Raw genomic sequence first — 144,179 nt, forward strand, 5'->3', positions numbered from 1 at the left:
TTTCTTTTGAGTCAGATCACGAAATTGATGAATCTCATCCTTAATGGAAGAGTAAATCAAGAGGTGTGTCCATACCTGTGTGGAGCTAACCTCTGCGCCCTAATGAAGAAGGACGGGAGAATCAGACCTATTGCCATCGGCATGTTTTCAGATGTTTGGCATCAAAGTTAGTAGTGTCCTCAGTCTATAATCAATGTTCTCAGTATCTACAGCCGCATCAACTGGGATTTGCAACACCAAAAGGCAGTGAAGCTATCATTCACGCCACTCGAACATTTATACATGCTAATAAAAATTCAAACAAGGTCATTCTAAAAATCGATTACAAAAATGCCTTTAACTCAGTTGAACGAGACATCATTTTAAAGGAAGTTAAACAAATCATACCTCAATATTATTCATATTTTTGGCAAAGCTATGCAAATCCATCAACGTTATTTTACAAAGAAAGGAAAATATCCTCACGTGTAGAAGTTCAGCAAGGCGATCCAGCAGGCCCGATGCTATTTAGTCTAGCAATACATCCAATTGCCCTTTCTCTTTCTTCAGAGGTAAATGTCTTCTACCTTGATGACAGAACTCTTGGAGGATCACCACAAACCGTGTTGGAAGATATAAAGAAGTTGATCACAAATTCAGAGAAAATAGGTCTACAGATAAACCCACAAAAATGTGAACTTTTCTTCAATTCGGAAAAAAGCGACCCTAAAATTGTATCTGAATTTTCAAACATATTACCCGGAATACGAATAGTGAAAAATAATGAGATCTCATTGCTGGGTTCACCACTACACGAAGAAGGAATCGAATACCATTTCGAGAAACGCCTGAATGATCTCAAAATAATATCATTCCGATTAGAAAGTTTACCAGCTCACATTGCTTTCTTTTTGCTCAAAAATTGCTTTGGCATTCCTAAACAAATCTACTTTCTCCAAACAGTTCCAACATGGGTCAATCCCTCCAGACTTCTATTATACAAATGAATCACATACTGAAGAAAGCGTTACAAGCAACAATAAATTACAATATCAACGAAACGCAATGGACTCAAGCAAGCCTTCCCATCAGAGACGGTGGTTTAGGCATAAGAAAGGCTTCAGACCTATGCCTTCCTGCCTTCATTTCCTCGTGCCACAAAGTGTTACCACTCGTTTCCAAAATTATAAAGTATCCAGTTGACGAAGTGGGAATAAGCCATTTGGCAGAGGCTTTGGAAATTTGGAAAGGCATTTACGATGGAAAAACCCCGGTTTTAAAAGTCACAGAAACAATCGGATCAAATTAGTCTAAATGAGGTAATCGAACTCGAAATAGTCGCTGAAAACAACATTGAAAGTGCACGCATCAAAGCTTTAAGAGAGAAGGAATCAGGAGCATGGCTACAGTCAACACCATCTATAAACATAGGGACATTCTTGAATGACAACTTTTTCAAAATCTGCATAGGATTGCGCTTAGGCCTGAATATTTGCCATGAATTTATTTGCACCTGCAACAACAATAAAGGTCTTCATGCTTTGAGCTGCAACAAAAGTGGAGGAAGATTTGCACGTCATAGCGAATTAAACAACATAATCAAAAGAACTCTTGCAAGCATCGACTTTCTGAGTATATTAGAACCTCCAGGAATGTTCAGGAACGATGGTAAACGGCCAGACGGAGTAACATTAATTCCGTGAAAAAAGGGTCTAAGATTAGTCTGAGATGTCACATGTGTGGATACGTTTGCTCCATCTTATCTACAATCCACAAGTATAAAAGCAGGGAGTGCAGCGGAAGCGGCTTGTTCACGCAAACACTTAAAATATTCTAAACTTAAAGAAGACCATCATTTTATAGCCTTTGCTACTGAAACAACAGGTGTCTTCAGCAAAGAAGCAATTGATTTTTTGAAGGAACTATGAGCAAGTCTGACAGCAAAAACAGGAGACCCGAGAAGCTATCGATTTTTCCTGCAACGTATAAGCATAGCCATACAAAAAGGCAATGCTGTCAGTATTTTGAGTTCCTTCCCTTCTTCCCATAAGCTTGAAGAAACCTTTTACCTCAGATAGAACACTTTAACCTGGCATAAGGAGAACACGCGTCAAGCCTGAATCCCTAAAAATAAACCCACAAAACACTGATCCCTTATATAGTCGACGAAGGGCATGCCATGCAATATATCAATACTCGTGAATTAGTAGGGAAAGACTGATGATTCTTTATACCAAAGAACAAAGGAAAGGTGCCGCAATGGATGTTCTTTAAAACTGGAAAGATTTACCAAAGTTTTCTGAACATCAACAATCTTAACTTTTTTTTGGAAAAGAGAAAAATCTGGACGCGAACATGCAGAAACTGAGGGAAGCCCACGATTTCCTAGATAACTTCTAGGGAAATAAGAAGTACACAGGTGGAAATTCTTTGAGAATCACTATGTTGACTTGAAGAACAACAATCCTAATTTTCCAGTTCTCATCATGGAGAGCAGCGGAATTCAAGCAAAGATGTTTGCCAGATCTGAGTGAGACGAAGAGGGCAGCGTAGTTTTGAAAAATTTGTAACCTCAAAAAAATTAGCTGTGTTTTCAGTATGCAGAACATTTAAACAACTGATGTATTAGGTTTTGTTTATAAAAGTTACAGAAAGACTGAGTTGTTTTCACGTATGATTTGGTTGTTTTTCTTTTTGTTTTGGTTCAGCACACTATTTTTATCGCCCCTTGGCCTTGACACTACTTCCTGCGATGGTGTATTTTTTATAGTTTCAAATGCTTGACACCTACGTTCCAAGAAAGCAAAGAACTCTGATAAGGGAGGGAAAGAATGATCTGTGATTTTTAACTCCCACGCACGCCTAGTGTTACTGTCTAATTGTGAAACGAAATGTTGAAATAACAAAACCTCTTCTAGTGTTGTCTGCAAATCTAAAGCTCGTAATGCATTCAAGTTACTAGTAACTGTATTAATAAATTCTCTTAATTCTGATGTAGTTTCCTTTGTGATACATTTAATAGGTAACAAATTACGGACATGAGTAGCTGCAATCAAACGATTATTTTCATACATGTCTTTCAATAATTGCCATGCAATTTTATAATTAGCTTCTGTAACTTGCAGATTCGCTATTAAATCATACGCCTCCCCTCTCAATGCACTCCTAAGGTAATGGAACTTTTGCAACACTGACACGTTATCGTTATTATAGGGTGACCAGATTTTTTAAATCCAAAAGAGTATATCCCCAAAAAATGACAGTAAGTATGAACACAAGATGAATTACAGTATTTTATCCAATGCGCATGCAAATGAGTTAAATACTTAAAACAGTTTTATTCACCATCATTCATACTTCTGCGGCGATCTTGCTTTCTTGAGTAAGTTAATGTCATCCTTTATTGCCCGTCTGAACTCTTCACAGGTCATGCTTACATTGAACTTCACTTTCATCACTTGTTGCAGTGTCGACACTGTGAGTTGACTTTTTTCCTCGCTCCAGTAAGTGTTAATAGCACTGAAGAGCTTCTCAAATCAATATTAGTGCCCGGTTAAGTAAACAAGAATTGCACGAGTGGCACAATCACTTTTAAATTTGACCCAGCCCGCACTAAATCTTTGTACACTATTTTGCATTTGCCCATCATTGTCTCTCTCTTCTCTCCCCATTGTTCAAGGTGTTCTTTAACACATCTGGATATTGCACAGTGTCAAAAATATCATCACTGAATTCCAACGAACTGTCTACATGTTTTACCTGCTCATAGAAATATGCAAACGACTCCTGAAATTCTTCATAGGTAACTGATGTGTCAAGTAGTAAATGTTTCATCTTGCTTACTTCTCCGAAAAAACGTTGTGACCACATCTCTAACTATGTTTTTACTTCAAAGCAAAACCTTCTTGACGCTGAGTAGGCATATTCCTCTTTTACATTCCCTAGTTTTACAAGTTTCGTAAGTAAATTTCTAGCAGAAAACGGAAAAAAGTTTTGTTCAATTCTATCTTTGTATTTCCTCAGAAGTTCAAAATATTCAACACAAACTTCAGTCGCTGTTATATCCTCCTTCTCAATTTTTGTAATTGTTTCAGTGAACAAGATTAGCTGAGCATGCAGGAAATACAGCCACAACGATAGGCGTGAGCAACGTGGGTGCCATGGGTGCCTTGGCACCCCCATTAGACTAACTTTTTTATGTAGAATTATTACAAACTGAGAAGAGATTACGTGTAAATTATTTCCCGTCTGCATGTGTGCCGTGCGTCGCCGACGCAGCGTCGGGTGAAATGACGCTATCTTTTCTTAGGGAAAAGGGGGGGAGGACGACATTCTTTATGGTGGTACTTTAGATTTGGCACCCACATTCCCAATGTCCTGCGCACGCTAGTGGCCAAAACTCACTTGTTTCGTCTCGAAAGAAATTGACTACAGCTATTGGAGCATTTTTATCACTCAAAAGTACCCCTTAAGTGGTTCATACTGACGTGTATTTTTTTCTATACACGGAAGCAGAGATTGGATAAATCTATCACTTTATTTTGCCGTCTTTACTATAGTTTTAGTACTAACTAATAAAAACAGTTTAGTTATATTATTAGTTTTTTCTTTTTCAAAAAGAAAATCTGGTAACCCTACAATGCAACGAGGATGAGAAACGTCCAAGTTTTTACAGGAAAAAATGCGATTTTCAATGGGAAAATGCATTAAACGTTAAATGGAATTGAAAATACCACAAAAGAGTACAATTCGATATTTTTTTTAAAAAAAAGAGTGTAGAGTATATGAACCTCGAAAAGAGTATAATACTCTTAAAAAGAGTGTCTGGTCACCCTAGTTATTATCATTCATAACTTTAAAATTGTCTGAAAATGAAAACCAATTTTCGCATCATCCTTCAAATGATGGCAATTCTACACGAGGCAATTTTAATTGATCATTTGACACCTGATTCTCATCTTTTGAGGAATTGTTTGAATGAGATTCCTGGCTACGCTGAATAATAAAATCTTCTAGTTGCTCTAATACATCATAGTAACTGGTTTCAAACTTCTCCCTATATGCATCGTCCTCTACTTGTTCGTAATTTATTTCTAACTGTGATTGTACTTCATCGAACTTTTTATACAACTCAATCATTGCAGTCTTACGTACTTTCACCTGACTAATTGTAGCTGTGGAATTAATATTACTTACGTAGTTTTCAATTCTTGTCAGTTGACTTTTGCACACAACACGTTGTTTCACTAACTTGCTTCTGTCTGAGTCCTCCATCTTGAAAAATATTATAAGTCCCCACTAACACTAATGAACAGAAGTCCACACTCAAGTCCACATAATTTCCAGAAGAATTAATAAATGTCACTGCACACATGAACAGCGCTAAACAAAGAGCAATGTAACAATTGTTCACATATACATTCACAGTTTGTATCAAACGCTAGTTCACTGTGATCCGGTCGGAGTTGACCAATGTTTCTGTCTGTTGATGAATAAATGTTCACAAAACAGCTTAATTGTGATAAATGAATAAATGTTTATTTACACTAACTACACAACAACTGAAACACAACCTACTGTTATATTGTCTTTTTTACGAATTCCGGAGGACCGTCTTGTATGGATCTCATGATGCTCCACTTACTGACACTCACACGCACAAACTGTATTTTTAAAACAAATAAGAAACGTTATGCAAATATAATGGCAATGATACAAACTCACTATAAAAGTCTCTACAGCATTTTAAAAACGTTTCACGGTCAGAGTAAATACGTACAAGAAGTGAAAGCATCAACTTTTCTCTTTTATCCAAGCTAGGGTAAAGCATTACATTATTTTATGAGTGTTGAATACTTTTGTTAAAAGGAGACACTTAGCTATTTTATAGGTTCATCTTATTGCTAACAGATAGCGTTTGTCTACTAGTTAGTTAACCACTTGACAGTTATGAAGAAAGTAGTAGTACTACAGTGGAAAGAAGAGTATATGGACAGCTAATATGAAAAATTGATAGAACGATTTTAAAGTAAATATTGGGACCTAAGCAGGATACAGGCCTGATGCTTACCTATGTATCCTCGTCGCCATAAGTGCCTTTACATCGCAGTGACGGGTATGTGACCGCGCAGTACTCCAAGGAAGGGATGGTTGTATAAGAATTTTTGATTAATTTTGAAGAGTTTTTATTTTGACTAGGGAATTAACATAGGTATAGGGAGTAAAGACACAGATTTGAAGCATCAGTGCACGAAAAGATTCGTATTCTCAGTTTTTCTATTTATTGTTTTATATGTTAAGTTAAACACCACAATATGTATCACTGATATCGCAGATCGTATTATTTTGTAAAATCGTGTCTGTAACCTATTGTCAAAACATTCATCTCAAGACATGATGTAGAGAAAAGAGAAAAAGATAAGACATCTGTAATATATGTATAATTACTCAATAAGTAATTATAAGTAAATTAGACTCAATAAGTAATTGTAGAAATTAGTTAAAGGACACGTAAGAGAGCGAAAAGGAGGTCTAGAAGTCTGAACTTTTTAGAAACGTCCTAGATAGGTGAAAATATAGTTAAAAATTTCAAAAGGTATCATGTAATTTATCTTTCTTTTCTTATATCCTAGTATACTTTTTTCTTTCACATCCAAACATCTCTATTCAGAATTACGAGATGTTTGTGAAGAGAGGTGAAGAGAGAAACATTTCCATCTCAAGAATTATATCAGAAAAAAATCTTTTGACTTAGGCGAGATTCGAACTCGCAACCCTTGAATCCATAAGTCTGCGCTCTACCGATTGAGCTAACAATTGCTGTTGCAAAAGCCTGATTTCTACAGCTATCGGTTGCTGAATGGTGTGTATTAACGAAATTGGCCGAGATAATTGCTTCATATAGCTATTGCAATAATAATAATAATAATAATAATAATAATAATAATAATAATAATAATAATAATAATAATAATAATAATAATAATAATAATAATAATAATAAAGAAAATGAACAGAATTTAAAAAGTCGCATTGTTAAAAGTTTGGTGTGCGAAGTTAGTCCTAATATGAGATTTTATTAATTATATATAATAAATGTAAGCGTGGTTTATTCGTGCGTGCTACTCAAACTGCGCAATTCATAATGGTTGTACGCGTATGGTACAGTAGTCTTGCGTCCTCCAACCGTGAAGAAAGATTCGGTTTTGAACCTATGCGTGTCCTAAGAGGAAGGAGAAGATTCAAAGAAAGAAAAGTGGTTTAGAAATTATGCAAAAATAGAATATCTCACGAGGTGAGGTGATATAGATTTCAGCGTGTCTTTCAGCTGTGACTCTATACAAGATGTGCATCTACGACTTAACGTGGAACCCGAACCACACGACTCCTGCCGGGAATCGAAACCCATATTATCTCTAGCTCTATCATGAGAGACACACAAGGGCGCCCATATTGTGGTTTTCAAAGGGGGCAAGTATAAGCGACATTTCAAATATAGTTCCAAATTTTGGGGTAAATATTCAAACAATTTTTGGGTTTTCGATCTTGCAAAGTATAATTTCCTCTAGAGGGGGCAATCGCTCCCTCTTACTCCCTTAATGGGCGCCCCTGGAGACACAGGGACATGCAAAAATAATCGAAAATAAAGGATATTAATGTTAAATCCATAGCTTTTGAGTACATGAATTATGAAACCTTCTATATCGTTCACATCAAAGTTTAGCATTATCGGCATGGAGGTTTAATGGGAGGGGTGAAAATTTAATAATTCTTAATTGAAAGATATGAGTGTCTATTCAATAGTTTTCGGGGTTGCTGAAATTAATAATTACACTCCAGATACCATTAAAGCCCAAAGCTTTACTCTTCCGTTAGCAGGAAGGTTATTCATTTACTTAACTCAGGAGACCTTAAAGTTAAGGATATGAAACTCGATGCATATTTTTCTAATTCAAAATTATTAGATACGTATTTTAGCTTAGACTTCTAAGGAGGGGAAGGGCCAATTTATGCAATGATTTCCTTCACATTCGAATAAAATACTGTTCCATTATATTGCGAAAACTCATTTCGAGTAGTGTCATTGCTAATAGTTTTCCGTATTTGTTTAGACCCCTACTCATTTATAACAGAATCTCACTTTTCCTGTAACACCTAAGCAAGCACTTAGTAAAGTAAATGCCATTAAAATCTATATTCATAGGACAGTGGTGCAAATGCAGTTGAGCTCTTCGGCAATCTTTAGCATGGAAAGAGAAAAAAGCCACCACATTGATATTGGAAAAGTAGCTAATGAATTCCTCCCCGAAAAAGGTCACCCGCACATTTATTTTACAGATGGTGGTTTATAGCTATACGTAATATTGTTGAAATTGCTCCATAGTTGTGGGGGCGAGACACTGAAGCCATCCGTAATAAGGGGGCAAGTGGCATGTAAAAGTACTCAATATGAACAATATTAATATCGAAATCGTTATGGTATTAGATTTCGTGATCGCAGATGAATAGTGACGTTGTCGATGTTGCTTAAGTTCAAGTTAAGCCTTGGTTGGCATGGAGGTCAGAGTGGGAGGGTGACAGGCAAATAAATAAATAAATAAATAAAATAAAATAAAATCGAAAACATCCTTTATTTTTGTCGAATATATATTTTTCGGGATCTCTGACATAAACGGTAATATTCCAGATGTGGTATATGACCAAGGTTGGCCCCATTCGCATGCGGTTTCAGAGGAGAGAACCGGTGAAGATTTCAGAACAGTTCCTCATGTTCCTCATGTTGCATCGTACGTTCAACTGTACTTTTTTCTGAATCAAAACTTTCTCTCTCTCTCTCTCTCTCTCTCTCTCTCTCTCTATATATATATATATATATATATATATATATATATATATATATATATATATATAAAACAGTAACAGGATCGGTTGTAGACATTTTGTAAGTGTAAATAAACAATATTTAGTCGCCCCCGCCTAAATGATAATAAAAGAATAGAATGCTGTAATGGACAAAAATTCTTCAGATAATTGTTACAATTACAAATTTCTTCAATATATAATAATTCAGTCTTCCTGTGAGTATTAAAGGAAAATGGCGAAATTAAACCTAATTAACTGTGGATGAAACATGACCAAAGTTCCAGTATTAATAATTTTATATTTTTTTTATTAAATAAGCACAGGAAACAACTAAAATGTATACCTAAGATGTATTTTGACAAATACAGTTGAAACATAAAAGTCGAAATAGAATAAAACTAATGAGCTTTAAGTTTAACATTATCACAGGTTTGATTTTGACAAAGAGATATGCTCTTACACTTCATTAAAAGCATATTTAAATAGTGTTTTCCAGTGATATAAATATGGTAGTTAGCTTAATTTCTCGTTTTCTTTGTTACTGTAAAGTTCATGTTATAAAGACACTTTTCTGGCTTTCAATTTGGCAAAATCTCTTATTACTGCATCAATATCACTTTCATTCAGAATGTAATTTTCAATGGCCATCAAAGCTAGTCCATTTAATCGTTCTTGAGATATACTTGATTTCAAATAATTCTTTATTAATTTTAGTTAAAATAGTTCAATACACAACAAATGACAAAAGTGTGTGTCTTAATTGATATTTAATTTGTCCTCGATCCAGTGGCAGCACTTTAAAATAAGGTTCCTTCGCAAAAATTATTTTCAGGGCCCTTTAGGCCTATAGAACAATTCAATTCTTTCATGTTTCTTTCCAACATAAACGTACGAAATCAGGCAGTAACACAATGCAAACACAAGCAAAGATGCACCCAAGATTTTTCTTTCGGGTTCGAAGATTTTTCGGAATAGCCTACAAATGCAAATAATTTTGTGTATCTGCCCCTGAAATTGTGCTAATTGAAGGATCCAGACTCTCAGACCACCTGTGCAGTGTTTCGTCCACACATATTTTTAGGGGGCCACTTTCCCCCGGGAGGAGATCAAAATAATACGTCTGTAATATCATAACAAATAAAAGAGTAGCAGCAGTGGCCCTCTGAATACTAAGTGTACCCCCCCGGAAGATTTTTTTCTGAAAGGAACACTGCACCTATTAGGGATGCCCACGAGACAAGATGTGTAGCTGTCTCGTCTCGAAAATGTGTTGTAAAAGTGATGTCTCGACTCGAAAAATGTATATTTCTCTATTGGAAGAACCGTGTCTCGACTCGAATTTTGTCTGGAAAATCCTGTCTCGATTCGTCTCGTGCGCATCCCTAGCACCTATGTCGGTGCATCCCTGAACACAAGTAACTAATAATCAAAACTCTACTTTGCATTAGAATTATTACTAATTTAAAATATCGCTCCATCTAAATTTAATAACAGAGAATGGATTAATAATTATTGTTATACTGTTATAATAAAACAAGCATCTGTATATGCTGCTGTGATTGAAAGTGAGAGTACTGAAAAAAAACTACTTGTCATCCAAATGACCTTTCATCGCTTTCGATTATATCCTTTCAAGTTATATACTTATATGCCGCGTGAAAACTAATTGTATTTAAACATATTTTGAAATACATGAAATTTAATTCAGACCCGTAACAGAAATGACCGTATCGTCCCATTTTAATTCAACAATTAAACTACTGCAATCAGGTAAAATAACCTTACAGTTTCAAAAGAATGTCGACCTGCAAATGCTTCGTTAACAGTGACTGGTATTGACAACTTCCCACCTCAACATTTGTATGATTTTGTCCAGAACGCGAAAGAAACCTTTTAGAGCCTTCGGTTGCCTCTTATCTTCTTTCATGTTTTGTAGCTTTTTTTTTTCGATAAAATGCTCACTTGGTTTTATATCGTTGCTCATTATTATTATATGAAAAACAAAGTACTATTAAAAAGTGAAAGCACACATCATTATAAATTTAAAAAATAAAACAAAAACGAAATGACTTAGGATAGAAATGAAAATCTTGACGAACGACAAATGAACTAATAGATATTAAACCAAGTGAGCATTAAGCAGTGGACAGCGATTTGAGCCATTAGGAACTTAAGTTAAAATTTCCCTCAGAAATGATTTTTAAAAATTCCATTTGTACCGCCCGTGTTTTCTTAGTATTCGCTCCACTCCCTGGGCGAATGGACAAGAAAAGCCTACTTGCTTCCATGGGGGCCCGAAGAATTTTTTAGAGGGGTCATCTTCCTGGTTGGTATATTACGTTTGGTATTTTTATTTGTATTAAGAAAATCTTAAGAAATTATGCATATATATTATACTTGTCGTAAGCCAGGTAGGGCCCGGCCCCCTCGTCCCCTTTTGGGCGCCCATGCTTGCTTCAACTTTTATAATGTGAATTTCATTTACGGTGATCTTTCTCAACCCTTAACTGAGGTCATTGAACCAAAGTACTATGCGAAGACACTGTTTAAGACAAGATGGAGGAGCACCCTTGGAGACATTTCTTTCTACTGTGATAATGCCACCCAATCCATAAACAATACTTGCGTTGAATTCCTTAGGTTTGTTGATCCATTTGGATTTTAAAGACATATTTGGCAATGATATTCTCTTGCAAGGTGTCGGAAGAGTTGTTGAGGAAGGAATGAAGAGTCTGTTATATTTGTATTTTGTGCATATGGTGGGATTGTGGAAACTATACCACTGTCTTTAGCTCTACGGTCATAGTGCTTAATACAACATCTATTGGAAAGCTAAATTTACCTTCATTTTATCTCATATTCGTAAAATATCCCTTTTCCCTCTTTAAAAAAGTCTATCCTGTGCCGTGGAAATTTTCCTCAAACTGGCATCACTTGTGCGTGTGGTATTGGCATCAATTGATGTACGAGTCCATTTCATTTGTAAAGGGTGTTTTACAGCCAACCACGCAAAGATTCGACTTTATTGTCCTTTTGATGTATTTTGTCTGTATCTCAGTCTGTACAATATTTATTTGAAGCTATATGAAGAAAATTTTTCATCATAACATTTATTTAAATAAATATTTACATTTAAAACAAAATTCATTTTTCTAATTTGGCTCCCTGTTCACCTGGCGCCTCCTGCGAACACGTAGTTCGCAGGCTTCAAGATCCGGCCCTGCAGTAACAATGAAATTCTGTATTACCGCCCGACTATCGTTGTTGTGAAAGCATTCATCATGGTATGACGTAGGGAAATGAGTTACATTAGGGTTCTAAGATCTAATATCAAAGTTGAAACATCGCAAGTAAAACAAAAACATGTAATAGCAAATAGTTTTGAAAATAATTTCAGTTTAAACTAGCTGCGACTACATTTAATTCAAAATTGAACTTCTGGAGTGCAACATATGAGCGTAGCTAAAAGAAAAAATCAATAAGAACAGTCGGGATTTGAACCTAAGACATACAAGTAGGAGTTCCTTGCACTAACCATTCATCTACTATATTTTGTTTACTAAAAATATTATCCATGCAGCAAAATGCCATTTCACACTGAAACATTAACAACATAAGAACAAAGATTTCAAGAAAATTTGCCAAAGCTTATGTATTAAAGGTACCCTGGTATTCGCCCAGTGGTACTGCAAAATCACTAGTCAGGATGCCTCGTATCGAAATTTGAACCGGGAGACTCTCAATTACGAAGCGTCAACACTAACCAGTAACCTTCGTTCGCTCAGTAAATGTCTTCAAATTACTTTTCTGTAATTATTTTTCAAAAATGTTTATTATTTTCATGAAGCAAAGAGTGCATCTTCTACTTGGGTTGAGAACTATATCTACTATACTTCTAACAGTCAACTAATAGTTGATGTTCATTATTTCTATCGATTTTCTACGTCTACTAAGTTATTTCAATTTTTTTATAAGTTTTCCCTTCCGTTTATGACAATGATTAGAAATAAAGGCTCCTCTTCTTATACAAATCTTGATCATTGTAACATTTTTTAGTCAAAATTCTGAATTATTGAAAATATTTAAATTAGTTAGAATGAAGAGGATAATACTAAGAAACATGGTTAGAAAAAAAGAAACATTGTTGTTTAACGAATTGATAAAATCAAGCTTTTTCAAAACATAAAAAATACTGTATGGTATGGGATGATCATGGAAAAAGTAAAAATAGCCATCGAGGACACACTAACCAACTATTGTACGCGGATAAGTCAAGGTTCGTTAACTTGGTAGACGTATATGAAGAAACCACTAACAGAAAATAGCTGATAGCTTTACGCCTAATCATCTCAGCGACCTCGACTCCCTTCCTGTCCCAAGGTATGTCTTACCCCCACTGCCTTCTACATCCGTCCGCTTCCTCTAAGCTGCCTGCTCAATCAGCCAAAAAATGTGTGTACCTTTCATCACGAATTCGCCACTAGGTGGCAGGTCCTACCATGGCATCCTACCGTGTGACAGTCAATCCTGTTGCGTTGCAGTTTGACATCTGTACGTACACAATACATGCTAATAGAAAGAATGTAAAGAAATCTAAATGGTTTGCGTAAAAGATATAATATGCGGTAGTCATTGAAGACATAGAAAAAATATTTGTTCAAATAGAAACACATTTGTTGATGTTACGGCTGAGGCACAAAAATGAAAATACGCTCAATCATATATTGGCCTAAATAGAATATATATAATTTTATGCTTTCGTGTGAAGGACTCTGATGCTATAAGCAAGAGTGCCGATCCTGGGGGGCGGGGGCCCCGGCCCCCCGCATTGTACTTATGAATATGCAATATTCGATATAATTTGAATGCAATTTGTCTTAAAATCCTCATATATGTCTTCTGCATCTGAATGCCCCCCTCCCAAATTTACTGAGAAATCGGCGCCATTAACTATAAGAGTAATTATACAGGGTGGTTCAAAAGTAGGTATACGCCTACACCCCTGCATTGATCAGGTATACCCTCTAACATTCTAGCTTATAGGTTCATTTGTTTCGGCTGTTCCGAGCTTAAGATATAAGTACAAAGACATTAAGAATAAATAATAAAGAAACTAAGTCTACCTTATGGATAGCAATAAGAAATGATATAAAAAGCAATGGGTTGATCAGTAAGTTACTGTATACCTACTTTTGGGCCACCCTCTCTCTCTCTCTCTCTCTCTCTCTCTCTCTCTATATATATATATATATATATATATATATATATATATATATATATATATATATATATATATATATATATATATATATATTATCATAAGGAAGTTTAAACCCCAACACTAGTCATTACTAATACAAATGTGAAACACAAAGAATTGTACCTTTTCTAATAAACTTCGGGCTATCGCAAACCACACCACAACATGTTATATAGATTATTTTTACTCTAAGCAAAATTGTACATTGTTTTAATATTAAAATTAGTGTTGCTCACGATACAAGACAGCAACTGTCTATGAGAAACGAGATGACAAAGCTGTCTCACAGTATAGCAACAGCTTCTTGAGATGAAGTAGCTTAAATCTTGTCTCGAGAGCAACAATATCCAATATATACAAGTGAGTATCGTTTCAGACTGTGAAACTACATTAGACTTCCAAGCTATGCAAATTGAATACTATATTGAAGACATGGAGTACATTCTTGGGACTGAATCGATTACTGAGAAACGTTTCGCAAAATCTCTTATCATTTTTGCTATATGAAAATCAACATTGAAACTGGACGTAGTACTGAATTTCTTCAACTTCCAGTTTTACTAAAATATAAGGGTGCAGAGGTTATTTCTCTGAGACCATGAATCAATTTCCGAAAACAGTTTGTGGCTATCTATCACCGTTTTGAGTTATAAGCTTTACTGTTGAAACCGGAAGTGATCGATTTCAACCACTTCCGGCTTAAGTAGAAGACAGTCCAAGGAGATGGAAAATATTCCAGGGACACTGAATCGATTCCCGAAAACTGCATGTCGATAGCTCTTGCCGTTTTTGCTCTGATACCTATCAACCGAAGGACATAGCCGTTCTATAAGACTGCCAACACTTATACATAGTGTAGTTTGGAAGTCTAATACTGGAGATCTTTTTCATTTTATAACTCCTCGTCAATATACCTCATTGTTCAACTCATAAAATGTGGAGTATACAGTTAGTTTATTGACTTAGAGAGTTTCGTATATGGAACTGCCAAAGGTTTGAGGAAAAAACGGAAAATCTAGTATCCCTCATGTATACCCCTATTAATGTTCTTACGTAGTTCATTATCGGATGGTATTTCATGAAATAACACTCCATTGTATTCCAACTTGCCTTTTCTTGCTTTGCAGAATGATACCCAACAATATAAGACCATTTTCTTTTCTAAACTATTGGAAAAGCGTGGTTATTCCTAAGCAAACCATAAAGATTTACTCACAGAAAATGGGCAGTACGTGCTGCACTCTAGCGTCGAAATTAGAAAACATGCGTTCACGCGGGAGACAATGGTTTTTGAAAAGAATGAACAGGCAGGTAAGTGAATCGAGGAGGCGGTGCTTACCCCTTATCTCAATGCATGAAAAGCAAATAATATTTTCGCAAACACCGCGAGGGGCAGGGAGGGAGTAACAGAACGCACACAGCTCGTTGTATGGCTTTAGGGCAAATACCTAAAGGCATAAGCAATAGGCCACTTGACCAAGAGCAATGTTGCCAAACGTAAGACGAGGTAAGCCCACGCGCAGCCTGTCTCTTCGCGTAACATTACCTTCGACACAAAATCACTGACCCTTCGAACAAGATAACATTGTTGCGCTCTCAGAGTCAGGTTTTAATTGCATTTGTGTTGAAGAAATGAAATGAAATCTTTAAGTTTTACGTCCCACGGTTGTGCCGGTTAGGCTAAAGGAGACGGTGATGATGAGTAATGAATGAAATGAAGAGAGTGGGAGGTAATAGGAGAACCCCGAGGAAACCGACGCACACGGTGTTCGTCCGCCACAAAGTTCAATTGGCGGGGGCTGGGATCGAACCCGAGACCCCAAGCACTAGAGGTGAAAGCTCTGCCACTGAGCCACCGCGGCCCTAAACGAAAAGAAAATAAAAGCGCACCCAAGACAATACCTCTAGAGTTGTGGGGAAACTTGTCCAAATAGACTTTTCTTTTTATTTACATTTAAAAAGAAATAAAATATACTTCCATGATGGAATAAAATTCCACTAATATAATAGACATCAAAATTAGAAATAGCAAAAACAGCTGAAAGTAAGGAGAAAGCAGTAATTTCACATCAGGTTCCAAAGAGAATAAACAGCACCGAGTAAGCAAACAACAGCGTTACTCCTGCTGTGGTCCTGTCCCGAGCATGTGTCAAAGGTGACGTCATTGCACGATATGACGGAAACGCGTTCAGTGATGAACTTACCAAGCCAATAACTACTGTATTTACACCACGGAGTTCGACACTCTATAAAGTGCCTTTTATCTATACAGGATTATGCGCGATCAACATTATAACTGTTACATTTTTCATTCTCTGTTGCAAGAAAATTATTGACATAAGGATAGGACCTGTACTTAAACGCAAAATTACATAAACGGTCTGGTAGTTTTAGTTAGAACGATCCGTCAAGTGGAGGTGGGGTAAGTTCTCAAACATTTAAATATACGACGTCTTATATACTGTAGGTGCACTACGCAACCAGTTACTAGAGAACAAACCCCAAAGTAGGACTGGTATCAAAACGAGACAATACGAGACTATTTACAGTATTAGTCTCCTTTCAACCGACAAATAGTGGTCTCAGTCTCGTCTCGATAGTTTCGAAATAAATTATTTGAAATTATTCCACACTAAATTCGACAGTAGATAAATAAAATACACTTCCAATAGTTCTCCCTATTGCTTCAGAATATATAATGGATGCATCATTTTCTACTAGATAAAGTATGAATTAGCAATTCATATACAACATTCAAAAATACATATGTCTGTTTCCATTAAATATATTCATTGTTTCTTAAATTATTTATTTACTAATTGAAATACCCGGCGTTGCACGGGAAGAATAGGTTTATATTTCAAAGATATATTTGAGATTAGTTTTCCCAGTAGAATACATATTTGAATCGGAATGAAATAGTACGGATCCATTTCCAGCAGGAGCAAATGAATTAACTTGCCGCTAACGAAGAATAAAAACTTGGGCTTTTATGGTATCGGGAGTGTCATTATTCACTTCAGCGACCCCGAAAACTATTGAATAGACACTCATATCTTTCAATTAGGAATTTTTAGGACCTCGAAAACTATGGATTTAACATTAATATCGTTTATTTTCGATTATTTTTACATGTCCCTGTGTCTCCCATGATAGAGCTAGAGATAATATGGGTTTCGATTCCCGGCAGGAGCCATGTGGTTCGGGTTCCACGTTACGTCATAGATGCATATCTTGTATAGAGTCACAGCTGAAAGACACGCTGAAATCTATATCACCTCACCTCGTGAGATATTCTATTTTTGCATAATTTCTAAACCACTTCTCTTTCTTTGAATCTCCTCCTTCCTCTTAGGACACGCATAGGTTCAAAACCGAATCTTTCTTCACGGTTGGAGGACGCAAGACTACTGCACCATACGCGTACAACCCTTATGAATTGCGCAGTTTGAGTAGCACGCACGAATAAACCACGCTTACATTTATTATATATAATTAATAAAATCTCACATTAGGACTAACTTCGCACACCAAACTTTTAACAATGCGACTTTTTAAATTCTGTTCATCTTCTTTATTATTATTATTATTATTATTATTATTATTATTATTATTATTATTATTATTATTGCAATAGCTATATGAAGCAATTATCTCGGCCAATTTCGTTAATACACACCATTTAGCAACCGATAGCTGTAGAAATCAGGCTTTTGCAACAGCAATTGTTAGCTCAATCGGTAGAGCGCAGACTTATGGATTCAAGGGTTGCGAGTTCGAATCTCGCCTAAGTCAAAAGATTTTTTTCTGATATAATTCTTGAGATGGAAATGTTTCTCTCTTCACAAACATCTCGTAATTCTGAATAGAGATGTTTGGATGTGAAAGAAAAAAGTATACTAGGATATAAGAAAAGAAAGATAAATTACATGATACCTTTTGAAATTTTTAACTATATTTTCACCTATCTAGGACGTTTCTAAAAAGTTCAGACTTCTAGACCTCCTTTTCGTTCTCTTACGTGTCCTTTAACTAATTTCTACAATTACTTATTGAGTCTAATTTACTTATAATTACTTATTGAGTAATTATACATATATTACAGATGTCTTATCTCTTTCTCTTTTCTCTACATCATGTCTTGAGATGAATGTTTTGACAATAGGTTACAGACACGATTTTAGAAAATAATACGATCTGCGATATCAGTGATACATATTGTGGTGTTTAACTTAACATATAAAACAATAAATAGAAAAACTGAGAATACGAATCTTTTCGTGCACTGATGCTTCAAATCTGTGTCTTTACTCCCTATACCTATGTTAATTCCCTAGTCAAAATAAAAACTCTTCAAAATTAATCAAAAATTCTTATACAACCATCCCTTCCTTGGAGTACTGCGCGGTCACATACCCGTCACTGCGATGTAAAGGCACTTATGGCGACGAGGATACAATATCAATAGAAAGAGTAGGCAAAAGCAAATGGCTTTATGAGAAAATTTTATCAGTTGTGAAGGTTCTTCAGATAATAATAATATATATTTGTGGAAAGAAATAAAATAATCAAAAATACAATATCATTGGCTAGGTAAAGACATAAAGAGTATATAAAAGAGAACAGAACAGAATAGTAGAAAACGTTAGAAAATGTTAGAAAATAAGATACATAGGGCATCTTATACAACTGAGTAATGAAGCGATTGAATCAAAAATTGACAGGCAAATTATTCAACTAAAATTAAGAAACATGCTTTGACTGAAGCAATCTAACAAACAATTGGAGGGACATTTCATTAAGTTATATTTTTGCAAAAGTAGAATACATCTTTTATTAACGATATTTCATTTCTGCATGAATGAAATTCAACGTCTATGTCAACAAATAGCGGACACTGTTGCGAGTTGACTAAAAATGTTGTACTTGACTTAGTATAACAGTTCAGTAGAATTAACTAAATTGTACATGTTTCAACATTTGAAGAATACACGGGACGTATTTTATAACAATATAACTGGTAAAAATAAACATATTTGAATGTACAATTTATATCCTGTTGATTTGTATCTTTAGAAATGATAATAGTAGTACAACCTAAAAATAGGACATATCATTAGCATTATAAGAAAATCTCATCAAAATTTTAAATAAGTTATATCAGTAGAATTTCAAGTAAATGAGGGCAAAATTTTCAAAAGGAGATATCAGTAGTAATACAAGACTATGTCCGAAAATTATAAATAACTAAAAAAGGTCAAATGAACAGCAATATAAAAGTTCAGCGGTATATAATTAGAAATCGAATATTACTGTTTATTTTAACCAATAATTAAGTATATCATATATATATATATATATATATATATATATATATATATATATATATATATATATATATATATATATATATACTAATATCTAAGTGTTTGAACATACTTTAGAATTTTTACTTACGGGGAATTTACCTATTGTTTTTAGCAGAACTGTTTGCGTATAGTTCCCACTGCGCTGAAAAAATAAACATAGTCATCATCGGAAAGTATACTAACGTTTACCAAAATTTAATAATTGCATATGCGGGACGCGTAGCGACGTCCGTCGCGAAAACCATTTGACAGCGATTTTTCACGTGCGCGGTTGCAAAGCCGTCGTTGAAGTGTGTTAAACGCGGAACCGAGCATGCGCCATTAATGGCGCGCGAGAATTCCGTGATGAAGCATATGCCTTAATATAGTATTGCTAAACTTCGAATTGTAAAATAAACATGGCAGTAAAAATGTGGTACATTAAAAAGATAAAAAATATATTGGCTTTTCACGCCTCTTGTGTACATCGTATTATTCCGTGCTAGATAGTGTTTTATGCAGAACGGCGCGTGTGTGCGTGGGAGATATTTGTGAAAACGCCCGATATTGGACCGCCTACGGAATGCTAAGGCGCAGATTGTAAACAAAGATGGGGGACAGTATCAATTTTTATGCAAAAGCAAGATGTACAGTGCGTAGTAATGGCAATAAATGACAACGCTAACGGATGCTGTGTTATATACAGCATACAATACTGCGTATGGTTGCACAGTACGTAGTAAACGCAATGGTTGACAGCGGCAAATCATGATATACATAGCATCCAATACTGCCTACGAAAGCGCAAAATAGACGCACAGCGAACAGTAAACGGACGTTATGTTATACATAACATACATTAGTGCATATAAATGCACATTGCGTAGTAAACGCAATGGGTGACAGCTGCAAGGAACGGTACCTTGCACACAGTATATAGTACTGCATATGAATGCACAGCGGGTAGTAAACGCAATGGGTGATAGCGCTAAAACATGATATGTTATACACATCATACTTTATTGCCTAGGGAAGCGCAAAATTGATGCAGAGCGGGTAGTAAACATATTGGATAACATAAAACAGCCGCAAGAGGTGCTGTGTTATACACAGTGTACATTATTGCTTACGGATGCCCAAGATAGACGCATAGTGGGTCATAAACACAAAGGATGACATTGGGAAGGGATGGTATATTATGCACGGTATACAATAGTTCTTATTTTTTGTATAACAAATAGGTGCGGTGGATGACATATCTGAAGGCTACCACTTAGTATTCACATATTTAAGTCGATTTTACGCGTTGTATGTAACACATAGACGCAGTAGACGGCATATTTACCAGCTAGCACTTAGTATTAACGTGAATGTGAAAATTTTTCAGCATTGATACGCCGTATGTAATAAAGCGTAGCAAATAACCGTAGTGGTTGGTATGCTTACCGTATGAATTAGTAAATGTTAAAATTTTTAGCGTTGAATGTAATAATGTACAGAAATATATGCAGTGGTCGGCCAGCACTTTGAGGCTTACCATCTCATATTTGTTTCCACCATACACATATATTAGTACGTTTTATACTTTGTTTGCATTAGCATATAGGAAATATGCGCGGTGGAATGGAAATATAATGCCTACCAGTCAGTATAAACGTCAAAGGGTTATTTTTTGCAGCAACCATATATTAGCACTTATTTTACATTATTTGTATTTAAGTATAGGATATATGTACAGTGGTGTACCGAGTAAAACAGTAAACATATTTTACTACGTTTTTATTTGCGATATGTTATGAGGTATAGGACATATGCGCACTGGTGAACATATGTACTAGCTAACACTTACAAGGGACACCCGCGAACTTGAACAGGAGAAACCGGATGAAATTTCTACAGTTAACTAATTTCACGTCGCGGAATCCAATAGTGATAGTCGTTTCCATGCAAAAGCAAGCAGTCAAGCAGTGGCGGCGCCAGTTAGTGGAGTATGGGTCAATTTTCTAGAAGAGGTATGAGAAGAAACGGGAATATTGAAATGTTCATTGTAGTAAAATAGTTAATGATTGAGTCTAAAATATGTAGAAGCTCATGTGAATGCCTCACGTCACGTTAATCACAGTGTTACCAATTCATTGAAAATCTTGTTTGAAAGTGATAATGAAAGAAAGTGTCACAATAATGCGATGTATTGTAATACAGAAAGAACCCGACATATTATTCGGGAATGAGGCATTGTCATGTTATAAAACAGTGTTGCTAACTTCATAAAGTATAATGATGATGTAGTATAGTATTCTGTCCGAAAGCAGGTCTTTACCCGAAGGTCCCTGGGCAAGGTAAACCCATGATGGTTTGCCATTTCCTCCCATGGGATGATGATGTCCCAGGATGGCACCTATGGTTTAAAGTGGAATCCGGACCCGGGACTCCTTGATTACCGGAGGCGTACCCACTCATCCACCGGGGACACTCAAGTATAAAAGAGGTAATACATTTAAGTTATAAACAAACATAGAGATAAGAAAACTTTCAATCAGACAAGGCAAGTGGGAGTGAATAGCTGGTAGAAAGAAAGAGTGGTGTTACTCATATCCATTTAATATACTGCGTCTGGTGACAGGTGCCATCTGACAGTCTATTTGGGAACTCCAGCATTAAACGATATAGACGCGTGAGTGGTGTACTAGCAGATGGATCTCGTTCCAAGTAGAGTGTGGTTGTGTGCAATAGTGATAGTAGTATAGAGTGGCACAATAATCATTCACTGTTACAAGGGCGTTTTCCAAACAAAGATGTTACATTGAAGATAATTCCACGCAAAACAACGAACTATTGTTAACCAATTGATGTTTGGTTCTTTCGGCAATACAAGCTTTATTTCCGGGATCGCTGATTTCGTACGGTCCAATGTGACAAACCTCGAGTGAATTTACACGATCGTTATTTTATTATCAAGCTACACCCTGTGATCTACAATCAACTTTCAGCACCGATCTACAAGCATATGTTGCAGAATACATGGCAAAAGACAGGGTACGACACAGGATCAGTCATATCGTCATTTGATAATGTCATTAGTGTAAGATTTGACATAGGATTGTTACCATGCAGAGGTGATGCTGACTGAGTCAGTAGCAATGGTCAAATGTGCATACGGTACACTTTTTCTGTGCTTTCACCACTTCCTTGACAACCCACATCTACATTTTGACAATTAACTGGTTCTTGCACTCTTGCAGGTCAATGTAGACGCGTAATGAATTTTTAAGTTCTTCAGTATTATATAATTTTACTGGTATCACAGTCGCCTCGACGGTCCCATGTTTATTTTGTCCTTATAATAATGATGTCTTGTCGCGAAACTTCTCTGTTATTCTTAATGTCCACACATAAAGATGGCGTCCCGCCCAGCTTGTCTGATTGAAAGTTTTATTTTCCTTTCTTTCTTTCTATGCTTATATCTTATGTTTATTACCTATTTTATACCTTCTGAAGTTAACAACACTGTTTTATAACATGACAAGGCCTCATTCCCGAATAATGTGTCGGGTTCTTTATATATTAAAATACATCGCATTTTTGTGACATTTTCTTCCATTATCACTTTCACACAATATTTTCAATGAATTGGTAACACTGTGTTTAACGTAGGGCATTCATATGACCTTCCATATATTGTAGACTCAGTCGTCAATCATATTTACTACATTGATCGTTTCAATTTTTCAGTTGCTTCTCATACCATGTCTAGAAAATTGCTCCATTCTCCATGAGCTGGTGCCACCACTGCTTGACTGCTTGATTTTGCATGGAAATGACTACCACCACCGGTTTAAGCGACCTGAAATTAGGTAACTAGAAATTTCATCCGGTTTCTCCTGTTCAAGTTCGCGGGTTTCCCTTATTAGTAAAATTTCCACCATACATATAATATATATATATATATATATATATATATATATATATATATATATATATATATATATATATATATATATATATATGTTGTTTATATTATACAAATTAAATATTCACCTTATGATGTAACGCAATGAAATAATGAAAACACGAAATTTGGTTATTTCCATTGATGTAAATGTTTTAGTGAAACTCGAAATAAAATGTTAACGGCAAGAAAAGATAAAATCTTTTACTATGTAAGAGTAAAAAATCTTGTTGTGCACACTATCTTAACAGTTTTCTTTTTTCTTCAATTCTTTTGTTTTCATTTATGAAAACTTCTATAAAGCTCGTTTCCATATTATAGTGCAGCAAACTTGCGAAATGATCAATAATTTGTTTGCTATGAATCGTACCTTACCGGAAGTAAAGTATTTTGGCTAATTGTAAGCAACATTCTTTTTCCCCAAACTGCTTTAGAATTTTTCAAAATGATTCTTTGACCCTGAATAGAAATATTGTTTGTGTTCTGTATTTTGAAAATGAAAAAATGAAATCTTTAAGTTTTACGTCCAACGATTATGCCGGTTAGGCAAAAGAAGACGGTGATGATGAGTGATGAATCAAATGGTGCTATGAAGAAAGTGGTAGGAAAAGAGAGAACCCCGAGAAAACCCACGCACACGGTGTTTCTAAACCACAAAGTTCATTTAGCGGGGGCTGGGATCGAACCCGGGACCCCAAGAACCAGAGGTGAACGCTCTAACACAGAGCCACCGCGGCCCCTGTTCTGTATTTTTCCATTGCTGTTTCCTTTATGAAGCAATTCTTAGAAAAGTGTTTTTTCTTTATCTTTCTCTCCTATTATTGGTAAAGTTCTTTGACGTCAATAGGAATGTTTTCTCAGCGATATTCTTTTCATCACTTCCCCCAGTGACTTAAAAATTCTTTTCTCTTGATTTCTTACTCTACTGTGAGTAAAGTTTTTTCTTACTGTCTTGAAAATTCTTTACCTTAAAATTCTTTTAAAAAGCTACCTTAAAAATATCTTTCAAAGAAGTATGTTGCTTATAAAGAAAAATTCCCTTGCTATGTGTATTCCATTACTGCAAGAAAAAACTAAAATGTCAAACATCATAAACAATTGCGTTGTTCAGTTAGTATAATGCACTTCAGTTTACGTATGCAAAAACTTGTGTAAAAAAATACTTAAAAGTTGATAAGTAGATAAAGTCTTTGAATATGCTACTAAACGTTCACATCTTTACAATAGTTTTTGTATTTTAACAACCAACTTTTTAGTAAGATCACAATCATAGATAATTCATCGATTTTTAAGATAATCACAATCATAGACTGTTCTGTGGTTTCACAGAAACGAACGAACAAATAAATAAATAAATAAATAACGAGCTTCTACATGAATTTTATAATTTTCACATACATAGTATTCTTATGGACTTCCGCCGGAAGCGATCCAATAAAAAAGTTGATTGTGCTATGTGATTTTAATACGATCACACAGTGTTCTTATGCGCTTCCACAGGAAGCGGTCCGATAAATAAATAAGCTGAACTTCCTATGGAAGCAATCCAATAAATATATAAGCTTAGTTTGCTATGAACTTTTAATATGATAACAATAATTTTTACTATTTCAGAATTTTATTCTTCAGTTTTAGAAGAAAACGAATCATTTAATAATACGAGAAGTTAAAAATAACGAGTTTCCAAAGGAAACGAGAGTTTTAAAAACGTTCCTATTGAATTCAAATATACTCGAAACAATTTTTAACGAGGTTTTATAAGGAATTATCAAACAAATAAGAGTAGTTTCTACAAAAAACGAACAAATAAAATAATCGCAGCATAGCTGTTCATAGGAGCATAAATCCAACAAATAAATAGAGCTTCCTATGGAAGCGATCCGTAAAAAAAGGAAAGAGACAATATAAAGACAGAAAACAATGCGTCAATAATAATTAATGTCAGCAAAAAATAATATAACCATCAGACAAAATATATCAGAAAAAATAAAATTTCATAAGACAAGTAAAGTCCATAGCAGAAAATAAGAAAACAACATTATATCAGAAAAATAAAAGTTCGTAAGAGAACTAATATAAACAACATAAAATAATAAGTAACACAATATGAATCAAAGAAAAGTAGAATAAATTACTTGTATGTTCATAAAATTAAATTTTATTGATTCCCAACAATGTTGGTCGATTTGAGTAATTTATTTATTTACTACATCGCAATTTTAGTATTTTCGGAACTATTTATCGGTTCACACACATTGAGTGTTCTGTTAAAAGAAATAATCTGAGCTTCCTATGGAATTTTAATATACTAGCAACAATTTTTAACAATGAGTTTCTATAGGAAATGATCCAATAAATAAGTAGTTTCTACAAGAAACGAACGAATAAAATAATCACAATCATAGATTGTTCATCGAGTAATCATTACGAGAAAATAAAGGATACGAATCATTTCTAGATCCGCAATTTTTAGTATTCTCGGAATATTTTAGGAGTGTTATTATAAATAACACGAAAGAATAAATAAGCTGCGTTTGCTATGCAAATGAACCAAGTGAAATTGCTATGCAATCGATCCAATAAGTAAGTTGAGTTTGTGTAACAAACGAACCAATTAAATTGTTATGGAAGCGATCCGTCAAATAATTAACGAGTGTTCTTATAAATAACACGAATTTTTGTGAGTTCACAGTGTACAGTGTTCTTATGAGTTTCTACAAGAAACGAACCAATAAAATAATCGCAGCGTAGTTGCTCTTAAGAGCTTCCTTTGGAAGCGATTTAATTAAAATTTGTCAAGCAAAGATTTAGAAGTTCGCAACTATGATGCTCTAGGAGCTTGCTATGCAAGCGATCGAAGTAAAATACGAATTATTTGTTCATTCACAGCATTTGTAAGCATGAGTTTTCGTAGAAAACGAAAACCTAAAAATAGGAACCAATCCGTAAAAAATAAATAATGGCTGCTAAAATAAAATAAGTAAAACAAAATATAACAGCAAAATTAAAATCACAAAGAAAAATAAAATATTTTGTAGATATGATAATAAAGGTAATAAGTTAACAATTTTTCTTTGGTAATCATTGTAAACAGCTAATGTTCATAAAAATCAAAATATTTTAAACACTCAAACGTAAACTATGTTTCATGAAATAACAACACAAATACATTCAACCCAATAATATTTTAAACATTCAAACGTAAACTAAGTTTCAGAAAATAACAAAAATACTTTCAATCCAATATTTTATTCCCAAAGGATTTTTTCAAATAATATACAATTAAGAAATTCTTATACACATAAGTTAAAATTCAGTACGGTTAAATACTCAGATTATCAAATATCAAAAAACTGTAATAAACTTTAATCAAAGTATATATTATAAAATATATACAGTGACATATTCGATCGAAAGAAATATTTTAACTTGCTAATTGCAATTCACACACATTTAACCGTTAAACATTTAGATGTGTACAATAACAAAATGAAATCAAATATATACCTTTTTCTTTATGTGAAATTCAAAGTATATCATCGTCATTTTGTTTCCAATAAACATTATAAAAAGTATTTACACTTTATCACTTTTACTTAATTTTTTTCACTCAACTGTATGTTTCACTAATGCAAACAAACAAACAAATTAAAAATTATAAAAGAAATTCTTTTCTAAGGAAAGTTCGGTAATAACATCAAAGTTGTCATTTTCAATATATTATATAATGTGTAAGTAAATTTCCAATCTTCTATTTCAGTATCATGATATGATGAAGAGATTTCATCCAGTTCCTCAAATGTTTCTAGTCGTACCATACCACGCCATGCGTTATAGCATAACATTTCATATTCTAAAGTAATACACTTATCGGCAGTCGCAATACATTGGTTTTCAAAACACCCATAACATAGTAAAGCAAACGACGGTGTCCAAATCCAATCCAACACACACTGTTGATTTATATGAAATGAAGAACAATCATACACACAGTGATTATTTTGCGTACACATTGTTATCTTTGTTTAAAAACACTTCAACAAAGTTATTAAGATTCTCATAAGAAAACAATAAACCTTCGTATGATAACTTAAATGTATTTAAAAGAGTTCTGTAATTTTTTACTTTTTATTCAGTAAATTTTTCGTTAAAGTTCAAACACTATGTCACGAGTTTCCTTCTTAATTAGAAATTCCCAAACAGTATGCTTCAATCTACTGTCATATGCTAATCTGCGTAAATGAACTTTTTCATCTGGAATATTTAATGAACAACGATTACAAAGTAGTGGTTCTTTCAGTTTATAATTCTCAAAAAGTTCTTTTATGCACAGTTCACTTACTTTAAAACGATTACACTTGCAGTTCACTTTGTCTAAATCAGAAATTTCAATATGTGAATTAGGATACACCTTTACAAAACGAATTTCATCAAAATATCTGTAATATCTTCTAAACGATTGAATTACTTCATTAGAATATAATATTTTCACTTTTTTCTGAATCATATGTTTGTATTAAAACAAGTTTGTCTTGATTTTCTCTCGGAGAAATATAGTCACAAGCAAATACTCGTCTACTACACATTTGTACAAATACTCTTCTACTTAAGTAATGTTCCTACGAAAATAAAACGACTGCGCATGAGTAAAAACTTAACAAATGCGCATGTGTACAAAGTTTCAACGAATACGCATGTGCAATATAACTTCTGTTTGCACATATTCTACAAAAAAGATAAAATTATTTACTTGTAATCCTATACGCTCCGTGTAAAAATCTCTATGTAAAAATAGTCGATTGGAAAATCACATTTGTACATTAACATACAATATATAATGCTTTCATAAACTACAGTAGATGAGAATTATACTGCAAAAGAATATAATCCTATTTATTATGAATATTATGTGATTCTTTATATAGTTTCATGATTTCCTTACACGTATCATCTTCCGGTAAAATACTAAAAGCTTGCAACACATGTTTACTTTTAAAAAAGACACATGTCGTTTCTGTCATTTTACAAATTGTAGAAGCACCCATCGCATAGTAAAACTTTGTTTGGCATCCACTTAATTAAAGCTAATTTAATACAATTAATGTCAATACTTGATTTCTCATACGCACAATTCATACTTTTACTAATACACGTCTTCAAACAACAAAATATTCTCAACAAGTAACACGCAGTATAAAACCTGTTTCTTTTCGTTACAACTGTTGGCCTCTAGTAAACAAACATGTATTTTGCGTTCTAAAACAATTTCTCACTTTACCGGCAAACTTTAAAAAATATTTTTCAAGTTCAAATACTGTTTTACTTATACAATCTACGTTTCTTGTCTTCAAAAATATCTAGCACGGTAAGTCTTTTTTTCATGTTTAAACAATTTTATTATGCCATTTGCTCTATGTTTACAAGTGGCAGATCCAGCCAGGACTCGTGACAGTTTTGAAAGTTTATAGACAACTCATGATATACCTATACCTATCATAAACTGGGTTCTGGCTGCCTTCCAGTTTTTACGTTCTATATCCGCCATTGCTTCTTGCATAAATTTTGACCAATCAAAATGTTATAGTGCATTTGCACAGAAGCACAAACATTCAATTGCGATGTGACTACCATTGGTATGTGAATTACACGCATATGAAGTCGCCAACCAAGAGAAAAAATTGCGTTGCGCTGCGGTCGCACACATGCAAAGATATGATATTTAATCGGTCCCTTCAAGGCAAAAATGCTATGACATATCCTTTACCATAAAACTAAGAAAGAGAGGAAAAAGAAAAGCATTGAAAACGAATATATATATATATATATATACAGTGGCGGATCCAAGGGGGGCTATACGGGCTATAGCCCCCCCCCTTGACGCTCAGGTTTACACTGGATAAAATGGGCTTCAATCCTGTTTTACACTGGATAAAACGGCAAACTATGGTTTAGCCCCTCCCTTGATCATATCCTGGATCCGCCACTGTATATATATATATATATATATATATATATATATATATATATATATATATATATATATATATATGTGTGTGTGTGTGTGTGTGTGTGTGTGTGTGTGTGTGTGTGTGTGTGTGTGGTAGACAAGTGTATTGGACTTGAGAAACTTATAATTTCAGTAGAAATTTGCCGTCTCTTGCAAAGTCGTTTTGAAGTATGTTTAGAGTCATACTAAAAGTATGACTACTGTAGGAAACATATATTAGTAAAACACTTTAGTGTAACACTAATCACTCTTCAGAACGAAATGAAAATGAAATGAAATTTTTTAGTTTTACGTTCCACGCTTATGCCGGTTAGGTTAAAGGAGACGGTGAAGATGAGTAATGAAAGAATTGGTGGAATGAAGAAAGTGGGAGGAAATGGGAGAACCCCGAGAAAACCCACGCAAACGGTGTTTGTCCACCACAAAGTTCACTTGGCGGGAGCAGGGTTTGAACCACTCTTCAGAACGACTCTGCATAAGGTCCCAAGGATTTAGTGGGGCTCATTGGACCTTATGCAGAGTCGTTTCGAAGCGCGATTAGTGTCATGCAAAAGAATTCGACTAACATAAGTCTCCTGCAGTAGTCAGTGTTTTAGTATGATGCTATCATACGTCGAAACGACTCTGCATAAGGCGGATTAAGTTTTAAGCAGTACATGTTTTTTTTTTTTTCCTTTGCGATTTGCATCAATACAAAGTCAAATTTACGATTCATTTTGATATAATAATCGTAGTTTGTTGCATCTTTGTTTCTGTGTTAGGTGCTGGCAAGGGCGCCGATTTCTCTGCAAATTTGGGAGCGCCCATTCAGATGCAGAAGGTATATATATGAGGGTTTTAAGACAAATTGCATTCAAATTATGCCAAATATTCTATATTCATAAATATAATGGGGCCCACATGTTGTTTGTGGGGCCCGGGCTCCCAAGGATCGTACTGGAAATTTGCGAAGAATGAAACATCCTGAGGTTGTTTTGCAAGTAGGATTTAAGATTTTAGAGATCACCTTAACTTTTTGATCGGTTCTATCCATGGGAGTCATTCTATACCAGTTCTTTGATAATTTTGTTGAATGTAACGTAACGCAAGAATTGAAAAAAAAAAAAAAAAACTGAAAATACCAATCTGTTTTCGTAAAGTTAAATGGTAACTTTGGTTTTCCTTGACACAAAGGAGGTCCATCTTAATCCAATTATATTGTGTTCAATCGTGTGTTGTCTGGTTTCTCCTTTAGGATTACATCATCCTAATCCAGTGACTCAGTTCGTCATCTATGCTAAGGCGAGTTTTCAATTGAATTAAACATAACTTGTTCGCAACTACCTACAATGAATCCGAGAATCTGCATCAGTATAAATAAGTTCTGAGACATGTCTTCTTTAATATGAACAATATTCTATTTAGATTCAAATATTTTGAACATATGGCCATAAAGGAGTACAAAAGCTCGTTAGTATTAGTTAAATCTACTAGAGTCAATTCAGCACACTTTTCTTGATTCGGTCTTCTCATTCCACTAAAAGCATTTCATATATGATACTTTGTAATAAAGCATTAGTTCTTTTGGAACGAACCGTTCCAGAAGTATTCATCACTCAACAGTTAGCAAATGAATTGCTCAGCAAATAGTTGCTACTGTTGTATGTTCACCGAACGACGAAAGAACGTACAAACCAAATTATATAAATGGAAGGTGCAGATGCAGCAGAAGAAATTGTAGTCCTTTTACCAGATGATGAAAATTTGGGAGATGAATCGTTGCTGGGGCCAGGTATTTATATATATGTATATATTTTGGCTTGTGCAAATGTTAGTAAATAGAAATGTATGTGCAAAATTCAGGCAACTCATCATCATGCTCAGTTGTAACAGTGCACAGATAATGTTGAGCTCATGTCATGCAGTTAATTTTTGAATATTCGCTGTACAAGGAAATGTACTATAATTTGAATTAAATGTAACTTACACTGGGAAAGAATGTGGTATTTCAGTTTATTGGATCCATCTTGCGAAGAAATTGACTTCTACATATCGCCATACAGGAAAAATAGAAGGAAAGCATGGAATATGAAAACGAACGCAAGTTATTAGTAATTTGAAGAATGGCATTTAGTATCTTCAAATCCGTAGCATGCTCTGGAGCCAGTGCTGTAACTTGTATTGAGCTAACCTAAACTTAGTCCCTAATCATTAATAAGTGAACCAGAGTCACTTCAAGTTACTTAAGGATAAGTAAATAATACCAAATTTGAGAAATAAAATATTGGGAATTAAAAGGGGAAGCTGAAGATCAACGAACGTTAAAGAAACGTTTCCAAACTCGAATCTTCAACAGGGGGAACTGTTATCCCAGGACCTGCTAACAGGTAGAATACCTTGTAATCCCAGTTAACGAATACTCTACTTACATGGGTGCTGTGGTTTTGACGCACCACATTTTTGGAAGGTTTACAGGTAAAATTGAATAGTTTTTATGAAAAGACATATTTGTAAGGAACGCATTTCTGCAGGGCGACGGAATGTGATACAGAGTAATACAACTGTATTTTAGCTTTACAAGCGTAGTGGTACTAGTGTAAAATCATTACAAGTGCTTTACGATAGATAAAATAGGGCGTGACTGAGAGCATATGAAAGATGACACTGTTAGATGTTATTTTCCACCGTCTGTGTATATCTACAATGTACAGATGCTGTATTTTATGTTCACAAATGCAGTGTTACTATTATGGAACCATAACAAGTGTTACTAAAACTCTTATCTCTGCCAAAACCCACTTCTTTTTACGCTTACGCTCTAGTTCTTATATCATACATCCGGAAGCCGTATTTATGAAGAAATCCAAAAAGAATTGTGCTTTTTAGCAATTGTGGTGGCCCCCCAAAAATTTTATCTATGCCAAGTGAGATATTTTCATGTCACCCAGCGCAAATCTTATATTAAATCAAAAAGGCATATATATTTTAGAAGAAGATAATTAGAAGGAAATTAGTGAAAGAATTATAATTTTTCAACAATTATTTCGAGTGGTGCGTTAAAAGTAAACCTATACGCATGCGTGAATTCATAAAGGTTTAGTACGTATTCTTTAATAAGGAAATGCACTTAGTACCTTAGGGGGGGGGAGGTTTACTCGAGCAGACGGTTCTACCAAATAAAAGATATATAGATAAAATACGGCATGAGACTTTTTGTGAAGGAATGAGGGTGCAGTTTTACCATACGGATCCACAGATTGTAAAATGTACGGAAAATTGTGGGAAGTCTTTATTTGCCCATTTTATATCGAGAAAAACCCAACAAACCGCTGCAGAGCATCTAACTTGTTCCTACTACTACTGCTACTCCTCCTCCTACTACTAACACTTATACTATGTATCCTTATAGTAAAGCTGCACATGAATGAGAGTGTAAATATAATCAATTCTGTTAGTGCACAGCATATTGTATGTGTGTGTTCAACTATCCTCGTTGATGCGTACACCCCTTTCGCTGACGCGCCTCCCTACGGAAGAACCCCTTCTCTACCGCTCGACTCCCGCTGCGCTCCTGCTCTGGCTCGGTTAGATAGGATTCGTGCTTTTTAGTAGCCAACTAGCACTAGTTGGTTCGTGTTTTTGCACTGTAGTTTTTATGCTATTCGTCCACACTGTATTCCGAGCTCTCCTGATATTAATCAGGAAGTAGTAATGGAGCTTCTCGTTTAGAATATGCTGTGCTAAAAGAAATACGAAGCTGTGTCCTATCTGAAAATGTAAGATGTGCGTCAATATTTGGTAGAACCGTCTGCTCAAATAATGCCCCTTAGAAAAACTTACATTAGAACACATAATTTGTGGAGTACCAGGAAAGAAACTACCTGGAGAGACAGTGCAAGTGATTCAAGATTTTTATCAGGATTATAAGTTTTCCAGGCAAATGACAAGAATTAAAGGTACACACCTGTTCATAAAAAGCTGGAAGCTCGTTCAGAAACTAAGTCCGAAAAAATGAGCCTAGATTCGTCACAATTCCCGCAGATCTATACATATGGAATTGCATGTTCCCGCCGTTCTTTATATAGACACTAGCTGCAAGCCGTACTGTCATCCGAGCGATGTGAAAATGTAAAGACAAAATCAAACTATTTATTTCTGAGATTAATATTGATTGCACAGTTCCAATATGCAAAATCAACCATTATCTTAAGTAGAAATTGCTGAAAACGAAAGAAAATGGGTATTTAAACCTCCAAGTAGGAACCTCTGCTTGGAGCGATTCTATTATCAATATTATAACACTATCTCTTGTAAGTTGCGTCTATGGTCAAGGAGGTTTAGTACTGCTACTGACATTTCTGATCCGAAGGGCAATGGTTTGAGCCTCCGTGTGGAAAGTTATTTTCCTTCCTTTTTTTCTAATATATGAGAACTTTTTTATAAATATAAATTTCTACTGTGAAGTGATTGGAAACACATTATCCGACGACTTTTCAAATCCCTGTTACATTTACTAGCCCGCCATGTCCCTAATTCATATGCGAAAGCGCTAAAATGAGAAATTTGAACACAGTTGAGTACCTAAAACCACACGTCCAACAAGAAAATTATTCATATATATATTTCGGGGGGCTTTGCTAACTTCATTCTTGGAAATGTGAACATTCTGCAAGATATTTCATTCACTTTACAATATTTTATTTGAATAAACTTAAAATTTCGGGGGGTGGGATCAAGCCCGGAAGTCCCCTAAAATACACACACGCACATGTATATATATATATATATATATATATATATGGGTGATTCCACGAAAAAGGGAAATTTTCTGTCACGGGCATTTCTTCAAACTACTACTAAAGAGAATCACCTCATTTTTATTTTGTTTGGTAGTAACCGTCACAAAGTAGGTATGCCATGTATAACAGTTTGCAAATATAACACGAAACATACGTAAAAAATTAATTATTACCCAATTTCTCAACACCGTGGGCTGTCACAGACTACAGTTGTCTGATTTTACTCAATAAATTACAACTGAAGTCGCAAATCAAACATCATTTAATGGTAATTAAATGGAAGAGAACACTTCAATGTTTCGGTTTTGTGGAAAGTAAACCTTTATAATGATTATTTTCGAAAGCTTGACTATGCGTCGTTTCTGTCACCTCTGTTTGGTCTCAACTCCATGGCATGAAAAAAAATTGTCATTGCTCTCAACAGGTAGCATGGTCGTCCACATTGACAACACCCACAAGAAGACAAGGCAGATATGTTTAACTGAAGAACAGAAAAAGTTGTGTGCATGTGTTAAAAGCTATAGGAAAAATATTTTTGTGTGTGGAAAGCAGGTGCGTATATTAATTGATACTCAACATCATGGTATTTATTACTGAATGTATTTGTATGGTATATACCTTCTTTCCCTTGAGGAACCTGCGCTTTAAGGTAGGAAATTCGTACACAATTACTCACGTGTACTGGTTAAAAAGTGGGCCGGTAAAGATAAATTATATTCGATTTTCTCAACTCCATGGTTCTCAACTCCGTGTCCATCTGAAAACTAAGGAATCCACGGTGTTGAGACAAGTTCACGGAGTTGATAATCCTATAGTGTTTGTTATGCTCATGCTCTTCCAAATATTTGTTCTTTCAATATATTGATAGAAATAAAGCTCGTTCATGGTCTAGTGACTAGTATGCTCGCCTTTCGTGCGTGGTTCTGAGTTTGTTTCCCGGTGGAAGCTCAAAAATTAATGGTGTTTACTTCGCACAGTGAGGCAATTGAAAAACTCATTTGAGTAGAGATGTACTGAAACCTGATCGCGCAGACCATCGCAACGGTCGTAGGAGCCGACACGCTGACCACGTGTCGTCACACTCAAAGGTCGGCTGGTGGGTCCTAGCCCATTTAAGGAGTGTTTCGCAGAAGTTCAGATTTGGTGCTGTAAGGTAACCGGAGGTAAAACTTCAGTCAAGTCAAGATGGATGGTATCTGTTTTTAACTTATTGACGTCTCAATCTTATGATCAGCTAATTGTTTCCTTTTCAGGGATTGTCGAAGAGTCTGAGAGCAATGTAATGTACGGACAGTCAATTTTATGACGCGGATCGGGAGGAATTTCTCGTGGCCTACTAAACCTGACGTTTAAAAAGCGTTGGCAGTTGTCATTCTGTGTAGACTAGAACAGCCCCTCCCTGTTTCCTCAAGACATTTCCTTCATTGGAGTGGAAAATGAGGGCTACTTAACAAAGAACATCGAATTATCCAAAGAAAACAGAAATGATGAGTGCTTATACTGTCATTTAGTGTGCATTATACAGGGCGTTTCAAAACAATACCGACAACGTTTGGGAAGTAATTCCTAACACCAACTGCACGGTGATTCCTAACACCAACGGTATTGCACTTTCGATGTGTTGACTTGATCACACAGAGAAGACAGACGGTTTACATAAGCTCAGAAAACAAGTGAAGTAGACAATAAACAGGTTTAATGACTACTTCATCTGTTTCGTAAGCTTATGTGAAAAGTTTGTCCTCTCCATATGATAGTCAACATATTGAAAGCGCAATAATTTTTCAATATTCGATAAGTGTATGTGTATTTCTTTTTTTCTTATTTACGTCACATATTCATATTCATATACACTCAATTTTGGAACCTTCATTAGATATATTTTCATATGTTTGCAGTATTTTCTGGAGTATTTTTGTATAACAAATTACGTGTCATCTAGTTTGTTAGAATTTTATTCAACATAAGAAGAATAATTCTAACTTACAAAAACTATTGGAAAATTATTTAAATTTTTATGTAAATTATAAGCTTAATCACTTATAAACCAAAACTTATCACCCAGATGTATCACGTTTCTCAACTCCACAGCAATTTTCAACTCCGTGTTAACTAATCTCAACTCCGTGACCTATGGTCTCAACTCCGTGGGTGCTGAAAAGTTTATTATTTTTTATTTACTACACCAATAACGATTCAGCTCTGCTGAACACCTAATTAACATGGACTTAGTAGTAGTAAGTGCATGTGATATTTTTATCGAAATAGGCGACCATCAACGGAACAAAAATTTTCCAAGTGAAAATTTCCCTTTTTCGTGGAATCACCCATATATATATGCTTGTAGTTTTTTGTTACAAAAACTTAGGGTACCCCATAATCTGGATTCTTATAAAGCAATTTGAATAATTATTTAGAAAATATATACTGCTTAAAATCGGATTAAATTGCAATGCCAGTAATCTGTAATATCTTATGTTTGTATTTAGTTACATTGAATGTGTACTTGTTTTATACTGTATAGCATGAATATTAGCTGCTGCATAAGAAACAATTATCTATAGTTGAATTTAAATAGAAAATCGATATAGTTATTATAAGAAGAAGCGTGTGAAAATGAAGTGTATAATAATGGTTGTATCTGAAATAGATGTTGCGTAGTGTAATTGGTTACCCCGCCAGCTTTGGAATACTGGGCTCTTCAAACTGTTCATCCTTAGGGATGCGTAGAGTCAAGTCGAGACAGAATTTTCCTGACAAAGTTGTAGTCGAGACACAGCTCTTCCAATAGAACAATATACATTTGTCGAGTCGAGACATCACTTTTACAGCATATTGTGGAGCCGAGACGGTCTCAAGTCTTGTCTCGTGCGCATCCCTATCCATCCTATATAGATAAAATCAATTTTGGATGCGAATATTCAGTTTCTTTTAACGATAATTGTAATCTACGATACAAATTGAAGTAAGATATTGGCTTGAACTGCTTTATTACCCACTTAACCTTCGTATACTGCAATTATATCTAATTGTGGCATAAATGATTATTATTATTAGAATGTAAACACTGAAGAATATATATTAACACACAATGAGGAAGAACTCAATGCTCGTACTAATTAACAAATTGGTTGCAAGTTTATTTAAAATTAACTCTCTTGAAATCTAAATCATCATTATTCGAGAGAAAGCAAGAGAACCGTTTTGTTAATTTGGACATATTAAAAGAGATTGAGGAATGTGTATTTAATTGAACAGAATATATGAAACTAAATGGAATGGCATGTGGAACGGAACTTGAAAGAATAGGATGGGTAAATGAAAATGAAAGAAAGCAATGGTTAACAGCAGTAGCCACTACTTACAGCAGATTAGTGAATCCCCCCCCCCCCAAAAAAAAAGTTCAATAATTCTGAAACATAAGGGCGTCACGTTTTCTTCGTTTTGACAAAATTGAAAAATGGATTTTGCATATTGTTCGTCTATACCCCTTCAATATAGTTAGCTAACAAACCAAGTACGGTCGACTGGCTAGACATCAAATGAGTGAAATTTATATAGGAAGTTTCGATACAGCGTTCACCGAAGTGACCCAGACGTGGCGTTGAAGCTTCTGGTAGGTCCTATTTCGTAATGGATTTTAGATCAGTGAGATTTCTTTATACGTATCAGAAAGCTCTTTAACTCCTTACTAAATGCGTGTCGTATGATTTATTCAAATCGTCAGGTATTCGGACAACCATGAGCCCAATTTGTTTTGTTTCACTGCTCACAAGTTTAACTTGAAATAAATTCTTACTTTTCCACGGAAACACGAACTGTTTTAATGCTAATTTTATTATGGGTGAAATGTATAATTCTGCAAATAATAAAAATTTACATGTCCATCTCCGAGATTCGATCCCTCGTCCTTTAGCTCAGCAGTTCGACACGTAGACAACTAGACTAATTGTCGTTGTGTAGCACCCTGCAGGAAAATCGGTTTGAACTGCACGAAGGAATTTGAGGGCATTGATTATAGCTGGATTGAGGCAACTACCATGTGCTCTCATGTATACATAATTTTGAAATACTTTATCCTTAAGTATTACAGTGATGAATTGTTTCTACAGTGCAGTTAATAACGGATCAACATATCTTACTACACTTAAAAGAGGAAAATACAGATTTACAGAATGTTTTCGATTGTGAACGTTGGATTGTGGGTTCGAACCTTTCATCTTTGGTTTACTGTTTCCCGAAGATACCCGAAGTTGAACTTAGGAAATGTTTGCCTCAAAAGACCAATATTACACAGTCCAAGTTCAAAAACTAGTTCTTATAGCAACTATAGTGATTTCCTAATTAAATTTAATTTAGAGTTACCCCGTGCCGTAATCGTCGGTGGACCATCGATGGGTAACTAGCGACCTCTCGCCAAAAATTGATGGCCCCACTGCAACGATCCGCGGTGGCCCCATTTCCTTTTTGAAAATTATACCACCGGTGGCAGAGACGCGACGAATTGCCAATCAATGAATTACAAACTTACTCCACCAAAATATGTTAAATAACCTATATGCATGATTCATTTACATTGAGATGAGCCTAAAAAGCACTTACAAAATATATATATAAAGTTCTCCCGGAATGGCGCGAAACAGCAACCTTGTGATGTAGAAGCATGGGTTACTCTTGACCCCGGAGCTCACTTTAGGAACATTCGTCAGGAACAACAAATATATAATAATAAACGCATGCACATGACTGGCGATAAGTCGTTTCGGTGACTTCGCCGATTCTCCGCGACGAATCGAAAGACGGACCGAAAAGAAGTCGTCGTAGCTACGTGGTGGTAACTGCAACACCCCTACTCTAGATGTCTGTTTCGACTCGACGAAACTCTGCCTCCAGGGACACACTAGCGGCAATCTGTCGATACGTCGCTATATCGACGATCGACATTTACCGGCATGGGGTCAAGTTTCATCTCACAAATGTGAGATATTCTATTTTTGGCATAAATTTTAACTCCTCTCCTCTGTTAGTATACGCATCTTAACAAAAAGGCGTGACATCAAGCCAGTCCGCGCATGGCACCCTAAAATCTTCTAGGAGGGGCTATATTCACGGTTGCTATATATTATGTTTGGTATTTCTGTTCGTATACATTTCGTGAGCCAGAGAACCACCTCTGCCCCTTCGGGTGCCCATGAGTCAGAGGTAGGTGAAAGTGTTAACTAATAAAAATCATTTCAAACAGTTAAGTAATTTTTTGTTCTGATAGACGACGTCTTTTTCATTTGTATCCTATGTAGATACATACAGATTAATAGCATTATTACTGTCTTATTATTTAGTTTATCTTTACCATATACTTTTCTCAACGTTTAAGTCCTTTAGGCTAAAGAAGACGGGTGATTCATGCAAATAAATTCTAGTTCAAGTAAAATTTTAATGGACCCTTAAGGGGAATTGAACCCGCGACTATAAGACCCAACAACGAACGCGCTAGGCATTAGATATTAAAACAAAACTGACTTACCGAACGTTCCTCAGTAACTGATTTTTTTAATTTTTTATTTGTAATTGTTTTACTCGGTTTTATAGTTTTAGCAGTACCTCCTTAACAACAGGGGCATGAACATAGAATTATCACAGATAGGTAAAAACACAAGCCTCTCCCAACGGGAATAGAACCCGGTACCCCGTACACCAAAGGCACACGTGCTAACCACTGGACTATCTGTGTAGGGTAAACAAAGGAGCAGAAATAAATATATATTGCATATTCCGACGAAACGCAAACGTCCCAATGAAAGCAGTATTAAAGGAAAAATGGAAAAACTTAATGAGCTCTTGAGAGAGCTCAAAGGTCACCTGGGTGTGAAGACAAATCTTTATTCAGGTATTAATATGTCGTATAGTCGCCGTTAGCTTCGATGACGCATCTTAATCTTCTTGGTAATGAGTTAACCAAGCTAGCGACATATTGATGTCCCTGTGCTATTTCTTCCCACGCGTCATAAACTAGCTCCGAGAGTGCGTCAGCTGTCCTTGGTTGGGGGATCAGGCCAATTTTCGTGTAGAGTTCTTGTAACATCCGCCCATAGATTTTCCATTGGATTCAAGTCAGATCCTCTTGGAACCCAGTCGACTAGCTCAACATTGGGTTCCTCTTAAAACTAGGCTTGAACTAAATGAGAATCATGTATTAAGCTATGATCTTGTTGAACGTCTACAATGCCGTCTTGAAATAAATTTCTCGCAGCGGGGAGCAAGCCATACTGCACAATATCCAGATACTTCTGGCTGTTCAATCGGCCTTCTGTACGGTGTAATTCACCAACTGTATCCTTACACAGCCATCCTCAGCAGTGAATAGTAGCATGCCCCATTCGATGCGTTCTGTGCATGTACTGTGGATCGTAACGTTTTCCTGTTGGTCTATACACAAGTCGAGGACCATCATTTGCTGAAGAGAATATCTTTTCGTCTGTGAAGATTACATGACCCCAGTTACGACCAATATTTACCTCAGCAAATGCTAGTCGATCAACTTTATGACTATCCGTCAATTGCTCCTTACACGCGGCTCGATATGCGTGAAGCCCTGCATCTTTAAGGCGTAGCCGAGCGGTGAGGAAGGAGCCAGGAAAACGAGACGCTATCACTAACTGCCGGGATGACATGAAAGGATTGCGAAGGCTTACATCAACTAGGGCCCGATCTTGTTGTGGGGTTGAAACCCTTTGAAGGCCAGTGCCAGGTTTTCTAGACACGTTACCTGTTTCTGAGTATTTCTTCCACCAAGTATATGCTGTAGAACAGGGAACACCAAGACGTTCGCTAGCTTGTCTCACACTCATACCACCGTATTCAACAAGAGTAGTAAACTGCTCGCGAACATTCTGACCACGATGAACCAAGACTAATGAATGAATTGAAACTGTTTGGCTGTAGGTGATTTCGTTACTCGTAGGCTTAAGTGGAGAAACTTGTTTGCTGCGACAAGGCATACGTCATGTTTTCGTAGTTCAGCATTTTTCACGAAAAAAAAAGTTACAGAGTTGTGTGACACAACACACACACACACACATATATATATATATATATATATATATCAGGAACATGAATAATTTACATTTTTGACGTCTGTGTTAACGTTTTCATACATAAATTCTGGAAATGGCAGGCTAGTAAATGTAACAGAGATTTGAAAAGTGACAGTTCTGATGGTTTTTCCAAGCACTTCAAAGTAGAAATTTATATTTATAACAATGTTTTTTTTTTTTTTAAGGACCGCTGGTGGTGGTGTGTTAGTTCGGTCTCCATACTACGTCACGCACAGTGAAACAGCAGTGTCCAGTGGCTGCAGCAGACAGAGGTAGTGTAAAATGGGAGACCCCTCAGATTTTCAAAGAGGGCAAATTGTTGGTGCGCGATTATGTGGAGTGAGTGTGACGGCAGTGGCTACTGTGTTAGGTGTGTCGCGTGGGACAGTGTCGAAGGTGATGACGGCCTACACAACACACGGGAAAACCACAACCACATCGGGGAAGCGGAACAGTGGGCGGAAGAAAATCATGAGTGACAGGGCACGCCGGGTATTAAAGCGCATTGTCACGCAGAACCGTCGTGTCACTGCGTAGCAAGTGACGGAGGAACTCAATCAGCACCTTCTCCACCCTATTTCGACAATCACAGTCCGCCGCGAATTACATGACATGAACTTACGCTTTCGTGTTGCACGGGCCAAACCGCTCATCAGGGACCATAACGCTTTCGCACGCCGCAAATGGTGCCGCGACCATGTAACTTGGACCGTTGAGGACTGGAAACGTGTGATATGGTCGGATGAGTCATCCTTCACCCTATTCCCAACCACGGGCCGTGTTTGTGTGTGGAGAACGCCCAAAGAAGCTTGTGATCTGCAGTGTTTCCGCCCAACTGTGAAACATGGCGGCGGCTCGGTGATGCTGTGGGCCGCCATATCATGGTTTTCATTGGGTCCTGTGGTCACACTTAGTGGACGAATCACTGCCAACGATTATGTGGCAATTTTAGGCGACCACTTGCATCATATGGTCCGGATGTTGTTCCCGGACAATGACGCCATCTTCCAGGATGATAATGCACCCATTCACACAGCTGGCGTTGTTGCAGCATGGTTTGAGGAACATCAGGATAAAGTTCAACACCTTCCCTGGCCCGCCCAATCCCCAGATCTCAACATAATTGAACATCTGTGGTCCGTCTTGGAAACACGACTCCGGCGACGATTTCCACCTCCATCCTCTCTCACAACTGGCCGATGCCCTGCACGAGGAATGGTGTAAAATTCCACTTGCTACCATTCACGACCTCTATGCCTTCATCCCACGTCGCATCAAGGCTGTTCTGAAGGCGAAAGGTGACCCGACACCATATTAATCTGGTAAGTTGCAATTTCGTTCAGGTGTTTCCATTTTTCTGATCACCATCTGTACATGAAGTGTGCAATCAATATTAATCTCAGAAATAAGTAATTTGATATTGTTTTTACATTTTCACATCGCTCGGATGACAGTACGGTTTGCAGCTAGTGTCTATATAAAGAACGGCGGGAACATGCAATTCCCTATGTATAGATCTGCGGGAATTGTGACGGATCTAGGCTCACTTTTTCGGACTTATTTTCTGAACAAGTTTCCAGCTTTTTGTGAACAGGTGTGTACCGTAGTCGGTGTATCCAGGATTGTGTAGAAACAGAAAAGGCTTCTCCTTAATTTAGTACATTTTTTCTTAGATTCAGGGGTGGTTGTTTTTGTTGGTGTCTTCAAATTACTTAAATTTCTATATATTGCATCTGGCTGTTCTGTTGTGCTACTAGAAATATTATTCATGTCTGCACATATACGTAAGCTAAAATTTGCTGGAAGTTCAATTTGGAAAGATAAGCCTTGTAGCTAGAAGTTCAATTTGGAACTTCGAGAATTGCAGATCTCGAGTGAGATTCATGCACGGAAAGAATAAATCTTATTTTGGTAGTCGCAGATGTCACAGTTGGGACAAGTCCAAAGTATATTAGGGGTTCTGAAGCGCACCTCTTCTGTATGCTGCATTCTGCTTTAGAACTAAAATTAGCAGTTCAGTTTATTAAAAGTGTGCTCAACTGCATCAGTATCTTTGTTAGATATTGAGTGATGCGTTCCTGGTGAACCAGTAGGAACTGTGGCATCCACACTCCTTAAATCATCGCGAATTTAAAGTTAGCACTGGTGGTGATGTTGCTGTCTTGCAGATGGAAATCTATATCTAGCAGCCAGTCCATGTGGTAGATAAAATTCACGACGATTTCATTTAATTTTCAACTGATATCTATATTCGTCAAGCTGTCAGTCAATAGTCATACACACAGGCCATAAATATATCTTTTTATAGGTTATGAATATGACTATGCTTTTGGCGTTTTTGAGTTTTTGATAAGACAATTGAAATTTTATTTTCTTGCTCTAAAGTCCTTACAACATTTTTTTTTTTTTTTTTTTAAATCACTGTGAGTCCAGATATATGACTTCTGAATTCCTTTCACAGCGGTAGTTTGGCTTGATCATTCTGTTTTTTGTTGGCGGAATTCTTCAACTCTTTCGGCAACAAGATGAGGCTGTTGATGTGTATGACTTCACCACTCTTGTAAAAATCCTCGACATGAGTTGCACCTGTACTTGATTGGAAAGATTGTTTTGTAGCGTGGTGCTTCAGCAGGCTCCCTACACCATTGCAAGCACATTCTTATGACCAGGAGCACTGTATACCCACTCCACTGACACAAGCGACTTTGTCAATTCAAACCATTCGTAACCATTTTTGCAGTGGCTAGGGGCACCATCAGAAATAATGATGATTTTTTTTATCTGTTACTGCAACTGTTGAAGAATTCTGCGTATTACCAATAATGCATGTGCTGACTCATGTCTTCTACTATCATCTAGAAATAGAACTCTTGTGGTCTTGTTTTGAAAATATCTAGCTGCTGTAAAAATTGAAATTTGATCATTACTTCATTGATGTCCGTGCACTTGTTGTGGCAGAATCACAGACTAGGTCTCAGCAAAATCAGTGAAGCACTAAACATAGTTGTTCAGCCTGTACACATCCCTTCACTTCTGCAATTGAGTTGGTATTGCAATTTCTTCAGATGTTGATGTGTTATTGCTTTCACTGTCCATTTCCCAAGTTCGTCAATAAAGGTATTAATGGTAGCAGATTTATTAAGGAAATTATTAGGGTGAACTTGACAAAGGCCGCTCCAGTTATAACACAATGGTGTAGGTAGTATCGTTGCGCATTGGAACTATTTTCGACCGAAGAAACACACCGCCATATTTAATATAAGATCATGCTCGCCAACACACAAGAAAAAAAAAGAAAGAAAAGAAAATTAAGAAAAAAATGTAAACTACTCGTGCTTTCTGATACCTATAAAGAGAAACTGGAGCGTGTATTATAAAGTTTAGAAAATTCGCTCCAGCTCTAACCCAATGTTCTAGATAACATCCTTTCCAATGGAGCGTGTATTATGGAGCTTGTCCCCCGGAGCTGAAGTTTACAAAGCACGCTCCAGCTATAACCCAATTAACAAAAGGGGGACAAGCTCCCCAAATAATTTACGAAATAACACTATTACATATTCACGCAAAGCAGCACCTCCCTTCCCCCCAAAATTGTAATAACTAAAGTAAACAAGACTACTTAACCACAACATTAAATGAACCAAACCGGCAATCAATAAATCCACAGCATACATCATGCATAAAAATTCGTCAAGCATGAATAAAATATGTATCAAAGTTCATGTTCAGTTAGACTTTGGTGACCTTCCTTAACGTAACACCAATGGAAAACAAAATGAACAATATACTGCACTCGTAACTTTGATTTTTCAAAGAAAGAAAAAAAAAATGTTCCACGAAAGGCAAACAGACGCCAAAAGCACTTTAATCCATTAAGCCGCCGATTACAACGAAAAATATAATGTCCTCTATCCTTACACGACTTCAAACTTGCCCCACATTTACGGCAATTAATTTTCGATTTAATTAAACCATGACGTTCAAATAATAATAATAATAATAATTTCTTCTCGTTATTGTATAAATTAGTGGAAAATTCACGTAAGTTAATATCACAACCATTATACATATATTGCAGTCATAATACGAACTTATGAAAACACACGTACTCAACTACCAAAGCAACAGAAGGTATCACACACACAGTGCGCTCACTTTACGTAACACATAAGAACACGTGCTAACCCTATGAAAACACACGTATTTAACTACCAAAGTAACAGGAGGTATCGCACACACAGTGTGCTCCACTTTACGTAACACACAAGAACACGTGCTTGCCCTAACTAACACTATAACCAAAAGAGAAACAAAAGAAATAAATATAACGAAAAACTACTTTTCGAGGCGAAAGACGACACTGGAGCGTGTACTGTAAAGTTTATCCGATTATTATCCTCCCATGTTGCATATGTAACCTCAAAAGTTATCTGCTGTGTTTCCAAATCAATTTCTGTAAAGGCGAGCCTTACTTTCTAAGGCAGTCACCACATTCGTGAAACAGATTTTTCATTGTACATCACAGGCAACTAGCGACTTCACACGCCCAGGATGTCATATGTCACGCTTCCAGGTAAAGTTCTTCAAAGTTACCACGGAACGTTCTAAATTGGCACAAATATACACATAAACAGATATCTCTAGGTGAAACGTGGAACAATCAACTTAGATCGTATTGCATACAATTTTGGTCAATTGCAATGTGGAATACTAATACAATCCGTGCACAGCTCTTGCAATATTATTAAGTTTCAGAAGGTGTTAATTCTATGCTGTGTAGCATATCCAGCAGCACAATTTCAAGACACTGTTAGACCAAATATCATCATTACATGTTATTAGCTTGGTTAAATTGAACACAATTCAACTCAATTAATAATACATTTATTCCACTAAACTAGCTGGTAGTTTTCCAGCTCTACAGCACTTATAGACAAGCCACTGCTTTGTATTGAATTTTAACATTTGTTAAATTGGATAACATCGGAGACTATCAAGATAAACTGCACTCAAAATTGATATGAACTATGCCGTTTGAGATCTTAGATCCAACTTAGTACATCAACTTTTCAAGGTAGTCAGGATCAATGCATTCACGTTCGAGAGAAAAAAAAGAAGAAGAAGAAAAAAAGAAAACTGCAGCAGAAGGACATAACGGTATCAAAGTCATCCAACGTCCAGTTCATGATGGCATAGGAATAAGTAACACTATGCTGTGTGGTACAGGACAGATCAAGTGCAGGAAGGTATGTTCGGATAGTTGATTGACTTACTGAGTATTGTGCTTGCTCTTAAACCACGTACGTTTGTTAAACCATAATAACAGTCTGTGGTGTGGTCCTTTTGCTCACACCACACCATGGGCACAGCAAATGAAATAGATTTCTGTGTTTCATTCAACGATCGGCGGAGATGAAGTACATGATATACAACGTACGTGTGGAGTTGATTTCTTATTCTGATTTCCCACTTCACACTGAGAGTACAATTCATATGCCTTCCTTAATAGGTGTATCATGTGACAAGGATACATCTGATATTGGTAGTGACATTTCACAGTCGATAGAGAGGTGGAAAAGATTACAAATACAAGGTTTTACGTGTTGACACGCAAAAGCACACGAGAGAGAGAAAGAAAAAAAAGGATCAGTAATCATGTGAATAGAACGATGCAAAATATATATTTACACAGAATCAGTAATCATGTGAATAGAACAATGCAAAATATATATTTACACAAGTAATTTCAATGGTTGAAATAAGTAAAAGGAAACTTGCACAACAGTATAGTAAACAAACATATATATATAAGAATTATAAAAGTACCAAATCTCGAATTTATACAAGGGTCATTTTCAAATAAATTGGCTTTTTGGAGTCTAAAAACGGTGAAACTTAAATAATTAAAATATCATTCTCATAATTAGCACCCATCATACGCACTAAAAATTTAAACCATTCATGGTCGAGGCCAATTCATTTATTAAGATTTTCATCATTTTTACAGCAAAAAGAGAAATCCATATATCTGGGGAATGGCAGCGAAGCCGGGAGAATGACATAATTTTTTAATTTTATGCTTATAACTGGCATTCAGAGACTCACATAACCTTAAGCGTTAATACAAAGATAATCTTTAACTATAGTTAAAAGGTAAGGAGTCAGAACGTGAAAAAAGTGTAAAATTATATTATTATATAAAGAATAAGGAGAACATAAAATAATAAAGCAACATGTATGACATAATACTTAATTTTAATTACAAGATGCATACAAACGTATATTATATATTGTATGTTTTAGAAAATGATATATAACAGTAACATCACAGTCGGTCAGTCTAATTTAAATTCACATTTATATGTGCGAAACTAGGAACAGCAACATGCTATCATAAAGAATATAGTATATGATACATTCTAACCTGAAACTCGGCGGTTATTAGACAAGGAGTCTGAAAATAAACATACCGTTTCATCATACAAACTTTGTTTGTTGGAAAGTATAAATTTAATGCAATTGACATATTTTTCACCTAACTTCTATAAAACAAGATCTTACCTAAAAGAATGTGACTTTTGTCCGTATTCAATAATAAATGTAAGAGACCGATCATTAGCTTTCACAATACTATAGAAGCAATTGTATTATTAAATTTAAAAGAACTTACACAGAGTACTTGTTTACCATTCTATACTTAAAATTTATAGAACTCACGCTGTCCTTTTACAATTTCTGGTTGTGAAAGAACTTCAGTAACTTCATGAACATTACAACTGTAAGTAATACCATTGATGTTCCTCTTCATAGTCTCGTGTCTTTATCATATTGAGTAAGATACTCAATATTCACTTCACCGTTCTTCAGATCACTCCTACATAGTGCAATGTACTGAAATGACCTTTTTCTACCCTTTATATTAACGCGAATAAATTTTCCCTCTTTAATGTGTCCCGAAGTAGTAACGTTTGCACAAGATGCATCATCATCACTACTATAAACATATTCAACTCTGAGTTTCTCTTTGGTTGGAATTTGAGAATTAGAGTACTGGCCTAATTCATAGTGAGAACAATAGCCTGTACAATCAAAACAAGACAGCATTCTCATTCTGAGCAATTGTCTGTTACTTGTATCCTTTTCAGTGACCATTTGATGTACAGACATGGTTCCTTAAAATTTTTTTTACCTTTCTCCTGGATAATTTGCGCTGCATTTGTTTAATATCATCCGATGGTATATCTTCAATGATTACACTTTGCATGCTCTCTTTTAAACACTTGACTAAAGCTGCTGAGTTCGCAATATCCTTACCCTGTGCTACTATGTTGTGTGCCACTCGTTTGCACGTGCCTCCAATGCCATCTGGTGCGCCTTTACCATGACCAGCTTCATAATTCCAGGTGGCTCTAGATATGTTTGGGTACATTTAAAAAAAAACAACTGCACAGAACACTAAACATCAAATTATTTCTATATTGAGTGACAGGGCTGTCACTCCAGAAATGGATTATATTTATAGTCGGAGACAGTTTTTTCATCACTGGTTGAAGATGGGCCCAAATCACAGGTACTCCATGTAGAAGGTTACTGGACAGAGTACAAAAACTTCGTATATCAATGTTAGACTCACTTTTGTCGCGGGGTATGAACGATCACTGTGTGCATTGCCACTTGTTGTCTTGATCCTCCAAAGTTAAATGACTGTATTTCTTCTGAATACTTACATGCATAATTCTCACTAAAATCCATGTGAATTATTGCTTCTCTTTGAGTTATGGTTTCTTTTTGTAATCTCAAACTATTTTGTTGCTGTTTTACTCGAGCTACATGCTTCGAAAATTCCTGTAATGTTTCTATTAACTCATTTGCTATTTTTGAAACTGTCGTATTTATTTTTCTTTAACATTTTTTTTTTTTTTTTTTTTTTTCACTGATTTGAGCGATCCATTGCTATCTGTATAATTTTCAGGTTTTGTGATCCACTTTGAATATTCGGCTTCATGATCATCAAATTCCTTGAAAATCATTGTTTTCTTGTTGCATCTTTCGCATTCTCTTAATAAACATTGTTCCTTTTGCGAGTCACAGCAAATTATTTCTAACACCGAGCCTGGTTTTGACACATCTAAACAGCCATACTCATAGAGAGCTTTGATTAATATTTCCATATTTGAATGCTTCACACATTTGCACATCTCTCTTTCACTGATAGTCATTTTCGTCACCCATTTTGGCCGGTACCGGGTAAACGTCCTATAGCTGATATATTCCCTTTTTGGGGTTATCTCTCAAATATTTTGTATATAAGTTGGTCATGTTATCTTCCAATCCCTTCGTTGATGCTTTCCACACTTAGAACTGACATAATCCTTTTTTTCTGGGAATATTCTACTGACATTGTTTTGCTCGTAAAACGAGATGATATCCTGTTGAAGCTTCAGAGTAGCTGTCTTGCGCACTCTGGTATTTTCTGTCTCTAACATTTTTACGCGCCCTCTCTTCAGAAATCTAGCTGCGGACAACTAGATTTCCGATACTTTTTTGAATATTTTTTCCTCTGGTTATTAAGTGTAACATTCGTTTTTTTTTTTTTTCCTCCGATCCCCCACCCTTCATTGTCTCAACTGATTGTGTTAACTGTTGATTAATAACTTCATCAAAGAGAAGTCCTTTTCTTATTTCACTCTTATTTCTTGAAGCTATGAGCTTTCCTACTTTCTTTCTTGGAGTTAAAAATGATTCTTTGTCTGAGCTAATTTCCCTAGATTTCGTTTTCAGTCTTTGCAGCCGTTTCTTGTATTTATCCAACTTTCTCTTCAGATGTTTAATCACTTCATCTTTTATTACTCTCAACTCGCGATTTTTTTTCTTCTCACTTTCTTTTTCTCCTGTTCCGTTGTCTTTCTACTTTCTGCCACAATTTCTGGGGAATGTGGAACATCCTTGCGTTCCGAAGCACTGTCTGGTGTGATAATATCACAAGAAATATTCGTATTACTTGCTGCTCTCCGCCTTTGTCTCATTCTTGCTGTGTTTTGACGCCACTGTTTTCTCTTCATTCGCTTTTCCCTTTCTGAATTTCTTTGAGCTTAACCTGTCCTTTCTTCCTTCTTCTTTGGTATTTCATTCTGGACTTTTCTTTCAATTCTGCAGCGAAGGAAGGACACTCCGCAGCTTTTTGCTTCAGTCTCTCATATCTTCGACGTTCAGCTTCCCTTTTTTTCTGAAGACACTCTTCATTACTTTGCTTCTTTCTCTCCATCTGCAAGTGACAAGGAAGTCCGCTTCAGATCCCTTATAAGTAACGTCTGGGTGCTCTGACTCCTGATCATGTAGTAGTTGCCATTCTCCTGGCACGAAAATGCCAGGAGAATGACTGCGTAATTATGACATGAGAATGACATTTCACTAACATTTCGTTATAATCTTACACTGTATTTATCTGTTACTTGAAATGATGTACTCATTTTAAACATATCTGTTTTGTCTCTCTCAAGAAAGCTAATTAATGTATATATTGTAAAAAAACAAACTAAAATTACTTATCAGAAGAATGACTGAAAATGCTGCAAAGAATCACACAACTACTTCACAGTACACTTACTCAGAAATTGACTGACGCAATAGGCAGGTTAAACAGTGTTGCCAATATCACAGATATAGAAAGTACTATCTGTATAAAAATTAACTCTTACGATTTTGTACATGTAATCAAATGTGATCTTGAAAGAGACGAGAAATCACCCAGAAGAATGACAGAAATATTAAGGACATAGTTTGATGTTATAGAAATTATTATAAAAATATATTTATTTATTTTATTTATTATTATCATTATTATTATTATTATTCTTTCTCTTTTTGAATTGAAAAAGTGCCATATATTTTATATATTGTATGTGAAATTTATGAAATAAAATTGGCATCAAAAGAAAATATACAAGAGTTATTAGTGATATTTGTACATAGGGACACCCAGGAGAATGACATTTCTATTTATCTTTCCTCTCAAAATATATGAAATCATTACGAACTATGTAAAAAATACTGATTATCAGATTGATATATTTATAAATAATATATGTCTCGAAAAGTACTCATTTTTAAAAACAATTTTTTAACTTACTAAAAGACTTCAAAAGGTCAATCTATTTGCAAACGACACACAAGTACGATACTCGATTCTGACCCATTGAAACCAAACTATGATGCACAAGCAAGAATTTAATCACTTATAGCTGGGCACAACAAGAACAGATGAAGCACAATGTTGAATAGGGCATTGCATGTAAGTATGGGAAAATTGAAAGTTTAAAAATTGTATGGTGCCCTCCTACTATGTTGTTTCAACTGGCAAAATCTGAATGCATACCAAATTTTAAGTCATTTGGTGATGTTTTGACCCTCGCCCAACAACGATTAACTATTTACTTAACTTATATCCTTATGAACATTAAATATCTTGAAATTATAGATTTTCATTTTTTACTTTAGGTTCCATTTTCAAGTGAAAAGATTTTTACGATAGGAGGATTTTTGCTAAAATTTTCTTAATTTTGTTTTTGCAATGACACTTTTAGTGAGATGTATTGATTTTAAAATATTATCTTTCTACATAAATTGAAAATACAGCATTTTACTTGTATTGTATAAGACTTGTTTGCCGACTACATATAAAAACAAGTTTAGTAACAGAGTACTACATAATACACAGAATCACATCAAATGACTTGGTTTAAGGTTTTGTGGAGGAGAATGTCAATTTCTTCAATGTCTCTTTTCGAAAGTTAGGAATTTGTTTGTGGGGATATTCGACCAAGTGCAATAAAACAAACTCATGCTGTGAAACAAAAACCAGGATTTAGGCCCAATAAGGGATGATAGTTTTGTACTTTGGCTAAGAATAGGAAAAAATGGATGGCCCCTTTCAAACTTTTTTGGGCTGAGGAATTCGGAGTAATGTTCGAGCAATCTGTTGTCGTTTTGAAGAGGAAAGTCTGTTCGAAAATAAAGTGAACACAACACATAATTCGGTTAAATACCAGAAGTGCCTTTTCATGGCTTTTATGGCTGCATTTGCAACTTGTGGATCATACTTGCAATACTTGTTCAAGTCTTGCCATAGGTTGAGATCATTATACGCTGCATCGGCCCCAATGGATAAAGAGAGCCAGTTTACAACGCAGAATAGGGCATTAAATTTATATAGTGCTTCCAGTTTACTAATCATGTCCTTGTCATATCCTGCTTGAGCACTGAAAGCAAACATCTTTGCAGGATACAAAATGAATGACATCCATCGAGCATGATGCGTTGCTCCTGGTCTCAGTCAGTGTATTCCTCTTTCAGGTATCTCACCCAGAAGTATCAACATCAATTCAGCACACTACCGATAGTCATCACGAGGTAGCAAGTTATTTTCATTTGAAGTAAAAAGTATTCTCTTTGATGCTTGTTTAGAATTTTTCATAGTAAGTTTCAGACTCCTGTCTTTGATTTCCAGGGTCCTAAAACCAGCTTCAGTGTTAATAGTTAACCAAATTGAGTCTCTGAATTGAATAAATTCGAAGTTTTCATTACTTGATGTTGCACCAAAGAATTCTTTGTGAACAGAACTTAGGATTGTTTCAAATATATGATGCCGACAAGCTAACATAAACAATTTCTTGTCAAAGATGTTTTCCAGCCGAACACAAACTCCACTTTTCCACCCTGAGTTCGAAACTGTAGTGTTAAAAACAAGTGATCTTACATATCTGAAACATTCCACTCATTTGCAAGGGAAAACGTAGCTCTTGCTTGTTCTTCACCTGTTGTGTTTGTAATTACTGGGATACCAAGAATTTTACCTTCTTCACAGCCTGGAATGCCAGATACCAGAGTCGCTAATCTTTTTTTTTTTTTTTTTTTTTTTTTAATCTGCTGTCTATGTGTTTTTAATTGAAAGAGTAGCTTTTTCCAGTGGAACTCCCTTCTGTAAGAATTGCTACCATGAATGCTGTTCGTTGACCACTTGACGGATTAAGCCTGTCCCCCGTAGTTGGTATGATATGGCTTGTAAATGGATTTCTGGGTAGTTTCAAATCAATCAACGCACTTTTTCTACGAACAGTATCTGTACCAGCTGCGCCATTGCTTGTTGATGGAAATACAGAGGATCGTCAGTTGGTTCAGGTTCAACTTCCAAGCTATCCGAATCACTTGAATCAAGACTATCGATATCATCAAGTTCCAGGATAGCACTTGTGCTCATCTTTGTTGAAGCTTCTTCTTGGCGACGCTTCTCCCCCGGAGCATGCTCAATTTCCTTTTCATGATGAGATAATTTCCTCATAACTTTCGCAAAATGTGTCTTATCAAGACCACCTAACTCAATTTTCCGACATGTTCGTTGATCTTCTAAGAAGTGCACATCTTCCAGGACCATTTTCCTAGTTCTACAACTGCCATGTTCGATAATAGAAATAGCATTGTCGTTCGCTATGTCAAAGAGTAAAGGAAGAGATTTGAGAAAGCTTTCACACTCAGCTGGGCAGTTCTTTCTTGTTTTATGTTTCCGCAGATTCTCCTATTGCACAATTAATTTGTTCAGTTTTGCTTCGGAATGTCCTAATTTGATAGCAGTTACAGGAATGCCAGAAAGTTTCCAAAATTGCTCAGCCTTCAGAATAACGTGTTTTATAACATCATCTCTTTTATCTTTCTGCATGGGTCCACGATTGAGAAAAAGCAAGTAGCGAAGCACATCACCATTGGTGGGCAGCTGAGATCCTTTTCTCGGGGTCAAACCTTGCAACAAATTACCTAAGAGCCATGCTTCAGACATTTGTTTGTCGTCCTTTCGAAGCACTGGTCGGTCTGGTGTGGATAAAATTGGAGGAACCGCGTCCTGAGGTGGTTCTTTTTCTACACTTTACTCATTTCTGCCTTAGTTATAATCTGTAAGGAAAAAAGCAAAAACATTAAAAAAGTTACTTCGTGTTATGTATGTGCGCTTTCAACTGAAAACTATTTTTGGGGTGGGCGGGGGTCAAAACGTGGCCTACAGACCTTAAAATTAGCATACAATTTTGTTTCAGTAATTGTAACAATATGGTAGGGGGAACAATAAATATTCGAAAAAAATTTTTTTTGCAATACCCTAATGTTGAAGGATTGTTGCCAAGGTAGAAAACAGGAACCATATCAAAACACAACACGAATAAGTAGAAATGATCCATGCCCTTGAATTAGCAAATGATTAGCAGGCTTCTTTTGGTGCACATGATCTCTTCGATATCCCGTTAGATCGTTCTGCAACGTAGTGATTTGAAGCCCAGGTTAAGCTATAGGTCTCACTCTTAGAAACTCCTTACATTAGTACGTTTAGCACGTTTAGGACGTTAACAACAGTGTAAATAAGCAGAAAGACAGTTGCCCCCTAATCACCGTCATTGCTGCCCTAAATGTCTTTACATACTCCCTGCATAGAAAAGAAATAGAATATTCTCCAAAATCCAAGTGTTGTAGTCTGTAGCAATAGATATTAATATTCTGCATCACCCGTTTCATTGTAAACATTTGACCCGAGTGAAATGTCCTGATGTATCATTAAAAATGTGGTCCTTCCTAAACAATTGCGTCCAAACGTTCGTCCTCGGGAATTACATTCGGAAACATGCGAACTGAAGATAAGAGTGGGCATAACTACTTACGGTGAAGGGAAGGCATTCGTTAACTATTTGTTGCAGGGGTGATTATTAAGATGTTGAATCATACTCTAAAGGACAAGATTAAAAAAATGGAAATAACAAACCGTGATTTGGCAGAGAGAGTGCAATAGGAATCAGATAAGTATAGTCGTCGATGAATAACCAGCTGGCAAGGAAGTTGTAACGAGGAAGTCTTGTGAGCTAGGAAATATCCTGTGTGTTCAAAAATATAGGATATGGTGTGCGCCTATATTTCTGTTCCGTGATATGTTGAATGTTTTGTATTGCGAATAAAAAGCGCGGTTCATTTGGCATGTGAGGTTTGAGAGACAGTACTTTTGTTCAAATTTCTCTGTTTCTGTTATTTAGATGCAGTGTGCGGCTTGGAAATGACTTGCAATACGAAACCAATTCTGTTCTCACCCAAACGACAATAAAGTACGTTATTTCAGCCAGTGCAAAACAACACAATTGACTCAGAACATGTTGCTTTCTTTAAAAAGGAATTTAGAATCAGTGAAAAGCACGTCTACTGCAGCTAATGTTATGTTTCGGCAAATTAAAAAGCAGCTCTTGAGGAACGACATCTAACTAGAAGAAATCTTCACACTAAACGTCCTTGATTCGGAATCTGATATAGTGAGGTGGAAGATATCGATAGCGACATAGAGGAAGCAGGAGCAAGTTCTGAATCACAGAAAGAAAAAAACTATACCTCTCCACAAGTAATAGTTCAGATTATCTACCATCACTACCGAAGAGAAAATGTACAAATCTGCCAAGTGAACACATGGAGAAAGCGCACAAATGTTGGACAAGACAGCAAAATACAGAAGGTTGAGTTAGCACTATGTTACAAGGTCATTGATTGAACTTCCGACCGATTACAATTGAAAACGGTTCAGAGAAGAATGGACGCCTGTACTACGAGCAGCACAGGTCGTGACACGTATTAGGGCGACTGCTAACCATTAAGAATGATGACTTTCACAAAATGTTTATTCATTAATGTAAAAGAACAACTGAAATAAATTAACAGACAAATTCTGACCAAAGCGTATATTAACTAATAAATAATAGCGTTATTATTTTAATATATGCTTTGGTCAGAATTTGTTAATTTATACAAGAAGTTCCAAAGCTGGAATGAGTGGTATTCAAACTGAAATAAGTGTATGTATATGTATTTTTTTCTTTTCTGTACACAATATTAACTAAGTTCTTGAAATCATTGATTCGAATGCTCATATAGTGGTTCCCTATTACTATGCACTGTAATGCAAAGTTAGCTTGTAGTGACCACCTAGGATATGGTTGATACGTGTTTTTCGTACTTGTCTTCCCTTATGCTCATACGAACTGTCGTTAACACTGCAGTGCACTGGTATAATATTTTTGATGAGGTATAAGTTTGTAAGCATATTATAAATCTGTATGAAGTTGTTTAGCATGCACCAAGGAAACGTATTAGAACACTACCTTCCGAAAGAAATATGATGTTGAAGTGTTGTATTAACGCGACCTCATATTCTTAATTTGTATGAGTTTTGTTCGAAATATTGAAGAAAGAAAAAAAAAATACGAATCTAGTAAAAGTTGGACCGTGTCTAAAAGATACAAGTGCTTATTTGAAGTATGCTATTTCCCGAACTGACGTCACCTAGTGCGCGTCCAAAGGTCCAAGTTCACAAGTTTGCGAGTGCATAGTGCGTAGGGTGCAAAGATATACACTACGTTAATGTACTTGTGTACTTAAGGTGGCTGTTCCTCATAGTAAGGACAAGGATACTGTCAAAACCACTTCTTAATAGAATTTAAAAGGCATATTTTTAATGTTTGTTGAGATGAATATTTTTGTAAGTTGATCTTGTTTTGTAATAATCTACTTGGTAAATATGCGAATTATTGATTTTGTAAGTGGAATATCAAAATGTTGCAAAAATAACAAATGTATTTATGTTGTCTGAGTATACAATGAAATAGTATAAGTGTAGGGAAAACAACCAAATAATTTCTTTAGTAATGCTATAAAGTTATTTCTGTTTTAATTAAAATTTTAAGCTTTAGCCCAGAATAATGAATACCTAGATTATTCATTACTCTGTGACTACAGTCACACCTGCAAATGTTAATTCGTAGGTAAATAGGTCTAATTTTCTAATTTTGAATCTAAATAAACGAATTCCTTTCAAATCCATATTTCCTTGCACTTGGTCTGCGTGAGGGAACGTAATATCCAATTACCTTACATTTTGCATTTTTGACAGCTGAGCGAAAGTGAAATACAGTGCACTATGGTTGGCAAAAATCATGGTTTTTATTGAAAAAAAAAACATGTTTTTTTTTTTTTGGTTTAAACCCTTTTTTTGTTTGTTTGTTTGTTTAATTTGCTCTAAGCATTTGTTACATATGGACAGAAATAAGTTTGTTTTGCCTTGGTGTTATTTTGCAACAACAGGGTTATGCTCGAAGGTGTCACATAAGCTTAAAGTGGAATCCAAACCGTTTAATCGGCTTACAACCAAGAGAAATTGTCCATTTGGACACGAAACTGGGACTAATGGGTCACAAATGCGATGAGTCTGCTGACTCACTCAGGAAGGATTCAAATAATACGTTGTAATGATCTTTACATAAGCTGAAAAGAGAGTGGGAAAAGGGGTGTCGCTAACCTTTTTGAATTTAAAATCGAAATCTTTTGTAATTTTGATAACTTAATCAAATATAAATTAAATAAATGAATTTTAGAATTCTAACTTCAAATGCTTGTGTTATGGATGACCAATTCGTATCGGACTTCCGAAGAAATGTTAAAACAATTTTAGTGACCGTGTCAATAGCGACAACTCCCAGTCACTCTTTTCAGGTTTCTTAGTAGAAATAGGGGAAAAAAGAGTGAGAAAGAGAAAGAAGAAGGTAGGAAGGAAAAGGAGGAAAAGAAGAAGATGGGAAGTTAGATGAGAAGGAATTACTGGATAAATATGGGAATATGGTGAAGAACCTTGAATTATTACTGAAAGCCAGTTTGTATTAATATCGCTATTGCTTGAGGATCAATGTTGAAGTGATCCGGGAAAGAGACATGTTCACTCATACAACCCTGACCTGGATCCAGGTAACCACGCCAGTGGGAGTTGCCCCGACCCAGCCCGGATGACGAGAAAGTTTAGTTTTATGGTTTGTCTGTTATTTTTGGAACGACGATTAACCAGCATCCAGTCTTTGAACTCCGAAATCAAAGATTGATCACACATTTGAATCACCCAGGGGGGGGAAAAAAAACTTTTAAAGTAATGCATATATTCATCAGGAATGAGAATTTCGAGTTTTCTGAAAGATCGTCGTTTATTCAGGCGCATCCTGTTATCTTGGCTTTTCTCCCAGAGCCGATTCAGATTAATTTGGAATTTATCCTTCATGGCCTTCGTCATGCATTACGAATACCATTACAGTAAACCTATATTAATGCTAAACTTAAAGCTAAATTTGTCACTCAGTCACACACACACACACACGGGACAGCGTACAGACATGGATAAAATAGTCTTAAAGTAAACCATCTAACTACAATTTACTAGACATTTTATTACACCCATTACAAAAGAAACAATATTACTTGTTAAGGACATGTTATGAGCATATAAAGGAATGTGGCAATATACATAATAGATTGAACTGTAGCGTCTTGATAACGTATATATCTATATATTATTAACCGAAAGATTAGAAGAAACCATTTTATATTTGGATATTTATATATGGATTCACTTAAATTTCAGGGTTACATGGTACAAGACAAAAAATTATTCACATATGTTCTTGCATTTTACAAGATTAAAAAAACTATGTAAAGTTGTAAATAAGTCTTTTCACACACACACACACACATACATATATGTATGTATGTATATATTCTAAATTTGCGACTCCGATATCGTTATTAGCGATAAGCGTCCATATCACATTAGCTGTCAGGCACTTTTAGTGTCCGTTTGTTTAGCTATCATATTTTCATATGCATACGTATAATTATGTTACTCATTGTAAACAATACGAATTCCATTCATAGGTGCATTCATGAAACACTTTCCGATTCGGGTTATAGAAACAAAATTCTGTCTCCTCAATTACGGAGGCTATTTTACTTCCTTGGTTATTGTCACTAGATTTTCGACCAGCTCTAAATCATTCGATCACTAAGTAGATGCACACACTAGTCGTCTAATTATATCCAATTTCGACTCGTGAGAATTTTTTTTATTATTCTCTTTTTTAAAAAGGAATTTCGTTTATATCGACGCACAGTTATGGGGGTAGTAAACACTGATTTGATTGGAAGGTTCGGTTACGAGGAAAGGATTTTAAATGTAAGGTTTGCACAAAGATTTCATATTTATGGACTCGAAAGTGGATTTGATGGTGCCTTAGGGTTACGAATACGACCTCCCTCATCTCATATTACATGCAGTTTATATTTTGACAATGAGGTTAGAAATCACATATAACATTCAATGAAACTACAGGACATTGGAAAAAAATTATTTTTGTATGCGGCGGTATTCTAAAATGTTTCTCTTACACTCGTCGAATGTCTCGAATTACGGCAACCAATGATCATTCGGGATAGGTACTAAACCCTTTATACATATTCATTTCCTCAAATCAATTCTACATTTCGCTTCAATATCATATTTAAGCTTTAAATATATTTACATATCATATACAAATATTCAATAATTATTTACACATTGTACTTAACAACCTCGACAAATAATTTACTAATAGGTTGCATCACTTTTAAAGAATGGAAACTTCCGACATTTCATAAGCAACTGACTGTCCGTGCATAATCATAAAATTCATATTTCCGTATCTTCAATTTCAAAATAGACCTTTAGTACGTGAGGCAGGCACGTAAATACAATATATATATATATATATATATATATATATAATGTTAATCCTACTTTTGGGCCCAAATTACTACAACCTTAACGTTTATGAGACTCAAAAGTAAGAAAGTAGATATAGCTTATAGTTCGACAGAGAACTTCAGACGGACAATGATGAAAGAACGAGAATAAAACATTATAGTGAACTAAACCATCACTCACTTCTGCAGTGACTCAAATACGATGCAAAACCAGTCCCTCGATACTCTGCGTCCATGAATACCTGCACAAATCATGTCTCACGACGTCTCAGTAAATTAGATTCAAAATCTATACTGAATGACCAATATTGGTAAAGTTCAATACTTGGGGGGGGGGAGGTTAAAAATTTAAGGAAAAAATCTTGAAGAGATTAGAGAGATAGCTGAAGGAGAAAGACAGCGGCGCGCCAAAAGAAAATAAGTTAGGTCAACGTATCATAATCAGTACGCTAAAACTGAGGTATTAAATTACAATTTAGTATGTAGATATCATTCAATAAAATTAAAGTCCACTCCAAGCTAATGCTGGGAGATACGTGGGCAGTTGATAAATTTTGCCAATTTCTGTCAACATATTTAAGCAACCTTGGCATCTTTATTAAACAACAGGCATTCAGGAAAGCAGAAATATATCTAATTTGGTCTGGTTTCGTATGCGTAGCCTTAACATCCTTATGAAGTACCGACGTTATCAAGGAGAAGTCTTTCGCTTAAAGGGGCACTCGAACCGCTACTTGGTTTACACTTGAAAGAAGGGTTATGGTTCGACCGAGAATTGAACGCACGACCCCTTGATTAATAGGTGATTAATAAAGTAGATAAAACTAATGTAGATGGTTTGATATGTCGAAACGTCACCATGAAGTTCACACGATTTAAAGCATTTTTCTTTTCTTTTTTGGTTTAAACCAGCCAACCCTGCAGTATAATAGTGCTAATAAATATTACAACTAACTTGGGAGAGCTGCAATTGCAAATGTAGGCAAACATTAGCATTTAAAATGAAAGAAACAAAATTAAATCGAGGAAATTATTTCATTAGTTCACAATGATAAACGTTTCTTTATCAGGAAACGTTTCTTCATCATTTATTCCTTTAAGGGAAAAAAACTGAAATATTACTTTATTAAGTATAAGGAGCACAGAATTTTTTCTATGCTATGGTGTGGCCAGTTTTCATTTTACTCCACCGTCAGCCACAACTCTAGTACCTTAAGTATTTCAAATATATGACAATGAATTCAAACTAGAAAAAAAATTTGAGAGCAAAGATGATGTTAGCTTGATGTGATGAGTATTTTCTTCGTTAAACATTAATTTGTTTTATTTTCTTTTCAGAAAAGTTTTTGTGGGACAGGCAAATGACATTAATGTTGATTGCAGAATACAGAAGATTACAAGATCAGTTTTTAAGGCCTGGAGTTAGAAGATCAGACTTGTGGAATGAAATAGCTGTACGTATGAGGGAACAGGGCGTCGATGTTGGACCAGATCTATGTGATAGAAAATGGCGGAATATGAAGAAGACATGGAGAGATATTTATACAAGTAACAGAACTGAAGCTTCGAAGAGAAGGTGGGAATTTTATTCTGAGTTGAGTACCGTCTTTATGAAAGATCCAAAAATAAATCTGGCTTTGAAGTCAGATGAAGAGCGTGAGAATGGGCAGCCGTTAAAGAGAGTAAAACTTTCATCGTTACATGATAGGTCTAAAGACTTCGTAAGCGAAGATATTCGTGATTCCAGTGGATTTGTGTTAGATACTGTTACTCCTAGCATAGTTGAAATAACATCCGGTAACAGTGATTTAGATGTTCGAGCGTCTGAACCACCCGTGTGGTTTAAAGAGTTTTTAAGGGAGTACGAGAAAAATGAAAAGAACAAACTTGAAACTTTGCAGAATATGCATAAAGACGTAATGAAGGTGGAAGAAAAGAAATGTGCTTTGTTACAGACCTTGATCAGTAAGTTACAGTGACAGATGTTTTTATTGTATATTCTGATTATGAATTCCGATAAAAATGAACAATGTGTAACGCATCTGTGTTTTGTTTCTAGAAAAAGAAAAAGTAAATTGCAATGTGAACGACATATAAGTTTGTAGTGTCTTGATAAAGAACATCTACTATTTTGAAATTGTAATATCCATAAGCGTAGATAGCTTAGGCACACTCAACGGAATGTAATTTTCCATTTCAAAATATAGTTAGCAACACTGCATGCTCCCAAAGGTAAGAGCTTCAGAAGGCAAGAGAGGTGACGTATTGCTTGTAGCTTTTTGTATTTGCCTTCCAGCTAGGCTATATAAACGAGCTGTATGTGCCTTTTGTATTTTCTCTCTGCTCCTGGCTGTGGTTGCGAAAGTGTTGTTTGCTTTCCATGATTTGTGACATTGAATTATCAAAGAACCGGCTTCTTTATGTGGTTATAAAGTATGTTAACACGAGAAAATATATCTAAGTAATCAAAGAACCGGCTTCTTCATGTTGTTATAAAGTATGTTAACACGAGAAAATATATCTAAGTAACCAATGATATTAAGTTATAAAGCTGCTCTTTTCTTGTATGATTGAAGAGGTGGATGCATTCGAGATTCATATTTTTATAATATGGATGCAGTTCTCGTTGAAAACTTTGATTTTCTGTGCCCTAAATTGCCTCTTTTTTATTCACATCAAGGAAATAACCAAAGTTAGTTAATTGACTATCACTTAATCAACTGAAATGTATGTTGTTTCCCTTTCCTTATCTGCGGGGCATGAAGCCTCAATGGTAGAGCGCTTACTGTGGTGCGTGAGTTCTTTGGTTCGATCCCCGGCCGTTTGTGGTGGACATCGTGTCCGTGGGTTTTCCTGGGTACTCCCGTTTCCTCCCGCATTCCAATTCCACTAATTCTTCCATCAGTCACTTGCCTTAATCATCCGTCTCCCTTAATCTTAAGGGCATAATCGTGGAACGTTTAAGTGAAACATTTTGTCTTCTCTAAATTTGGAAACACGTCAAGAGTTGGGCTGGCAACGGTGAAAGCTGTTGGTGGTAGTATGTTAGGGCAAAGTCTGTACTATGTAAGGAGGAGTAACACATCAGTGTGCAATGAACAGGTGGTGATAATATAAAATGGGCAAGTTCTCTAATTTCCAATGCCATGACCTAGAAACCTATTTATATTTGAATTGGTATCCATGTCGTGACCATATATCTCTCAACCAAAAGCAGTCTGGTAGCCCTAGAAACCCCAGTTACAATTGGGTGGGGCCGATGTGTTCAACTGAAAGCCGTCTGTTAGGAATCCAGTTACAACCCCATTGGGGTTAATTTGCTAACCATGCATCACCCACCTTATACCATTCTAGAAGACCTAGAAACTCAGTAATAATCGCATTTGGGTCATTATCGCGACCACACAAAACTCATTGAAATGCAGTCTGATTGGCCTAGAAACCCAGTAAAAATTCCGTGGGAAGTCGGTGTACTCAGCATACATCACTCAGCTGAAAGTCGTTTGATAGAACATAGTTCGAGGCTGTAAGGTCAAAGATTATTATTATTATTATTATTGGTAAATGAAGTACAGCGTGATGTTTTACGAATTGGATGCTGGAAAAGGACTCGAAACTTCAAATCTGCGAACTTACTAATGATCTTCCCACAGGGAGACGAATGTAGGAGCATGCACACGTAAAGCATGGGCACTAAATAGCCACAGACCCATGCATTTTCGTATCGATTTCGTTAGAAATATTGGTCACTGATATTACGAATGTAAGAAATGTGTCAATTATACATAAAATATACACTGATATGCTAGATTCGAATCGTTATGCACCATTTATAAAGTTCAACCAAGATAGCGGAGAATAAAAGAGGGAGAGAGACGAAACTTTGCATGAGGAAACTAGAGGGATGGGAACGCCTTTGCACGTATTGGGCAACAACTTTCAATGAACAATATTGCCAACCCAATATAAAGTTGTTTTTTCAAAGGACACTAAGCTACATCAGATTATACATAGCTCAAATCTACATGTTAAACGAAAACCTAAAATACCACATTTATTATTCAGTATTGCAAACTGAAGACGCTGTAGTATCACAGACATCCAAAGTTTGGAAGCCTCTAACACACTTACAGCACAACGAAGACGGATGGCACAATACACATCCAAAGTATCTTATCTTGGATACCGTGGTCGTGATATAACGTGTTCCGAATAAATAGGAATGAAGTTACAGAGGTTTGAAAATTGGAATTTCTTCAAAAAGCCTTATTTGGAAAAAAATCTTAAGTATTGTAGTGAGCCGGACCTTTTACACCAAATGGCTAAGAAAATATTTCTCTCTCTCCACCATTTTTTCTCTTTTGACAATTTGCTTTGCTAATTATGGTCAAGTACTCAGTACTAATCTTCATACACTAATTAACTGTTAGTAAGAACACAAGAGATAAAGGTATCTTTCTCAAAAACTATTCTTCCCTAAATATTAATTTTATACATTTTATTAGGTTGGAGCTGTGACATTGTCTTCAAAAAAAGCAAAATCTTAATATAGCTGCATTGCACTTTACACATCCTCCTCGCTAGTCTAACGACTCGGATATTCTCCCCTTCTGTCTATCTGTTTTTTTAAGAGCCAAATAAACAAGTGTATTAATTTTATTTTTCTTCTCCGCTTGTGTCAAAAGTTTAATTACGTAAATTAAATAATTTTTCCCATTCTTGACATCTTTCAGTGAAAACTGTCAGAGTATGTAAAGTTTATTATTGATGTGTCCTATAGTTACAGTGTCTGACCGAACTACTGTCTGACATTTATGATTACTTATTATTTTGATTTAACTTCAACTCAAATGTACACTTCACACTAAATTTTGGTTTCCTGTTTTAATATAACAAGTGTAACACATGAAAGGTCTTCCTGATAATCTTGGTTCCTGCCCTTAACCTCATAAAATTATCAGTGTGTATAAGAAAAAAAACTATAAATTAAAACGTACCTCTAAGAACCGCCCAACTTTAATTGCGCAGTGCATAATACTCAATTCGGGTATAAGAGATTACGAACTCCCAATCCCAGTTCTATAAGGGAGCACCCCTGTTCACACGATACTACATTATACCGTTTGCAAAAGATAAGGGTTCCTTAAAACCTCTGGATTTTCCTTGATCGTGGGGAAAATACGACAACACGCTGAGACGCGGACTCCACGTCTGTCGTCGACGCGGAATTCACACTCATCGTGGGGGAAAATAATCGAACTTCGACGCGACCTACACGTACGTCGGAACTCCGATGTGGACTTCGTTGTTTATATATACCGATTATACAGACTCAAACATTCAGGTACCGCTAACAAATCCATCATATTTACTAGTGTTATACTTCAGAACTATCAACACCCATCACGTTCTGGGAAATCCTAATTTACCTCATGGAGAATATCTCATGCCGCGACTCACTAACTCGACTGCTTTGAGGCCCACAATATTTCTCTTCAATGACTTATCCTTGAGCCTTTCTTGGTGCTACGCTTATTATTCAATAACTAGGGTATGTTGATACTACCTTGTATCTTTGTCTGTGGACTCAAAAACTTCAATTTAATAAATTTCTCTCAACACCAAATCACCTGAGTTGCCTACGTTATTTTGATTTCCATAATAAAACATCAACACTTTTCGCTTTAAGACCAATCGTACCGCCTCCGACATCGTCGTCGTATAGCTGCAAGTCTACCGGGGAGAGCGTAACAACCTTGGAAGAAGGTACCAACTGTCCTTCGCCCAGCTGGATGCTTCGCCTCTACCATCTCTGACGCTGTGACCAGGAGAACATCTCCTCCTGTACGAAGTCCTGTTAGAAGATTTCTAGGAACATCGCTTGTATTTCAGCCGGTCGATTCGCAATTGAATCCATCTTCTGTGTAATAAACGATCTGCGTGCGTCTGTGCTACCTAGGTGTTAAGAAGTATCTTCAGTGGCGTCGATCGTAAACCAACCCGAAATTTCTAGAGACGCCGAGTTAGGAACTGTGTTCTCAGGTGGGTTACAATAATTTATATATCTAGCATACGAGGGCTGACAATAAAATAATGAGAATTGTTGGAAAAATCGACTTTACTTACATTTTAAATCAACCACAATGTGATCACCTTCAAAGTACTCCCCTTGTGCCTGCACACACTTACTCCATCGGCGTTTCCATTGTTGGTACATATCTGGAAGTCATCTCGCGATGCCTGCTAAAGCGTATGTTACAGCTGTTTGAATGTCGGTTTGTGCTTCAAAATGGTGTCCTTGAAGAACTGCTTTCATCTTTGGGAACAAAAAAATCACATGGCGATGTCCGATGAACATGGAGGGTGTAGTAGCACTGTAATGGATTTTGATGCCAAATACTGCCGAATAGACAATGCAGTATAGGCTGATGCGTTATCGTGATGGAGGATCCAAGTGTCAGCAACCTTTGGACAAACACGACGGACGCGTCTTTCGAAGTCCTTCGAGAATTTCTATGTAGAAATGTTGATTTACTGTCTGCCCTGGAGGTAGCCATTCTTTATGGACAATTCCCTTGGAGTCAAAACAAGCACATAAGCATGCATTTCACCTTGGACTTCGACATGCGGACTGTCTTTGGTCGTGGCGAATCTTTCGAATACCATTGCGCACTTTGACGTTTCGTTTCGTTTCGGAGTCATATTGAAAACACCAACTTTCATCACCAGTGATAATTCTGTTCAGTAAATCCGGGTTAGATTCCACTTGGTCCATCAGCCGCCACAGTCCTCCGGTCATCTTTTTTTGTTGTTTGAGATTTTTCGGAACCAGTTTGGCACACACTTTTCGCACTCCCAAATTTTCAGTTAATATCAGACGCACTGTTTCTCGAGTCGTGTTCAGTTTATTCGCAATCATTTTCACGGTTAATCATCTATCCGCTCGTACAAGTTCCCTCACCCTGTCTATGTTCTCTTTCTTTCGTGTTGTTGTGGGTCGCCCACCGCCGTGTTCATCTTCGATTTTTGTTCTGCCTTCCGCAAACACTTTGTGCCAACGATACACCTATGTCATTGATAACACTTCATTTCCAAAGGCCTGCTGAAGCTTCCGGTACGTTACCGCCGCAGTATCACCAAGTTCCACACAGAAGGAGATTGCGTAGCGCTGCTCAATATTACGTGCTTCCATTGTTGTGACGGGGGTCCAATACACGACCGCACTCTTCAACCTCTTAACTCCATAATGAATAATATTTCGTGGGTGCCACGTGTTGTGCTAGTGGAGCAGGCCCAAGGTTACACGCTGGCGGCGGTTTCAGTCTGCAGGGTTGCCAGCATCAGCTGAAAAAAAAACACTCATTACTTTACTGTCGGACCTCGTACATGCATTTGTATCTAATTCTTGCATTCCCTAATTCATCTTATTGTTTAACTCCAGGGGATCACTTTCTAAGTGACTTGATTTCACTTCCAGTATTTATATCTCTGTGTGTCTTTGATAAACTCATAATTTATAGAGCTATTTCCTATTGCTCCTGTTAATCGGTTTATTTAGGATTTACATTTTGTACTAACGCTAATCCCTCCATACTTCGGTAGGCAGCAATGCTATACTTGCCCTTAAATAATTTGGTGGACAGCTGTAAAACTCTTACTCGTGATTCCTAAATTGGAATATTATTTATCTTGTAACGATATTTGCGTAGTAGTTTATATTGTTGTCTGAAAGGTACCACCTAAAATAGTTTATTTTGTATTGAATCGGGTCATGGTCATAGTCCCCTTGGAAACAGTCGTTTAAGATTACTTACGTACTTGTATGTGTTGTGCCTAATGGACCATATCTAAGCTTTTGTCGAGTTAAAAGTATTAAATGACTTACCTCCTGGAGAGCTGACTAGCTCGTTCAAAATACGGATTTATGTGAAGTCGTCTTAACAATTTTTTCAAGAATATTTGCTTATTTTCTTGTGTTGCGCCGAAGAGCCTTATCTAAGCCGTTGCTTAGCTAGAGGTGGTAAAATATAGGGAATTATATTGTGATATCTGTTTATATCCGGAGGTCTGGATACATGTAGTTATCCAAATTGTTGTTGTTATTTTAATTAGTGCCTTAAGCACCTCACTTAGTACACCATAAATTAAATCATTTTTTGTTGTTAAGCACTTGTGTCAATCTGTCACTTCTGGTGTGCATTAAGACCTTAAGATTCATTGTGCTTGGCTGGCTGCCGTTTCACCTTCGGAGGAAACATTTTAGTAGAAGTATTCAGCGTCGTTGCAAACAAGACCCCTTCTTATTTAAACAATAACTATCAATTCGTTGCACGTTACGGCCGCGTCACTAGAGCAGGCAATTCGGAATTTGCTAGTTCCTAAATATCACACAGAGACATCGGCAAATCATTCGTGCCTTCTATAGTGCTCGCGCCGAGTCGTGAAGCTTGGGCTCTAAACCAATCATTGCGTGAGCTCTGATACATCGGAAAACTTCGGTACAATTCGTGGAGCCGCTTCCCGAGCGCACACTTGGGGAAACGTCAAACAGCTGAAATTCGCCAAGAATGTTGCCAAATTTTGAAGAAAGTGTAAAAAAGTATTTAAAAAAACATTTAAAAATTACCAATAATAACACTGCACAACAATAACAACAGTAACAATTATTCTAAAACGGTAACAAAAACACGAATAGTAACAATGAGAATATAATGCAAAAAAAAATAAAATAAAATAAAATAACAAAACGGAACTTGGCGCCAATCCGACAACACTATACTCTTAAGAGATGTTTTCCGTGTAGCGCGAGAGACGACACTGACATAATTTGATGGGTGGGGGTTGGCGACCGGAACACACCCTCGCGTTCTATTGGGTGGTGAAATCGGTAGATCTAGGTCAAGCATCACGACTCGGCGCCAATACTATAGTATCCATCTCTGGAACAGTTTACCCCTCCCCCCTTCCTCCTTCAGTGTGAGAAATTTAAAATTTGTCCTAGAAACGAAAACCTTGTTAAACCTGTCCACTTAACATACCCATTCTGTAATAAACAGAACACAGAACTTTTGTAAGGTTCTTTGCAACTGTCATATTTGTATCAGTTATTCTTATATTGTGCTCTTAGTAAACATTATGTGTGTGAGTGTGTTTTTTGTATTATTTACATACGTGTGTAATGTGAATCAATGTATTGTGTTTTTGTTTGTATCTGATAGTTTTAAATTTTTTGTTAGATGTAAGAGAGGGCCTTATGGCTTTGACCCATTAGTGCACAGCGTCCAATAAATCGGACGCTTGCTTTTATTCATTTTTCGAAGAAACTGTGTTTTCAGCCCTTTAATTCTGTAGTTCGTCCGTCTACTATCTATTCTTTCTATGTTTTTTGAGGTTGACTCGATAATATTGATTGTCTGTACTTCATTTGTCGAAGAATAAAACATTTTTGCGAAGCAGTATGCTGTTTCACGTATGGGGTTACTTTTTACATGTAAATAAATATAAAGGTGTTCTTAAAGCTTTGAATTTTGTATAAAAATTAAAGCTTTGAATTTTGCATAAAAATTAAAGTATAGATATCAACATTTATTACTATCTACATATTTAGTTATGATTTCCGTTAGCACGTAATAAGTGAGATATAAATTTTAGGCGTCCGATTTATCGGACAAGTGTTTCGACAAGGAAAGTCAATAAACAAGACACTTCAAGATGAGCGCAATGATCGCTATGATCACTGGCCTGTAGGAAGCAAAACTGAACGAAAATGTACTTATAATAAATGCTCAGAAAAGTCTAAGTTCATAAGTGCCTTAGAGGAGTTCATCCTAAATATTTCCATGCATATCATCAGTAAAATGATAATGTAATGGTAAGAATAAACAATGTATACGAATTGAGTTGAGAACAATCCTATACTCGTAACATACAAACTGTAAATTGTATATAAATTTTGCTGTCTTTTTCTTTGTAATTATATATAATATTAATGAGTTCTTCGTTATGTTATTCAAAATTATGTATATTACCGTCTTTCGTTTTAAGAACATTTTTAGAAAATACAGAATCAGTCCTAACGATTTAACTGACTATCGTGCACAGCGTCTAATTTATCGGACGTTACGTAACTATTCTAATATGACGTAACAAAAATATATATTGATCAGAATCTGTTCATAGCAGTCCCCTACATGAAAAACAACCAAATAATCTGAAATAACATAGCTGATAAACTTTGTGCACTAATCGGTTAAACTCGCAGCTGTAGAAAAGAGGCAATAATTAAGATCAAAGACCAACTTGAGAGTGAAACAAACTATTCATTTGTTTTAAATAGAAGTGGTAGAAGCAGTGTTCTGTAAACGAAGAATCATTGAGTTTTCCTACCAGTAGCCCGCGCGGAGCGTGTTCCCCTCAAGCACCCAGGTGCCCGCTACGTACCTGTATGGTTTTCAATTGACCAATATATCATTTTTTTTTTCTGTTTACAGTACTTCGATATCTCAAACCGTTTCGGAGATATGATAAGCATTGCTGACGTTTGCAACACTGCTTAAATTATGTAATTGTGAGAACTTGTAATTACAGCTACCAAAAGCTATTGCTATGATGTTATAAAAGCATACAGAAAGAACTATCATTTTAAATATTTTTCACAAATACATTTTAAGCAGTGTTGTGAACTTTATCAATGTTTATCATATCTCCGGAATGTTTAAGATATTGAAGTGCTGTAAACGGCAAAATAATTGTTAGTCGATTGCAAACTATAGAAGTACATCGGTATGTTACTTTTTAAAGCATTTTTCCGAAATAAAGCCTTTTGAAAAACAACGAATATTCCACTCATTGTAACTTAATTCCTATTTATTCGAAACGCATCATATCACGACCATGCTATCCAATGCTAAGTTACGTTGGATGTGTTTTTCCCTGTCCGTTTTCGTCGTGCTGTAAGTATGGTAGAGGCTTCCAAACTTTGGATATTTGTGATAATACAGCGTCCTTAGTCTGCAACACTGAATAGTTTTTTTTTTCAACATGTCGATTTGAAATATAGAACAATCCGTTGTAGTGCTCTTTGAAAAAACATAACTTTATATTGGGCTAGCAACACTGTTCAGTGAATGTTGTTAACTAATTCGTGCGAAGCTGTCCCTCTCCTTATGGCTGCTTTGAGCAAAGTTTCGCTTCTCTCCCGCTTTTGGTTTCACAGTGGTACATTATAAATGGTGACTCTGTGTATATACTCAAAAATCGCCCTTATTGACTTGTGGGCACAAAATGAAAGCTAATCTTGATGTCTATCTCGGGTAAAAATTTCACAAATGTACACTCATGTCCAAAATGATTGTCACATATCTATAACTGTCTTCTTGTAAGAATATAATTTCATAATGATTTTGCAGGGTACTTTTATTACTGATACTATGTGTATAATCGGGAAATGTATATTTGTGGTAAGTTTCATAAGAAAAGAATTATAAATACGAAAATTAGAATGAGTAAAACAAAATGTTGCTAAATGGACAAGAAAGTTTTATTGTTCTTATTTACTGCTCTTTTGACATGAAATTTGCCACATACCTATCTTTGCCGATCATATACATACTACCATTATAAGAAATACCGGACGAATTCGTTATCAAATTATATTCCTACAACAACATATTTATAGACATGCGACAATAATTTTGGACATGAGTGTACTTCCAAAACTGGGCGCAAAAGAGCACTTTGTGTCGTGTTCACTTCTTGGACTTACTTTCAACTTCTGACATTGATGGAATTCTTCATTTTCAATTTTCAGTACCTGGTATTTCATGTCATGATCTCTGTATGCTATTCAATTAAAATTCCCAAAATTCAAGCCAAATGTCGTTTTATACAGAGATTTAGCCAACATTGACAATGAATTACCCTTGCGTGATACCGCGTTATTGCCTTGGCAGGTTATACATTCTTTTCCTTCCGTGGATGACCAACTATCTTATTTAAACTAGTTAATTTATATCTTCTGAACATTCATTCCCTTTTGAGAGAAAAACTTATTTCTCGTTATCCTTCGTCCTGGATTACACATGAAATTTGAAGTTTAATGGCTTGTCACTACAGAACGTATAGTAAATTTAAGAAAGCACGACTCGACTCAAATGACAAATTTGAGGAATATAGGATCCTTAGATGTAATGAAGCCATGTGTAATGCGAAATTAAAATTTTACTACACCCTGATCGAGGATAAGAATTCTTCCCATCTTTGGAGAAATTTGAAAATACTTGGTATTCGTAGCGGTGGAGGCGGCCAGCATGATGTAGTTGCGCCTTTCTCTTCCGTTTATCTTAATTATTTTTGTAGAATTGATACTTCTGGCTCACAGATAAATGCAGGATCTAATAATACTGGACAGATTCCTAGTTTTGAAGAAAATAATCTTTTTTTTTTTTTTCACTTATGTTACCCCACAGGATGTAATGAAAGTGATTAAGATAAAATCCACTCCTATAGGTGCAGATAAGTATAACGTCGATCAAGAAAATATTATCTTTCGTCCTCTTCCCAATTACCAATTTATTTAATTTTTTCCTTACCACCAGCACCTTCCCAGCCTTGTGAAAGACAACACGAGTTCTGCCTCTCCCTAAGACTAAGGATGTCCTGTCTGCAGAAGACTTAAGGGCTATTTCAGTATTACCTGCCCTATCTGAAGTTCTTAAATATATTGTAAGTGCCCAAATACGTGAGCATCTTCGAAATTATAATCTTTTGGACACTTTTCAGTCTGGACTTCATAAACGTTGCAGCACTTCTACAGTCTTACCAGTGTTACTAATGATATACATTCTGCTTTGGACAAGAGAGGGATAACCATACTTACCTTACTGGATTATAGCAAAGCATTCCAGTCAGTAAACCAGGACATTTTGGTGCAGAAACTTGTACAAAAATTTAGCTTCTCTACTTCAGCTGCTAAGTGGATGTAAAATTATTTATGCGACCAAAAACAGTATGTGGTAAATGTCAACTTAGTTTCTGGTGATCGTAACCTCCATTGTGAGGTTCCTCAAAGTAGTGTTTTAGGACCTTTTCTGTTTTTATGTTAATGACAACACTGTAAGTATTACAATGCAGACGACGTTCAATTGTATCTATCTTCAATTATCTCTGTAGATAATTGATTATAAATCCAGTCAAATCAAAATCAATTTAAATACTTCCAAACGTGCTACTACGTTAATAGATGCTTCACTTGTTCCTAATACAACTTTAGAAGGCGAAAATATTCCCTGCCCTTCCTCTGTAAAAAGTCTTGGCGTTATACTTAATAATAATGGATTTTTAATATACATATTCCGGAGATCTCATCGACGTTGTTAAGGTAAAACGTCGTAAGCCTTATTTCCAACTTTTTTCAGGAGAGCAAAATAAAGCTCTAACTTCCATTTACATCCTTGCAAGACAAGTACAAAAAGTGGTTTATTTGCCTTAATAATATACACAAGCTTACAATATTTTTCTCACCTATGGCCTGACCTATATTGAGCTGAATAAAATAAAAATCCACATTTTCAATTTTTTTGAGGGTTACTACCTTTTACCTTAACAACGTCATAATGATATCCACCTATTTCTGTAATAGTAAAATCCATTTCTTGTATATAGTGGATACAGTAACTTACCTAAAAGCAAATGGATGACGCAATTACAAATATTTAACTTGGTCTGATCAAAGTAACACATCATCCGAGAAGGCTGTTTAGAGTTCTTCATTATTTCAGCAAATTAAAAACTTTTTACCAATATAGTTGAAAAAAAATCTTGTTCAAACTCTAGTGGTAACTGACACTGATATACATTTACAAAACCGTTTGCATACGTTTTAGTTTTTAACTTAAAATTCTCTGATTATGTAACACTATTCTTTGAAAAGCTACAATGGCTGAAGACGCAGCAACGGCGTAAATTGCACTCGTTGGTACTGCTTTATAAAATACTTACTTTTACAGAACCTTCTTACCTTCTGAAACATCCTAATTTTTTAAGCTATTTTTATGACGGACACAAGATTACGTTTTAACAGCCAGCTTGCAATTCCTGTTCATAGATCTACTTATTCCTCGGTCATGCATAATTTCAACCTGTCCTGATTGGAATGCTTTGTGAACCTCGATACGTGAGTCAAACTCTGTAGCATCTTTCAAAAGAGCAGCTCACAATTTATTATTATGGAAGCAGGATTGAATGGACACAGAGACAGAAGAGTCAACAGAGAAGTTCGTCATAAGGATATAAAATTTTATAAAACATTTATTACATATTGTAACACGTATGTATGCACTATTATAGTGTAGCACTATAATATTCGTATATTCTGTGTGCAAGTGAGCGTCTGTTTCTTGGTTGTATTTATTTATTTATTTTTTGTTACTGTAAATCAGTAGTTCTCAACTTAATTCCTATAACGATCCCCTTTTATCACATCATCTTCCCAGCGACCATCTTATAATTTCTGGTTTGTAATAAACTTGTGTGGCATTTTTAATACGTATACCTATTGCAGAGATCTCATGATATCAATGTATTTCTGTAATAGTAGAATTCATTTCTTGTATATAGTGGATACAGTAACTTCCATAAAAGCAAATGGATTAAAGCCAAATTTGGTCAGTTCTTTTACATTACAAATATCAAATCTGATCCGTTATACTGTTTCAAAATGAAGGTCGTTTGAAAATTTTAAAACTTCGTAACTCTCTTTATTTTGGCTAAAAAAACTGGACAGTTGTTAAAAAAAAGTTATTGAGTATTTTAAATGACTTGATAATGTGCGTCACGAAGATTGAACCGGACATTGCCGCACTAGTAAAGTCATACCATGCTCAGGTGAAAAATCTTTAATTGTATTTAAATATGCAGTTTTGTTGCCTTTGTATTTTTCTGGTATTTCGATATGCAGTTCTAATTAGTTTCATATTATACCTCTTTCATTTAAATTAATTTTTAAACAGCTATGCACCTGTTGAAAATGTTTAGTAGGCCTATTTTTTGTTATTCTTAATAGCATGTATAAAAATAAAAACATGCCTATCAGAACAAAATTCAAAATAATATATATTTTCCTGTATTAGATTCTATTTATCTCTTCTGCTTGTCTTCGCGACCCCCTAAGAGTCGTAACCCCCAGGTTAAGAAACCCTGCTGTAAACTATAGTCTTAGAATTTTGTATCATTTTTAGGTGGTAGGTAAGGTTTCATATAGCCTTAACGTCGACATGTAAAATAAGTCGAAATGAAAAAACATTCCTTTCCTTTCCTTTCTCAATAGAAGGAACCATACAAAATATAACAATGAGTAACGGAATGCTACATTCCTTCACCACGGAGACTACAAATGGCACAAAACATTCTTTTCCACGCGTTGAGTTTCGGCGAACACGTAGTCGTTTTTGTTTTAAGCTTTTAACAGCCATTTTTTTTGCAAAGCCATTTTATAGACGTGTTCAAATTATTAGTCTCACGCTGGAGAAACTCAAAGTTGATGTTGCAGTCATAATTTTAGAATTCTGGAACATGTAATTTAATGGTTAAACCACCAATATACGATCCTTTATTTGTTTATTGATAATTGAAGTGGTGATATCACCATTGAACAGCAAATGGCACTAGGTGGAGGGGGAAATTTTGAAAGTAGTGTTTCAGTAGTAGACACCTATTGTGGTTCCTATTAACAAATTACAGTTTGAAGCATTGTGGTTGCAGTCGTAAGCAGTTACAACATTCAAAGCGTTCAGCAGTTCGAATGGGCCAGTTTAAAGTGATCGTGACGTGTTTTGTGTATTAATCTTTTATTCTGTGAAGCCCTGTAATCGCGGCATAGTAGGAAAAGCCAGAGACCTTTCTCTTCATAAAGTGGAAGTTATCATAACAATTCTGGCGGAATGAAGATATACATAATAACAAATTGCTAGTAGAGTTGGGGTAGGGCAAAAATCTTTAAGTAGAATCTCTGTTGTAATGGGCAAGAAGCAAATGTATCAGCAAAATATGATTGGGAAATGTGGGCGAAAACCAAAGCTGTCGCTATGAGATATCACAAACCTAAGATTGGCGCTGGGAAACAGAAACGCAAATTCTAGAGACTTAAGCACAAAAATGACAGTATGGTGGGGACATTTCGCCTGAAAATATTCGAAGGATTCCGTGTGCTGAGGTAATAAAAGCATGCAGGCCAAGAAAGAAAGCAAAAATGATTCCAATCATGGCAAAGAAGCGCCTCGAATGGGCACGAGGCCTAGAACATTGGAGTGCTGATGATGGAAGAATAGTGTGTTTTAGTGATGAATCATGTGTTTGTGTGTCTCTGATGAATGTTCAAAATATGTACGACGTAGACCTTGGGAGGAATTCAAGTTGGAGTGTCTCCAACAAACAGTGAAGCATCCTACTTCAGTCATGATCTGGGGTGTGTATCTTCGGGCTTGAGAGACTGTGCATATGCATATAGTAGAGGGAACAATGAAGCACTACCAATACCTACAAGTTCTTCAAAAAGAACTGCTTTCCCAGACTGCCATCTGGTTTGATGACGCACACTTCATCTTTGTTCATGATGGAGTTCCAAAGCCACCGAGCCAAAGATGTGACAAAATTCTTCGAGGACAACGAAATTAGTGTTCTTCCGTGGCCGTGCGATAGTCCTGATATGAACCCGATTGAAAACTTTTTGAGCTTCATGAAGGAAAAAGCTAAAGAAGAAACACATTACAACCAATCATCAATTGATCGAGATCAACAATTTGTGGTATCATAATGCCTAATTGAAGGCGAAATGTGCTAAACTCATCATACCACAAAGGATAAAAGACTTAATAAAGAATAAGGGATTTCATACGAAATATTAATATTTGTGTGAGAGATATTTTTTTTGTAAATATTCCATTTGATTTTTTGTTTCCAATTTGGATATATACACTGTATAGTAATCATATTTGAATGTGACGTATGCATTTGTTTTATTGATATTAAAAAGTATGTGCCACACCCAGTAGCAATTAGGACAGAGTTAGAAAGCAGTAATTTGGACGAAGTTCGAACGTGTTTTCTCACGTAATGTAAGAATAGTAAAATATTCAGAAACCGAATGTTGAGTATAATAATTTGAACACATCAGTATATATGATGTAATTGAATACTTGCTTGAAGCAAATCTACTTCACCGCAAATACTATGTAGCAGATTTTTTTTCTTTCTTTACGGAATAGCGATACATTTTTCTACTTGCCTGTAACATAAGAATATCAATTAGATTTAACCACAATCCAACTATCACGCACACTCTTGGGAGTACACGGCAGCCTCATTAATTACAAAGGTACAACTTTAGTCAAATTCATAAAAACTGAAAACGCTTATCAGATGACAACGTTATGCATTATGTGAAACACACATGCAGCGAGGGCACTCGATAAAGTGAATATAGTGTATTATTAAAATTGTGAAATGCTATTGCAGTATTGCCAACTGATTATATGTGGTGATATTTAATGTAAAAGCCTCGAAAACCAGGGCTCTATTCATTTTTTTTTTTTCGGAATCGTATTACGAGTTTGACTAACGCGTGATATTAACTTCTGTATTTGGAAACGCTGTAGTGAAATCAGCAATGACTTATATACACAAAGGCCAGACACTACTTTTCCGCAGGATGATACAAATACATTAAGAGAAAGGTACGACAGACCGATTTTCTTATTTATCATAATGTGCTTGGACAACCTTGTGCAAGAATCGTAGCTGACTTTTTTCGATATAAATCGTTGCTAACTTTATTAGTATGTTTCTAAATACAGAAGTTAGCACATGCGTTAGTCAAACTCTTTAACACGACGCTAAAAAGGACTCTACATAGGACCCAAGATGTTTGTCATCTTCGTATTCACGATCCCAAATTATTAAAGTTTAGTTAGTGCGATGAACAGTGTTTCCTAATTTAACACTCCTTAAGTGCCAAATTCTGAATTGAATAAATGGAAGCAGTGCCTTTTACCCCTAACATGTCGTTAGTGGAATTTGAAATTCCTAACATTATGATAGCGTTTTTTGGCCGGACAGCCAATATATCCTCCTGAGATCTGAGGTATATAATAGCAATATGAGCGACATCTACATAGATGTGTTCTAGCAGTGGTATTTTACTTCGGACCCTGATTGTCATTTATTTGCAGCTGTTCAAAATGGCGGGAATATCAAGGTTAGTAAGCAAGTAACATTTTTGCAATTGTTTTAAAAATATTTGTAGTATTTTAAAACTTAGAAAAAACATATTGCAGGTATCTACTTCAAAACTCAAATGCCCAAGGGTGACATTTCTTTTTTAAACTGGTAACTTAATGCATAAGCGAGATATTAAACAATAAATTTAGAAGTCGATATGACACCGGAACCGGTTCATTACATATACACTGTATATTGTGTGAAACTGCTTTTAATACATTTTTATTACAATGCTTTTAATTGCTTTATTTATGGTCGCATGTCTATAAATATGTTGTAGGAATATAATTTGATATTTGAATAGAACTCGTCCGGCATTTCTTATAATGTTAGTATGTGTATAATCGGCAATGACATGTATGTGGCAAATTTCATGTCTAGAGAGCAGTAAATAAGAACAATACAATGAAAATAAAACTTTCTTGTTCATTTACCAACATCTTGTTTTACTCATTCTAATTTTCGTATTTATACTTTTCCTATGGAATTTACCACAAATATACATCTCCCGATTATACACATAGTATCAGTATTAAAAGTACCCTGCAAAATCATTATCAAATATATTCTTGCAAGAAGAGTTATGTGACAATCTGGACATGAGTGTACATACTTACGTATTTAAATAGTGGGGTGCAACGATGAAATATACCGGCATTTGTATTCCGCTGTCAAGCAGTGTTGGGCAAAATCAATTGAAATCAATTGCAATTGATCAATCAATTGAAAGTAATTGCTCTGAAAATCAATTGCAATTGATTTCAATTGCAATTGATTTCAATTTGTAATTGACAATTAATTTCAATTGCAATTGAATTCAATCATAAAATTTGCAATTAAATTTTCGTCAATTGTTAATTGGTCACCAGGCAATTGAAACTTTTAATTGTTAATTGTCAATTGCAAAGGGTGCAATTGAAACATTTAATTGTTAATTGCAATTGACAATTGAAACTTGTAATTGTTAATTGTAATTGTTAATTGTAATTGAAATCAGCAATTAAAACTGAAGATAAGAAGATGTGTGTGTATTGTGTTGTCCACTTGTTACTGTTTTACATATTTCAAATAAGGTACTTATAAGAAATGCTGGATACCTACCATCCCTTCCCCCCCCCCCCTGGGAAGAAAGCCAGGAAACTAAGTATTTTTTAAAATATATTATGTTTATGGTTCTATCCCCCTCGAAAGAACTCTATATGCCCGTCATGCATACAATAGGAATGGGCACCAGCGAGTTTTCTTTAAAACTCGACTCGACTCGAAGCAGACATCTTTGAGCTCGACTTGAGATCTCGGCTCGAAAAATTTCCCCCAACTCGACTCGAATTCGGATCGAGTTTCCAGTCGAGTCGAGCCAATTCGAGCTAAATCCTTTGTGTAGTTCCAAGTACTACTATCTTCAAGTATCCTACATAGACAATATAATAATCAATGATACTACTACTACTACTATAATTAATTATCATTATAACACCGTGTACCTGTATAAACATGGAATATAGGCGGTTTGTATCGGAATACTAAAAATTAGTTGACTGTCGATCTTGGTCGTCAAGAAATCTTCAGGAGGCAAGGACATCGGTCACGAGGTTCTTGGTTTGAGTTCAGGAGGAGCAAGTATTCGGGCTCGAGCCAAAAATTGTTAGAAGTTATGGGACTCCAGCCAAACATGTTCAAAACTGCTCGACCCGGGCTTAGGGTTGTCAACAGCTCAAGCGGCTCGCTCACAGTTTATTCACTTATCGAGCCGAACCGAGAAGTAAGCCGAGCCAACAGCTCATCCAACCGAGCCAGCTCCAGCCGATGGCTCACACGAGCCGAGCCGAATTGAGCTGATTGCTTACCCCAACCGAGCCCGTTCGAGCCATCGGCTCAGTTGAGCTGACTCGAACCCAGCCTATGGACTCGTTTCAACGGAGCTGGTTCGAGCCATTGGCTCCAATCGAGCCGAGCCGATGACTCGTCTTTACCGAGCCGGTTCAAGCCATTGGCTCAATTGAGCCCAGTCGATGGGTAATCCCAACCAGGCCAGCTCAAGCTGTACGCTCAGTTGAACCAAGCCGAGTCGGTTGACATCACTATTCCGGTTGGGCTTCTACTTTGGCTAAAAAATTGGACCGTGCAGTTCTCAGCCTTGATGGTAAGAACTACAAAAAATGATAAGAAATCTTTAGTTTTACGTCTCACGCTTATGCCGGATAGGCAAAAGGAGACGGTGATGATAGGAAATGAATGAAATGAAGAAAGTGGGAGGAAACGGGAGAACCCCGAGAAAATCCACGAGCACGGTGTTTGTCCACCACAAAGTACAAACTGCGCGAGCTGGGATCGAACCAGGGACCTCAAGCACCGGAGGTGAACGCTCTACCACTGACCCACCGCGCCAACTGGTAAGAACTACAGTATATACTTATATTGGTGCTCACGGCGTCATTAACTTGTTCCGCCACCAACGAATTTCAAGGTACTTTGTTCTGCATCTTTTGTGCGTGTTTTGTGTCGCTTTATGCGCCTATTCCCACATTTTGTGCATCACCGGAAGTGGGTCAAAATGGGCCTACAAATATGGCGGAACAAGTTATTGCTCTTCTGCCACCAATGAAATTCGAGATTGTTTCCTTCACATCGTTTTGTGCCGTTTTGTGCGTCTACTTCCGTTTTGTATGTCGTGGGAAGTGGGTTAAAATGAGTCCCCAAGGTGGGACGAAAACGATCAAGAGTTCCGCCACTATTAAATCTCGAGGTCGTTTATTTTACATCGCGTACCCTTTTGTACGTCTATTTCGACGTTTTGTGCGTCACTGGAAGACGGTCAAAATGGGCCTCGAAGGTGGGACGAAAATGACCCACTGCTCCGCCACTACCGAATTTCGATATCCTTCCTTTCGCATCGACTACTGAATTTTCGTGCTGTTTCGTGCCCCCATTTCCACGTTTCGTGCGTCACCAGAAATGGGTCAAAATGGGCTTCCAAGGTAGGACGAAAATGACACACTGTTCCGCCACTATCGAATTTCGAGGTTGTTAATTTTACATCGCGTACCCTTTTGTGCGCCTATTTCGACGTTTTGTACGTCACTGGAAGATGGTCAAAATGGGCTCGAAGGTGGGATGAAAATGACCAAGAGTTTCGCCACTACTGAATTTCAATATCCTTCCTTTTGCATCGACTAGTGGATTTTCGTGCCGTTTCGTGCCCTTATTTCCACGTTTAGTGCGTCACCGAAAGTGGGTCAAAATGGGCTTCCAAGATGGGACGAAAATGACCGAGAGTTCCGCCACTATTAAATCTCGAGGTTGTTAATTTCACATCGCGTACCTTTTTGTACGTCTATTTCGACGTTTTGTGCGTCACTGGAAGACGGTCAAAATGGGCCTCGAAGGTGGGACGAAAATGACCCACTGCTCCGCCACTACCGAATTTCGATATCCTTCCTTTCGCATCGACTACTGAATTTTCGTGCTGTTTCGTGCCCCCATTTCCACGTTTCGTGCGTCACCAAAAATGGGTCAAAATGGGCTTCCAAGGTAGGACGAAAATGACACACTGTTCCGCCACTATCGAATTTCGAGGTCGTTAATTTTACATCGCGTACCCTTTTGTGCGCCTATTTCGACGTTTTGTACGTCACTGGAAGATGGTCAAAATGGGCCTCGAAGGTGGGATGAAAATGACCAAGAGTTTCACCACTATTGAATTTCGATATCCTTCCTTTTGCATCGACTAGTGGATTTTCGTGCCGTTTCGTGCCCTTATTTCCACGTTTTGTGCGTCACCGTAAGTGGGTCAAAATGGGCTTCCAAGATGGGACGAAAATGACCAAGAGTTCCGCTACTATGGAATTTCGAGGTCGTTAATTTCACATTGCATACCCTTTTGTGCGCGTATTTCGACGTTTTGTGCGTCACTGGAAGACGGTCAAAATGGGCCTCGAAGGTGGGACGAAAATGACCCACTGCTCCACCACTATACCTACCGAATTTCGTGGTCCTTCCTTTCGCGTCGAGTAGTGAATGTTTCGTGCCGTTTCGTGCTCTTATATCCACGTTTTGCGCGTCACCAGAAGTGTGTGAAAATGGACGTCCAAAGTGTGACCAAAATGACCCATTGTTCCGACACTATCGAATTTCTAGGTCGTTTCTTTCGCATCGTTTAGTGATTATTTTTTAAAAAGTTTTCTGTGCCTACTTCCTCGTCTTGTGGTCACCGGAAGTGAGTTAAACGGGCCTTTAAAGTGGGAGTTAAATGGCTCACTATTCCGCCACTATCGAATTTCGGGGTTGGTTCTTTCGCATCGTTTAGTGTGTATTTTGTACCGTTCTGTTCGCCTACTTCCACGTTTTGAGCATCACCAGAAATGCGTCAAAATGGTCCGAGAAACTAGAGCCATTGTTCCGCCACTATCGAATTTGGGGGGTCGTTTCTTTCGCATCGTGTAGTGCCTGCTTTGTACCGTTTTGTGCTCCTATTTCCACTTTAGTGCTTCTATTTCCACTTTAGTGCGACAACAAAAATGGGTCAAAATGGCCTACAAGTATAGCGGAATAACTTAATGCTGTTCCGTCACCATCAAATGGGGTCGTTTCCTTCACACTTTTGATACATGATTTGTGTCGCTTTGTGCATCAGTGGAAGAGGGTCAAAATGGACCTTGAAAGTGGAATGAATATGTCTTTCTCTGCCATATTTGTAGGTCACCTTTGACCCACTTTCGTTGGCCTACAAAACGTGAAAGTATGCGCAGAAACGGTATAAATATGCACTAAACAATGCGAAAAAAGCGACCTTGAAATTCGATACTGGTGGGAGAGTGGATCAGTTTTCTTCCCACATTGAATGCCCATTTTGACCCACTACCATTGATTCACAAAACGTGGAAATAGGCTTACAAAACGGTAGAAAACACGCACAAGACGATGTGAAGGAAACGACCTCGAAATCGTTCCTGACGGAACAACATTAACATGTTCCGCCATATTTGTAGGATAACGTTGACCCATTTCCGGAGACGCAGAAAACGAGGAAATAGGCGCACAAAACGACACAAAAATGGTAATTTAGCTTAATTACATGGAAATTTTAAGTTTGTAAGCTTAATTATATGGAAAATTTTATACATTTTTCCTTTAAGTTGGTCTACTTTACGTTGATTTGGGACTTTTAAATTGTATTCATTTTTCCACTGAAAAATATGTATAATTCAACAAGTTGATTTGATTTTGAGTTGCTTTTGGGGTTTAACGTCCCGGTCAGCAGCGAGGCTATATGAGACATGGACCTACTGATTAACGTGGAATCCGAACCACATGAGCTCCCGCAGGGAATCGAACCCGGGTTTCCCACGCCAAAGGCGCGTACGCTAACCGCTTAGCCACGGAGGAGCTCTATGATTCAACAAGGAAATATTTATTAGTTATAATTATAATAATTATCTATTTATATATAATTGAATTCATTGTAATTTGGTCCATAACAAACACTTTACCATTTCGTACTAGCTGTTATACCCGTTCTTCGCACGGATCAGATAAAATATCAATGTAAACAAATTGAACAACGGGAGAACAATTAAGAAACATTTCTAACATTGGATATATTTTGTGTGAATATATATCCAACAACGTACATGTGCTTTCATTGGGAAGGCCGATGGGGCTGAATTTTAACGTAAACACTATCGGGGGTGTCACTATACGTCTGAGCAACCCCGATAAATATGGATTCGACACAAATTCTACTACTTTTACATGTCCCGGTGAACACCCCCTCAGACCCCCTTGGTTCGTATTGTGAAACAATCTCCTCTGGCCCCCACCAACCCCCAACTAATACCACGAAAACTATGAATGTGACACTAACATCTGCCCTTCTCTACTACTTTTTACATATGCCTGTAAAAATCCCTATAATCCTCTGGTTCCAATTTTGAAAAAAAACAATGCCTCTGGTCTGCAGCCGATGGGGGCTGTATTTGGAAGTCAACGCCTGTGGAAGTATCACCATTCATCTCAGCGACAGCTAAAACTATGGATTTGACACTAATATCGGTCACTTTCCATTAGTTTTACATGTCTCGCAATTCCCCACCCCCGGTGACTCCCGGCCCGCATACAATGCTGGCTAAATTTGAAAATCATCGCTAATGAAAGTATCACCATTAATCTCAGCCACCGCGAAAACTACGGAATTGACATCGGTCATTGTGGATTATTTTTACATGTCTCGTGATCCCCTTCATAATGCCCCCGTTTCTTATCTGATGGGGGCTAAATGTGAAAGTAAACGCGGTCTTGAGTTTCACCAATGAGCTCAGCTACCCCGAAAATTATGAATTTGACATTAATATCGGTCATTTTCGATTATTTTTTTACATGTCTCGGAATTCCCCCCTCTGGTGACCCAAGGCCCGCATACAACGGTGGATGAATTTGAAAGTCATCGCTAATGGTAGTGTCACCATTGATATCAGCAACCGCGAAAACTATGGATTTGACACTAATATCGGTCATTTTGGATTACTTGTACGTTTCGGTATTTCCCCCCTCCCCCCCATTGACCCACGGCCCGTAGCAGAATACGGTGAATTTGGAAGTTAATGCGATCGGAGTTTCACCATTGATCTCAGCGACCGCGAAAACTATGAAATCGACACTGATATCGGTCATTTTCTACTACTTTTACATGTCCCGGTAAACGCCCCCCTGAGACCCCCTGGTTCGAATTTTTTCGAAAAAGCTTTGCCTTGGTGTGAAACCTGGACCAAGGTATCTTTGACCAAAATTTGGTAACTCTCGGTCGACTTGTCTGGTCCCCAGGCCGGTCCCGGTAAACGTCTCCTGGAGACCCCATAGAAAGGAATTAAAAAAAACTCTTCGTCTTGGTCTGGGGCCTAGACCAAGCTACCCGTGACCAAATTTTGAAAACTTTCGGTCCACTCGTCCCGTCCACAGGCCGCACAAAGATAGACACACAGACACACGAACAAACTATTTTATTTATATTAGAAAGGTCAGATCCGCTGTTATTGTATTAGTGCGATGCTTGAGCGATTGATCGTAGAAATTCAAACTCCGATGAGTGATAATTTTATAGGCTTGTTTTATTACAAGTTTAAACTCTTTAGTCAGTAGAGAAGAGGGCGTGAATCATGGGTCAGAGTTGATGACAATGGGTTTTGGCGGGTCTGTAGGTCACAGTGGGTAAGAGTGATTTATGGTGGGTGGTGGGTCAGAGTGGGTCACGGTGGGTCGTGGGTCACGACGGGTGGTGAGTCAATTGGTCGTGGCTAAAGTTTTCATTGCCCCACGCCCTCTCTGAACTACAGTGTTGAAAATTAATCAGTGAAAATCAATTGCAATTGATCAATCAATTGAAAGTAATTGCTGTGGAAATCAATTGCAATTGAATCAATTGCCAATTAATTTCAATTGCAATTGAATTACAGAATTCAATTGCAATTACTTTCCACTGCAATTACTTTCAATCAATTGATCAATTGCAATTGATTCTCCTTTTTTAATGGCCAACTGCAATTAACAATTAACCATTACTTATTTCAATTGTTAATTGCAATTAACAATTAAATTTACAGATTAATTGTTAATTGTTAATTCAATTGAAATTTGCCCAACACTGCTGTCAAGTACACTTAATGAAATTTCAGTACATTTTTATGCATTTATTATTCTTGACCTGAATTGGTCTTTACGACATCTAAGCATCAATAGGTCAGCGCAATTGGGAAGGGAGTCGGAAAAGGAGTGATTCAGGATCTATGTTGGTGTGCTCCTGATATTCATAATTATTTACACTGAAAAACCGACCCTAGGAAACAAGAGACAGAACGACCGGCAGTGCAATCAGTTGATTTCCTCGTACATAATTTGTTTTTTACTTTCAAGTTTTCACATTTAATTCTAAGAGATTACCACCTCTGAACTCCGTCTCCAGTTATTATTCACCCTTCTTGAAAATGAATGAAAATCTTTACCGGTGACGAAATATTTGGTTCTACTCTGATTTTCACGAAGCTTTGCACTCCTTGTAAACAATGCAGACTGCAGTGCAGAAATGTTGCCAACTAATTAAACAAAAAATGTTATATGTAATTTTGTGCTAATAAATTAATAAACCAACTGAAGGGAGAAAAAGAATTAGATTAAAAATGAAATGGCATGGGCTTGTGATAGAAGAATCAGGAACCATTTTCTCTCGTTTGCGGTGGCGTACGCACTGCTTTCCTGAATCTTTGAACTACTGTGTAAACGCAGACACGCACCAGAAGGAAGAAGGGCAGAAAGTTGAATTTCTTCTACCAGTGTAAATTATAATTAAAACTTACTACCCCCACTCCTAACGTTTCCTCTAGCTGAGAATCTACCTAAAAGTTAGGATTCAGAGCCACTATTGCATGATGACTTAGTGGCCCTACTAGCAGATCTATGGTTGGATGGATGGATTAAAGTTTATCGTCTCCTTCAACAACAAGATTTTATGAGATTTGGACCTACAGCCGAACGAGCGATCCGAACTACATAAATTTCCTCCGGAAATCGAACGCGGGTCTCCCACCCGATGACGAGTACACGGATCATATAGCCACAAAGAAGTTAATTATTAGATCTAGAAACGTGCAGTTGTACTCACGACTTCTATTCAAGATTGAGTTCTTGGGGGGCCGCGGTGGCTCAATGGTAGAGCGTTCACCTCTGGCACATGGGGTTCCTGGTTCGTTCCCAGCTCGCGCCAAGTGAACCTTGTGGTGGACAAACACCGTGTGCGTTGGTTTCCTCGGGGTTCTTCAGCTTCCTCCCACTCTCTTCATTCCACCATTTCATTCATGTTTTCATCATCACCGTCTTCTTTAGTCAGTCATGAGAGTGTGAAGACTTTATCAACATCTTATTCAACAAATTCCAAGAAACTTTTTAGATTCTACATAGGAATAAGGACACATTATTTAACATGCATATAGTACCCCCTCTTAATTTCACTGCAGCCAGAAAAAAAATAAGACTCAAAAGTTATGAACATTCCTATCCAATATTATAAAATTCTTAAGTGTTGAACATTCCTTTGTACATTATTTCATTTCTGGCACCGAATATTCGGTTTTTGCATCTTTTAAATGGTCATTTATTCTGATCGCATTTTAAAAAGGCGATATACAAATTATAACTGAAAAATTAGCCTCATATTACTTCGTAATGAATCACTAAAACAGGTTTTATCCTCTTTAACTTCTCTCTATCCCTCTCTATCTTTCTTTTTTTTTAATTGACTATTTCCTCATCTCTAATGAAAGGTCAAACAAAGATCTGAAATACTATAAAAAACTTATTATCTTCAATAAGAACAGCGGATACACTTGATTTCTCTTTTTCATTTTCTTAGCCCATTTTCAGGAAATGACAACTGTTTGACAACCATTCTTTGAGAAAAACTGAAAAATAACTGTGAGTTAGCAACATTGAAAATGAGACTAATAGCAGTTTATTCTTCCATGAGCAAATAGTACACAACAAATGCAATGTATTATGGTAATTAATGTATTGTTGAGGCACAGTAAGAACATTAAGGATCCGGCTCAAAGTATGTATCTATATGGGATCGAAATCTTGAACCAAAATCGAATTTGTAAGAGAAAATTGTTACAACAAATAACAAAACACGCGAAGTGCGCGCCAGAATTTAAAGATGTCGCCTGAGGAAGCCAGCAGGTTACCAGCTGCTCCCAGTTATTCTATTAAACATAAACAAGGCAAACCCGTAAGTGCAGAAGAAAAGCAAATACTTCATCAAACGATATCAACGTTGTTCAATTCACTTGAAGAAAATTAAGACCTATAATAGCTAATTTCCATGTTCTTATTGAATATTTATTTACTTATTTTGTAGTACTGAAGTTACTATTTGTACATTCACATGCTGTACAATGTAAGAAAGCACCGCCATCTCTTTATCGTTCAGTTGATAATTTGACATAACTCATTGTAATTTCATCTATAATTACAGTTTGGAGGAAAATAACAATGTTCAGTTGCTCTTAAAGGAGGGGGGATTATATAGTATTGGGTATTTTGCCCTATATCACGGCGATGGTATGAGAGTGAGACGAGTAATGCACATAGCAGTAGCAGAAATACATGCACGTGCTGCAGCAGAAATATTGCGGGAAACAGACGAAACAATTTCCTCTTCACCAATCAGCAAATAGTCTTGCGCGCAGTGATACAACATCAAGTTATGCGGTTTGTTTATGAAAGGTGCAAAGGACTGTGAAAAACGCTTTAGATGGGGTTATCGAAGGCAATAATCCGTGCTGATATTTTATTTAGAATTTTCTTCATTGTTGAAATGGATATCCAAACCTTTAACAATCGAACTGTTTCGACAATGAAGAAAATTCTAAATGAAAAAATCGGCACGGATTGTTCCCTTTAATAGGTTACGAAGTTCTTTCTCTAAAAATTTGAAATCTCTAGGTTGAAATTTGTAAAAAAAAAAAAAAAAAAAAAAAAAAAAAAAAAAAAAAAAAAAAAAAACTTGTCCCTTTACGCTAACCTTAAATGCTATATCGCCGGACCAATTTTAGGAAATTTACCGCGTGAATTGCAGGGGCGGCTATGGGATTTTAAATTTGGGTAGGCCTGCTCCCTGATTTATGGATTAGAGTAGTGGTTGATGCTTGGAAAATACATTTGCTCTTTATTGTATCTTTTAGCGTTATACATACTCAACTTTTGGGTAGTCTCGTGGCTATCAACCAAAGCCGCCACTGGTCAATTGGAGAATTTATTTAAGTTTGTGACGAAGAATGAGTGAAAGTCAGGTCAGGGGAATAGTAAAAGTTAAGAAATTGTTGTATTTGTTGGTTGTTTTTGATGATATAAGTGGCACTGTATGTGGAGGCGGATGGACTATTTTGCAGATAGGTAGACTTGTTTTACTATACGGATCCATAGATTGTAAAATGCACAGAAAAATTTGGGCAAGTTTTTAATGCCCATTTCATGTTGAGAACAGAACCCAACCAACCCCTGTGGGGCTTCTAACCCGTTCCTACTACTACTACTACTACTTATATTAAGGATAAGTATAGTAATTCTGCACGCCTAATGTAACGCAATCTAATGTAACTTAATGTAATTCAACCAAATATAACCGAATGCAGTACATTTTCGTATTTTTTTTTTTTTTTTTTCGATTTTCAAATTGGTCCGGCGAAATAGCACTAATGCCCTAGATGGATCAAACATAGATGTGAACACTGGTGAAGTGTATGGTTGTCTGACGACCAGAATGAATGTTAAGGAAGTGACGCAAACATTTCTTAGAGAACATATTCCAGCTAGTCGTATAAATTGGAAACGGAAAAACTAGGTTCACTCTAATCAAGTCCTCCTGCTTTAGGACGTCAGTCGAAGATCCTGAAGAAGCGACGTGGAAACTTAGGAAATATTTTGATGAGTATTTGGATGACATTTTTAAAGAGACATCTTTGAAAACTAATAGCAGACATTTACAACAAACAGGAAAATCTTTCAGAACAACAAAAGATGAAATGGCAAGTCTTATACTTGGCTGAGCCTTTAGGAAAGTACAAACGTTATTCTTATAAAGACAAGAGCTACATAGAAATATTGTCTAGATTATGTATACCAATACCACACATGCATGGGTCGTGTAGACTTAAATGATAGCTTTATTTCATATTTACTTAATGCTATATCGAACAAAGAATTGGACAGTAGCAACTGATTTCATTGACTTAGTGCTGGTGGTTTCCTACTTTCAGTACCGAAGAAATATGAGAATTGGAATTCAACAGAAAGAACATAACTTAATGGATCTAAGAATATAGCCGGTGCTTCACGCGTGCTCACATCATCAGAGACCAACACTCATTTACTGTAGGATGTCAGAGGTCTAAATTGATCTCTTAGAAAAATGTTAGAAACCGAACCACTACCCAACATAAAAAACGAGAATTGGAGTATGTTGCAGTGACAAGCTCCAAATTGCGAAAAGAGTAACAACTAACTAACTCTATGGCCTATGGAACCCGGAGGTTCAGTGCCGCGTTCACAAAAGCTCTCCACTGACTTCTATCCTTAGCTAATTGCATCCAGTTTCTACTTTGTATTCCTATCTCTGCGAGATCCATCTTAAAATTGTACTCCCATCTACGCCTAGGTCTTCCTAATGGTCGTTTTCCTATGGGTCTACCGGTCAAGACTTTGAAAGCGTTTCTACTTTCTTCCATTCTAGCTACATGACCTGCCCACCTAAGCCTCCTAGACTTGACGACCCTAACAATGTTGGGTAAACCGTATAAACTATGTAGTTCCTCGTTATGAAGCTTCCGCCATTCCCCATTCTCGTTCCTCTTGGGTCCGAATATTCTTCTCAGGATCCCCATTCTCCTTTCAGTCTATGTTCTTCCCTCAGAGTAAGCGACCATGTTTCACAACCATACAGAACAACAGGCATGATTATCGTTTTATATATTTTAAGCTTCAAATTCCTCGACAGAATTCGCGACGACAAGAGATTTTGAACCGAATAGTAACACGAATTCCCTGCTTTTAGTCGACATTTAATTTCTTCGTGAATATGATTTTCGTCTGTTAATATTGATCCTAAATATTTGAAGGTATCCACTTTATCAAAAGTATTATTTAATATTTTAACGCCTCCACAATTTGCCGTATTACGGTCCCGACGCACTTCCATGTATTTAGTTTTCTCTGCATTTACTTCTAAACCCATGTCCCTGCAAGCGTTTAATAAGATCTCTGCATTTATTTCTACTGTTCTCCTATCATCCCTATTAAATTTACATCATCAGCATATGCCATAACCTGGTGAATGCCGTTCAACTCTAGGCCCTGATTGCTATCTTTGATTTTCCTTATGGCGTATTCCAGCACAAAGTTAAATAATAATGGCGACAACGCATCTCCTTGTTTCAGGCCATTTTCGACGTGGAAGCTCGTGGACAAAAATTTTCCTACCCGGACTTTACTTTGGGATTCATTTAAACATATCTTAATTAATCTAATTAGCTTTCTCGGTATTCCAAGCTCTGTAAGAACGTTGTATAATGTTTCTCTCCTAACCGAGTCGTAAGCCTTTCTAAAATCAATAAATAGTTGATGTACCGGCGTATTGTATTCCCACTTCTTTTCGAGTATTTGGCGAATGGTAAATATTTGGTCGATAGTTGATCGATTTCGTCTAAATCCGCACTGATAATCTCCAATAATTTCATCTGCGTATGGGGTCAATCTTGCTAACAGAATATTTGAAAGGATTTTATAGGATGTTGACAGAAGAGAAATGCCTCGATAATTATTACAATCATTTTTGTCGCCTTTCTTGTGAATTGGAACAATGATTGATTCTTTCCACTCTTGTGGCAATTCTTCCTTGTTCCAGATAAGGAGAATGAGTTTGTGTATCTTGTTCCACAATTTTTCGCCTCCAGCTAAAATTAACTCAGCCGGAATTTCATCTACACCCGGAGATTTGTGTTTCTTCAATTTCTTTATAGCGGCTTCCACTTCTATTCGATTGGGTTGTGGAATATACGGTTCTGCGGTGTGTATCTCCTTTCTCCACGCACATTAGTTTTTGGCTGCGTGTTCAGCAAATCGTCAAAGAAATCTTTCCATCTATTTAAGAGGCTATCCGTATCGGTGAGAACTGTTCCGTCAGATTTCTTTAATATATGAGCACGAGGTTGATAGCCTTTCTTAAATTCGCTGATCCCCTTATACATGTCCCGAATATTTTTATTTTTACTATTATCTTCAAGTTCCTTAATTTTAGCTTTCAAAAAATCCCGTTTTTTTGTTCTAAAAGTTTTGGAAGTTTCCCGCCTGATATCTGCGAAATTTTGTGTAGTTGTTTCATTCGGATTTTGTAGCCACCGTAATTTTGCCTGTTTTCTCTTCTCTGCTAGTTTAATGCATTCTTGGTCGAACCATTCTTGGTTCCTACGTATTTCCGCGTGTCCCAATTTTTCTATTGCTGAACTTTTAATGCTATCTCTAATTTCAATCCAAGTATCCTCAACACTAGTGCACTCCGAGTCTTCTAAAACCGCGAATCTATTCGAAACTTCAATCTGGTATTCCTCTCTTACCTGGCTCTCTTCTAATTTTTTTAAAATTAAATCTCTCCGTTTTCGGACATTGAATATTACCTTTATTCAACGATAATCTCTCCCGTATTATCGCTACTACCAGGTAGTGATCAGTGTCACAATCAGCCCCTCTAAACGACCGGACGTCAATTATGCTAGATTGTATTCTTCTATCTACTAAAACGTGATCAATTTGATTATGTGTTTTTCCGTCTGATGATGTCCAAGTGTATTTATGAACGTCGCGATGTGGGAATTTTGTACTCTTCACGATTAGGTTTTTGGATGTTGCAAAGTTCACGAGTCTAACACCGTTGTCATTACTTTCCTTATGCAAACTTTCGTTCCCTATAATCGGTTTGAAAATATCCTCTCGTCCTACCTTCGCATTGAAATCCCCTAATAGAATCTGCATATGGTATCGCGGGAGTTGGTCAAATATCCGTTCCACTCCTTCGTAAAAACTATCTTTCATATAGTCACCCTTATCTTCAGTTGGAGCATGTAAATTTAAAACAATAATATCACACCACCGTCCCTTAAGAGTAATAAAAGAAAGTCTGTCAGTAACAAATTCAACCCGTTTAATTGCTGGTAATATTCGTTTGTGAACGAAAAACCCTGTTCCTAACTGGTGATTTTTATTTCCTTCCCCGTAAAAGAACGTAAAATTTCCGGAATTCTCAGATCCATTTCCTTCCCACCTAACTTCCTGAACTCCTACTAAGTCCATCCTGTATTCCTCTAACTCACTCGTTACAGATTTTAACGCGCCTGCCCTATAAAGACTTCTAATATTCCATGTTCCAAATCTCATGTCAATTTTCTTTTGCTGATGTCGTGCCAAGTTATCAGTCCTTGTCCGAGGCTTTTGTGAATGTTTCTGAACAAGTACCTTTTTTTACAGGATGAGGGTGTTAGCCTTACCCAAACCCCCAAGCTGGAGGACCACTCCTAGTCGTCTGTCCGCGACTGCTTATTCAGTATATTCGCAGCTAACCTCTATATCTAGAGGCCTTCTCCTCGATCCGCAACCTGAGGACGCGCCATGCCGTGGTGACAGGAACCCACGTTAAAAGAGTAACAACTGTTTTGCAAAATTCCAAGAAAACAGTTCTAAATTGAAAGTGCTAGTCAATCTATTAAATTTCTTTTTCTTTTCTTTTATCTGTAAATATGAAAGCTATTGGTTTGTAACATGACAGTTATACTTTTAAACATTTTAGTGGAACAAACTGTAGTAATCTATTATAATCCACACATTCTTTACTACTAATTTTATTATTGTATTTGGTCTAGGAATTAATTCGTGCGGTTTTTAATAAAAATTGAAGCTTTATTTCAAAAACAAAGTAAATGAATACGTTAACAAAAATATTGTCCATCGCTAGCCACTACTTTCTCCCATCTTTCAGGCAATTTACGGATTCCGTGTCGAAAGAATTCCTCATCTTTTGACGCAATCTAATCAAAGATCCATTTTTCGATATTTTCTGAAGAAGTGAACCGCTGTCCAATCAAATCGTTATTCATGCAATCGATCAAGTAGTAGTCAGACGGAGCAGTGTCTGGTGAATATCGCGGGTGGAGTAACACTTTCCATCCGACATTTTCCAAATAGGTTTTGACCGGTTTTGCGACATGTGGTCGAGCGTTATCATCTTGATAAATAAGTTTATTATGCCTGTTATTCCATTCTGGTCGTTTTCAGGCCAGAGCTTGCTTCAAACGCATTAATTGTTGTCAATAGCGGTGTCCATTAATAGTTTCACCAAGTTTCAGAAGTTCATAGTACACCACACGTTTCAAATTCCACCATATATACAGTATAACCTTTGCACAATGAATATCTCGTTTCGGTTGTGAAGGACCTGGTTCACCTTGCTTCACCCAGGCCTTTTTTCGTTTAGGATTCTCGTAATGAATCCACTTCTCATCACCAGTTACAATTCGATGCAAAAATCCCTTCCTTTTCTGTCTTTGAAGCAGCAATTCGCAAACGGTTTTTCTTCTTTCAACGTCTTTCTTTTCAATTCATGTGAAACCCAATAAGACATCTTTTGAATCATTCCTATGGCTTTGAGACGTTTGGAAACTGTTGTTTGCTCAACTCCAAATGCTTCTGCAAGTTCGTCCTGCGTTTGACACGAATCCTGATCAAGCAATGCTCTCAATTCTTCATCTTCAAATTCTTTTGGCTGTCCAAATTGCTTTTGGTCTTCCAAGCTGAAATCACCACCTTTAAACCGTGCAAACCACTTCTGACACGTTCGCTCAGCTAGAGCATGGTCACCAAACACTTCCACTAAAATATGATGACTTGCGGTAGCACTTTTCTTCATGTTAAAGCAATGAAGAATAACTCCCCGCAAAAACACTTTATCAGGCACAAAATGCGCCATTTTCAGTTGAAGAAAAAATGTTGTTGTTTCCGCTTCAAGCAACTGACATATACTAAACAAGATGCTCAATGATAGTAGTTTTCAACGCATGTTTGGATCAACGAAACTATGGGACAATAAGCTAGTTACGCCATCTTTTGTAAAACCGCACGAATTAATTCCTAGACCAAATACTAATTATTATTTACAATTAATCTTCTCTTCAAAGTTTATGGTATAGTTATTGTTTTCTTCCTGTTTATACACAGAAAAATTCTTAAAAAGTATTTATAGTTAAAACTGTCGATAGAAAAGAAAAGGCATAGTCCTCTTGAACAATATTATTTTAATTGAGATGTTAGTTAATGCTTTGGCCCTGCGCATCGGAGTCGCCACCCACTATTTCTATAAAGTAGGAAATTTAAATCAACCAGAAGAAACACGATTCTTCATGTGTTGTGAGATAACATATGAAGGAAATGTATAGTTTACAGTTTACGGTAAGTATCAATTCTAACATAACTTCATTTATTAACAAATCCATTATTTATTTATTTTCTATATTTCTTCTTTCTTTCAGGTTCAGCCTAGGTTTCGCACGACGTGTCCTTTGAAGATCTCGTTACATACGTGGTAAGTATACGACTTCCTGTACTTTCATCAATTATAACCATATTTCACATTTCTCATTACTTTCCTCAATTATAACCATATTCTATATTTCTCATTTATATTCACATTACTCTATTTTCACTCTCTCTATATATGTATAAACTATTTAATCTATATATATATATTTCACCCATTTACATTAACTAATATTTTATTTCTTTTATTTTCCAGGTCAGTCGACTCCCACTATATTTGATAAATGAGCATCTCCAGAAAGAAAACAACGTACGTGGATAATGAACCTTACATGTATATTAATTAGTTTAGAAGACCATGGTATTATTATTATTATTATTATTATTATTATTATTATTATTATTATTATTATTATTATTTTACAAAATTATTAAATGGATTACTTCAATTTGTTACTGAATTGATAACTTATATAAAAATGCCAACTGTAAATTCCCGATTGTAACGTCCACTTTAATTTTCCGTAACTTTATTGTCGTTGTAATGTATATTTATCATTTCTATGATCCAAAATTATAGAGTTTGATATACAAATGAAATTTTGAACAGTTTGATTATATCTGTATATTTTATATTTTAAATTCCATATTTATGGTGGCAGAGAATATTGGGAGAGGAAGAAAGTCTCTCCCGACCTAAGTTTTCAGTTAGAATTTCATAGTGTATTGCCACATTTCTTCCACAAAATAATAATTAAATAATATATACATATTACCTGTTACGGTTATCTTTAAATAAACATAAAGTAGCTTATATTCTGCTGGACTTACTACAAATATCAACATCAAATCGACACTTTTAAAATCAACAACCTATCTTTTTCATTCATTTATATTTCGCTTTAAAAATGTTTTCATTCTTTAAATTTAGATCATATGTTACAGACCGGAAAGCTTATCACCACACTTCGAAATATGTAATGCGACGGCGAAGGTTAAGAATAGCGGCGCATTACAAAACATAGATCCGATAGTCGATATATCGACAATCCAATGATAACCTTCCATGGGTGGTCAACCAACACAAAATTATGATCATAGAATATCCCCTTGAGTATGAGGAACCAGAAATGCGAGGGTCATGCCGAAAGTTTTTAGCAGCGCAATAATCTAACATCACAGCAACATTTTGTTTATTGCATTCGACACTCTGATATTTTGAGACTTTCAGCCATCAATGGCAACAAAAGTCTGTGATAGCATGGTCAGAGATAAGGAAGCGCGCGTCACTCATTGTCTAGTTAGCCAGGGAGCTGTCAAGACGTGACTCACGCTATGATTTGCTACAATTTCAAGAAGGGCTTAACCGCGGAACAGTGTCTTGAAACTTTGGGAAATCTGCTGCTTCGCGAGCCAGTGTTGGAAATTGGTTTCGGGATTTTAAAAGGTGACGTACGTCACTTGAAGATTAGCCTCGTTCCGGACGGCCAAACACTGCAGTGACTCGCGAAAACAGCGAGGCTGTGAAGCAAATGGTGAAAGATGATCACATATATTTCCTGGAGATCAAAGCGACTCTCAACATTGGGTCAACAACAGCGCAGACAATTATGCATGAACACTTGGGTCTCAGGAAAAGGTGTTCTCGTTGGGTCCCCCATTTACTCTCGGAAAGAGAAAAAGATGGTAGGGTGGAATGGTGTGAATTTATGTTGAATAAATTCAACCAAGGGGCAAGTCGTGATATTTAGAACATCGTCACTGTGACGAAACGTGGATTTATCATTATGACCCACTTACCAAGCAGCAGTCGCAAGAGTGGTGCTTTGAGAAAGAAGATCCCCCAACCAAAGTGAAGAGACCTCGGAGTGTAGGAAAGAAAACGGTTGCGTCTTTTTTCTCACGGGAGGGACATGTTGCGACTTGACAATCGGCGTACGGTGAATGCTGAGTGGTACTGAGCAGTTTGTCTTCCCATTGTGTTCAAGAAATGGAAGGCCCAACATCCAAGATCAAAACTCGGCCATCTTCTGTTGCATCATGACAATGCAAATGCCCACAGTGCTGCAAGAACTGTAGACTTTTTAAACCAGGAAGGAGTCAGAGTGCTGCCACATCCACCCTATTCGCCGGACTTGGCCTTTTGTGATTTTTTTTTTTTCCAAAGTGAAGGAACACTTGCGTGGACGTCGCTTTTCATCGGATTATGTGATTGGTGCTTATTTGGAATCTGTGAATAATATAGACGAAAGTGTGTGGAATTGACAGTTTTCTAAGTGGTTTGAAAAGATGCAAAAGTGTATTCGTGTCCGTGGAGAGTACTTTGAAAAACTGTAAATGTTTTGTTCCAGTTCGATGCTTCTTGTGGTCAGAGCTAAAAACTTTCGGCATGGCCCTCGTATCTTTAATGAAAATTAATTTCGAGTCTCACGATATATATATATATTTGCAACTAGCAATCTGATCAATATGTAAGAGATTCCAAAGAAGAAAGCAAATCTCGGCAACAATGTTGTATTAATTCAGATTTAACTAAATTTTAAAAAACAGATACATAATAAATAACTCGTTTATTGAAATACATATATATTTATACACATTTATTGAACGAAATCACAATTCAATATGTCACTATGAACCAAACTCTATGTAAAGCCTATTAATGAGAAAGAACATGCCTTCCCTTGAGTATTCTTCTCATCAAAATTTTTCTGCCCGAGAGAGTTGACATTCTTGTTTTCCAACCATGTTTTACGATTCTCTTCTTTTCATTAGGTCGTGGAAAGTGATTTCTTATATTTGTTCTAATAAACAACAAATTTATACCACAGCCAACTCTGCTTGAAGATAAAAGAGTTGGCAACATTCCAAACATACCAATGTGAGAGTTCTTTACATCACAAGATGATTTTAAAGGTGAAATCACTGTGCTGCAGATGCTCCTATTTGTTTGTAAGCCAGGAATAGGGACCCTAGAAAGAAAATATTTGGTTGAATTGTTAAAAAGAAAAAAATCACTAGTTATTAACTTAAGCTTTATGAAGTTTTAACCCTTACACTGCCAACCCTTTCATACTCCCGTGGTTTACATAGCTTTTGTACGGTTGCACGTAATTTGAAATATTTTAACTTCCAATTGTGAGAAACAGAAACAATACAGGCCCAAATGTTTCCTATTTTAGGTTAAAACTATACATGTGTGTACATCAAAAACATTAATTTATACTTAAGAGTACGTCATATCTATTTTATTTAAACTTGATATATATATATATATTCAAAATCTCTCTTCCCTCAAGTATTTATTTAGAGAAGTAATGATTCGGCTATTTTGTCTCAATCTGCCTTCATTGTACTTCATGTTACATGAGACACATTCGTTGTAATAGCACTTTCTATGGGATTTTTTCCTCACAAAATACGATAATGCACCTTCTATTATTTAGTGAGAAAGTTTTAAGTTGGATTCTTTTCCTCTTCCACAATGCACGGTCATTCAGGCGCGTCTCTTCTCAATGTATTCCTTTCTTTTTCTTTCCCCTCATTCTCGTCCACTTCCCGTATATCCTCTTTGTTCTATTGATCATAATCTCTATCTTCCTTTTCTTCCCCCCCTTTCGTTATCGCCTCCCTCATCCGACTCGAAGCTGTCTCATATATATCTTGATTCGTGCAAGTTTTCCAAATGGCTTCATTTTCACATACAGAACGAAACTACACCGTGTTATCAGCGAAAGGGATTCTTCGCCGTTTTCTGAAATGCTTGTTCCAGGTTTGTCCTGGTTTGTACAGCAGGCAAATTGTAAAAGTAAATAAATAAATAAATAATGAACCCAATCACAAGACGTCTTTGTACTGTGCAGAAAGTTTTATCACTTTAATCTATCTTTACTGTTTCTTTTACACTTTGGCTCTCCCTCTAATTTTCCCCACACATAAAGCTCGTTCTTCCATATTTAGATAAAGAGAACCTCCTTACTTGGAAACTGATACTTATTTAATAGAGAAATGGAATTAACATGAAAGCCTGTTTGAGGCATGATTTTTGTAAGAAAAAATTAAGGAAGCATAAATAAAGAAATCAAAGCGAGTGTTACAGTTCGCCTTTGTGGCGTCACACAAATTTTGACGTCATAACTTGGTTGGAAGTAACGATCGGTTCTATCAGCAATGTTATCGTGGCACATTCAAATACGTTTGGGCGTTCAGAGGAAAGCAGCAGTAACGTATAAGCGCACGTAACAGACCATTGAAAAACCAATAATCGGCGGCCTCCGGAAATACTCTATAATGGATTTTCAATGATGTGGCGGCCTAGTTTAAAAAAATATATACGGTAAGACTTTTTTGCTGTAGCGTATCTGTCAGTCAATTTTTCACATTGTCGACAACTTTATCTGAAGTAAACATACGAAGTTATATATCATTTGTCACATAAGTTTATACATGTTTTCCGCGGTATAGTATCTTTTGCCCCTTATTATGAGAATGAAATCTATACACATTCCTTGCTACCACCTCGCAATTTAATTACATGTTTTAAAGCTTTTATAAGCTCAATCCCTCACCAAACCGATAAATGCATGATCTCTCTCTTTGCAGTTAACACAAGGCACTACAGAAATATCGTAAAACTTATTAAAAAGGAAAAAAAAAGTTCTTTCGAAGCGTGAAGCTTACGGTTATTGCCATATATTTATACAGCGGATGACTTGTGTATCTTGATCCGTAGCTCGTTGGATCAGTGTAGAATTCCCATTCCCGCGACCCGTGTTCGAATCTTCGTCCTACTACTTTTTTATTTTAATTTTTTCATTGACCAGGTAGAACTCCAGTAAAAAGGAAAAATATGGTTACGGTTTAAGGTGTGATTCGATATTCAAGTATTTATTTATAAATATATTGTCAAGCGAATAAGATAAAGCAGAATTTTACAAGCGTAAAACTATTCTAAATTTTACTATTAATAATCCAGTAATCAGCCTATATCCCCGTAAAAATTTCTAAGTCCGGAGAACTTTATTGCTGCAATGAGATAAACAGTGACCGATAAAAATAAAATCGTGGATAGACATCTGTTATCCTGTTCGTTATCTTTTGGCAGCCATTTTTCAATATGACGGCTGCTATAACACTTTCCACATTATCTCGGGAACTACTGACTTTTTGAGTGATCTAAAAGTATAAACCCATGTTTTCGGGGTTATAGAATCTGACGAAACCGTTTCCAAATTAGTTTTAAAGGTTTTTGAGTATGTTCGTACTAAGTATGTGTACTTATACGCCATGAAAACTGTATAAAATTAAGTAATAGGATTTCTCTTTCTTATTTTAGAAAAGAGGCAAAGATGACTAATACTTCTTGCAGCAAGTACTCCTCAAAGTGTTCAACGTAGTTGTATATGCATGAAAGAGTCCTTCGATAGCAGCAGATGCATAATTTGTCAACAAAATATGTCAGAGCGATTGACCAGTACGGCTGCCAGAATTAAAAGGTTACAAGAAGATTCTGATATTCAAATGTCGACGTAAGTAAATGTACAAAAGAAAACAATAGATAGAAAACAGTGTATCACAGTGCAACGTCTGTTACAAGGCATATAGTCTGGGAAAAAAAAAAAACGTAGGTGTAATTCGAAAATCGAGGGAAACCAAAGCAGCTGAAAGGGTTCTAAAGAAAGAAAGAGAGAATGTTCATTGTTTCCACCAGGAACAGCAATGCTTCGGTCAGAAAAACGGGAACGTTCTAAAGCTAGTAGCGTGGTTTTACCAGAACTTTTGTCGTGCATTATATGTGCAAACGTAGCTACTAGAGCAAAGATGGGAGATATTGAAAATATAGAATTTATGAGTCAATACGTGCAAACTCTTTTCTAGCTGCAACTTAGCATTTCCAAGACGAGACATTTTGTCGAGCTCCTGACCTGGATAGTGAGGGGGGAAAGATTCGCAGTTGATATATACGTATATGAAAATTGTATTGGAGGATGCGTTAAAATGTATGAGAGCACTTGCAGAAACAGAAACGGAGAAACATCAATCATTTGAAAAAATCCGTATTTCAAAAAATAAACACTTATTAATTCTGGTTATACCCTGACCTTATCTGAAATGAGAGACATTATGAAGCCTATCGACAAATAACAAAGTCTATAAGGATGAAATCAAACTATTCCTCGTACGCACGTACGGCGAAAGAATAAACTTTTTCCAATCCAATCGAAAGAATGAATCACTTCCGGTGTTTTGGGCAAGTTTGACACCAGAAGAAATTCGGAAACAGTTCGAGCTAACGATACATTAAAATGTGCTGCAAACATTCCAAGAAAAGATTTACTTTCTGTGGATTTTGGGCTGCAAGATAAATTTTTGAAGGCTTTGAACTTAGGAAATCATAGGAAACAATACGTATTCCAGATAGTGTAGCCACATTTTTCATCATTGTTCCATATGAGCAAGTTTCGACTTTTGAGTTTTGATAATGTGATATGAGAGAGCCAAGTATATAATTCAGATTTAGACGAGAAAATATTGGAGATGTGTAACGAAGTACATGATGGAGAACATGCTAACGATTTTTGTATTCCTACCAACATCAACTCAATTTTCCAAATAGAGCTCATCCGTGGCTAAACGGTTAGCGTACGCGCCTTTGGTGTGGGAGACCTGGGTTCGATTCCCGGCTGGAGTTCATGCGGTTCGGATTCCACGTTAATCAGTAGGTACATGTCTCATATAGCCTCGCTGCTGAACGGGACGTTAAACAACTCAACTCAATTTTCCAAATACTTATCTACGAGCTGCATCATGAAAAAAAGAAAATTTTCCTGCAAGTTATGATCGGGCATTCAATCTACGGAAAATGCAAAAGAAAAGAACTCATAACATCGAAGAACAAAGTTGGTGTATCTGAGAGCTATAAAGGGGTCAAATGAAATAGAGATATTCTTGTGATGTATGCTATCGAATCTTCTGTAAATACAATCATACCTTTACCATGTCATTTCACAACAAAAGATTTCACAGTTACAGCTTTAGATAATTTCAATTTTGAAGATAATTCATCTTCGTATGGAGTAAGTAGAAGACATCAGACTGCAATGGTACTGTTCCAGGATTCTACCTATGATTATGCTCCAGGTAAAGCATCGGTCTCGTCGCTGATCCTTAATAGACGAAATTGTGGACTAAAAACAGATCTGCCATGTCAAACGTTTCGATGTACCCTCCGCCATCTACTCGCCCTAATATTCCAGATTCCTTCAACGTAAGAGAAAATGATGATCCTAAGTTACTATAAGTAGGTAAAATAGCTAAAGAGGTGGAATTCGCGATATCATACATAGGTTGTGCACAAGACACAAGCGATCCAAGTAAACTTCCAACATGCAGTGCTATCCATACGAAACAAAAACCACCCAACTTCCTCTGAAGCGAACGGCCTTCCTTCTTGTATTGCCATTACGAGTAATAGACAACGGAACAATAAATACTGCCTTAAAGAATTTTGAACATAGTCGTGGACAACTGCAAGATCAAACTATTCTTTCTGTATTTTGAGATGATGTAGTTTTTCGCGTTGTGATGGGACATAATGCTGTCTTGTCCTCTGGAGTTTCAGGACATATATCCTATGGTGGGTACTTTTCACGTGACAAAAATCGAATTACGTTGCGCTGGAATGATTTCCTAAATTTCGAGAAGTCATAAAACTTATATTGTAGTCTGAAATCCACATAAAGGTAAATCTTTTCTCAGAATGTTTGCAGCACATTTTGATGTATCGTTAGCTCGAACTGTTTCCGAATTTCTTCTGGTGTCAAACTTGCCCAAAACACCGGAAGTGATTCATTCTTTCTATTGGATTGGAAAAAGTGTATTCTTTCGCCGTACATGCGTACGACGAATATTTTGATTTCATCCTTATAGACTTTGTTATTTGTCGATAGGCTTCATAATCTCTCATTTCAGATAAGGTCAGGGTATAACCAGAATTAATAAGTGTTTATTTCTTGAAATACGGATTTTTTCAAATGATTGATGTTTCTCCGTTTCTGTTTCTGCAAGTGCTCTCATACATTTTAGAACATCCTCCAATACAATTTTCATATACGTATATATCAGCTGCGAATCTTTCCCCCCCTCACTATCCAGGTCAGGAGCTCGAACAAATGTCTCGTCTTGGAAATGCTAAGTTGCAGCTAGAAAAGAGTTTGCACGTATTGACTCATAAATTCTATATTTTCAATATCTCCCATCTTTGCTCTAGTTGCTACGTTTGCACATATAATGCACGACAAAAGCTCTGGTGAAACCACCCTACTAGGTTTAGAACGTTCCCGTTTTTCTGACCGAAGCATTGCTGTTCCTGGTGGAAATAATGAACATTCTCTCTTTCTTTCTTTAGAACCCTTTCAGCTGCTTTGGTTTCCCTCAATTTTCGAATTACACCTACGTTTTTTTTTTTTTTTTTTTTTTTTTTTTTTTTTTTTTTTTTTTTTTCAGACTACATGCCTTGTAACAGACGTTGCCACTGTGATACACTGTTTTCTATCTATTATTTTCTTTTATACATTTACTTACGTCGACATTTGAATATCAGAATCTTCTTGTAACCTTTCAGTTCTGGCAGCCGTACTGGTCAATCGCTCTGACATATTTTGTTGACAAATTATGCATCTGCTGCTATCGAAGGACTCTTTAATGCATATACAACTACGTTGAACACTTTGAGGAGTACTTGCTGCAAGAAGTATTAGTCATCTTTGCCTCTTTTCTAAAATAAGAGAGAGAAATCCTATTACTTAATTTTATACAGTTTTCATGGCGTGTAAGTACACATACGTAGTACGAACATACTCAAAAACATTTAAAACTAATTTGGAAACGGTTTCATCAGATTCTATAACCCCGAAAACATGGGTTTATACTTTTAAACAGGGTTGGCAAAAAACATGTTTTTTTATTTTAAAAAAAGTTTTTTTTTTTTGGTTTAAACCACTTTTTTTTTTTTTTTTTTTTTTTTTTTTTTTTTTAACCAGGTTTTTATGGTTTGAATAATTTGCTCTATATATTCATATCATAATAAGTTTGTTTGTTTCGCCTTGATGTTATTATGCAACAACCGGGTTATGCTGGAAGGGGTCACATAAGCTTAAAGCGGAATAAAAACCGCTTCTCGAGTTACATCCGAGAGAAATTGTCCTCCATTTGAACTCGGAACCAGGACTAATTGGCCACAAATGCGATACGTCTGCCGACTCACTCACGAAGGAATCCTGATAAAAAAAAAAATACGTTGTACTGATCTTTACATGCTTCTTAATATAACTGTCAAGAGTCATTTCAGAAGGACAAAAAGATAAACAGTTGCACAAGTGAAACCATTACACAGAATTACATATGAACAATTTCAAAGTACTACGGAGTACAGAAGAACTAATTTAGTTCAAGTTAGTTAACAACGACTTTTATTGGTCCAAATTAAAGAAATACACCGACTTAATCTGCATATCAATAAGAAAAGTGAATAAAGGTACGAATTATTTGAGTCCATTTTGGCTCAGACCCATTTATACATAAATAGATACCAAAGATACTTATTACTAAATGTGTGTACAAATTATTTCAAGCTTCTATCTTGAATAGTAAGGGCGGGAAAAATATTTAACAATAAGCTAAGAACATCCCCACAATACTCCAGATGACCCGAATCTAATATAAAAATTTCCTCAGACAACCCTATTTATCCTAGAATCATGATTTGTGCATTATTCTCTTCAGAATAAAACAGAGTTTCAAACGGTACCATTCAAATATCTCCATCGTGCAGGCTATCTGGGGCTGGAAAATCACGAAAAAAGGTATATAAAGGTTTGTTAAGAAATATCCCCTTTTTTACTTTTTACTCCTCTGTACCGCCTCTGTTTAAAGGCAAAAATCTAAAAAAATAATAAGGGGTGCAGTGAATGAGTGTCCAAAATTTCAAACTTCTAGATGCAAAAGTAAGCCCGCGAAAAATAATATCCCCAAATACCCCAGATTCCCGTATAAAACAGGATCTCAGGTAACTGTTTCCTGAGAAGATATTGGTTCGTACACCAGAATAGAATAGAATTCTCTTCAGAGTAGAACAGCCTTTCAGATGGTACCATTCATATGTCTCCATCTTAGGCGGGAAAATCGCGAAGAAAACTATTATTTGTTAAAAATATCCTCTTTTTTACATTTTTGCCCCTCTGGACTCCCCTGTTTTCACGCAGAGATCTGAAATCATTTATAAAAAATACTACGGGTGCACTGAACGAGTGTGCAGAATTTCAGTCTTCTGACTGCTAAATGTAGGCCCGCCAAAAAATAATAAAAATAGGCACAACAAAAAATATCTTTTTTTTTAAATTTATGACGTTCTCACATCCTATGTCTCGTCGCAGAGGCGTGAAAGGATATGTAACGTGCTCTACAATGCCTTCAGTCCTGAAAGAACGAAGTAAAAAGCTTTATTGGTACTTTTTTAATCGAATAATGAAGATTTTATCGTATCACCTAAAAATAGGTTATATATCTATAATTTAAAAGGTTAAGCATTAAAGAAAAAGTACAGCAACGCTTATCAAAGTGACACTTTTTTCCACAAAAGTTACTGATATTTGCCAGGGGCATATTTTTAAGGAAATTGTAACTAGCTTGCGGCACGAAATACATAAATTTTGCCTAAAGTTATAAAATCTAAAAAAATCGAAGAGGGGGATAGGATACTTCTAATTACGCCCTATTATATGGGAACAAATATATAGACGCGCACACAAAAGAATTTTCGTCTTAAATGTCGATGGTGATTTCCCCGTTGGAACAGTTAACGATTTACAATATAAACCCTATGTTACGAAGAGAGGAAAACATGATTGCCCTGTTACCATTCGAAACGGGATTTTCCCTAATCATCCTCTGCATGACACTTGTTTTCATACTATGCTGTACATACTGTACATTTGAGTCTCATTGTATTATGATTATCATCTTCCATAATCTAAATAACAGAACAGAAACGAGACTTTACTTATTTTCACTTTAAATTATTTCGAAATTTGATTTAAATCAACGATTTTTATTTAAAAAATCAAGTGATTTAAATCTTGACTTAAATCAGACTGATTTAAATCAATCCACCCTGGTTCCTAGTGATTATTAAGGAAGTGTTCCGAGGAAACGGTTCTTTATGAATCCGTTCATTGAACGATTCAATTGAATGAAATGGCCAAAGTAAAAACTTGCCTATATATATATATATATATATATATATATATATATATATATATATATATATATATATATATATATATATATATATATGTATGTGAATAAATTTTTTCATTTATTGAGATGGTTCCCTCAAAATTTTCTTGGGTTCTTCATTGGCCCCCACCCATGAAATTAAAAAAAAAAAAAAAAAAAAAAACTAGCTACACTACTGATAATGTTCAAAAACGCTATACGAAGTGCACGAAATTTCAATTCAATTTCAACTTATGATCAGAAGAAAAGTGAAACCTATCTCTAAAAGATTTGTGCTAGTTTGGAATCGATAGAATTCAAGGAACCAGCAGAAGTATTGTTGAAAAAATGACAATTCTTTCAAGATTTGCGTATAAATACGAAGTCCGGATGTCTGGCATAAAAACAACAGTGAAAAAACAAACCATCCTGTGCTAGGTAGCAATAAAATAGCACGATCGCTATCTGACGGAGTCAGGGAAAGGCGAAAATGGTGGGTCCTGACGACAGCACGGGACTGCGTCCAAAGGTAGCAGGCGCATCAGCGAAGTCAGCATACGCGTAAGTGAGGATAGAAAAGTAAGTTTTCGCAATGATAGGAGTTTCAATAGCACTTGTTATGGTTTCACACTTCTAACGCTCCACTTGAAAAAAAAAATAAATAAAGCTTCTGTACACTGTTCTGAAATAGATCGCCAGTGCAAAATAGTGTCTAATACTGTCACCTTTCATATCACTACACTTATTTTATCCATTGTAAAGCACTTGTAATCACTTTACACTACTAATCCTACACTTGTAAACCGAAAACACAGATGTTTTACTTTATATTTAATTCTGTCGCCTCCAGAAATGTGTTCGTCTTTCCTTACTAGTAGGGGAGTTTACGGGAAATATCCTGCACTTTGTGTTAAAAAGGTGCCACTCGGATATGTTATTCACCTGATCCAACTAAGCAGGAATCGAAGTGGCCCCACTCCGACAGATGCCCAGAATCCAATATGGTGGCTATCAAAGATGGCCGCCTCTGCGAATTCATAGTGTTGGTTTTAAAGGCCTATATCTCCTTAACTAATAGTCCAATCCTCACGATTCAATAACTAAACGACGTAGAAGATAACAGGGTCTAATAAATTAGCAAAAGGTTTTACCTAACACTGAAATTAACACCTACAGAAATTATTTAATTTGAAACTTTACATTTCTTATAATGGAGTTTACTCATATTTTTTAAAATAACAAGTAAACGGCTGGGATTATCGAAAAAGATGTCGTATAACTTTATAAAGAGTGTTAAATTATCTTTCATTTGGTGTATAGTTCATTCAGATTGGTCAGTAAACAACCAAGTTATGACAATTTAAAAATTCTCGTTGAGTCGATTGATTTTTCCAAATTGCGAACGAGAATTCATTTACCGTAATAAACATCACTGATGGATGTTGCATTGTAAGAAACAAATCATTCTCTTGTGATGTGTTCTTCATAAGTCCCATTTTCACCAGAGCACAAGACAGCCTAACCCAGCCCGGTTATATGAATCCAATATGGTGCCCATTAATTATGATCCATAAAGATAAGTCTTATTCGAAATATTGAAGTATCTAGATTTATAAACAGGTAGGACAAAATAATAATAAACGTTTTTCTCTCCCCCATCCTTCTACCCCACAGAGTAAGTATGGGAAGGAATGAACTCCAAATCATGTTTTGAAATACATCAAAAGAAAGAAATACATCTTAAGTAAGTTTATTTCATTTGTTTTATTCTTTTGAAGGGAAGAATGAAGCACTAGAGATTTTTTCATGGGCGAAAAGAATGGCTTTGTACATTCTACTAATCTTTCTTTCACAAATTACTTGTACATATTAGACCCTTTTTCTTCTGAAGAATATAGGGATTCAATTATATCGCCGCTATAGATAATTCTGGAAGCAACATTAACTAGTCCACTATTTTCTTCAAATGGATTCCCCAATTCGATGAAAACTTCTTTCATCTTTTCAACAGACGATTTAAATTTTTCTTGCATTGACGAGTAATCTTCATGGTGCTTATTATCAGGATCATATTCATTATATGACATTCTGAATTCATTAATTAGTCTACTAATTTCTGATCTCGCTGTCATCCATTTGGCAAGAGCATTGTCGTGTAAGAGACCAATCGCCCCGCCATCCCGTTTTATAGTTTTATTCTGTTCGTGAACCTGATCTATAGCTATTGCAAAAAAGGTCTCGATGTCTTTCTTATCACAAAGTAACCCACTTCGAAAGCATTCATAATCTCAGGATGTGTTTCTTCCTACTTCTTCAAATCTAAAATGTGAACGGGAAGCAGACGATCATAGTTTAGGTGGTCCACTGAAGAAAAAAAAATCTGCTAATAGTTTTAGTGTTTCAACAGAGCTTAAAATTTCCTTGACGTATGGCTACGTTGTTACGACTACGTTCCGGTTACGTTGTTATGACTGATGTAAATTAATAGTAAAATCACGAGACGGTAATATATTATTCAAAATTTAAACGTTGGACACGAAGATTTCTTTTCAGTGCACCAGTCAGTGAAAGATTGCCTTTATGAAGAATTCTGATATGCATCACGCAGCAAATGAAGCAAAACTGTCAGAGTAATCTGATGAGCAAAGCGAGCTTTTGTAATGTGAGTTAATTTCAATATACTGTCAGCGGTTCCTGGTGTTGCTACATCTGACTTGTATAAAATTTCTACCCAACCACTTCCATCTAACCATTTGCCTATAAGATGCAGGAAGTCTTGTTCGATGTGTAATCCTCCCAGCATCAGAATTTGATGATCTTCGCCATATAACTCTCGCCAATTCCATTGAATTCGTTTCCCCAAAGCAAATAGTGGTTGATCCATTACAAGAACCGGAAGTTGTCCTTTGTTGAGTTTGTCTGTAAGTTCTCGTACAACACTCATTCCGTGCCGTATCATAGCAACAGATTTAGAGTTTTCCATAAACAACAGAAGGAGGCAGCATATACTTGGCATTCCTGCAGAGTTTTTAGTTTTCGAGGCATGGTGTACAGACCAAGTGCAAGTAGTGTCATTTTTTAAGCATGCTTCAAGCCAACACTCCTAGGTTTTTTCTTTCTTTCTTCTGCGAAAAATCCACTTCGTGGAAGAACTTTCTCTACAAACTGCGGGTTCTGTTGAGGTAAAACTGGTTCCTTATTAGTGATATAAGCAGGAGGTACTAGAGCATAATTATCGGGGAGAGCAGGAGCAGTTCTCATTTTTATATTCACATTATCCAGTGAGACATGGTCACGTCGAATGCCAGGATTATCCTTAGAAGGATGCTGAAGAATAGAAATGCTTTGATGTTCCGTGAAAAGAATCCTTTGATGTTGTGCTAGAAGGATTGCAGTCAATATTGTCTAATGCTGCAACGGTTAAAATACCTCGACGAAGAGTGGAAGGACACCATTTCGTCACTTTGATTCATCAAGCACTGAGAAAGACTTGAAGATATTTCCTGTACACGTGTAGACGATATACAAATGCCTAGTGAATGCAATTCATTTATTAGAGATTTTTTTACGAGTTTTAGCATAAATGCTCAGTCCAACATAGAGAGGAAGAGCTAGCTCGCGATTGCGTTTATGCCTTGTTGCTTCTGTTTCAATATCGCCTGCTTTCTGATGGAAGTTATAAAATATAAGTTGACTAATAGTTGAAGTTGCTTGACTTGCGTTGCTATCAGGGGTGAAAGATGAAAAATAAAGTGACATATTAACAGCAGATATTAATGAAGGAGGAACAGAATCTTCATGGTAGTGTTTCTCAAATTTTCCTGCTAAATGACTCTTGTGGTTTGCCATATCCTTTAGAAGCATCTTAACTACACGACTTAGTGTCATAGCATCTTCATCAATGTCTTTCTCCAGCTCACTTATTATGTCAGATCCTTCTGAAAGTAAAACATATTATCTGCCGGACAGATGAGCTGTTAGCTCCGTCCTGTGACGAAGAATCCTTTCACGAAATCATGTACTATGAACTTCTATTTCTTCTGATTCAGGCTTGTGCATAATCGTCATTAACCGTGTTTTGTACAGCTTAAGAAGATCGCTCATTTTGAAAACAAGTCCTTTAGAATCGCTTTCTCGAATAGATTCAGTAGTATATGTAAGTACACGGGAAAAGCAAAACTTTCACATAATTTCCGATCGTTCTCTAGTTCATCTTCTGTGTGTTTTCTTTCTGCCTTATAAAAGCTAGATAAACAGTTTGCGTGATACTTTGTCTCTTGATTAATCAAATCCTCGGCACTACAAATTCCTATAAATCTTTCATCGCCTAACTTCTCAGCGTACTCTGCGATACGAATAGAATTTCTCTTTGTGGCAACTAAGCACAATTTTCTCGCAGGTTTAGCACCACGCTCACAGAAAAGAAAAAAAAAAAAAAGATTTCATCTTTCAGTGATTTATTTTCGGACTTACGCGTTCTTTTCTTTAAGGGAGCTGACTCCTCTTCTGTTCTCCGTGGATGATAAAATCTTGTGCTCAAGTCTGTCTAATTTGTCCTTACTGTAATGTTTATAACAATTTTTGTGATATTTTGCCTGGAATTTCTCGAAAATGTTTGACACATCATTACCACTTGTGGATTCCGTTATCAAAGGGCACAAATAAGTTGGTAAAGTAGTTGATTTTGAAAAGGCTTCCAGATTCATACCTAAGGTAGAATATGCTGAGTTTCGTCTGCTTGGATCCTTAGTGTCTTTGGGAACTAGAAGAGACTTGGTATCACCCTTTCGGCAGAGTACGCACTTATTCCAATCTATTACAGAGCTCACCTCCATTGAACTACCTCCAACCTTTCTCGTGGAAGTTGCCATTTTCCTACGATCATTAAACAATCAATTTAGAGCTACTTGATTTGAGACTATTTATCTTACATAGTCAATAAATTAATTTACAATGCTTTAATTACAATAATTGTGATCTTTTATACCTACATAGAAAAGTGCATTTAGGATCCATGCTTAGTCTAGTGTCTTGCGCGCTTGCCTTCTGTGCTCGTAATTCTGGGTTCGATTTTCAGTGAGGGTAGAGTTGAACGAAAGTGGTTCAACTATATAATCGGATTCCACTATAATCAATAGGCCCTAGTCTTCTTTAGCCACCAAGGCGTACTCGTGGGACGTTAAACTCAAACAAACAAAAAGTGCATTTAGTATTATCAAAATTAATATTAAATTACTAGTTTATCAAAAAATTTGGCACAATACCTACATTAGAAAAGTGAACTGAAAGCGATATTTAAAAGTGAATGAAGACTGATAAACAAGTATATGAAGATTAAGATATATAGGATGTTTTCATGAATATATAAATGACTTTTCTCACATAGCCTAAAGTGAGGGACCATTCCGATCGGGAATCGAACCATCTGGTTGCCGGCCAGGTCTTGTACCACTTAAACTACCGAGACCGTACACAATTTTTTGCTGATGTTGATTCCTCTGGCTACTTCTTAGAAGAAAATGGTTTCAAATTCCACGATTTGCAGAATAGATTCTTCGATTTAAATTTCTTTCTTGTAGTGAAGTGCTTTCGCTTTCAGTAGTAAAAAAAATTAGTTTGGGAAACGCCGGGTTCGATCTCCAGTCAGTCTATGTATTATCCAATGACGTTTTCAGTCACCAAGCACCAAGAAATCATACAAAGTAAAAAAAAAAAAAAAAAATCTTAAGTACCGTTGCATTAGATAATAACCATCTGTATTATATACAGTGATAAAACTTACCTGAATAACCATTCTATTAGAACTGGAATAGGCAGGAACAGCTTTACTTGTCACTTCTTTGTACTGATCAAATGCAGTTTCAACACACTAACTATCGTCAACTAAGTTAATTTGACTGCAGCCGTAGATGTGAGTCCATTCATCGAAAGAAAACAATCAGTGTTTCTTTCAGAAACAATGTTCCACGGGGCATACTTAGTATTTCGGGGGGCACTACTGATACTATTCTATTTATTATTATATTACAGACGTTTTCTTTCGGTCTGCTCCGGGGGGGCAGTACCCCCCAAAAAACAGGTCTGGAAGAAATACTGAAAACAGTAGGCTAATCGGTGAGTTTTTGGTAATACAAGAATTGCGTAGGCGCCTCAAACTTCGCCTTTTGTGTGATTCCAAGCTATTCCCGCCGAAACATTACACGGGATTTACGTCGTTGTTACTTTCAATAGAAATACTTCGAGGATAGTGCTGTTGTTATTACTCCAAGTTTTTTAAACACTCAGTCCTGATTCTTTTCATGTATTTCAAAACATGATATGGAGTCCATTCCTTTCCATACTTATTCTATGGGGCAGAAGGATGGGGGAGAGAAAAACGTTTATTATTATTTTGTCCTACTTGTTTATAAATCTAGATACTTCAATCAATATTTCGAATAAGACTTATCTTTATGGATCATAATTAATGGCCGCCACATTGGATTCATATAACCGGGCTGGGTCAGGCTGTCTTGTACTCTGGTGAAAATGGGACTTATGAAGAACACATCACAAGAGAATGATTTGTTTCGTACAATGTCGCATTCACCAGTGATATTTATTACGGTAAATGAACTCTCGTTCGAAATTTGAAAAAAAAAAAAAAAAAAAAAAATCGACTCAACGAGAATCTTTAAATTCTTATAACTTCGTTGTTTACTAACCAATCTGAATGAACTATACACCAAACGAACACTCTTTAAAAAGTTATACGACATCTTTTTCGATAATTCCAGCCGTTTACTTGTTATTAAAAAAAAAATGAGGAAGCTCCATCATAAGAAATGTAAAGTTTCAAATTAAATAATTTCTGTAGGTGTTAATTTCAGTGTTAGGAAAAACCTTTTGCTAATTTGTTAGACCCTGTTATCTTCTACGTCGTTTAGATTTTGAATCGTGAGGATTGGACTATTAGTTAGGGAGATATAGGCCTCTAAAACCAACACTATGAATTCGCAGAGGCGGCCATCTTTGATAGCCGCCATATTGGATTCTAGCCACCTGTCGGAGTGGGGCCGCTTCGATTCCTGCTTAGTTGGATCAAGGGAAGAACATATCCGAGTGGCACCTTTTTAACACAAAGTGCAGGGTTTGGCCATTTTTTTGCCTTAAGCTTCCCTACTATACAGAGTATCGAATTTCATCTATAAGTTTTGTAAAATATGGTGTACCGAAACTTGACCGCATTGAAATAAATATTGATTTGTTCAGTTGTGCTAACTCGGAAAGAAGCACTTTCTCAGTTGGAATTTTTAACAGAATTATCGGATGACTTTTGAATATCTTCTGCATTCGACTAATTCTAATTTCACGACTGACCATAAATGAATTTGACACAGTACAATTTTTATGTCTCGATAGAGAAAGTCACGTTTCATTACTCCTGGTGTTATGTTGATGAAATTCGTGCTGATATTGAAAAATGAAATGAAATCTTTAAACGAACGTGGACTGAATTTTTACGTCCCACGCTTATGCCGGTTAGGCTAAAGGAGACGGTGATGATGAATAATGAATGAAATGGTGGAATGAAGAAAGTGGGAGGAAACGAGAGGACCCCGAGAAAACCTACGAGCACGGTGTTTGTCCACCACAAAGTCCACACGGCACGAGCTCGAATCGAACCAGGGACCCCCAAGCACCGGAGGTGAGCGCTCTACCACTGAGCCACCGCGCCCCCACGTGCTGATATTGAGAACACGACATTAGGTACTCTGAGATTTTTAGTTAATAGTATTTTAAATAACATTGTAAGTAATATCTACGTTCTATCTTCAATTTCATTCATTCAGGTTTTCAAAGTAGCTAGTCAAAACGATTAAAAAAAAAAAAAGAAAAAAAAGCTTATGTGAGGAATCAGTTTGGTGAATGCCTATTTAAAAGTTTCATGAGGGAGAAAAATTAAGGTAAATGTTTAGCAGACGGGTTCCAGAAATACGTAAAAAATATAAAATTTATGGAAGATGCAAGTACTTACTTAGACCTAACATAACCTAATAAAACCTAAACTAACTTGAACTAACCTCAAATAACCTAAACTAACCTAATATTAACAGAAATGAGCGAAATTCTATATTTTTTCTTTCGGAAATTATGCTGTACTTCTACACTAATATAACCTAATGTAAACATTTTTTTTTTTTTTTTTGGAATAGTTGGACCCCGTCTGGTAAACATTGTCCAAAATTAAGTACACAAGATTTTTTAAAAACTGTGGCAAATCTATACAGCTCAGGCCTCCTTCATGCACTCCTGTCCTGAATCTGTTACATGGCATTCGTGTTTAGTGGTCACCTAGCACAGGTTGCTTGTTTTCGCATATCTCGGGGTGAATCTGGATCGGGGACTGCAAGTGCATACCTCAAAAGTGACTGCGTGGTATGTTTAGTACAAGGGGTCCAGAAGCACGTAAAAAACACAAAATTTACAGGAGAAATGAGTGATGCAAGCACTTAGACGTAACATAACGTAACCAAATCTAACCTAAACTAAACTAAACTAACGTAATATTAGTAGAAATAAGCGAAATTCTATCATTTTTTAGAAAATTATGCGGGACTCCTACACTAATATAACATAAACTAAACTAGCCTAACCTACCTTAAACTAACCGAACCCTACCCTAAACAAACCGAATGTGAACAGAAATTACCAAAATTGTAAAATTTTTTAGAGAAAAGGGCTGGACCCCTTCTGCTAAACATAGGCCATGGCTGCTTAAGGTACAAAAAGTAAATGGAGGGATAAAGTACATATTTCATGATTTTATGTAGGGATCCGTATAATCAATCTGCACGCTTTCCGCTGGTTTTTCTAGTTTTATTATTATTATTATTATTATTATTATTATTATTATTATTATTTCTTACTTATATTTGATCAGATGATATGAAATCAACTGAACTTACCGGAAAAATGATTTCAAAGCCTGAAACAACATAGTGCTTAACTACCTCCCGAAGTTCTGGTTAGTGACATTAAAAATTTTATAGCTTCTACGAAAAGACCGTACGGGTCATGTTCTTCCTCTTCTGTGGCAGTGATGCCAACCCGAAACAATATGAAATCCCATTTCGTGAGACAAAAAATCCCATTTTACATGTGAATTTCCCACGTTATACTAATTAAAAGAATCCTATATTAAAAATCAAATTTCTAGGCACTTTTTACAATATCTAAGGTCGCACCTCCATTGCATCCAAATGCGACTGCGAACGCGAATGCGAAAGCGAACTGCGAATTCATGTGCCTCTACTACATCCGAAGTTTTGTAATTGCGAATCAAGTTGCAATATCTCTTTCAAACCTTCAATGTGAAATATTTTTGCTTGAAAATTCATATCTTAAAGTTTTCAGAGCAATAATAATAATAATAATAATAATAATAATAATAATAATAATAATAATAATAATAATAATAATAATAATAATATATTAATTTCCTTTGTGTGCAAAATAGAGTGAATGTCGCTCCTCTTATTATGCTTCTGTGGTAACCGCTATTTTCACTTTAAAATAAATTAACTAAATAAAATTAGAGATTGCAGAATCAACCAAGTTTGTAAGAAAATTTTCTCCATGAGTAAAAAATTCGTTTTTGATATTTCAAACATATTAGTCAATAATTACATGTATTCGTAAAATCATTATTTGGAGAACAAAGAGGAAATATAAATTGAATAAAAAGTTGCGGTTCGTGTATTAATTAAATCTTAATATTTTAAAAAGAAAACAAAGAGAGTTATACATATAGTCCACTCCAAGTTCTTTACTTACATCTGCTCATAATTTATTCACGACGTGTCGTTTGTGGTAATTTGGATGGGCTTGGATCCACAATGGAACTTTATCAAAAACACAATTTATTAAAACATCAACATCTATTTCCATTTTTATTTTTATCTCCGCACCTCGCAACGTCGTCTACTTTCACGCAAAACAAACTTTCTTCTCTCACATAGCGCTCATTTTCTATGCAGACGACTCTCCATTTGAACGAGTTCGGACGAACAATCCCAGCATGTTGGGATCATTCGCATTCGCATCTTTTCGCAATTCGCAGGTCGGAACTAGTCGAGGCACTCCTGTTTATTTACACATGCTGGGAAATTCGCAATCGCATTCGGAAACAATGGTGGTGCGGCCTAAATGAATAAGCCGTATATTTCGATCTTGAAAAATCCCATATATGCTGCTTATTATCCCTTTCCGAGAAAATAAGGTGAAAAACTCCCACGATATGGGATTTCTCCTACCGGTTGGCATCACTGTTCTGCGGTTACTTCTTGCATTCAGTGTTGCCAACAACCTCTGAATAAAATAGGATAGGGTAGGGTAAGCTTTCCTGTAATTGGCACTGCCCAGTTATTTGGCATTTCAAAGAATAGTATCAAAAATTAAGATATATACTGAACTGGCAACATTGGTTTGGTTCCCTCCCTTTAGCCTGGTCTTCAGTTATTATTTTCAAGTGGCGTCAATTTCGCTGGACATTTGTTTTGAAAAAAATGCGTGTATTTGGAAAGCTTTTTTGATTTTCAATATTTCTGCCCAATTCTAAGGAGGTAGGTTAAGAAATGCATTTTCATTATTCTCTTGTTATTTATTGTTGTAAGAAAAATATTACATGGTTGTCATTTAGCGGTAAGTTATACCCAGGGATTTATTTGTAGCCAGGGAAGCCTGGGAATTTCCCCCCTTCTAAATTTTGACTTCCCTGTCTCTAGATTTAATTCAGTCTTCCCAGCCTGGGAAGATATTTTCCCCCTTTCTTAGGCTATACAATCTGTTTTTATAAAATCTTTGACCACGAAAAGTCTATTGCACACAAGAAATGTTCACATGTCGATATGTGAACAAAGGGATACGGAAGAAATATAGGTTTCAATGGCAAATGCAGAAGACAGGTGGAAAATTCTGAATTAAATTCGTGTTAAAAAGACAACTACGATATTTAGGACTACCTACGTTATTGTGCAAAATCGTCTATCGTTTACGGTGCTCCCACGTCTTATTAAATTGCAAGAAATAAATTTAATGGACCTCGGACAAGTTCTTTACTCCTATGTTACATGTACAAATATTATTGACTTTTAGCTACAGAAATGAAAGCAAACTGGCCGAGTACCTTGCGCGTTCCGTTGAATCCTTCGAGCTAATGGTGGATGAATCCTCCACTATGTTTCATAAATCTGTTCTCATTGTGTATATCCGTACTGTAGTTAATCGCGTATGTATCAATACAATTTTAGGATTATTTGAGTTACAGGCAATAACAGGCAGAGAGGTTTGTGATTCCGCGATTATGTGAACGTATGAATCTTTCCAAAACAATATTACGGGAAAGACTTATGACAGTTTGTCTGAGAGCGCCAGTAACATGCAACGCGAAATAAATGATACTGGCTCTTTACTGCAGTGAGAATTAGACACCAATTTACTCGTGTTTTACTACATGAGTCAGAAGATGGAACTGGTTGTTCACAACGTTGTTAATACGGTTTCAGATATGGTTCATTTTCAAAACTTTGTAGAGCGCAGTGGCATAGGGAACGGGGGCAGAGGAGCCGGCCCCCCAAAGAGGTCCGACAATTTACTTTCGTACTTTGATGTTTGTAATTTTTTTCATATATTTTTATGTTTATATATTTTTTTGTTCGTAATTTTTCTCTATGAACCTATAACAGCATTAGCCTCCCGCCCCCAAACACACATCCTGGCTACGCTACTAGAGCGATTACACGGTGTTTACTCAATGTCCCCGTAGAACACGAGAAATCGAATTAATATCAGAACAACTAGGTATTCTCTTCTATAATATTAATACAGTTTTTGATATACGATGGTTACGCTCTTCTTACCGTTCAGTAGAAGTATTGTGGAAATCCTACCCTGCGCTAGTGGAACATTTTCGAGAAGCTTCCACAAATTGGCAGAGAAGTTTTGAGCAGAGTGTAATATTTGCTGGCCTGCAAAATTTCACTAAGTGGAATTTTGTTTATGAAATGTCCATGATCCGAGATATGCTGGAATCTCTATAGATGTCCTTAGCCTGACAAGAAAGGTCAGCATCCCTTGTACTGTACAGGCAATAAGCAATATTGAAACAACTGTACGTGTACTGGAAGCGTTGCAAGATAAGGATGGTATGTTCATGGAAGAATTACAACGTCAGTTTAGAAAAACTGGTCAGTTTTGTGGAGTCCTACTTGTAAAACCCTTAGACAGTTCTCTTGAGAAATACCAGCAAATACGATTGCAATTCTGTCAGGGTCTAGCAGATAACACACGGTCTTGCTTTCCTAATGAAACGTTCAGTAGGGTCGAGGTTTTGCTACAATGCAAGTGGCCAGAAGAATTGTCTGAAAGAATGTTATACGGCGATAAAGAACTAATGGAAATTAAGAAAATAAAATAAAATTTTCCTCTGATAATATAGCCAAAATTCTGCAGCATTCTGAGAGAACTCCTAATATTGGACAAAATCTACAAAATCTTAACATGAAATCATTGTTGTTCTAGTTTCTTTTGCATACTGTGGGAGAGACTTTTCCAGCTTAAACTTACAGCACACTGACGCTAGAAACCGTTTATCTGTAAAACCCTCGAATTTACCAGACATTACGAGACTTCTTTCAATGCAGAAAAGTATGTCATCAGCTGGATAAAAAGTGGACATCATGCTGCTACCGACAAATCAACTGGGAAAAAGCCGGTATCCGATTTAAACCAATCTCCTATTGCTTCACTATTCTAAAGTGAGGTACGGTGTGACAGTACTATTAATTCGACTGGTACTAAAACTTATATATGATATGAAGAATGACATTTAGTACCGTCTTTTCCCTTCTATTTAATAAAATTAGATTTAAGTGTATGTGCACCTATCACTGTTCTGCAAAAAGTAAATTCTTAACCAGGGGTGCCCACAAGGGGGAGCTATGACGCAAACTGCGTCATTGAAATAATTGGGGGGGGGGTTAAAAATCTATATAAATATGTTTGATGGGGGGGGGTAAAATTAATCGAAAAGAAGATTTTTTTTCATGGAAGAACACCTACGGATAGACAATTGGGGGGGTGCGTCATAGACATAAGGGAGGGTGGGCACCACTGTCTTAACTATTTTAGTATTTATTGTTCGGGCGATGAATTTCGTCTTCAATTAATAAGAATGGACTAAAGAATTACTTGTCATAACAAAACAGTTTATGTAACTATAGGGCTTTTGCTGGATGCTGCCCACCTGTTCTCAGCAGTAGGACGAAAAGTAGCAAGGCAAGTAACAAATGTAATATCATCTACCTAACCAAATTTTATCTAACGCCCCCACCAATATTTATCATAAAATTGTTAAAAAAAAAAATGAACTTGGGGGCTCCCTGAAACCAGTACCATAATTTCAAAGTATATAGGTTCAAAAATAACGTTGTTCCAACCTGACTTTATAGCTGTTCTGTTATACGGAACACAATCTTTCATAAATATTCCCCCCTTCTACAAAATCCACAAATAAATCACTGGTTATACCTTTAAAGATATTGATTACTTCTTATTGCCAACAATGGTCAAATCGTTTCATGTTTTCAGGGGGTGCCAATAATTGGTATTGCTAATATATTTGATGTCCATTTACTTGGTACCGGTACAGGGGCCAATAACTGGCATTTTTGTATAAATATATTTTTCATGTTTTAACATTACCATTGTTCTATTTAACGCATATGAATTACGATGCTAGCGTTCTTACCTTGATAGCTTTATTTCTACCAGTTGTTGGCACCAGTGCCAAATACCGGCATTCAGAGTGCCAATTATTGGTACAAACTTTCGGTGCACTTACACCTATTTTAACTATTGATCTTCGTTGTCTTAGTAGACCAGTAGAAGTTTAAAGTCAGTGTTAGAATTTTTACGTGTAGGTTACGCTTCATTTTGGATATTTTTTAAAGCCGCTATTCGATAATGTAAGAAGGAAGAAGGGTAGGGCAAGTTTTCGTGGAATATAGGCTAAAATGTTGCTGTTTTCAAAAAGGTGTTTCCAGGGCCGGTGTAGAATTTATCTCTATTAAGTGTCTCATATTCACAAACTGTAATCTAAAAGAGTCAGTGGCACTGAATGACGAAAATTTCTGTAGTTGCACGGGTGTAAAGGACAGTTGTAACATTAGATAAACATTTTAAGCACTGACATTCTTGTAGCTCAGTCTTTCCTCGTTACTCCAGAAGTCCAACGCCTTCATTTCCGCAACGCGCAATTTCTGCTCTTCTCTTTTTCTTCATCGTTTACCACTGAATTTTCTGGATCACACAAAATGGCTGGCTGGTTGTATTACAGTTTTTTCTTTGAGGAACAGCGGTATCCTGGGATCACATAATGCGTCTGTCGCTTCTCTACACTTCGTATAGTCGGCTGCTTATTCCACTGCTTACGCCTGCTTAATTCCTAAATTTTCCTGTGATACATGTAAGCTCTATTTAGAAATCCTCTCTCCATCGGCCAATCGCCTTATTCTATTTTATTTTGTTCGGTCCTTTTTTATTGCAGATTTCATTGTGGAACTGAAAATTTGGCTATGGCACCTCCATACACACAAGAACAGCTTAGAAGGCTTCGCAACATGTTGAAGGTGGAATGGGAGTGAAAACTGCAGCCAGAAAGTATGGCGTTCCACGTTCGACCATTCAGTTTCGTCGGAGTGAAAAATTCACTATATCATCTCGAGGACCTCTTCCAATTTTGACTGCTGAAGAAGAAATTCTAGTCCGCTGGGTTTGCGAATGTGTCAAAAAAGATTTCCCAAGAAGAAAAGAAGATCTGCAAGCTAGTGTCCAGGATTTCTTAAATATCAATCAAAGGAAAACGCCATTTAAGGATAACTTACCTAGTGATAAATGGTATAGATCTTTCAGAAAGCGGCATCCTGAGTTGGCAAACAGAACGCCGGAAGGCGTTACTGCTGCTAGTGCTTGTGTATCAGAAGATGACATCCGAGGGTGGTTCAAGTCAGTAGAAGGTTTGCTTAAAGAAGAGGGAATATTTGAAGTACTTAATGATCCTACACGAATATACAATGGAGACGAAAATAACTTCATCCTCTGTCCCCAAGAGAATACTGTTTTAGCTCCAAGAGGTATAAAATATGTTTACGAAGTTCAAACCAGAAACGCTAAGACTAGTCTTACTGTAATGTGCACCTTTTCTGCAGATGGCACAGTGTGTCCAACTATGATCATCTAGCCATTACAAAGAATTCCTTCGGAACTATCTCGAAAAGTTCCTAAAGAATGGGGAATAGGCAGAAATGACAACGGCTGGATTAAATCAGAAGTCTTCTTTGAATTTATTGGAAATGTTTTTCATCCGTTTTTGGTTCAGGAACGAATTACTTTTCCAGTTATACTGTTTGTCGATGGTCATAAGACTCACTTGACATATCAACTTTCAAGACTATGCAAGGAACTTCAGATTGTTTTAATAGCTTTATATCCGAATTCAACCAGAATTCTCCAACCTGCCGATGTTTCAGCTTTCAGGCCTATAAAAGCTGGATGGAAAGAAGCAGTTTTGAAGTGGCGAAGATCGAACCGAAATCAGGCAATCACGAAAGAAGAATTTGCTCCGATTCTTCACATTCTTATTGATCTTTCAAAAACTCTAAAAAACTATCTCAGAGCTACAGGTTTGTACCCATGGAATCCTGATGCCATTGGTTTCTCTAAATGCGTAGGAAAAATGAAACGTCGTCAAGATAACCAAGCACCGGAGCTCACCGGAACAGAAAGTAGGAATTCACAGCCCTTAGAATATTGGAAATTCTGTCAAATTGTTGGTGAGGAAAGGTTACAGCTTTTTGAGGCTTCAGATTTCCCTGCAAAAAATAGTGATGAATTTCAAATTCCGTATCATTTGTGGAAAGCTTATCACAAAGTAGAGTATGCGCAACCTGAAAGTAGCATCAGAATGCACACATGAAGCTCTCATAACGAAACATCTATGAAAACAAGAGAAGATTTTGAAGCATCTGCTATCAGTATAGCCGTCTCTACAGTACAAAGTTTTCCTTCAGCTAATCCGATCAACTCTTCAGGAAATGTATTACAACAGTGCGAAGAAGTAAAAACAGTGCCAAGAAATGAAATTGTACAGCCATTAGAAAATATTTTGATGTGGCCGGAAACACCAAAACGAAAGGGAAAGAGAAAAATTGAGCGCATTTCATTTGTTCTTACATCAAAGAAATGGAACGATGTTCATGAAGAAAAGAAAATACTGAAGCTAGAAGAAGAAAGTAAGAAGAAGAAACGACGCGAGGAGAGAGAAAGGAAGAGAGAAGTTCGATCTGGATCAAAAGTTGTTCCGCGATTTACAAACACCACACAGGTGCCCATAATCCAGCCAATGATTTCTGTGGCAGCAGAAAATAGGAAGTCTAGCACGACAAATCCATCGTTAGAGGAAGAACAACTTGTGCTCCGACATAACGAACTAACCGTAAAAGAAAGACAAACCAAAACAACAAAACGTGGAATGTGTTTTGCGTGTAGTAGACCAGTAATGCAAGGACTAACATGTTCATCGTGTCAAAAGACACTTCATCTATCGTGTGTGCCAAACAACCATTTAGAAAACGTTACTGATGACTCCGATAACGATTTATTTTTGTGCCACCTGTGTTATCAAATTTGTGATGATGATGAAGGCTTATTAGATCATGAATTCCTTGCTCTTGTTAATGCACGACTGTAGGTAGATTATCGTCTGAAAAGCTTCATTCTAATTTAAGCATGAAAGAGTGCGCTATGAGGGTATCATTCAGCACAGTGGTCTGCTATTTTGTGTTGTGTAGCATGATGTAGGCTTAAGAATTCAAACGATTTGTATGAACATGTATAAACTGTAGGCCCAGGTCTTATAGATGCAAACCTTTTTTTCTTATCACTAAAAATTAAAGATAATATAGACACCTTTTGTTTGTATATATATGTATGTGTGTGTCTGTCTGTCTGTGTCTGTTTGTCTGTCTTGAGGTCCGAAGTGGTCTAAAATCACGGAAGAACAGCAAAATTTGTGATTTTTATCCATAACTACAGATTAAGGCATTGGGTGATATCAATAAAACGGAGAAGTTACTCATTATTCCCAATTTTGTAGTAGTTACTTTCATTGGTATCAATAAAAAGAGAACTGAGCGCTACTCGTCTCGGCTGACCTCGGAGAAGCCCCGCCCTTTTGAAGTAACCACACCTCTAGTCTCGAGCCGAGTAACTATTCCGCGTTTGATATCAATAAAAATCAAATACTCCTCTGTGATTCTAGTAACTTCTCCAAATTTGTGGAGCAAGCTAAATAGGTGACTCCGTGCGAAATATGGCAAAGTATATGATTGTTTTGCTTCGTAGAAAAACTCATAAACTGCATAGAATTGTTGCAAACGGAGATTACATAAACATCATAGGTTCATGAAAGAAAATGTAGAGTGATTGGCACAACATTTTTTAGAAGAATCAACCGATATTCGGGGTGGTGCACTACGTAATGACGGAAAGATGCGGGTTTTCTTGCATTACGGGAGTGATCCGGGATTCCAGGTCGGAATGTCAGGGGATTCTGGTGTGGCTTAAAGTACTGCACTCCATTATACTACAAGTATAATGGATGCGATTATTGCGAAATCTGAAAATGGATTGTTTCCGGAAGTGTGCGTAATATGCAAACAGCAAAGCAGAGTGCCAAGAACAATATGCATTTCCGGGTGCTATAGGAGCACTTGACTATACACACATGGCAATAAAGAAACCTAGTATTTTGGAGACGAATATGCTAATACGAAGAGCTTCTTGGTGGCTAAGCGGTTAGCGTACATGCCTTTAACATGAGAGACCCGTGTTCGATTCCCGGCCGGAGCTCATGTGATTCGGATTCCACGTTAATCAGTGGGTCCCGTCTCATATAGCCTCGCTACTGAAAAGGACTTAAACTCAAAATCAACTCAACTCAATGTTGATAGGAAGGGTGTATACATGAGAATGTATTTTGTTTATGTCGAGGCGAAAGGGGACACGTATGGTGTGGAAAACGCAATCAGATGGACATGCTTTATGATGTGAGTGGCTGGACTTTTATTAAAAGGAAACAAAGGGGCCAAGTGTCTGATTTCGTTCTTAAAGCCCAACAATGTACAAAGACCTTGGACAACACGTGATATGCGCTTGTCGTGTTAATCTTGATATTGCTAAATTCGAATCAACATCCATCAGCTCCAATAGGTTCGTTCCCATCGTTTCAGTGTTACTTTCTTATTTCCCGTTTTTTCTTTTTTAATTTTGTTTTATTCTCGCTCGAATATTAAAAGATTCTCTTTTGGATTTCTGTCTCAGACGTAGATGTATTTCATATTTCGTTGCATTTCACTGTAATTGAATTCAAAGCTTCGGCTTTCCTTCCTTTGCTTTCTGGTAATTGTGATTTTGAAAGTACCACTGGTAATCTTTTACAACATCCACAACAAATGCACTTTGATTGAAACTGTCGTTGCTACTTGCCTGTTCCATGACGTTTAGGATACTACGCCATAAGTTAAAAACAACGAAATGATCGCGCGACGGATGGGAGAAATGAGTAATCACTTCTTTTATTGATACGACTCAGTGCTACGCGCAGAGGAAACGCGAGTGAACGTTCATAAATCTAGAGCAGTCTAGACCTAAGTAGTGGCTTGTTTTATTGATACGAAATTGAGGGAAAAGATTACTCCAGGTGTAGTTACTCCGATTCTCGAGCAGGATTTCTCACAAGTAGTTACTTATTTTTATTGATATCACCCATTGTAGCTCAAACATTTCTCAGTTTTATTTTTCTGACTTTTTCAGAATTTTCGTTGGGTATATTTTCAATTTTTATTTTAATACTTTTATAATTACAATATATTCGTATTGTATACTACTTAATGATATTATGATAAATTAATGCTTGCAATAACTGTAAACGTTTTAGGATAAATAAGCCTAGGTCTACTATGTAAAGGTGAGGTGCCAATAATTGGGCATCAGGTGACAATAATTGGTCAGTGTGTGCCAACAACTAGGCATTTTGAGGTTCTCAATAAAAAAATATATATTAAAGGAATAAAGACTTTCCGTTTTCGCTAGGTCTCACTAGTTTTCACTTCAAAAAAGATCTAAAAGTTTATAAAATGACTCAATCCAGAAATTGTAGCGATACAATACGCTTATTTACTTTTTTTCTAAAAAATTCCTCTTAAAGTGCCAATAACTGGTATGTTTACCCTAGATGTCCTTCAGAAACAAGCTTTTTTATGCAGAAAATGGCTAGATTTTGAACTGCTAACCTATAACCAACATTATAGGTTTTAAATATTTTTGTGTGTGTGTCTGTGTGTGTGTGTTGAGTTATAGTAAAATTTTAAATGTTGAATCTTATTCCCTGAAGACTAACAAGCAACATATATGACTAAATTACAATAAAATTCATCAATAACTCATCTGATTTGTGAAAGCCAACAGCCATATTATCAGTTGAATTGAAATACGCAGTGTTGCCAATAACCTCTGAGGAAAATAGGCTAGATGGTCTTCGGAAATAAGCTTTTTTACGCAAAAAATGACTAGATTTTGAACTGCTAACCTAAAACCCACATTGTAGATTTTAAAGCCCCTTTTTGTGTGTAGGATTATAAGTGAGATATAATAACAAAATATGAGATGTTAAAGTTTATTCACTGAAGACTAACAAGCAACATACATCACTAAATGACAATAAAATCCATAAACTCATCTGATTTGTGAAAATCAACAGCCATATTTAATTGTGGTTTAATTGAAATAAGTTATCATCGATGACATCACAGCTAGCCGAGGCGCTGGAACTGGGGGAGCCCTTAAGTTGACATAACAAGGGCAACAGGACATGACGTCACTTAATATCGTTACTACCCTGGAGCCCTTCATGCTCAGTGTATCCATAAGCAAGGCAGCTCTGTTGACAGATTACGGCTGAGATAATATGCCAAGGTGGATTATAATTTAAGACATACCTGGAATTTGTTCGTGTACAGGTGGACAATAAAAAACACATTATGTTGTTACAGCGGTTGTGCGAGTTGCGTTTTACATTCAACAAACGAACAAGATTATACACAAACAATGCACTGAATAATGCGTAAATAATTGCGGCTTGTCCCATCAAAGGCGGGAAGAACGCCGGAATTTTTTAAAATCTTATTTCGTGCTGCGCACTGATACGTGTATCAAGATTGAAATTTCAGGTTTCCTCAGATTTATGTTCTATTTTATAAGTGTACTGACATTCATGATATAACAATTTCTTTTAGCACCAAATGAACTCTTGTAGGTTTAGAAAGTGTTTTGGAGTGTCAGAAACGGGATTAAGAATACGTGGACATTTTTAAAATTACAATTTACAGGTAAAAGGTGTTAATTCAGAACAAAAGACAAATGTTTAGGGAATTTATTTATGACGGCGTAGAATATGTAAGTCACCTGTGAACATAGATACAGAAATAAAATGTTGCTTTCATTTCTATGAAACTCTCCATAAGGGCGTTTTTCCATAGCTGCAAACTAATGTATAAGGGACTTGAAATATGACTATTTCGCTGCCTGAACCTACCCTAACATAACCCGAACTACTGCTACTCTACTACTACTAGTATACTATTATTACTACTACTACTCAACTACTACCTTTGCTGTCTTACTATACTACTACTGCTACTAGCCTATTATTATACTACCATTGCTACTACAAGGGCCGAAACGAGCTACAAAGCTTTGGGAGGGCCGTGAATATGTTTCGGGGTTTAAGTCATTAAAATTATCTTATAAATATCTAAATTGTGTTTTTTGTATTAATAATAAAATTTTGTATTGAAGTCTGGACCACAAAAAGTTTAGGGGGGCCTGGCCCACACTAGCTCCCCCTCTGGTTGTGGGTCTGGCTACTACTAAAGTACTACCCTACTACTACTGCCTTACTACTACTATACTATCATTACTACTATTACTACTACTAAGTGTGCAGCCATAATTTTTTAAAAAAATGTAATTTTTGAACAAATATCTCTTGTAGCGCCCCTGAATTTTACCTGTTCCTGGTGGATCACTGGCATGCGCCAACACATGTACAGTCTAGAAGGCATGATGACACTATTTTCATCAAGAAATGTGAGTTTCAAAGTAATATGAATTTGTCCACGTATTGTTGATCTGAACTGCGGAAACTGCTCTATCCCAATTTAAGAATGCACATTAACACTGATGTAATAAAGTAATTATGCAGCCTATACCTAAGCTACACGAGGTTTACGTTTACCCACCCACTAGCTCAACTTTTAAATTATTTCGTTTTATTAGCTTATCGACGTCGACCATACCCTAGACGGCGCATAGACAAAGTCGCACATGGTACGAACTATTCGCAAAATCAAAGTAGGCGAATCACTTATCGACAATTTTCGCATTTATTACTGCCTTAAAGTGGGAAGGTCATTAAGTGACATGAATTCCCGCCTATATCCAGGGGTGCCCACAGAGGGGGGCTATGACGCAAACTGCGTCATTGAAATATTTGGGGCGTTAAAAATCTATATAAATATGTTTGAGGAGGTGTAAAAATTAATCGAAAAGAAGATTTTTTAATGGAAGAACACCTACGGATAGACAATTGGGGGGTGCGTCATGGACATAAGGGGGGTGGGTACCACTGCTATATCTGTGTGCGATATGGATTACACGCACATTTAATGGATTTATCAATAAATACTGAACCCACAGGTTCAGCACCCACATAACTGCATTACTTATGAACAAGGGCGCCCATCAGAGGGGCAAGGTGGGGTGCTCGCCCCCTAAGAGGAAATTGAACTTGGGAATATTGAAAACCCAATAGAATTTTTACAATACTTACAGCAAAATTTGAAACTATATTTGAAACGTCGCTTATACTTGCCTCCTCTTGGAAACCACAACATGGGCGCCCTTGCTTATGAACTGCACACTACGAAAAATCCATTCTCCGGACAGCGGTATATTGTACAAATATACGAAATCCTCTTGCTTACTACAGAAATCAGTATGGAGCATATGCTACATACGCACTGCTCTTAGATGTTACATCATGCCATTGCAGGATTCTGACATCTAACAGTTTTCCGTATATCACCTATGTTACATTCTGCAGCTATATTCTATTCTACTATGGACAGTCTGGTAGATTTGTATGTGAGATCCTGACCGTCTATAATGTTTCATACGGAAAGTACGTATAGATGGAACACTTATACGGAAAGTATTATAAAACATGCGTTTTCAGTTATACGTTTGCTGTATGTTAAGTCCAAAAACTACAGGAATTACGCATGTAACCTACCGTTTTAAGTACGCTACCTACATTTTTTTTTATCAGTATGTGCATTGAAAACTAGCCATATGTCGGATTACGGGAAGAAAGCATTTTTTGTTGAAAATCATTGCTGTTTTCTTAAATGTTTTTGAGGTTAATCTACCTAAAGCCAAACATACCACTAACTAAAGAGTTTCAGACAGTATTGCTGAGCATGAGTACCGGTAGTCGCTAATGCTCTCACCGTTGGTCCTGGGCTCGATTTCCGGCAGGGTCAGTCGGTCGAAAAGGTGTAACAGCTTTTTCAGGCTAGCTATTCTAAATGAGGTTTTTTTTCTGGGATTTCCTCATTCGCACCAGGTTAATGCCGAGATGGTATCTAATTTACAGGCCTCAGGCCGCTTCTTTCCTTATCCGTTCCTTATATCCCTCCCCCGTACCGAGAGTGTGTGCTCGCCGTGCCGATGTCATCCCTCCAACGTGACGTGCTTAAGGCCATAGAGCCGGTAATGGCCATGACTAGTATCAATAAATAAATAAATATTGACGAGCGAGCGCTAGCAAGCGCAGTCGGGTTAGAACGCCGCAATGCACGTTGTATTCGTCCATTCTAATTAATAGCAAATAGTAATTGCAAAATTGTCCATTCCGCACACGGCATTTCCAGTCTACTGAGTTCACAAATTACTCACATATCAATATCAATTATCTTTCCGCAACATGAACTCATTCCACCTATAAACACTGTGGGCCTTATGCAGAGCCGTTTTGAAACGTGATTAGTGCTATACTAAAGAGTTCAACTAACATAAGTCTCCTGCAGTAGTCGGTTGTTTAGTATGACTCTAATCATAAGTCGAAACGACTCTGTATAAGGCGGCTTGTTTTTACGTAGTTTTGGTCCCCCGTAATCCTACAGAACCCGAGAAATATATTACATACTTCTTTCGTAAATTTTGCAAATTCAAACTCATAAAATAGAACAGCACCATCGTTTTCTACATACAGTAAACGTTATATAATTTTTAAAAATTAGTAGTACAGTCCTCTTTCACACGCAGTCATTCATTTTAATCATAAATTACTGCTTTTATATTTATGTATTCTACACCTGCATCCATTTATACAGCGCCGTAACTTAGATTTTTTCTTGGGAGGGGGTAAGCATTAATACGCGTATTTGGTGCTCCTAGAAAAAAGTTGTTTCTCTAATTCTTGGGCTTCCTCTTTCCATCTTTGTCTTGTCTTGTCTTCACTCTTAAAAAGTGCTGAAAAAATAAGAAGGGCACCAGGATGACCAATTTGTGCCATAAATGCTACGAAGAATATGGTAGTAAGTTAAATAATTTCTTCAGTAGAAATTGTACTAATAAACCTTCTTGAATATGTCAACACACTTTTATATATATATATTTATATCGAGATTCCGGTTTTTTTAAGAAATTGTATCATAGCTTTAATTGGTATTCGTTGATTAGAAGCTAAAATATGTTTGTATGAAAACGGAGCATAACCTAGATGATTATAAAGTTGAAAAAGAAATTGATTTCTAAACGATTCAAATAGACCACATTCGAATAGTATGTGATTCATAGTTCCAATGCCTCTGTCACACCAACAATGATAAGTTGTTTTTTTTTTTTTAATTTGGTACAATTTATTACCTGACCAGGATATCAGTGCGGTTTTGGAAGGATGGCGCTGATGTTGTGTTTACATCAGTTTCTTGGCAAGCGCGGCGGGACAGGGGAGCGGAGAGTTTCACTCTGCAGTGTGTCCAACGGTTTTAAAAGTTGCAGTTTGGATGTTATGCATAGAACACCGTAAGTTATGTGGTTGTAGTGAACCATTCCTGCAGTAATGCAGATGCATTGTGAATAGTGATGTATGAATGGAAATTACCAATTTAAGAACAACATAGCACAATTGATAATTGAGTGAGTTTCTACCGTGTATTAATCAGATTGTATAAAAATTGATTACGTTTTATTCGATGTCATTATAAAACAGGAGCAGCCTGTAAAACGCCGCTCGCTAGTTTTGTTCGCAAGTTAATGTGGAGGGTGTATTTTTGTTGTAGTGGCTTTTTGCTTGTTACTTAAGATGTTCTGCAAATAACTTCAAAAACTTTTGAAACTGTTTGTCTTAACTTGAGCCAGGGGCGGATCCAGGCTGAATGTTTGGGGGACGGTCGTTCGAAGTCAAATCAAGGTAAGAGTGTATTGCAAACAAACAACTACAGAACAGAAATGGCCACCTGCGATTTCGAAGATGGATATTTTTTTTTGAGCAAGAACGCCAATGTAAGTAATTTCTTGCAATGTATTGCTTTGTTTGACTTCTGCAACGTAAAACAAAAAAAAGTAAGGCCTACCTATTTTAGGTTTTATTTTACATTTATAATTCAAAGGGGAAAATTCTTAGGTTTTATTTTTAAAATAAAAAAATATCCTATTCCGGGGGGCATGGCCCCGATAGCTCCGCCCCCTGAATCTGCCCCTGACTTGAGCATATGTGTGAAGTGGTTTATTACGAACAGAACAAAAAGAACTGTGATAGATTGAATACAAGTAGTCCGGTTAGAAACACTGCTGCTTGCATTTTAGTTCCAAAACCGGCCGCCCGCACTCCTTCGCTGGTCAGGTAATAACAGGAGTTAAAGCCGTTCCTAAAAGCAGTCGATAATACAAAATTATTTCTTGCCGAGTCCATGATTTTATGCGTTTCTTGAGTTGTTCTTGTGATGATGACGATATAGACCAGTAAAATTTTCCTGGTAGGGTTTTTTCAACGTCATACCATTTCCCTAATTCTTTATCGTGGAATTCTTTGATTGTACGAAAAAGGTTACATGGCGCAATTTTGATATTAGTAGGATTTCCTGTTGAACATGATTGCTTTGCAAGATTGTCTATTATATTGCTATTTTCTTCGATATTTACATGTGCCTTTATAAATGCAAAATGAATCTGATAATTATTCTTAGATAAATTTATGTATAGATATTTTATATTTAAGAGTATCCATGTCATTGATTTATCCCAATAGGTATGTTGTAACTTCATGAGTACACTCAGCGAATCAGAACATACCACAGATTTTTTGATTTTGTGTTTTTTTATGTATAATAAGGCTTGTCGGATTGAGTATAGCCCGCTCCCCCCAGTGATTTTTAACGAATCATAGTGGTTCTAATGATTCATACTAGTTCATAATGAATCGGAATCGCATGTTATAAAGATTTAAGATGTAAATCTTGTGGTAAGGAAGTTTTAGTATAAGTAGTAGTAGTAGCGGTAGTAGTAGTAGTAGTAGCAGTAGTAGTAGTAGTAGTTAGTAGCAATAGTAGTAGTAGTAGTAGTAGTGGGAGTTAGTAGCAATAGTAGTAGTAGTAGGAACGGGTTAGAAGCCCCGCAGGGGTTGGTTGGGTTCTGTTCTCGATATAAGTAGTAGTAGTGACTCTTCCAGTTCCGGTGACAAAGAACTGGGGGGAGCGGGCTATACACAAGCCGGCTTGTCTAATAGCGAATGCTTCTCCTTCAAAAATAGAAACTTCTTTCGGTAATTTGTATTGGAGGGAGATTTTATTCTTCGGGATGTAAACTGCTGCTCCGACATTTCTATCATTGTACTTCGAAGCATCTGTATAAATGAAAAATGTTTCATCATCAAAACGTTGCTTGAAATCTTTCCATATATTTTGATAAATTTTTTCCTTAAAATCCACGTTAGATATTGATAAGTAATGAGGATTTATAACTGTTATTTGTGCCATATTTGTACTATAACTCCAAACAAAGCATGGTAAAGAGGGTACTTTATATATCATTGAGGCAAATTTTTTGAAATTGAGGTGCGCTCAGGGCCGCAACTAGGGGGGGGCAGAGGGGGCACGTGCCCCGGGCGCGTGGTTGGAGGGGGCGCCAGAAAGAAGATAGTATATCAATTGTTTTAAAAATCGCACCCTTTCCCCTGAGGAACTTATTCTAGAGGTTAAAAGAAATCAAAAGTTTACTTGGCCTTTTCCATGGGACCTCTTTTAGAGAGAGAGAGAGAGTCTCATCTAAATAGGTGTAATGTCATACATTAAAAACCTAATATTGCATGCATTTGTTCCCTTGGGGGACCACAGAGAATCCGCCCCCCTTTCCTTTTCCTACCACAAGGAGCTGTTTGTTGTATAATTCCATTGAGTTGAGTTGATTTTGAGTTTAACGTCTCTTTCAGCAGCAAGGCTATATGAGACGTGGACCTACTGATTAACGTGGAATCCGAACGACATGAGCTCCCGCCAGGAATCGAACCCGGGTCTCCCACGCCAAAGGCGCGTACGCTAACCGCTTAGCCACGAATAAGCTCTATAATTCCATTGAGAACAGCTCTGAAGTTTAAAACGCGAAAAGTTACCGATTTTTGTTGCTTGCTGGTGGTTGAAGAGTTTAGCTCAGACGCGCCCCCTGTAATGTTACGCAATTGCCGTAATGTTTTTAAACTAGAGGGCAGTTTTGTGGCGGAAAAGATAAGTTACACGCCTCGGTGTATTTAATTGTTTCTTGTACGCCTACCAATAGCCCAGTCAATGAAGGTCAAAAAACATCAAAGTTCGGAAAAAAATTGGGTAAAGCTGATTTTCTCTCAAGTGATAGACCACTATGAGGGGAACATTTTCCCAAAAGTCCCCGCCCCTCCCCCTGAAGCTTCTCCCCCCACGCCCCCTCAAAGTTAAAAAATGGGCGTTTTAGAAAAAAGGCCATATCTTCAAAACTAATGGACATATTGACATGCATCTTTCTTTCCCGTAATCTGTGAAATGTGCTCTACAATTTTGTATTCCTTAAAGTTTTTCATAAACCTAATGGTTTCTTGGCAATTTTAACCTAAAGAGTAAAAAATGAAAAAAATCGCCCGCGCCATTTTGTTTTTCCTCTTATATTTCCTTAGTGAGTTGTGATATGGAAAAATGTTTCAAATAAATCTTAAAGAGCATGAACTTATCTTTCCAACAGTGTATATATTGTGGGGGTTACTCTTAAAATTAGCCATGTAGCGAGGTAAGTTTGAAGACGAGCGGGCTCAAATTTTCGCCTCAAATATCATGGAGGGATAAAATGCAGAACACTAAGTAAATGTGTTAAAACAGAAGTGGAGGTGAAGCGAACTCCGTTGGGAAGATTTAATCCTGAAACTATTCGTATTCTTTCGTATGCCAAAAAAAGTCACCATAGTGGGCTCTCCAATATTTTTGTGGAGGATTTTAATGACTTGTAAGTTACCAGAGGAATTGAATGTCGAACGGTACACCCCATATTTCCAATGAATGTTTTGTGGATTGCAGGCGCAGATATGCAGCCTGGGTGGAATGGATTCATGATCTCCGTAATGAGTAGAAGAGAAGATTGTGAGGATACATATATATTAGGAATTGCCTTTATAAACATGGATCCTAGCAATCCATCAACAATTTTCTCTGCTCTCAGTTATGCTGCAGAACAATGTCAGAAGCAACGCCGTGCCTGTATTGTTACGTTCGATCAACCATTGTTTTTAAAGGCGGCTGAAATTGTAGCGTCAGCAAATCCCAACAGTGAAGTGTCAAAAATTATTTTGAGGCTAGGAGGATTCCATCTATTAATGTCTTTTATGGGTGTTATTGGAAAGATAATGGAGGGGAGTGGTTTGGAAGACCTATGGGCTACAGTTTACGGTAAACTGACTGTGAACCACATTTGAATGGTCACGCATACGCAAGAGCTGTCCGTGCATATAGCTTTCTGCTTGTGCGATTGTTAAAGTGATGAAGAGCAGTTTTCCTGAAATAAATGGCTATCTTGCATATTTGGAAAATATTTCTAAAGATCTTCTTGAAAAGAGTTTTAATGAAGAAGATGTTCTAGGAGAACCAGCTGTTAAAGAAGCTTTGAGCAAATTTAACGATTTCTTGCAAGAGATTAGAACTTCAAGCAGAACAATTAAGCTGTGGGTTAATCTCCTTAGGTGAATTGACCTTATAATGCTGTTTATCTTTGCAGAAAGATCAGAAACTCGGATTTACATATGAATACAACAATTCAAATTCTCCCATATTTTCATGCTGCCGGACATCTCCCCTATGCTAAATCCGCCCACTTGTATGCACAAGAGGTGTACAAACTTGAATCAAAACTCACAAATCAATAACTAGTCCTTTTTAAGGAGAAAGGATTCTTCACTATTAGGCGGAAAGGCAAGTACTGGTCAGGAACGTGGTCTGATATGTGCATAGAACAAGATTTGATGCGACCCATGAAATCTGTTGGAGGACTGACACATGGCCGTGGCATTACTGACAATACTCTTTCAAAGAGGGTACTTGGAACACCATTCTTTCTCAAAATCCATGAGGCTGTAGAAGATTTTTTCGGAACAGCAATGCAGTTTAGCGAACAGCACGTGTAACTAGGAGAATCCAGAAAAAAAGACTTGTCAGACTTACAGAAGTTTACAGCTTGGTTACAAGAACACAATCCTTTTACAAAGTTGTCTGGTGAACTGGTCTCTTTGGGCACTGGGTTTGTTTGTGATGATTCAATAAACTGTGATCAAGCATACGATGTCGGTTTGTCTACCATGAACAAAATTAAATGTAAAAATTTCCAAGAACTCAAACTGCACAGAAAAGGTGAAGACACAGGCAGCACAGAAGTCAGCAAGAGTAAGATCAAAAGAAGTCAATATCAATTCTCAACAGCTTTTTAATCGGATATTGTGTGCCTGTGCGCCAGCAAATTAAAGACATATTTCGAATATGAATTGGCAGTACGCCCACCAGCTCTGTTTGACGAAGTTTCTCTTCGAAAAGGTACAAAATCATCCTTGATGAAAGTTTTTGAAGAAGGAATCATCGAAGAACTAGATGTAAAGGATGCAACATATGTTGTAGACGGAGGGTTTCTTCTTCACCATCTGCCATGGCCAAAAAATTGTACCTTTGGAGCTGTCTTAGAGAACTATTGTACACATGTTCTTAATAAATATGGTCAAAAATCTATCGTTGTTTTTGATGGTTACCCTAGTGAGCCTACCACGAAAAATGAAGAACAAAACAGAAGAGCGGCGAAAAAATCTTCACAAGACATAATTTTTTGTCAAAACACAGTCTGTGCCACGGGAAAAGACAAGTTCTTAGGTAATAGAAACAATAAGAAGAGATTATTATCGTTGGCTCTGGGGTCTGAACTCGTGAAACGGGGATTGACTGTAATTACAACAGAGGAAGACGCAGATGTTGACATTGTAATGACGGCCATTCAACAGTTGAAAACTGCTTCAAAAATTATTGTTGTAGGATCTGATACTGACCTAGTAGTCTTACTGCTTTGTCTCCTGAGTAAGAAAGTTCTGTTTATTTCTGTAAAGATAAAGGTGGTGTGCAGTGGCGTATTTACGATTTTGTTTCGGTAGGGGCTTTGCTAACTTTCGGGGGGGCTTTGCCTGGAAATGTGAAAATTCTGCAACATATTTCATTTACTTTACTATACTAAGTAAGATTTCGGGGGGGGGGGGCTTAAGCCCAGCCACCCCCTAAATACGCCACTGGTGGTGTGACTCCGAACACACGGTACTTCAGGATCGAAACATTGATTGAAAAGTTTGGAGATTGCCGGCAACTACTTTTGTTCTGTCATGCGTTTACAGGATGTGACACGACATCGTGTTTTTATGGTATGGGCAAATTAAAAGTAATAGATATGCTCAAATCACCGGAATTTCAAAACTGGGCCAGAGTGTTTTTGGATATTTCAAAATCTAAAGGGGAAATATTATCTACAGGTGAAAAATTAGTTTTGGCTTTGTATGATTTGGGAAAATACTCAAATTTGAATGAAGCCCGATACCACAGAATTTTGTCTTTCACAAAGAAAAGTTCACTAAGATCTAACTTTGACCTGGCCAAATTACCTCCAACTTCTGAAGTGTGTAATGAACATTCCCTCAGAGTATTTTTGCAAGTACAGAAATGGTTAGGAAATAAACTTCCTGACACAGAATGGGGTTGGAGGATAGAATTAATTAAAGAAAACGGACGCTCCAAAAAGACATTGAAACCTATTCCCACATGCAAGCCATTTGCACCAGACGAGCTTCTGTACATAATAACATGTTCGTGTAAGCAAGGATATAGGCAATACTGTAAATGAAAAAAAAAAAAAAAAAAAAACTAAAATAGATTGCTCTGCAATGTGTGAGCATTGTATGGGCTGTCTTGCCTAAACTCACATTTCTATTCCGAGGAAGAACTTGTAGAATCATCATCCGAAAATTAAATAGTATACTGTATAGCTACGGAAGATTAAGTTGAAAATACTGCAGTAAGCATAGCGGACACGTTCAAAATTAAGATGTAAACATAATAAAAAATTTTATAGATATAATTTCATACGCTAATTGACTGAGGAGATCCAAGGCAAAAAATAGGGAAAGGAAGAGCAAACAAAAATATTTCAAATTTTTATAGTTTATTTGTTTATCTAGAAATTTTTAGATTTATAAAAAAATAGAAAATAAAATAAAATAATTTTATCACTTTTTAAGAATAAAACAGAATGTGAAAATTATCACTGTGTTGAATAGTTTTCGAGATAATACCTTGTGTCAGAAACGCTTATTTTTAAATTTGGAATGGTAATGGGGATAGAGTGAGGGTTAAAGCTTCACAGGGGAGGCAGGACTAAACAAAAATGCTTTTCTAACATGCAGTGGTTTATTATTTACAAAAAAAAGCTTTGTTATTTTTTTTCTTTCGAAATGAAACATAGTGACTGATATTTGAGGCGAAAATTTGAGCCCGCTCGTCTTCAAACTTACCTCGCTACATGGCTAATTTTAAGAGTAACCCTCACAATATATACACCGTTGGAAAGATAATTTTATGCTCTTTAAGATTTATTTGAAACATTTTTCCATATCACAACTCACTAAGGAAATATAAGAGGAAAAACAAAATGGCGCGGGCGATTTTTTTCATTTTTTACTCTTTAGGTTAAAATTGCCAAGAAACCATTAGGTTTATGAAAAACTTTAAGGAATACAAAATTGTAGAGCACATTTCATAGATTACGAGAAAAAAAGAAGCATGTCAATATGTCCATTAGTTTTGAAGATATGGCCTTTTTTCTAAAACGCCAATTTTTTAACTTTGAGGGGGCGTGGTGGGGAGAGCTCCAGGGGGAGGGGCGGGGACTTTTGGGAAAATGTTCCCCTCATAGTGGTCTATCACTTGGGAGAAAATCAGCTTTACCCAAATTTTTTCCTTGCAAAAACCTTTATTGACTGGGCTACAAGGGATTTTGCGAGTGAAGGCTGTAGAAGTTTTATCTATTAGTTTTGCTTGAGATGCTTTTCGAGGCATTTTGAATTGTTATCTATCAGTCCAACTTATGCTTTATTATGCTTTATTGTTAATTTCAATCATTGTTTTACATTAATCGTGTATAATGTATAATATTTACTATACATTAAATAATCTAAATATCTTGATCTATTTATTAATATTTTATGAAGCAATTTCTTTCATATTTAATGAACTTTCTAGTTAATGCACTGTAAAGAGATATGCTTTGCTCGAATCAGTTTTTTCTATCACTTGTGTGCAACTTAGAGGTGCATATATACAGAAAGAGAAAGTATACAGAAACGTGCACAAAAAGTACAGAAAGTGCTCAAGTTCGAGAGGTACACATAACAATATAGTGTGGAGTTCTTGTGTGCTTCATTGTTGATGGAAAATTTTCTTCTTTTCTTTTCTTCTTTTCTCCACATCCAAGGATTACACCGAAAAATTTACAGAAATAAAAATAAGCTTTTCATTGTTGCATTGTTATGTTCTTAATGATTTTGCATTGTAAATATTTTTTTTTAAATATTAATATAGTATATGTTAAACTTGCAGTTAAATAGAATTTCCAAGAATTATGCTATATATTTTAAATTATGCTTTATTTTCTAAAATATGCTTTATTATTCTTTAAAATTAGTTTCTTCTGGACCCTTAGACAACCACACCCATGTTCAAGGTACCAACCATATGTCTAAATTGCTATTATGCTTTTTATGCTTTTGGGTTGCTCTATTTATAATATACCAGATATTTTCAAGTTTATTTTGTATTGTTTTTATATTTTTAAATGAAAGCTTATGTACAAAATTATTTTTGGGTTTATTAGAACTAAATGTTATTTCAATTATAACTTTATGATGTACTAGATATTTTTTAGTTTATTTGTATTAGTTTATGAAAGCGTATGTTCATAATTATTCTTCGGGTTATTAAAACTAAATGTGTTATTTCAATTAATAACTGTATAATGTGGCAGATATTTTCTAGTTCATTTTGTTTTGATTTCTTCATACAACATTAAAACAAAATAGATATTTTTATAAAAAGGCCTTGTGTCCATCTTAAACACAAATTAAACATAATTTTCTTACAAGGCTGTTTATATTATTTATTATAAATTAACGAGAATTGTTACAGTTTCGGAAGTATATCACTTCCTTCTTCAGACTACTATTCCAACTGAAATCATAGATAACATAACATAATTTGTTATCTCTACCAATCAAGAATCATCTTTTTCATTAAAATTCAAAATATCTAGTAAGAAAGTTATGTTTAATTTATGTAAAACAAAATGTATGTACAAAATTATTTTTAAAACTTGTGAGCACATAACGAATGTAATATATTTTTGTGGTTAAAGTAAGTTTGAATAAAGTACTTAAAAATCGATATAACTGGTTTCATTAAGAATGTTATTTACAGTTGCAATCCATAAGTAAGTGATACTTTTCGACTAAACCTTGGGGAGGGGGCGAATTGTGTGTTAGCCCCGGGTGACAGAAACCCTAGTTGCGGGCCTGGGTGCGCTTGTACAATCCAAGGGAAATTCCTAGTATATGGTGTATTCCTTTGATGTAGAAGTAATTCTATTTGTTGAAGCTGCTTTGGGATTGTAGAGGAATTCTTACCAAAGATTTTTATTAAAAACATTGATGCAGACTTAGAGAAAAGAACTGGGAACGGTATAATTTCTGCTTCTTTTAATATGGCTTGTCTAGGACAGAATGCTGGCTGTGAAAAAATTATTTTAATGATATCATATATAGCTTTTTCTAATTCCTGATAGTATGTACCATATCTATTATACAATGGATTGCCATAAGCAATTTCCATCTTTCTCTTACTCTTTATGGGCCTTGTCTTGTCTTCTTCACTCTTAATAGTGTTGAAAAAGAAGGGCACCAGGAAATAACCAGTTTGTGCCATAATTGCTACAAAGAATATTGTAGTGAGTTAGATAATTTCTTCAGTAAAAATTGCAGTAATCATTATTCTTGAATATATCTACACTTTTTTTAAAAAAATGAAATTCCGGTTGTTTTTTTTTAAGAAATTGTATTAAAGCCTTGATAGGTATTTGTTGATTTGTTGCTAAGATATATTTATATGAAAAAGGAGCACATCCTAAATGATTGTAAAGTTGATTTAAAAATTGAGTTCTAAACGATTCAAAAACTTCACATTCGAAGAGAATATGATTCATAGTTCCAATGCCTAGTCACACCAGCAATGATAGGTTGTTTTTTTCTTAATTTGGAATAATTTTAAAGGAGTTAAAGCAGTTCCTAAAACAAGTCGATAATAAAAGATGATATCTTGACGGGTCCAAGATTTTATGTGAGTCTTATGTTGTTCTTGTAATGATGAAGATATAGACCAATAAAATATTCCTGGTAGGGTTTTTTCAGCATCATACCATTTACGTAGTTCTTTATCATGAAATTCTTTAACTTTGAAAAAAAGGTTACATTGTGGAATTTTGATATTCGTTGGAGTTCCTGTTATACATGATTGTTTAGCCAAATTATCAATCATATTACTGTTTTCTTCTATATTTACATGTGCCTTTAAAAAAGAGAAATGGATCCGATAATTATTTTCAGTCAAATTTAGATATAGATGTTTAATATTTAAAAGTATCCATGTCATTGTTTTATCCCAATTGATATATTGTAACTTCATAAGCACATTCAAAGAATCAGAGCATACCACAGATTTTTTGATTTCATGTTTTTTAATATATAGTAAGGCCTGTCTGGTAGCGAATGCTTCTTCAAAAATAGAGACTTCTTTAGGTAGTTTATATTGAATGGAGACTTTTTTCTTAGGGATGTAAACTGCAGCTCCAACATTAATATCTTTATACTTCGAAGCGTCTGTATAGATAAAAACTGTTTCTTCATCAAAACGTTGTTTGAAATCTTTCCAAATATTTTGGTATATTTTTTCCTTTAAATCCTCATTAGAAATTGGCATGTAAGGAGGATTTAAAACTGTTATTTGTGTCGTATTTGTATTAAAATTCCAAACAAAGCAGGGTAATGAAGATACTTTATATATCATTGAAAAAAAATTTTTAAAGTTGAGATAAGCTTGTACGATCCAAGGGAAATTCTTGGTATATGGTGTATTCCTTTTTTGTAATAGTAATTCAATTTTTTGTTGTAGCTGTTTTGGAATGGGAGAATTAGACTTACCAAAGATTTTTACCAAAAACATTGAAGCTGATTTGGAGAATAGTACTGGTAAAGGAATACATTCTGCTTTCTTTAAAATAGCTTGTTTAGGGCAGAATGATGCTGTGAAAAAATTATTTTAGTGATATTATATATAGCTTTATCTAATTCCTGATAATATGTACCAGATCTATTATACAATAAGTTACCGTAAGAGATGTTAGATCTATAACCATGTTGTAGAATTTTCAATAATGTAAAAGGATTAATTCCCCACTTTTTCGATGAAAGACACTTAAGTAGATTTTGATATTTGAATTGCTCTTGTACTAAATATTGAAATTGAATTTTCCAATTTAATTTCTGATCCATTCTAATTCCTAAATAAGGAATATATTGTTCACAATATAGTTTATTATATTGAAATGTTAGTTGATAATTCTTAATGTTTTTTTCTAGAGAATATGATATAAACTTAGTTTTTTTTAAATTTAATTCCAGTCCATTCTTGATCATCCAGTTATTTATTTGTTGTAAATGATTTTCCACCTGGTGAATAGATCTTTCGATGTTTTTAGAAAATGAAGTTAACAATATGTCATCAGCATAACTAGTAACTTTACTATTCTGCCAGTTTTTATTTATTAGATCCAATATATAAATATTAAATAGTAGTGGGCTTAATTTACTCCCTTGAAGGAGACCTAATGAGGTATTTCTTGACTCTGAATAAGTATTTCTGACTTTGATAAATACCTGTCTATTTATTAGAGTATTATGAATAATTCTGATGATTTTACTAGGAATTTTCAATTTATGCATCTTTTCTATTAAAATATCTAAATTCACATTATCATAAGCACCAGTAATATCAAAAGAAATAGTCAGAAGCGCTCCTCTTGTTAAAAAGGTTTTATAAATATCTAGTATTAAATTCGTTAATGCATCATACGTAGAGAAGTTCTTTCTGAAACCTGTAATTTGAGGAGAAAAAATTTGTGCATGTTCTAGGAACCAATTCAATCTATTAAGAATTAAGTTCTCAAAAATTTTATAAGCGCACGATAGTAGTGCAATTTGTCGAAAATTACACTAGTTAACAAATTTAAACTTTTTGTTTGTTACATGAGAAAAATCACCTGATCTTAAAGGAACTTTTTGCGCTGAATTCGAATATGCACTCGGTTTCTCTCCATCACGTACAGTTTTCCCGTAACAAAGCGATTTTCGGGAAATTCCCTCAAAAATTTCCCTTTTTCAGATATTTTATTCCCCTAGCTCCTGTCCCCTTACATATAGTAACATAGAAATTATACCTAAGTATACCTTGATTTATATTTAATAAACCCTAAAAGTTTCGTAAAAATCGCTTTGTTCTTTCTAGAGAAATAAATATATTTGTATGTATACTGTGTGCACTGTTTATTGCACCTGATAGTAATGCTTTCAGATCTCCTGAGTTGGGGTAAAAACGATTTGCTTTATTACTACAAACACAGACATAAAAATGATTATTTACAATAGTCAACAACACACTTGTATTGCTCTCTGCAAAATTAGAAACGTGTATAAAAATAGAATGTACTTCCAACGTATATTTTTTTAAACGTACAGTATATGTATATCTTAATACATATATATACAATTCTCCAAGTTTTTTCGTTTTGTTCATGAAATGGTTATCAATATTTGTTATCAAATGTAACTGAATGCAAAAGAAAGAAAGAATGGATTACAGACTCATTGTTGACAACAATGAACTAATGCAGTCTGAATTTTCCACTACGGTATCGTTTCCCCCCTCCCCCCGCGAATTTCTTTCTTTCTTGTGTTCTTGACACCTGGTGAGGGAGTTTTGTACATTTTTATATTGACGTGTGGTTTAACACTACTTCACTTTCAAAGTTGTCTTTGCTGCTAAGAGTGCTTTCATGTTTGATCTTAACGGCATTATACCCAACTCAGACCAGAAGTTTAGTTTGTGATCAGTACAATGGCGTCAAGAGGACGGCGTTCGTGTGTTAACTCACCAAATAGTTTTTGTTATGTGTGTGGCCAGTTTGTAGTTAAAGGACAGTGTAGATCCATTACGCCATCGGTGAAACTAGCATATTATATATATTTCGGATGTCGTGTGGGAGATCAGGACAAAACTTGGGCACCCAACATAATTTGTGCGTCGTGCTACGTCACTTTACTTGCATGGGCCAAAGGGAAACGGAGGTTCATGAAATTTGCTGTACCAATGGTGTGGAGAGAACCCACCAACCATCTGGATGATTGTTATTTTTGTCTCACAGTAGTTAAGGGACATTCTAAAAAAAGCAAATACACAATAAGTTATCCCAACGTTAAATCCGCAATTAGACCTATTCCGCACGGGGATAAACTTCCACTTCCCGGGCCCCCTACCAACTGGGAAGAGATATGGCCAAAAGACTCTGATGATGATCATGACCTTGATGAACCATCGACATCAACATGTACATCCAAGGATCCAACGTTCATCCCTGACTGTGTTCGCGAGCCACATTTCATCCGGCAATGTGAACTTAATGACCTAGTCCGTGATTTGCACCTGACAAAACAAGAGGCGGAACTTCTGGGATCAAGGCTCCAGCAGTGGAAC

General features: G+C 36.2%; 2 protein-coding genes across 6 annotated transcripts; one reads left to right on the forward strand and one right to left on the reverse strand.

The window, feature by feature from the left end:
• Nucleotides 1-30,790: 30,790 nt before the first annotated feature.
• Nucleotides 30,791-67,316, forward strand: LOC145666512 (uncharacterized). Of its 5 annotated transcripts, XM_081733798.1 has the most exons (3): nt 30,791-31,176; nt 41,463-41,549; nt 61,243-67,316. In XM_081733798.1, the coding sequence occupies exon 3, from the start codon at nt 61,266-61,268 to the stop codon at nt 61,881-61,883; it is 618 nt and encodes a 205-aa protein (XP_081589924.1). In that variant the 5' UTR covers nt 30,791-31,176; nt 41,463-41,549; nt 61,243-61,265; the 3' UTR covers nt 61,884-67,316. The 5 variants fall into 5 exon arrangements, with proteins under 5 accessions (XP_081589924.1, XP_081589922.1, XP_081589923.1 ...); XM_081733796.1 differs by lacking the exon at nt 41,463-41,549 and having other exon boundaries at nt 30,817-31,176; XM_081733797.1 differs by lacking the exons at nt 30,791-31,176; nt 41,463-41,549 and adding an exon at nt 31,315-31,859.
• A 30,533-nt stretch (nt 67,317-97,849) lies between these two features.
• mRpL34 (mitochondrial ribosomal protein L34) lies at nt 97,850-115,677 on the reverse strand. Its single transcript, XM_081733801.1, has 2 exons — nt 115,521-115,677; nt 97,850-98,270 (listed from the first exon to the last, which is right to left on the reverse strand). The coding sequence occupies exons 1-2, from the start codon at nt 115,550-115,552 to the stop codon at nt 97,958-97,960; spliced, it is 345 nt and encodes a 114-aa protein (XP_081589927.1). The 5' UTR covers nt 115,553-115,677; the 3' UTR covers nt 97,850-97,957.
• Nucleotides 115,678-144,179: the final 28,502 nt, after the last annotated feature.

This window comes from Thermobia domestica, chromosome 12 (assembly GCF_964235325.1).
Source record: "Thermobia domestica chromosome 12, izTheDome1.hap1.1, whole genome shotgun sequence".
In the NCBI taxonomy this organism is placed as follows: domain Eukaryota; kingdom Metazoa; phylum Arthropoda; class Insecta; order Zygentoma; family Lepismatidae; genus Thermobia; species Thermobia domestica.

What these genes read in the sequence shown, in the direction of transcription:
- mRpL34 (XM_081733801.1), bottom strand. Translation starts at nt 115,552, where the DNA reads ATGTTGTTTCAGGCTTTGAAATCATTTTTCCG. An exon ending in GCTTTGAAATCATTTTTCCG is followed by an intron (nt 98,271 to 115,520) that starts GTAAGTTCAGTT and finishes TTTTCTTTCTAG; the next exon opens with GGTCCCTATTCCTGGCTTAC.
- LOC145666512 (XM_081733796.1), top strand. Translation starts at nt 31,092, where the DNA reads ATGGAAGGTGCAGATGCAGCAGAAGAAATTGTAGTCCTTTTACCAGAT. An exon ending in TGAATCGTTGCTGGGGCCAG is followed by an intron (nt 31,177 to 61,242) that starts GTATTTATATAT and finishes TTTTCTTTTCAG; the next exon opens with AAAAGTTTTTGTGGGACAGG.